The sequence below is a fragment of the Xyrauchen texanus genome, chromosome 33 (genome assembly GCF_025860055.1).
Source record: "Xyrauchen texanus isolate HMW12.3.18 chromosome 33, RBS_HiC_50CHRs, whole genome shotgun sequence".
NCBI lineage: Eukaryota > Metazoa > Chordata > Actinopteri > Cypriniformes > Catostomidae > Xyrauchen > Xyrauchen texanus.
The window spans coordinates 34250142-34394320 of record NC_068308.1 but is presented as its reverse complement, the minus strand read 5'-3'; the positions used below and the strand labels follow the sequence as shown (position 1 = coordinate 34394320).

Here is a 144179-nt window from a genome sequence, read left to right as displayed (position 1 = left end):
TGCATATATATATATATATATATATATATATATATATATATATATATATACTGTATATGATGCAGGTGCGGGCAGGCAGTTGCGTTCCAAAGCAACAGGCTTTGTCAGACTGCACGTACCCTTCCCCAATGCCCCATAAAAAATCGCTATGATCTTTTTAGGTTCCCAGCATCACAGAGGGGGGAACAAAGTGTTGTTCCAAGCATGGGAGCAGGCCACGCCAGTCGCGCCTTTTCTCTCTCTATGTTTCTCGCATAGATTAAAAGATGCTGGGGCCATCTAACGCTATTACACACATCGGGGAAGGTGTTCTTTTCCAATTCCTATTCAAAGATGTACTGCTGTGCAGAGAAGGAGAAAGCCACTGATATGCGCCGTTGATCCAACAGCAAACACTCTACATAGGTGAGTGGAACAGTAGTGATCTCAACTCGCTGAATGCACAACTGCTCGGCTCCGAAGAAGAAATCTGAATGAACAGATGCAAGATTCCCTCCCTTTATACCATTTGTCTGGGGGTGGGACATGCAAATTCTGTCTGTCAAATTCTCATTGGCCTTTTCTCAAGTTCAAAGATAAGCAAGGCCTTCAAGAAAGTCCCCTAGTGTCGCTTGACCAGACACAACATCGAAGTGAGAGACAGACGGGAACTATGTAAATATACAGATATATACAGGGATAATGGACAGTCAGCTGGATGTTATCGCACAATAAACCCGACAGGGTGATCAGGTCCCCCTGAACAGCTGAAATCAACCTCCTGTTTTTTTACGAGTTCTATTGGTGGTTTCTTTTTGTGAAAATGTCCTCCTCATTATTCTATCTATTACAAGACTACTTCCCATGTATTTTTTGCATAAATATATATTTTTTCCATAATACATTTACAAATATCAACATTTTAATATGTATTTTTTTGTTTGTTTTCAATTTATTCCATTTTATTGCATTCAGTTGATTGCTTTCATCATTTTTAGAAAGCACCATAAAAGCCTTTCAGAACTATTCGAATGACCCAGGAAGTGTGCTATATGAAAAGACTACTGAGTGCTTTTTCACAATAAACTGTAAATGGAGCCGATGTTATAAACGGGTCAAAGTTGAGAGTGCTGAAAATGTCATCCCTTACTTCTTAAGCACATCTTTAACTTTCTAAGCATGATCGGCATTCTCTTTCAATCTCTCAAATACATCTCTTCTAGCTGCCATTACTGATATGGACTGCTACTACGGACATTACTGAAAATGAGAATGTGCAATGAGGGTGAAATGCAGCTCCCAAAATATCAGATGTTTTTGTTTGTTTGTTTGTTTGTTTTTTATTTGAGAAAATGGCTCAGGGAAGATGTGAATTTCTGTGATATAGATCTACATTTGCAGTTTTGTTTTTCCCCCAGAACATTTCCTAAAGGGCACTATTGCCCAGTGATGGAGAGAGCCTTGTGGTTTGATTTCGCCAAGCAGAAACACTTGGCACTAATATTATCAAAAGACAATTTACACATTAATGCACAGCTTATGAGAGTGACTACTGAACATATGGGGATTTAACAAGTTTGACAAGACAATGAGTCTTTGAGCAAGGTTAAACTAAAATGTGCTAGAAAAGACAAACAAAAGTTGTGTATGAAAAGGGAAATTGTTAGCTGGATATCAAATGTCACGTTTTAAAATAAAAATACCAGAAGGAAGTTCTTGGTACAGAATAATCAGCCTGACATTTACAGTATTTCATGAATAAAACATTTTGTTCCAGCATTTATACCTTTGACATATAAAGAGCCTATACATCTTGCGTTGCTTCTCAAACAGTTTAAGTTTGAGGAAGTTTCTCATAACCTGCCATATGCTGCCATCTTCTGTTTAGGATGAGAATGAAATGGTAAACAGTGGAAACTAGCAAAGAGCATTTACTTTAAGGTTATTTGTGTTAACATTACTTAATGCACATTAGATATCATGAACTAACTATATATATATATATACACAATGACATTAACCAAGACATTTTATTATTATAAACTATTGCATTAACTAATGTATAGGCAATACAGTTACAACTGTTTATTAAAGTGTTACTGAGCATGTCTACAATGCTACTTCACACTTTTTCTTCAATCAGATCTTGAAAGGACTTACTAGTGTATTTGTAAAAATATATATATATATATATATATATATATATATATATATATATATATATATATATATATATATATATATATATATCCTATTGCTGTATTTTTTTGAAATAATAATCTGGATGGAATATGAGGGCTACTAGTTTGGGCAGTTTGCAAGTATATTGGGTGGCATATAATTGTTTACAATTTGAAATATGTATTATTTGTTTGTTTGTTTATTTGTTTGTTTTTAAGATTAAATTATAGTATAATCAATTTACATTTCTACAAACTTTAAAGCCTGTAAGAGACTTTAAATTAATGTTACATGTTCAGTGTATTTTAAGGTCAACTGACAGCACAGGGATTAAAAAGTATTTTTGTAGTAATCAACATTATGCCACAAATGCTTTTTATTAAGCTTAACTTATTGAACAATATAGATTCAATTAATTTACATGACAAACAATAAGTTGTAGTAAATCTATGAATGCACCAAGACTCCCAATTTACAATTATACCATATGTGTGGTGTAGTTCACTGCAATGCGGATGTGTCTTTGGCCATTAATGTAATCCTGTTTTGTGTGCATATGTTAAATTTCTAAAGTTTCTTTATGCCCTTTTTGGAGCTTGGAATTGTTGGAATACATTGACTTGAATTGTATGGATATATTCATCATATCTCCATTGAAACATGTTTGTTTGTGTTCCGCAGAAGAAAGAAAATCATATGAGTTTGAGGCAGCATTAGGGTGAGTAAATTATTTTTGGGTGAACATTTCCTTTTAGGTCTTGAGTTTATGATTGGCAATGCTATCATGGAACCTGGGTAGGTATGGCATGCACTTATGTTTGCAAGAAATCAAATAGGTATTTAAATATGATATATTTAATATCATATCAAAATATGAATTTGCAAAAAGTCCTTTAACATCTGAATAGAAAATAATCATACTGACAGCTCAGTTATTGTCTGTATGCCCTTTAACCCTTCTACTTATTTAACTGCAAAGGAATTGCCAGATGATGGTGACCACTGTTGGATCCACGAATGTGATTATGGAAAAAAATATTATTTTTATACTTTTAGCTGCACATAAATCATAGCTTGGGTGAGAAATGTTCTCTCCCTGTCTCTGTTTCTACTCTTCCTTGTAGTTTTAAAGATAGACAAACTCACACAAACGCACATACAGTACACCAGAAAGACTCAGCCTCCAGCATAGCTCTGTACACAGCATTGTAACCTGCCATGGACACAATTGATTGGCACATCGGCATAGCAACCAGAGCCCATGGCCCGAGTCCAAAAACTTGCCCTGGGGCATAGCTCGCGCAATCGCCCTGTTTTCCTTCCTGCTGTTTTGCATCCAGTTCTCAAAATTCAATGTTTCAAATTGGTTTGCTGGAAAACAATGCTGAACTGAGCGTTTGTGTGTAAATGAGGGAATCCAGAGAGACCAACGAGTCCTTTAGTATAATGTTTGTGGGTGTGTGTGTGTGTGTGTGTGTGTGTGTGTGTGTGTGTGTGTGTGTGTGTGTGTGTGTGTGTGTGTGTGCTTTAGTGCTCGGCTGTTTTAGTAAGGGGACCATCTCTGGTGTAATACAATCTGCTCTGTGGTCTTGCTCGGAAAAGATAAGGTGGTACATACAACAGTTTATCAGCCATTCTCCAATGCAGTCTCTTAAATGGATACCCAGCGGGGGCCACAAAAGGTCTTGTTGCATTGTGTAAGCTTTCTGCTATGTCTGCGCCTGTTTATTGAAAATGGAACAGGCCCATTTGGATGCACAAAGCAGAGATGATGTTGGGTGAAGTGGGGGCTAGGCCCAGAAAAAACCTCTGGAAGTTAATTCCTGTATGAAAAAATGACCAATTCTGTCACAGAAACTTTATAATGAGAGCAGCAACAATTCAGAAAATCCTACAATGAAAGTACTTTTTGTGTTTAATGGTACAATCATCTCTGGTTACACATGTAACCTCAGTTCCCTGAGATGAAGGGAATGAGACATTGCTGTAAGCACTATGGGAAGTGTCCTTCTTCACGACATTGCTGAAACTCTTATACAATCACGTCAATCCTCTGATTTCCAATGGTGTCTGAGCCCCGCCCCTTCAGGGGTGCAGTTTGCCTATATAAGCAGGCGCTCAGTCACCATTTCTTCAGAATTTTCGGACTGAGGAATAAGAGTGAGTGACTCGTATTATGAATGTAGTAGTGCGGCCAGTTATCGCAATGTCTTGTTTCTTTCATCTCAGGTAACCAAGGTTACATGTGTATCATGTGTACATGTCGATTCAGTTCACCCAACATGAATGTAATTAATATAGGGAATGATACCCCAGCACACAACACTAAGTGACATCACACTCCCAGAGTTAGAACACTAAATAGAGACATTCATAAGGAGCCACAGGCCGATGACTTATAAGTCTTATTTAAGTGTATATGAAAAGTTCCACGTGGCGGACGTCAGATGTAAATTAATGTAGTCTGAGATTTATATGAACTATGGAGATATATACATTATGAGTTATTATCCCTCTCACAACATGGTTGGATAAGTAGGTTTTATTTCTTATGGGAGTGGTAATGACTTCGGTGGCTATGTTTATTATAGTCGGTAGCCCACCTGTAATAAGGGCTTGGGCTCTGCAAGAAGTGCTCTATACAGAGAGAACTTGTGAAGTGACGGACGCCAAGTCCAGGTTATAAAATGTTGTGAACGTGTTTTGTGAGGTCCTTCCTGCTGCCAAACAATGTCCAGTAAGGACACACCATTTTTCCATGCCCTTGATGAGGCCATGCCTCTGGTTGAATCCGCTTTGTCACCGATAGGGCAATTTGCGCTCTGTGATTCGTAAGCGAGGGCGATCGCATCAACGATCCAGTGAGAGAGCCTTTGATTGGAGATAGACATTCCTTTTGTGCATCCTTCATAACAAATGAAAAGCTGATCCGACAGCCTGAACTGATGGGTGTGCTCGACATGCAGTGACCTCACTGGGCATAACATACATTGATTGCTCTTCATCCGAATTAAACGATGGGGGAAAAAAGGTTTGCGAACGAACCAACTGAGCCCTGAAGAGTGTTGACAAAACGCACATAGACTTTTCAAGTTTTAATGGCGTGTTTCGACATATCTGGACCAAAATCCAGGCATGAGCTGTCACACCCACAGGTCAACAGACTCCAATTGCTAGAACAGGGAGTTTGTGAGTGCCTTCAGCACCAGATTTAAGTCCAAATTCAGCACCATAGCAGGGCGAGGGGGGTTCAAACGCCTTGCTCCCCTAAGGAATTTTATGACTAGATTATGATACGTAACTATGTTACACATCCATTGTTCAAACCATGTTGGTTGAGCTGTTGGTGGTGTAGTAATAAATTTGGCAATTATTAAATTATAAAAGCTCATTTAAATGAACAACAGAAAGTCATTTAATGTGAGAGAAAGCTGCTGAAGACACGAAAGCGGCATGCATTTTTAATGTGACAGATACCTTGCTCTGCAATAGTGAAGTTTCCCTCTACATTTGATTTTGGTGTTCCTCTGAGGCACTTGAGCATATGCATAACCTTGTTCTCTGAAATAAACAGTGTGTGACAAAGCGCTTATTCTTTCCAGCCTTTAATCCCTTAAATGGCTGCACTCACGTTTACATGATGTTTCAGAACGCCGCTTTCTGCAAACCCTGGAATCAATAGTTTTTTGTAAACATGGTCAAATTTGGTCAAAGTCTTGACAAAATGAAAAATGGAATGAAAGCTATTGAAGCCTCAGCAATGTCAAATGATGTCCACACAGCAAACAAAAAAAAAAGGAACTATGCGTCTAACCATAGGTGGAGAGCAGCAGTTCCATTTAAACAATTTTGCAATGCTGTTTGCGAATGTTTATTGGAACTACAGTTTTAGGAAACACCTATTCGTTGAACTATGTGGGTAATGATGGAAATTTCAACCATATTTGGCTAACAATCCTTTTGGGAAATGAACCCCAGTCCGACACATCCACATTGGCTCAAGCAGTGGCTTGAGTTTGGGGTGGGACTATCTGTTTGTCCAACCAGTGGAAGACAGGGAGAGTGTTTGGGAAAGCTGTTTGAAAACAATTCAACTCAGTCTCATGAAAATTCATAACATTAGTGCCCAAGATGTTGAAATCGTATGAGTTGGCACACACAAAAATATACAAACATTGTTATAATGATTTTTCCTAGGTTTAACCTAGGTTTTATATAATAATATATATATATAATAATATTTTATTATACCATATGGGTCAATACTCTATCAACATTTAAAATTAAACAAAAGCTAGCTATTTATTTAAATTTATTTAAATTTATTTTTACTTTAAGGTCTGTTAAACTTTCAAAGTTCAAGCTTTTAAAACTTTCAGGCCAGGTATGGCAGTATCATCAGGGACAAGCAGATGGTCTTTTGAGACTTTTTTATTTATTTATTATGCATACTGTATATCTATGTCACGATTCACTGTTGTCTGCCCTGTGTTCTGCCTCTGTCATCTGTTCCCCATGGACTACACTTCCCATAATTCCCTGCCCTCATCACTACCAACTGTCTTCCATTGTCCTCACCTGTGTTTCGTCTACTCATTAGTCTTTTTGTATATTATGCCCTGTTGGTTGCTTGTTCTTGGTCAGTTGTTGAATGTATGTACTTGGATGTATCCTGACCTACCGTGTTTTGCCCGTGCCCTTCGTGAATGTTTTCTCCTGTCGTGGATGTTTTATTTTGTTCCCGTGTCTCCCAGTTCTTTATATTTGTTTATTTTTCATTAAACTCCGTTGCCGCACCTAGATCCAGCTCCTGAACTTTCTTCCCAGCATTACAATCTACAACTTAATATTTATGTCATATTGAGCAATTCATCATTTTGAGCTAAACATATTTTTAATAATAACAATAAAAAGGGGCTACAAGTGATGGTCCCACGTAGGTTACCCCGTGCAAGTTTCACAAGTTACTTTTAGGACACCTGTGTGTTGGAAATACTTGATCCTAAAGCAAGTATAGAGGCACATGTGTACTATAGAATATAGTTCCTCTTTGTGTTGTTGTGACCCTGATGGCCCCTTAGAGATTTACTTCAAGCAAGGCAGCTTTTGAGGCTCCTGGGAGAAGGTGCTCTCTTAATTCCTTTGAAATGATAGGGGGTGAAATACCTGTATTTTTAGCAGCCTTGCAGGGATTTCAGTAATGGGGCATTTTTGTTTGTTTGTTTCCAGTGCAAGGATTAGTCTTTTGATGAGCATTCTGTCGCAGTTGTTACCTTGCTTCTCCGCTTCAGCTCTGCAGGCCATCCATGTGCCCGGAGTTAGAGTGACGTTACCCTGCTCAGCGGAGCGATCTCCACCGGTCGTGTGTAACAACTCGTTTTAGTTAATGTTTGTGCAGAATGATGAGTGGGACATTGTGCATCTGAAGCAAACTGGTTTATTTCCTCAGCACAGAGCAGGATGATTGAGTCTTCAGCATTACTGTGAACCAGTGGCGGCTGCTGGTCTTTCAAAGAGGGGAAGCTCATTTTCGGCCTACATTATAAACTTATTTACCCTATTTTTTGCACTAAATCAGTCTTAGGTGTTGATCTGCCCTGCTGTTTAATTCTAATTTTTTCCTCGTAAGGAAGACTTTCAAATGGCTTCGCCAAAATCAGGTCGACAATATTAGCACCGTCTGCCATCGTGCGCAGTTTCACCTGTACGACGCTAGCCTAGCCTACTGTGTGAATGAATGAATGAACGAACGAACGAACGAACGCTCTAAAACAAAATATATTAAACTTGGTAAAACTGAAACAAGGAATGTGGTGTATAATTGTGTGAAATGTATTGACTAGCAATTTCGCCAAACAAATATAAAGAAATAGGTTGCAGCAGTTTGTCTTTCGACTACACTTGAGAAATCCGCGATGGGACTGAGCTGAAATAGCTTCAGTGACTTCTTATAGTACAGATTCGCTGTCAATCAAAAGGAGATGCAGTCTTTCGACAGATCCTCCAATCATCACGCTGAAGCCCGGAGTCCGGCCAGCCCACTCCTCATTCACCCCCAGAGACGCTGAGCGTCCGTGGGCGGACATAATCGCAGCATTTATCCAATGACCGTCTATTTTCGGAGCACTGAAAAAACTGTTCATAGCAGCCCCATTGAAGTCAATGGACGCTCGGCTTCAACAGGGAAATGCACTGACGCTACGGGAATGTATGAGAAGTAAATCGAGTCAGCCGACCTGCTATATGTAATGTAGCTGATTCTGAACGAACTCGTCTTCGAGATGAACGTGTTCTAACGCATTTTTAGTCAATAAATTGTTTACACAATAGTACATATTTGACCATTATTTTTTTGACATTATAGGGGAAGCTGAGCTTCCCTTGCAGTCTTAAAGAAATCCCCACTGCTGTGAACATAAGCCTCCGTGTGGCTTAATGGGAAAGTAACTAAACAAAACTTCTTCGCTCTTTTTGTCTAAGAGCCTTGCTGACTGATCACTCTACTGAACTAAACTGGCCATTATTCTCTCTGTACAAACCACACAGTTCTAGCACAGACAATATGCATTAACGTCATCCATACGACTCCACTGGTTAAATTCATGTAATAAATTAATTTCTTATAATGTGATATGATCGCTTTTGGTGTGAAAAAATTCACATTCAAGTACTTTTTAACTATAAATCATCACGTCCGGTGAGCAGCAGTATGCACATTTATGAGAGGACTGAGGTCACGTGGTCTTTACAGCGATGGAATGGCAACGTTCCATTCATTGCAGCAGACGCTCACTACCTCTGCTGGCATTGCCTGGCATTGCATACATGTGCACCACCACATCTACTGAGCTCTCTGTCCCTATGTGGCTTGTTGGTCCAGCCTCCTCCATCTCCCTGTTCTCCTGGTCACAGTCATCAGGTTCACATAAATATGGCTGTGCAAAAACTTGTATCTCCTCTTCTCCACTTAAATCAAAATCATCTTTGTTTAAATTTGCTTTAATTTGTTAACGGATATCGGTCTACACAGCATTCCTCCTACTTTTGTAAAAAGCACTGCTCTTCCGCTGTGTCACTCCTGCGTCACTTCTAGCGTGAATATGCCAACGCCAATATGTCACACGAGAGACCGCGAGACCTCAGCCCTCTCATGAATGCGCATACTCATGCTTAACTGAAGCGATTATTTCTATTAAAAAGTACTTAAATATTGATTTTTGCAACAAAAGCGATTGTATCACTTTATAAGACATTCATTTAACCACTGGAGTCATATGATGACGTTGATGCTGATTGTCTTTGCTTTTTGGTGCATCAAATTCATGTTACCATCCACATGAATTATAAGGATATACTGAGCTGAGATATTTTTCTATTTTTCTTCAAATGTGTTCTGCTGAAGAAAGGAAGTCATATACATTTGGGATGACATGAGGGTGAGTAAATTATGAGATAATTTTCATTTTTGGGTGAATTATCCCTTTAAGAAAACAATTGTAAATTCTATAAACTGTGTCAGAGTCCATATTACACATATTAGACATTAATATAATTAATTTAAATATGAACGGTATGTTATTATTATTATTATTATTATTATTATTATATGTGTAAGTATGTACTACAATTGTACAATTTAGTAATACTATAATTCAGCATATACTTTTGTAATCCAATGGAGAACAATACATGCCATCACTATAGAATAATTTAGCTCAGCACTAAAACTAGTGTATTTTGTACAACACTTTATGCCAAAAATATATATATATATATATATATATATATATATATATATATATATAAATTTTATATTCCGGGTTCAATACACATTAAGATCATTTGTCAGCATGTGTGGCATAATATTGATTACCACAAAAATTTATTGTGATTTGCCCCTGCATTTCTTTATAAATCTGGTTTACAGTGAGGCACTTAGAGTGGAAGTGAATGGGGACACTCTATTAAAATACTCACTATTTCAAAGTATAGCCAGAGATTTGGGAGGAGATTTCTACCAAGATTTGACCAATATGTTTGTTAAAAAGCAGTAAAAACATCTGTGCCAAACACTGAAAAGCTTATATCTCCACATTGCTTAGGTGCTTATACTCAAAAAAATAAAATCCAAGAAAAGAGAAATCTCGCACACAATGTCCAGAAACAAAAGTTTTTCGATTCACATAATCATCAGTGTCTAAATATAAATTGATTGGTTTATACAATATTTGTGTGTGCCATGACATTTTTGTTTATTAGACAAGGGATACTGACAACAATGTAAATCAAAAAATTTGTTTTCAGTTTTTTTTGGTGTAAAATTCCTGAATGATTTTTTTCTATGGACATTGTGTGTGATCTTCTAATTTCTCGACCAATATGTTTGTTAGCATGATTTTTGAGTAAAAAATCTCTTTCTAACCTTTTCTGAGTTATAGCAAATTTTACAACTTTGTTGCCATGATGATGTAATGTCAACAAACCCTAAAACAGTAAAACAAAATATGATTTAACAACTTTACAGTTTAAACATTACATTTGTTTTAACAGTAGTATTAATGTAAGTTTTTTTTTCATCGCGTGATATGAGCCTGAAGCGATCATCTGTGTTCTGCAACTGCTTCCTGGTCCTTGAATGACTTACAACATGCGAGTAAAGGCAGCTGGTGGACTTTCTGGTGCCCTCCCAGTGTAAGATGGTGCTCCCCTAGAAAGTTGGTGCCCTACGCAGTCTGCGTAGTATGCTTATAGGAAGTGGCGGGACTGTTCTAGGGCTCAGTACTGGCACTGATGTCTGAATTTGATTCATTTCAATTATATTCCAATTTTGATTTGCATTAACATTTAGAGTTTGAAAATGAAAATGAACTGAAGCAGATGAGCTTTACAAGTGGAGTGCACGTCTGGTCAGAGAGCATCTGTGCGGGTCCCACGTTATGAGGATCCGCCACTGAAACCTCACTTGGCAACATCTGCGTGACGGGAGACGCACTACAAATAATATTCTTATTTTCATAACTTGGTCTCATAGAATATTGTTACTATCCCTACAATTTTGCATATGCATTAGAGTTTTGCACTTACGATGTAAGTGACTCGGTAACGAGTCCTGAAGATCATGCGCGCCAATATGAACATTTCATAGAAGCACCAAAAACGTAAGTGGTTGCTTTAGCAATTGCATTGTTCTCGTATGTGCTCTCGTATGACACTATCGGTTAGGTTTAGGTTTAAGGTTTAGGGTAGGTAGGTAGGTTCTGTTGATATAAAACACGATAGAGCATAAACCCTAAAAAAAACTAATCCGTTTGGGAGAACATTTAACTCACTTTTAGTGCCACAAAGTGGACATTTCACCTCGGAAAAGGGCATCCCATGAACTATCACCATTGTAAAATGTCCATGACTAAGACACTTTACCCCAGGATTCCCCAAAGGAATATATCCTTTAATAAGTGCACTGCAAGTTGCTATATATAAAAACTCCTAACAAGTGACAAATTACAAATGATCAAAAATCATGTTTAAAATTCCCAATGTGAGGCATTACCTACAACAATTGCAAATTGAAAATTATAAGCTTGATTACGAATTTTAGGAAGCTAAATTTGAAGCATGGCTAGTTACGGCAGAAGAAGCAGCTGTTAGCACCTTGCAGAAGCTGTTATTTCTCCTTAGCCTCGATGTGTCACGATAAAAGACTGCCATAACCTATGGCCATGGCCCTCTGAACCTTTCAAGTTGAACGATTGCAGAGCAATATTCATGAATGGTTGGGCACAAATGTATTGAGGCACATCTTGAAATGAGAGACCTGATTTCTGGGTCAAGGAGAAGCCTAAATTAATTCTCATCAAGGCTGTTGCGCTAGAAAGTCATCAGCAGATCCTCTAAATGGCTGCTTTATAAAGATCTGATTGATCTATTTTTTCCATTAACATTTCTGAGTGGCCTTGTTGCCAGATTTCATCATGACAAATTATTATTATTTTTTATTTAACCTTCATGTTAAAAAAAATATTGTAATAATACTACAGACAAATCTGTTTCACTTTGGTGAATCATGTTTTATTATATCCAAGTAAATTACTTTGTATTAAAATACAGACACAAGTTATCCTATATTCTTCTTCCATACTTTTTTGTGGTTTTGTGGTTTGTGATCTTAGCTTGTAATTTCAACAGAGAGAAAAAAATATATATATCTGTCTATCTGTCTGTCTGTCTGTCTACAGTATATATAGGTCCCACCTCAATTTGCTTCAATGAATTGTGTAAATTAATGAAATTATGATTATAGCTTGTGAAAAAGCTACAATATCAAATGTAGGTTCCTAAACAACACAGTGCATTAGATCATCTTTACATAGGCACAGTCCTTATTATTTGTTTATATTAATCTCACAAGCTATTCAATAAAAGAGAGGCACGTTCTCTTGATAGACACAAAATAATATAAATGTAAATGACTGAGTTACCTTGACCTTGGGTAACTAAATATGTATACCAATAGCAAGGATGCAATTGCTGTGTTTCTAAGATATTTCATCATGCTTGTGGCAATCTCGTGTGCTGGCAGATGTTCAAGTGACCTTGGGGAAGTGTGGTTTTGTTTCCACCTCAAGATGGCACTACCATAAAAGCAATTGCTGAACTCAGCATAAGGAGTCAAGGACACCAAATCTGTTGTGTTAAAATACAAGTCTGGTATTGCAATGCTATATTTATTTTGTTTAAATATCCATACATTTAAATCTGTGGTTGTAAAGGTGTTCTGAGTGTTTTAAGTGCATTGCTAAGGTGTTATGGGTGGTTGCTAATTACTGTAATGTCCATAGCAAAAATGCTGCATGATGAGTTATGTACTTAATGTATTATTTATTTTTAAGTGTTTGTTCAAATCCAAGTTATATGGTCAGAATATAATTTATTACAATAATAATATTATATATATATATATATATATATATATATATATATATATATATATATATATAATTACTATATATTTTCTATAACATAGGAAATTGTCTTGCAAAAGTCAGAAATTGATTGTTTGCTGAAAACTGATTTGACCAGTACTTTTCCGAAACCCTCCTCTCACAGTTATATAAGATTAAACATACCTGCCATAATTAACTTATTTTTTATAACCTTTCCTAAATGCCCAAGGGTTCAAACTGTCTAATAATTAAACACTAGTACTTTGTTATAATGACTAAAATGACCTTTCGAAGAACAGGACAAACAGCGCCTTGACCACTAGATGGCGCCACACATCCAATCATAGATCTTTTGTTCATATTGGAAGGGACAAAGATACCATGATGATTCATAGGTACATGAGGATATAATGATGATACATTGACGAGTTGTGTTCCAAAGGGGAGACTCTACATTATATATAAGAGTTCCATAACATCTAATCCAGTCATTCTCATTTGGTTATGCTTCAGGACCCACAATTTACATTGTTCAAAATTTAGCAAAATGTCCTTAAAATCAAACATTGAAATGTATTAAAGGAATAGTACAATTCTCTCATCTACGCACCCTCATGTCATCCCAGATACGTATGAATTACTTTCTTCTGCAGAACACAAAGCTCTGCATGTCCACACAATGTAAGTGAATGGTGACCAAAACTTTGAAGCTTTAAAAATCACTTAAAGGCAGCACAGAAGTAATCCATATGACTTTAGTGATTTAATCCGAGTCTTCTGAAGTGATCCAATAGGTTTGGTGTCAGAACAGGCCAACATGTAACATTTTTTACTGTGTATCTTGCCATTGTATTCACCCTAAGCACGATCATAATTTCTAGCTCGATTGTACTTCTTAGCACTTGTCATAAGTGTATAGGGCTAGGAAGTGCAATCAAGCTTGAAATCATGATCACCAAGGAGATTTCGTGATTAATATTATAAAAAGAGTTACATTTTGGTCTGTTCTGACCCAAAACCGATTACATTGCTTTTGAAGACATGGATTTAACCACTGGAGTTATGGATTACTTTTATGCTCTCTTAATGTGATTTTTAGAGGTTCAAAGTTTTGCTTTACCATTCACTTGGATTGTATGACCTACAGAGCTGAGATATTCTTCTAAAAATCTTGGGATGTATGGGATGGCAAGAGTGTGAGTAAATGATGAGAGACTCTTGAACTATTCCTTTAATATTACAATGATCTGCATAGATAGCCCAACAATATGAACAACTATTATCAAAACATAGGCTGCATAGGTAAACTGACCAATTTGTTTTCCAAATGTAACTTGAATTTCAATGGTTTCTTGGTCTCAAAACCAGGGGCTCAAAACAGGTTTATACTTGCTGCAAAATGACCCATGTTTAGTGTGGATCATATTCTTTTTACCTTGCAGTAGTTTTGAATATGGTTTGCCTAATTTGTTTTCTACCAAATGACAGATGACTTTGTGTCAGAATACTGTAGTTTGATTAGAATGGATGAGCACAGCCTTCGATATCAACTACAAAAGATTCAGTAACTCCTCCCATTTATTTTGCTGTCCTAGCTATGATTATACAGAATGCATCATATAGATTTGTTCTTGTCAGAACTGATCTGTGAACCATTTTTGCTTGCGACCCACCAGCTGAAAACCACTGATTTTATCTAGTATCAAAAATGGGTTTATTTTACCACTTAACAAAGACACCTCTTGATGTTTCTGTACACTCTTTTACTCCACTAAACCCTTTAGTTTAATTTCTGAAGCTTTAACCTTAGAGTAGAACCTGTTATTTATTCAAACCCCATAGAGGTGTATCAAAAATAATAAAGACAAGCCTCGTAATCTCAAAGGTATTTTACTCTGCGTTTGTGTAAGACACTAATTCAAGGCTTTAGTTTGGCAACTGAAACTGCAGTTATCTAAATCAGCCCTCACCACTTTCTCTCCTGCTTGTCTTCTCCTTCCTAAACCTCGCAAATTACACATCGACGCCATGAGAAGACCATCAGCAATAAGCTGGGAATGACATGAATGGCATATGCAGCTCCCATAATCACGGGAGATATGATGGATGCGTAACACTGCCACTCAAAAGAGGCGGGCAACCCGTATTCAAGAATGGCAATTACAGTTTTCCGCTAAGAAAATCACCCAGATGGAGCCAAAATATGCAACAATTTGTGCACCGATTAACACTGCTTTTGAATTTTGTCTAAATTGGCAGTTACGTTATAGAGGGGCGTGTGCCTCTGTTTTAAATGCATCAGTCATATTCCACTGTTGGGTTTCACTGAATGAGGTCAAAGTTGTTGCTTAATATGATGTTTTCATGCTTACCTGCATCATCTTTTTCGATGTTTGTGCAACGAAGCTTGCAATAGCATTAAAAGTAGTGTGTGTGTGTTAACAATACTAGCACTGAAGCCAAGGCTGGGATATGATTTATGCTCGTTTCAAGAAGGCTTTCTCACACATATTTTTAGATATGGAGTCATTTTCTTTAAGTAAAGTACTAGGTCAAAAATGTCCTCTGTTTAGCTGAGGTCCATGAGACCTCGCAAATCTGCTAAAAGTGCCAAATATAACTTCTGTTTATGAGCTAAGCCAGGTAAAAATGTCTGTAGTCTGTCTCTTTGGCAAGCGGTTTAACCGCGCATTTTATGGAGATGCTACAGTAAGTGCTTTATCCAAATGCATGTTTGCCAGCACTCTGTAATTGCCAAGTTCTCTGTAAATTAGATTTATAGACTTTTATGCACTAAATTACTTTTAAACAGTGGCATTCAATAACGGTGTTGATATTGTTATATTGTTTCTCTCCCATATATGTGTCTTTATGGTCTTATATATATTGCATTAGTTTTACTTTACAAGGTTTAAAACATATCACTTTTGAGCCAGCTATTCGTTGTGGTATCCACAACAAAACAACTACTTAGTGCCAAGATAAAAACACATTTAAAACTTAAAAGCTCTAATTATAATTGCATGTGAAAGAATGACCAGTACATTATTCAATGAGTTTGGAATGACAGAATGTAATTTTTGGGGTAAACAAAAAAAAAAAAAAAAACTGAGCAAAAAAGAAAATCCATAAAAATAATAATATTTTTTTTAAATACATTCCAGAGCTTTGCAGATGTACATTTCTGATATAATTTCTGAATTCATAAAAAAAAAAAACTGAACAGACATTTTGCTTACTTGCAATAACAGTATCGAAAATGGACATTCTGACATACATACATACATCTAGTTTCAACGTTATTTGTTCTACCATACCATGTGACCACAATTGGTTTTTGACCTTTGGAAATGTGTCAAATTTAACAATGTACACATGGAGCAACTCTGAGAGCACCATTTTTCTAGGATATAACCCTATTAGATTATATTGGAAAGGAAGACACAAAAAGTGAAGTTTGTTCTGAACCAGAATCTAAAAGTATATTATGCTATTTTAACAATTTTACTGTCTTTATTTTTATTTATTTTATAAAAATATTTATATTTATTCCCGGTCAAAAACGACAAGCCTATTAAACATTACTTATAAATCACTCATTATGCTGTATTATCACCAAATATTGGATTAGATATTTTTTGTCAACTTGTATTCTTTCAATTAGTACATGTTTTGTATTTCATTTTGGGACTTACTGATTGTAGGCCTCATTGACCTGAGCCTATGCACCTTGGTTTTTGAGTGAAAAAAGCATTATTTATGGGTTATTTTGACAAAATTAAATACAGTAAGAAAACATTGGTGTCATAAAAATTGGTGACACCATAAGAAACAAAAATTACACACTAGTTTGTTTTAATGTTAAACAGGGATATTTGTTTTGAAGTACTTTTATTTTGTCTAAAAAAAAAAAATGGTTGAAAGTCACTGGTTTTCCCGGTCAAAATGACTGGCCATTGAAAATGAATGGGGAACATTACAAAAAACAAAACTTTTATTTTGAAATGAACCAGGGCAAGTGGTTAGTGTCATGATCAAGGATGTGATCAAGAGCCTCATGCACAGAGAACCACTTGGCCATTGTGCTGTCACAAAATGAATGATGAGCAAGGCCATATGAGGCTTTATATACCTTAGCTCTGGGAAAGCTTTTGTATATTAGTGAACATTGATCTGATTCATTTGGAGAGGGGTCACTGTGGGTCAAATACAATTCAGGTGTGTGTGTGTGTGTGTGCACATATGTGTAAGTATGAGTATGAGGCCTTTATGTTTGCAAGCACATAGGCACATATGTGCTCATCTGATGGATGAACATGGTCTTGAACAATCCTGTGATAATTGAAAGAAAACAAGTTGACAAAAGATTGAATCCAATATTTGGTAATAATATATCGAAAGATTTATAAGCTAATTTTAATAGGCCGGTCAGGTTATAGACCGGGAACACCAAAAGTATAACAACGTGAATAACCAGCCCATACCCCCCCCCCAATGTATCGAATAAATACATTAATTAAATATCTACAAAGTGCCAAGGTGGAAAAAATACATAATGGTTATATATAACCTTAAGACCTTTCTAAGTGTCTGAAAATCCATCAAACTGTTATTCCAAATTGGTTCAGAATCCCATAACACCATGCCTGCAATGCCCTGCACAGCTTGTTAAGCCGCTATCGTCATTGGCAAACACCTCCAGTGCACCTATCCGACTATTACCCTCTATGTCTCCATAGATGGATTTTTAAAAGCGATGAGTACATCCTGTGGGACATTTGGGCCTCATGACTCAAATGATTAATCGTTCATCTGGGCTGTGTTCCACTCATCATGTCCCCTTGAGCATGCACTAGAGTACCTGTTTACAGTCAGTGGCATGACCCTGTAAAACTTCAGAGTCATTTACTTTAGTATGTCCCTCTTACATAGGCAAAGATTGTTTAGAAGGGAGTGAATTGTCTGTCTTTCATTAAATGAAGCAGTGAAAGTAGATGTGATCCTATGATCCTGAGTTAATAATGAGCATGTATAATGTTTCTAAACTTTATAAACAGATGAATGATAAATCAAATCAATAAAAGAGGCACTCAAATATATACATTATATTACTGCCCGTACATAAACATTGGACATATTACCTCCATTCTGCTTTGTATGCTTATGGACATTTTATGCTCTAATCTAAAGTGTTGTTCCAAAAACATGGATGTCTAGCATAAGAGCACTGGGGTGCGAGTTCAACGTGTGAGCCGAAAGTGTCAGTGAAGCATCACAAAATGAAGTGTTTGCTTCAGCGAATTACATTTTTTTTCTGTTGCGATGTGTGTAAGGAACCATCTGATATCGGTTTGGAAAAATGTCGCACGTTGTATTTTTTTTCATGAGATGTGGCTCCATTTTGCATAACCGCGATGTGGACAGCACTTGAAAATTTGTAAACTGGGACGCTTACATTGGTTGATCCTGCTTTGGCTTCAGAACAATTTTTGCGGAGCAAAAATGGACACAAATGGCTACATTGTTTAAACGGTAAGCTCCTCAATATTAAGTTTTTGTTAATTGAGCTGTTCACTAAGATGCTGAATATGCGCAACGCTCTGTGATGCATGAAGAAATCGGAACGAATATGTTCAGACTGCTTTTTCTTGATCTAAGTTCAAATGAAATCTATGCCACTTCGCACTCATGTCTCTTATACCTCCTTTTTTGTCCCTAGTCACTAACCTGTCTTGTCACATCAAATAAGACTTGCATTATTGATCAGTACTGCCCTTTGCCTCACAAAGTGTGTGGACTGTGCATCTATCTGTCTAATAAAAGTGGTTACATGCATTATTATGACCTCGCCAAACCCATTTACCACCAGCATATTGAACATTTAAAGGGATAGTTCACCCAAAGATGAACATTCTTTCACAATTTACTCACCTTCATGTTGCTCCAAGCCTGTATGAACTTCTTTCTTCTGTGGAACACAAAAGGACATGTTTGACAGTATGAATCATTTAATTTCATGAAATGTAAGTGAATAGTGACTGCGGCTAACATTTTGCCTAACATATCCCTTTTGTGTTCCACAGAAGAAAGAACGTCATGTGGGTTTGAAACAACATAATGACAGAATTTTCAGTTTTGGGTGAACTCAGGACGTGAAGTTTGGGGAAGTTGGATGTACTTTAAGTAAAATAGTCATACTCAGCAGAATAGTCATATTTAATGCAGAACAGAAAGAAGCTAAAGAAAAGAAGATGATAGCAGAGCTGTGTCTTATATCCGAGCCTGAAGCCTCGAGAAGAACCGCTGCAAATCTAACATGCTGATCCCACTGTTTTAAAATGCAGGCGATATCAAAGAGATACAATGACAATCGATGTCTTTTTAGCTTGGTGGGTCACTGTAGCACATCTGCTGTTTCACAAATGCTCATTGATATGACTTTTGATGAGAAGGCTGATGCTACTGAATCAGAAGAGAAGGATTCACTTCACACATGTCTGTCCTTGCTGACTTAACAAGTTATAGCAGAACTCCGAAATTGCCTCCGGTCACAAGAAACCTACATCAAATCTAATCCCCCAATCAGCTTACAGAGTTTGGGAACTGTGCCATAATTGACAGCTTATTTAAGACATTTGACCGTCTTCCAGCGGGTAACTCTCGGACTGCCAACAAGGCAAGATTGAAAAGACTGTCATGTGTTATTCCATTTGATATGTGGATAGCTTACGATCGGGGGTTAAATTTGGATTTTGGGATGGGGGAACATTCAAAACTGGTGATGATTCTTGTGCCCTGTAGGCCAGTGGTTCCCAACCCTGTTCATGGAGGCCCCTAAACACAAACTATTTTGGATATCTCTCTAATCACACATACCTGATTCAACTCATCCGCTCGCTAGTGGAGACTCCAGGACCTGAATTGGATGTGTCAGAAAAGGGAGATATCCATCCATCGTCAACCGCTTATCCTGTGTACAGGGTCGCGGGGGGCTGGAGCCTATCCTAGCTAAAGGGAGATATACTGTAGAAAAATATGCATTGTTGGGGGCATCCAGGAATGGGGTTGGGAACCACTGCTATAGGCAAAATATGACCCCTCTCCCACCATACCCCATGATACATAGATACTTGCATTGAATAAATGGGTGTTTCTTCAACTATGGGCCATTTCATGTCCCAAGGGTTGATTTTCATATAACAAACTGATTTCAAGTTTTATTTTTTGCTTATTTTTTTGTTAGATAAGGGTCTCGTGAAAACTGAATTAGAAACTTCTTACCAGGCCTTCATCATTTATTTTTAGTACTTTTTAAATGCCTTTTATGAGTAGACATTCAATATTAAACTATGAAAATCCATTATAAAAATATTAATTATTACATGTTTATGATAATTTAAACAAAGAGTAAAATAAACATAAACCATTTCAATATTTATTGTGTGAAAATTATTTATTTTATTTTTTCCAAAATTTAAGCTGTCTTACAGTTTACTAAACTCTAGTACATGTTTTTCAAAAGGTAGTGCACTTGTTAAGTCATCAAAAAGTGCCAGTGAAGAGCACACTGAGATAAAATATGAGACATTTTATGTTTTGAAGAAAACAAATAGAATTTAAGGCATATATTGTTTTATTTGGGATAATTTTTAATCAAGCTGTAATTTTGCCAAATTATGCGAAATACATTATTATTTAATTGCCTGTAGCCTATTTATGATACATACAATGTTAGCTATGAAATCTGCCTCTGCAAGATAAAGAAGTAATCCAAATTGTAAAAATTTCTACCATTATAAAAAAAATAATAATAATAATAATAATAATAAAATAAATTAAAAAAGTATAATAATATATATATATATATATATATATATATATATATATATATATATATATATATATATATATATATATATATATATATATCACACAACAGAATTTGAGATGTGGGGATTTTCATGAGTTTCATAAAAAATTAAAAAAATGCTTAAATCTCCTTTGATGCATGTACAGTACATCCACTGTTGGACATTGTTAATAGACAAATTAAAAAAAAATAAAAAATCATAAAAAAAATAAAAACACATAGGCTCTGGTACCATGGGAACCAGGAAGTAATCACATTAACTTAAACAATGGTGAGCGTGATTGTTGCATTTTTGCTCTTAAATAACTTTTAGGTGTATGGTTGGGGTTTAGATTAGGGGAAGAGTTAATCAAATATGCAGTTTTGTTGACTTGCATTTGGAGCCTCTCTGTGAACATTTCACCCAAAATCTAGAGCTCACACATGCCTTAAGTTCAACAACACATCCAACTTCAGCCTCTAGGGGCAGTGGTTCAAATTTCGGAAGCATAAACCGATTTCAGCTGAAGAACTTTCATACTACTGCCGCCGGATTTACAGTGGTTGCATCCGAAAACATAGGCAACTGACTTGCTGCCTTATATACTGTGTGTATATATATATATATATATATATATATATTTGTATATATGTATATACAATGTAAGTGAAGGGTGACTGAAGCCAAGCATCTCCTTTTTGTTCCAGAGAGGAAAGAAAATATAACATATTGCATAGGGCAACATAATCACTTGACATTTACATTTTTTTATACTCAGATTAGACTTGCTAAATGGAAACAGAAGGTGTGTGAGACCAAACTGGCAAAGAATATCGCTAATATATATATATATATATTTTTTAATGTTTTTAATTAGAAGGTACCAGAACGATCTGGAATTACCCAATTTCACACCTATTTATGATGCCTCTTGAAAAAAAAAAACTGTACAAGTGTGCTATATTTGTGCTCATGTGCTCTCTGTGATCGCTCTCTAATGCCGGAGTGATTGATGTAGGTGTGGATCTTTCCCACCACGTTGCTGCAGCAACCACGCAGTGTCCCTCAGGACTGGAGGCATTTCCTACAGTTCATTGCAATCTATGGGTCATTGGTCTCTCCAAATAGCTCTCTGTTTGACACCGGTCCCCTACTCTAAATGCTGTGATTAAACTGTTTCCACCACAACAAGAAGTCAAGCTCTGCGTCATGTTGTGCTCTGTTGGTGGTGAATATCCAGAGAAATCAAAACGTCGTGACTTTGACAGAAATTTTCATTCTATAGCGACCTAATGGCAGCATTCTGCCAAGCATTTTTCACTTTTGATTGAAGAATTAATGACTGCTCCACTTGTGTTTTAGTAGCTTTTAATGTGACACTGTCTGCTGCTCAATATCATTAAGGCTCATTTGAAATGTTATCGAAGACAAATGATCTCAATTAAATAGAAAATTTATGATGGCAGAATTTTCCCTGTTGTCATTATGTTCAGATGGTCTGTAGTCTGATTCAGGCAGTAGACTGTTTGATGATTACGGCTTCGTGAGAAATAGACTCGATCTACGTGAGCGGAGAGTCACATTCTTACATCCATTATAAGCACATTACCGTAAAGTGCTGCGGAGAATGCCTGTTCCTCTTTAAAAGATAAGGGCATAAGATGGTAGGCAAGAATCTTGCTTGGTCATTTTAGATTTTAATGACACATTGCTGGCACCAGACTACCCAATGGGTTCGGACCCCTCTTAGATCTTCAAGTAGGGGTAATCGACAGTGACAGCTCATCTGGTCTCGGTTCACCTTGACTTCATGTTTAGTTTACAGATATAGTCGTATCAGGTCACTGTGTGCCCTTTACGAGTGCAAAATACAGTTCAACGGCACAGCCACATACAACAACAGAACCTGCAGATGTGACAGCCTTCGCTGACTCATTGGTCTTATTCAAATGTTGTGCGAGGGTCAGGCATGCTGTGGTTTTTAATTTGGGTATATGGCTGAGACTGTAATAATTTCTTCATCATTTTAAAGCATTGACAGGGAGAAATCTTTGCTGGTGGATTACAGCTGCATTAATACCTGAATTATAATATTAAATCATTAGATTAAAATGACATCATGTGATTTGATTTAATGGCCACCATTAGTATGATTGTTTTTTAAGCCTTGTTGCATAGAACCATACTAATACATAACATATTAAGAAGTCCAGTGGGGTTCATAGTTTGATAAAACGCAGCGGTTATATAAAAACGAGTTAGAGATCGCAAAGAGGATACCGAAGATACGGAAGACACACTTTATACTCCAGTGAATATTTCTTAGGCTAGGTTTATTTTTGAAAGTCCTTTTCTGTAAAGGCCATATCTAAAAGTCTTGGCTACAAAGCCTGCTCTCATGAACATTACATGACTGGAGACATTATTGCAAAATTATATTATATGGTTCTTAACTTTTATCGTGGCAGTTCCAAGATGAAATGTCCACTAAGTTACACTTTTCTCCCATACAGGTGATGTTTTTAAGGTTAATGATCTTTTGAGTTTTTAATAAACAAAACCTACTTACTCTAAAACTTCAACCTAAACCTAACCGATAGTGTCATAAAACACAATTTGACATGAAAACTTAAATGCTGAAGCAATCACAGAATTTTTGTGGCGCTTCAATAATGCGTTGTAATGGGATTCATGGAAAGGGGGAGGTGAGAACTGGCTTGACAATATACATTATATTTAATTAAGAACTCAAACCATAAGACACAAACACACACATATGATGGACAGCAGCCCATAAACGCTCTCTCTCTTGCGCACCACCATCCGCAGTCGGCCTTTATCCCTCTTGGAGGCTTGATTAGCCTGAAAAGGGGCTGTGTGTGTAGAATCACGACCCTGCCCCACCCTCCGCCCTGTCACATTCCTCCTTCGTTCTCTCAGACCGGGGAGCCCTGGCATGACATACACCCCCCCCCCCCCTTTCCCTGGGGGAGGGCGTGCCTTATGCCCCATCTGCCAGCCTGTCATACCCGCCTTCCTGAATCTGGGAGGGGACAAGGGGAGGGAAACAATAATGAAAAATTGCGGGTACTTCCTGTAACAGTGTAGTACCCCCAACAAAAAAACACTGTCAAATTTAAAAGAGAGGGAAAAGGCCAATACGGAGCAGCAGTGTGAGAGAGAGAGGAGAGAAAGAAAAACACTTACTCACCGGTTCTCCGATACACCGTAGCTTGGTCCTCGGCCACTCCTCCACCCTCTGACGGATGACAGTCACGGCTCCCTGGGCGGATCGGAGGCAGTCCTCCGGCCCCTGCCGGACGGAACACCCCGCCGCATTCTCGGGGAACAGAAGGGGTCCCCCCCGCCCCTGACAGCGGTTCTCCAGCTCCAGGCAGTCGGCCGGGAGCCCCTCCCTGCTCGCAGCCGGTGGTCCTCTCTTAACCCTGCTGGTAGGGGTCTCCTCCCAACCTTGGCAGCGGCCCTAACTGCTCCAGGCCGTTGGCTAGGAGCCCCTTCTCCCCTCGCGGTCGGGTTCCAGGTGGCCAGGCTCCTCCATTGGGGTGGATGGTAGCGGCTAGAACTCCACTACGCCGTATCCCTCGTCCTTCCTGTGTTTCGGCACAGTGTAAAAGGATTATTTGAAAGGAGGTAAGCTGTCGATGATACACTACCAGGCACCTTAGCCTTGATTTAAAGAACTGTTACATTTATAAATTAATTTCTGCAAAGAACACACGTGAGGTGCATATTTCTCTGAAGGTGTATTTCATGATTTTATTCACAATAAAAACATTATCATTCACATGTTAATGTTTTGATTAGTAATTAATTAGAAGTTATTTTAAATTAACCATAGATAATTAATAGTTCTCAGTGATGCAAATCAAATTCAGTAATCACTGATTGCCTAACAGTGAATTATCTCAGTCATCAGTTCACTATTATTCACTGATTAGTTAATCGTGTTTCCATATGAGTTAATAGTAGTAACTAAAGTGTTAATGTAGTACTACTCATTTGTCCTGCATTAATTCCTGCATAGTTACCTATTAATGACGGACCATTATTGTTAAGTGTTACCAATATTTATTTTTAATTTTACATCATGTTTTTTTTTTTTTTCAATGTGCTCTCAGACTTTTGGAGACCACTGCATGTGGGTGAATATTCTAGTCATGCATTATGTTATTTTTACAATGGATAAGTGGCTTTTTGTACTGAATGGCTGTATTGTGCGTTGCACTGTAAAGCTCAATGTTCAGCTCTGACTGCAGGAGAGATTTTATTTTAGAATCTACTGATAGAAGAACCCTTCTGAACTAAAATGGAAGAGGTGCGTGGTAGCTTTGCAGAGAAAATATCTTCACAAATGGATGGTTAGGAGCTACTGATCAAATGAAAAGTGGATCTCATTTAGTGATATCCACACTTTTGATGCATTACTGTAAGTAGACTGAGGGTAGATTTACATTGCCTGCTCGGAATGAGTTGTGCAGTGAGTATTGGAGGAAAATTATACCCTCTTACATTGAAATCTACTGTATATATGTGAGGGACTGTTTCGCAGTAGTATAAATATGCCGCTACACACTTTCACAAAAGAAAATCTCAGCGGAACTATGCTCTCCATCCATGGTATTTTAATCAAAGAATACAACAGTGACCCATGGAGCAAAAAATATGTTTTATATCTTTGTGTTCAGCATTTATGTTGCATATTATTCACATTCACAGTGAAAACCAAAAAGAAAAATCAAGGCTGATTGCCCTTTAGCAAACACATTTCTTTCACAGCGACTTGCAGAACACAAATTTCAGGGTCTGTCACTGTGGAGTGTCATGAGGTTAAGTGTGTTGTTCAAGGGCACAGCAGGACTGCGATGTGAGTAACTCCCTGGTTCCTGGGTCAACCCTTCTTGAGGAACATTTGTTTGGCAGTTTTAGTCTTAACTGTAAAAGAACCAAGCAAAAAGGACAATTCATTTATTTAAGCCGTTTCTAATACGTTTTAAACACTAATCTGTTTTCATTCTTAACTTAACTGAGACTTTGAAAAAACATATATGTGAACATAGCGTGCCAGTTTGAATATGTGGTATGAAGAATGCAACATATTTTATAAAAAAAAAAAAAAACAAGTGTGAAAAGGTTTGACTTTTAGAGACCAACCAATCAACGAACTGAATACACTTTATATATAAGGAATAATTGACGACAGACCTTTGAATTATCTAAAAATAATGCACATCCGAGGTGGCAATGCAGGCACGATGCACACCAATGCATTTGTCCATTGTTTTTCAATAATTCAACTATTCTGAGTCCATTATTCTGCTTATACCATGGTTACCACGCCTTAAGACATCGTTCAGAGTTTTGTCTGAAGACATTTTCTGAATTTCGTCCCTAAAATGCTTATGAGAGGAAGTAATTTCTTCCGCCACGGATTCAGCGTCTTACAGTCCAAGCCTTCGTTGCTAGTTTGAAAACGTCACTTTAGAACTAGCAATGGAGAATAGTGAGGCTTGCGCTGCTTTACTGGACCACTTACTGAAGAAATAAGGGTGTGTGCTTGCGTGTGTGCGTGTGTGACATTGTCATTCTTATCCGATACACTTAACCTCTGCCTTTGTTTTAATTGGTTATTTTGTTGTGGTAGCCTGTAGGGTTCTTTGAAATAACTGAAATAATTTGGAGAAGTGATATGGAACCGCTATGCCATCAAGACCTGGAACTAATTCATAGCCGTATGTTTAATTGAAAAGTAATTGCACATCTTAGAATGTCCATCGACCAATCAGAATCAAGCATTCAACAGACCTGTGGCATAAATAGTCTTTAACTGCTATGTACTTAAGCATTTGATACAATGTACTTATTATGAACAATCGTGTTGTTGAACTGTTCTTTCATTTAAAGAGCCTGCATTTAATTACATCTGTAGTTACACTGTTAACCTTACCCCTAACCCTGAAACTTAACCTTACCATAAAATGTCCCGATTCCTCACATCATTCAACTGAGTAAAGCTACTGTTGTGCAAGCGGCTGCACAGAGTTTGAGCGCACACAGAGATGCACAAACTTAGCATACTCTTCCAGAACGTCCTCTGTAGCACTGGAAAGTATAATTAATTGGTTTGTTCTGATATTTCGTTGAAACAAGAAAAAATATTTCTTGCACCATTTTAGTGTTTGCACACTGTAGACGAGAGTGCTTAAAACATTTGTACATCTGTGCCTGAGGCACGAACTCAGCTTGCACATTCACACCTCCAAAAAATTGTAATTCCTTCCAACACTTCATAAAGTATGTAATCTGATTCTGATTATTATGATGGGTCACACCCAGGGGCGTTTATAGAACTTGAGGAGGTTCAGGGCTTAGCCCGGCCCCATTTAAGTGGGTGTGGCTTTAGGTGACCCCCCCCCTCCCATCTATTTTAAATAAACTTGGTCTACCTTTATGTTTTTTTTCTGCATGCTGGCACCTTACTTACAATGAAAGCATATGTTGTTCATTGGAAATTTCAACGTGTACCTCAAAAATGGCTAATTTCCTGATTTATCATTAAACAGTAAAACAGTATTTACTCTAATATGAACTGCTGGCTGCTAGCATAAGAGGACTAGCACACCCCATGCAGACCGTTTTTCAACTGATTTGGTTTACAAATAGAGGACACCATTTTTTCACCTGGGGGGAATAGGGTTCAAAACAGTGCTACTATGATTGCAAAATGTAATACAGTGAAAATTACACACTATTAGGATAACATAAATATATATAAATAAATAACAATTTCCATGTCCATGTACTAAAATAACATATTTGATGTCATGAGTGTAACTTCATTTATCTATAACTGTTATTTTGAATGGCCATGGAAAATGAAGCAATGTGATAACTATTTTATCTTGTCGCAAATATTAGTCTGTTAATTTACCTGATGAATTTTGACCTTTTGCTGACCCTTTATGTTTCACAGGGCTAATGTGTGCTTCTAAATCACTTGCACCTTTATTAGCAAATGACACATAAGTGCCAGCATTACATGTCATACATTCTGGTTCCCACAGATCTCGACCGCGACGAAAGCATGGGGATTATTTGTGCAAATCTTCTTTAAATTTGCACTTTCATTTGGGCATTGTTTCCACTCAGCTGTCATTTACTGTCAACTGTCTACAATCAACTGTTTGATGCCGAACTCAACAGCGCTTCGTGCGTTCGCGGGGAGATTGACAGGCATGAATTTGGCCAATAGTTGCTGCAAGCCTCTTATAATTGACCAATTGGTGTGCGAGAAGGCGGGACTTACAAAATAATAAAGTTAAAGAAATGCAAATATGCGCGAACACGCAATGAAGTATAAGACAAGATGCGCATCATAATGCAACTAAAGCCGAATCCTGGACATTTTCGCAAATATAGAAGTCCCTTCCGGATGCTTTTTTAAAGTCCAAAAAATAGGACATGTCTGGGATAAAGAGTACGTATGTTCACCCTACATTTGGACGTCCTTGACCAGCCCACAAGTTCATTAAGCTAAACATGTAGGTAACATCAGTAAATCCTCATCATTACTCTTCTTTTTGAAAAAGTTTAAAAGGCTGTATTGCTTTTTTTCTTGACATTACATTTTTCCTCGAGTGACACAAGGTGCCTCTCTCTAGAAGCGGGAGGCGGAGGGTGTCACATCATGTGAACTTCAAAAACGTAGGCTACTCACAATAATATAGCTACATTTTGTTTGAAGACCTGCAAGACAGGCTGCTTCATGAAGATTATTGCATATTCATACAGAAATATTTTTGTTTTTGCTGAGCTGCACCTAAACTTGTGTTGTCTACATTTAAAATTACATTCGGGGCTACAGTCAAAACATTCAGGGCTGAAGCCCCGGAAAAATGACCTGGCGACGCCGATGGTCACACCCAACACTCAGTAGCAGATCTATGTGCTTTGCAGTGCCACTGAATGGATGTCAAAAAGATAAAAATGTGAATAAATGAGTATAATATTTTGTATAAGATGCATCGCTGTTCCATTATATGCGGTCCCGGGTTTCGGCAACGGTGTAAAGGGATCAATGGAAAGGAGGAGGCAAGAACCGGCTTGATGATTTAAATAATAGTTTTAATGATAAACTTAAAAGACAACATCAACACACACGACGGACATGTCCGTTAACGATCTCTCTCTCCCGCACGATCCCCTGCAGTCAACCTTTAACCCTCTCGGAGGCATAATTAGCCTAATACGGGACCGGGTGTGTAGGATAACGACCCGGCCCCGCCCTCCGCCCTGCCACATTGTTCTTTGTGAGTGAAATACCCTATCCTTTATTTACATGTAGGTCCTACATAAGCATACCATAGAGCAAATATTATGATTAAAACTTTCATAATATTAAGCGTACAATATAAAGATTATGTATCGTGGCAATCTAGTATTTTCTAGACATTTTTTGTATTATTACGATGCAGCCTCCAGCACCTTTTTTTCTGTATTTGGCTCCCGACCTAAAAAGCTTGGACTCCCCGTGTCCAATTTGAGTTGATTTTACAACCCGTTGCCACTTCCCGAGGCGTCAGATACTGCTGCTTGTGCAAGAGCCCAGCGTGTCAACAAGTGGAAGCCAAAAGCAGCTTCCATCGCCTTCTGCAAGTGCATCGAAGACTGACGTGAAGGGCATCAGTTTTATTATCGTGAAATTATATGTTGGTTACTGATCTGCTCAAGTAATCTGTTCAGTTATGGGTGTATTCCATCTCTCATGATCGCTTTGTGTGAAGAACAGACCCAATTTTAAGCTTTTATTCCACATTTACGGTCCCCCGGCATCTGCCTTAACACATCCCACTCTCAACTTATTCTAACACATAAAAAAATGAGAAGGCTTCAGTGAAGTCAAACGCCATTGGCTCTCACGTGTCTTGTTGTGTTCCACCGAAATAAATTGTGGGTTTGGAATGACCTGGGGATGTGTAAATGATGATGAATTTTAATATTTTTGTGAACTATTCCTTTAAACTGTTACACAATCACATGTCATGTGAGAAAAGTACTAATCTAGATTAACCGTTTTATTTCACCCTCATGAACATGATTATTTGGAGTTGATTTGCAGTCCTTTGAATAATATTGCTTATGTCTAAAGAACTTCTTCAAGTTAAAATAATGCTTTTCCTTACAAACGTTCTGCCTTTTAAGCATTTTTTTTTTCATGTTTTTGAAGTGAGGGTAGAAAGTGGAGTTGAACCAGTAGGGGATCGGGGGAGGTGAACAGTATGAACAATGTTTTAGCATGAAAAGATAAAAGGTTTTACCAAAATGTATGACTCTGTAACTCTATGTGCAGGCGCAAGCAAAATGTCTTCATTTTTCTTTTGCTTCTCTCAGCAGTTTAAGGTTCTCCTAGTCTTCGCAATTAGTTTATCATGTGCGACTGCAGAGGAGCATTCCTTTTGTCCTGTAATGAGGTTTTTTTTCGTTTTTTTTATTATTAAGTTGGCTTTTTGTTATGAAGTTTGTTATGAAGTTTCCTTAGTGCAATGGAAGTACTGCATTCAGGAAATGTGGGTGCTTTTCATCATATTCCAATTTAATAGAAATATTATTTTCTTGACAGCATACAGATTGTTTGTTTTTTTTGCTTTTCAGAAAATATTTCTATATACAGCGGAATCTGCTGCCTATCCATGAAAACGAAGGTCACAATTTTGAAAGTTCCTCTGAGGGAAAGGAAAAAATGGAAAATGCTGTGACATTAAGAAAAGACTGTAATAGTTACATTGTCAAAAGAAAGCTTATTAATATTGAGCAGTTCAAGGTCAGAATGGAAAATAAGGCAGCGCCAGTCCTAATAGATGCTTATTTCTCCGTTAACCTTATCCGTGTGGACTGGAGTTAATGAAATAAAATGGTAATTATAGTCTACCTCAGGATGGCCATGACCCCAACCAAAGGCTTTTACACACAATGAGAACAGACGTCTCTGACCGTGGACAAAATAATATCAGTATCCCAACATCAGAATGTTTAATTCGATTTGTTTTTTTGTTGTTGTTGTTTTTTTTTTTTATAAACTAAGCAATTTGTCAATTTCCTGAATGGCAAAGGTCTTATTTTAAAGGAACACTTAGGTGAGACGATAAAGCAATAGAATGTAGGTAAATTTTTTTTTGTCAAGCTCTTATTAAACGGAATATGCTTCATTCAAAATGCAGTAAAGTGAAAATATGCCTTTTTAACTTTACCATTGGAGGTGGGTAGTGACGAAAGCCCTTCTTTAAGATCTGTTGGTTATGACTTAAGCATTGAAAATGTGTTAATAGGTTTATTTTATAACAAATCACCTATATTTTCTGAGTAATTATATATATATATATTATTATTATTATTTTTTTCATTGCATGTACTAATACATTTTTAATTAATGCATTATGAACATGAACTAACAATGAACAATTTGTGTTATTTTATAAATTACTAATTAATAATATTGTTACTGCAATTATTAGTTTGTGATACCTAATGTATTAACTTATGTTAACAAATTCAACCTTATTGTATGCTCTTATTTTAAAGTTGCTTCTAACATATAGTTTTTCAACATGTCACATGTCACTGATCATTTGTTAACAAATAAATAAATAATCTTTTAAAAGTTTCAGATCCCATTTTGTTCCCTTTTCATGAAAAGTGCCACGAAAATGAAAGTGCAAAAACTGATCAAAATTTTAAACCCAAGAATTTTTAACTCAGGGCGGAGGGCTGGGCCGGGTCGTGATTCCGCACATCCGGCCCCTAATCAGGCTAATTAACCCTCTAGAGGGATAAGGGCTGACCAAAGATGGCAGTACGAGAGAGAGAGAGAGAGAGAGAGATTTACAGACAGCTGTCCGACACCTGTGTGTGTGTGTGTGTGTGTGTGTGTCTTTTTGGTCAACTTTATAATTACAAATATTATTTATATAAATCAAGCCAGTTCTCGCCTCCTCCTTTCCATTAACCCGTTTACACACAGCTTTAAATGAAGAACATGTAAAAGAGAAAAGATTTTACAAACTTTATTATCAAAATAAGTATAAAAATTTAAATACTGTATAAAACAATGTGACGGCATTCAAACAACAAACAGAATGACCGATATTCTACAAGTACACAATTCATTGTACAGTATCTAATTCTATGTGCTATGAATCCACAGTTTGACAGAACCCATAAAAACCTTCCACAGGAAAACTGTCTCTTAAACGGAGATATCAAGTAGTTTACATAATGATCATACTTGTAAAACATATTATACACATACTGCACCTATTTTAGACATGGTCTGCAATAAAAGCTACACTTTTTTTTTTATTATCTATTTTTATTTTATTTTTTTATTTTAGCCATAAACATCGATAGTGTAGAAAGCTACTATCACTCACCTTGCTTATAAAACACATTATCCACACCATTGATTACAACAAATCCCTAATCTTAAAAGGCATCTTTACTGATTCTTTTGGGAAAAGAAAGTGAGAAATATCAGGAAAAAGAAGAGGACAAAGCTAAAGAAGACAAAAAGGGAAAGGGCAGGGAAAGAAAAGAGATTGCAAGAAAGGGGTTCCAGAAGTAAAAATCCCATTCATTTTCTCCATAGAGAACTCGATTTTTAATGAATACATTTTTCCATGAAGCACAAAAGGCAGAATGTTAACTTCAGTCTCCATTTACTTTTATTTGCATCCATACAATGAAAGAGGATTGTGACTGAAGCTAACATTCTGCCAAACATTTCATTTTGTGTCCCACACAAGAAAGAAAGTCATAATGTGAACTATCACTTTAAGAGTTTTATTTCCCTTTAATATACTCTTTCTCTAAGATATTATTTATTTAATTATTTATTGAAATATGGAGATAATGAATGGGTAAAAAATACTGTAAAAGTGGGCGGTCACCCGGTTTGTCAATGTGAAAAGCTCCCAGTAGTTGAGCTCGATGTTCAAGTCTTTGTTGATTCTATATGCATTACACAGCAGAGATCGGCGGCTAGAGACTTCAGCATGTATATGTTAATTTAGTGCTCTGAGATATATTTAAGTGTGCTGTGTTGCATAAATCGCTTTAAGTCTCTCTCTGGGACTCTTGCCCTATATACATATCTGCCAGTTTTTTGAACTGTGGACCCCAGTGACTCAGATAATCAAACTCCTGGTCCCCCTCGGTGGCAGCCGACTCCAAAGAGCTCAGAGACTCTGCCAAAGAGCCATTGCCTTCATAGGCGTACGTAGCCAAGGAGTCATAAGGGGGCGCTGTGGGATCCGAGTCATTCTCTTGCAGTCGTCCATTGATAAAGTCTCTCACATCTGTGTTGTCTTTGATGGGAGACGTACGACGGAATGGAAACAGAATTTCGGGCATTATATCCCGACGGAGCTTGTTGGTATCTATAACCTCGGGGTTGCGAAGAGTTCCGATGTCAAAAGCTTGCGTGTCCTCCTCTCCGCCACCCTCATCATTGTAGCTCACAACGTTATCCCTCACATCTTCTTTCGAAATGATCAGTGGCTCCTTTTTCTTTTGTCGCCGCAGGGCTGCAAACAATACCACGATCACTATGGAGACAAAGAGAGACAAACAAAATTATATCATCAGCACGGTGCAAATCATGTTGAACAAAGCTCTGTAATAGTCATGTATTCTGAATGCCATCAAGACACCTGATACTGTGGTAAATACAGTATACAAAAATGCTGTCCTAAATAATTTTGGTTTTTCAACAGGGGCATATTTGCATCAGTTCCATGTTGTCGAGTGACTGGTGCAACATGTAAATTATAATATATTTTAATTTAAAAGATTTGAACTGTGATATGATAAACATTTAACACCCCATATTGCTACAGTTACTCATTTAGACTTTGAAAAAATCAAAAGCAAAAAAAACAAGGCGGGTCAAGTGTTTGATATCATGTTTTAATTATACAGATATTGATACATTCTGAGACTCTCAGCATAAGAAACTGCTAAAAATTTAGCCATAAATGTACTTTTTTCTCATTTTTCTGATTTTAAATAATATATCTCAGGGTGTAAATATGGTCGCTCTGAAAACAACTAATGGTTTTGTTCCCAGTCATGTATCCTGTAACTGAGTAAAAGTTTGTGTTGATATGACAGCATTACAAAAATAATATATCCAAGTGTCCAAAAGCCTCTTTAAAAAAATAAAACACAATAATTGTACATAAGAACTAATTACACATGTAAATGCAACAATGACCAAAGGTATGCTCTCTCTCTCCAAATCATGCAGGCATGAGTAACAAAATCTCATTCAGTTCCAATGATCCTTTCTTCCCATATTTGGATGACTTCCACTCTGGCTGCAGTGATCTGAATCCTAATATGATGTTAACATGTCCGTTAACGATCTCTCTCTCCCGCACGATCCTCTGCAGTCGACCTTTATCCCTCGGAGGCTTAATTAGCCTAATACGTGACCAGGTGTGTAGGATCACGACCCGGCCCCGCCCTCTGCCCTGCCACAGATTGGTTAAGCGTTTCATAACACTGAACAACATACTACAACATTTCTGATGAAGTCATCTGATCCAGGAAAGCTAATGTGTTTTTAGCTAGATAGCACATTATGTGCTGTGTGCACTTTGTGCTTTGTCTGGCTTATCTAATGATCTATGCATCCGATGACGTTGTGTGTGGGCATATTTTATGTTCCATTTATTTTTCATGAAGTTATAAGCGAAAATATGTTATATAAGCAGCACCTTAGATGTAACTTGTATGTTAAAGACATAGTGTATACTTGGCTATTACTCATTATTTTGTTGTCTGAGTAAAACAAATAGGCTGGTTGTATTCTATTCTTTGAAAGCTTTCCAATGACCTATGTCATATGGCTATTTGATCAGTTAGATGCTTTTGCCGATTACAATAATATGTGCATTGCAAACTTTTTAATAAATTATCAAAACGGACATTTCTGATTTAACTCCAAATCTCAAAACACTTGTTTAATTTTGGTCATAATGCCTACATGCAATAGATATCTGTTGTAATATCTTTACTTTCGCGCAACATTCTTAGGCATTCAAGTTAACCCACAAAGCCTTTATTTTGGAGGACAACTGAAAAACGACATTTGAGCTTCAGTACTTTGTGCAGTTTTTTAGTATGTATTCTCAATGCACATTAAAAACAAACTGCATCACCAGGGTTGAAAAAAAAAACGCTCTGAGATAGCTGAAAACACTATATCATGACCATTCGCTAAATCAGAGACAAATATGGATTACAATTACTAGGCAACAGGCGAGGTACACGCCAAGGAATGAGACCTTATGATTAAGATTAGTTAATACAATCAGAGATTACCCAGACAATCAAAACCTAAGACAATTAAGTTATGGCAGTCACTGAAAACAGTAGCACTGAGTCAGCAAAAAAAACAGTCAAAGAAACACTTTGGATGTGCAAGTCTGTAACTGCTCTGAGATTATACAAGCTTTCTTGGTCTGTTTCTCTATCACTGCAGCAGTGAATCACAAGCTGTTCTTGGATGGTTGAAGCAGAGCAGAGATAAGACACCAGTGAGCACTACACAGCACCAGAGGTGGATAGTACCACACTATATTTAATCCATTACATTTACTTGAGTAAATTTAAAAAAAAAAAAAAAAACTTTTAGAGTAGGTTTAAAAGTGGGTACTTTTTAATCTCACTCAAGTAAATTTATTTTTAACTTTTTTTTTTTTTACTTTTACTTTATTGAGAGATTATTGAATGGGACTTTTACTAGAGTGGATGTTCACACATCTGCACGTGCTGCTGACACAGACGGTCACTCAATTTGTCACTGCTGCAGCATCAAACTCTTCAAAGTGAAACAATTTCTTTGCTCTGCACAGTGAAAAACATATTAGTTTTGTCATGCAATACCTTCATTTAACACCAAGCCAAGCTAATATTTGAAGATTAAAATCTCAGCTTCAATTTAAGACAGGTATTTTGGCTCTAATGCTAAGACAGACTTTTTGTGTAATGTGATGGTCATTTTCAGGGTGTTATTGTAACTGGGCTCTAAGTGTACATTTTTAAATCAGTGCAGCAATACATCAGTGCGCTTTGTCATGAGCAGAATTTATGCATTTACTGGAAACTATTGCAGCTACTTTGGGCAGATTAACTGTATCAATTCATGTAAACATCCAAGTTAGGTGTAAATACCTTTTGCTCTGCTGTTCACGTGACTGACAACTGGAGTGTGAACGGACAGCATTTGTGCACATGCACATGCACAGTGAGGGACACGAGGCACGCATGTGAGAGCTGTGCAGGCACGAGGTGTGCGTATGGCAAAGAGAGTGGCTGTGTCTGAAATCGATCACTCTTTTACTATATCCTATATAAATTTTTTATTTATTTCCTTCACCTGTACTTGTCTTTATGATTGTATTCATACATTGTTTGATCTTATTGAACATTTATATAGAAAAATTCCATGATTTTACCACCATTTGGGGAATTTTCAGATGGCCCCTTACCACACCCTCAACAGTATTAGCACATTTTAGCACAATGTGTAGACTTTTCCCTTACCTCCCGTAGGCAAATTTTCCAACTTATATCAATGTTAAATTGGCGATATGGAATGATTTCACCATGGTGCCATCTGACCAGCTTAAATACGGGACAAATCGCATCTTGTATTGATTCAGTATGGAATGCATCATTTTATCTCTTAATACGTGACGATCCCATATTTTACAGGACGGGTGGCAACACTACCGAGTGTTGGAGCTCTGGGGCTGTCGCAGAAACAATGTCATATATGCACTTTTAAAAAAATACTTGGGCCTTACTTATTATTATTATTAAATAATATATGAAAACAATAAATCTTCAATCTTTTTGTCATTTTTAATATTTACTGTGTGTTAATATAAAGAGTAAACACATTTTATCAAATAAAGAGTATATTTTGTAAATTTTTTCATTTGATTTATTATGAGTGCTTGTTTATGGTCCCGTCAATGTACACTTGCATCAGAACGATGCTATTAACATAACATTTTTAGGTCAGCGTGTCAAGTTAAATATAATTTAATACGTAGAACACATCTTGCGATCCCTTAGTTCGAATTTGTGCTTCATCAAATGTTTTGAATGTAAGAATGTAACGCATGTTTGATGCCTGCTGAAGTGTTGTTTTGTTCACTGTATAAATTGCACGTTGCCCATACAGCTGAAGTTTCACTTATTGCCCTCTGGAGTAAACAGGTGGTACTACAACCTTGCATTTCTCAGGAATCTTCCTTATTATGGTCTGGGGGCATTGTGATTAATTGCGTTATTTTTTTTAACACATTATTTATAATAAAATTAATCGCACTGAATTAACGCAGCCCTATTAATCGACAGCCCTATTAAAAATGTATTGTATGTTTTGTCTCTCTATATGTTATTATGTTAATACATTCAGCCTGAAATAAAACATTACAGGAGTGAAGGAAGCAGTAAACTCCCAGCTTGTACGTTATTCGCCATGGGGGATTGTGGGCAATTAACCATTGCCGTTTGTACATCAAATGTACATTAGAGTGCATTGTGGGTATGAATGAGTGAACAAAAGTAGGGAATGAGTGGCTAACTCAGAATTCAGTCCTACACGCCTACAAAATGTCAGACACTCGAAATAGTGAACTATATAGTGGATAGGGGGCGGTTTCAGACACAGCAGTTGTTCCACCAACGGGGCTGCTGCCCTATGCACTAAGCTGTGTACTCTGCATTTAGAGAGTGGGGGTACTGCTGTACAGAACTAATTATCAAAATTCTTCTGACACTGAAAACTGTAACTACACTGAAATAAGAATCCATGCAGGACTTTAAAAGGTATGAAATAGCAAAAGTAGGCATTACTAAAGCATGATAGTAATGCTTGCTTTGGTTTATATTTCATCATTACATATTTAATGTCCTTGTGGGAAATTTTCACATTTTCACAATAATAATTACTAGAAATGTTTCCAAACCTCTCTTCTTATTGACAAATTCATCCAGATCTGACAAGAGCCCTTAAAGGAATAGTTCACTCAAAAATGTACATTTTCATTATTTACTCACCCTCATACCACCCCAGATGTGTATGACTTTCTTTCATCTGATGAACTCAAATGAAGATTTTAGAAGAATGTATCAGCTCTGTAGGTCCATACAATGCAAGTGAATGGGTGGCAATATTTTAAAGCTAAACAAATTCACATAAGTCGTATCACATAAGTGATAGCTCAGCCATAATTTAATATTCTGTCATCATTTCCCTACCCTCATGTTGTTTCAAGTCAGTGTGACCCTTTGAATTATGTGGAACACAAACATTTTTTAACAGAATGTTAGGAACTGACAGTCTCAGTCACCATTCACTTTCAAAATATGTAGAAAAAACACATTCATTGAAAGTAAATAGTGACTCAGGCAAATAGTCTGTCTAATAGCTCCTTATTGTGTTGCATGGATGAAAGGAATTCATATGGGTTTGGAACAACATGATGGGTAATGATGACAGAATTTCCATTAATAATAATAATAATAATAATAATAATAATAATAATAATAATAATACTGTAATGCATGTTAAATGTGTATTATGTAATGGGATATATGGGAGTTAACATCTGTTAAGTGAAAGTGAAAAGTTACTCACTACTTGAGTACTCTTTAAATTGGATACTTTCTTACTCTTACTCAAGTAATTATTTATGTTAGAATTTTTACTTCTACTTGAACAATTATTTTTTATAATTAATTGTACTTTTACTTAAGTACAGTTTTAGGCTACTCTACCCACCTCTGCACAGCACCACAGAAAGCTTAGCTAAAGATACAGAAGAGTGTTTCAACACATGAATACAGAAGAGAAAGCCACAGTCTAATGCAGATAAAGACAGTACTGCCTGGAGCGATCACCTTGCAGTATTAAATTGTGTGAAAAATAATAAAGGGTATTTTGCATTTGCTTTTGTCTTCTCTCAAATTTTCTGGTGTCCAAAGGTCACATGTCTAAAGCACAACAGTAAGACTTGCTTCAAAATTTCATGCCCTTGAATTTCAACATGTACTTTGTCTAAAGTTGCTATTTAAAGGGATCACATAAAGAGGAATCAAATTACCCTTGATCTTCTATGATGAAATAGTTCATTGTATTTGGCAACAACCTATAACTTTCAAAGCTCAAAACTTCCTCCCCAGTCAAAAAAGAGCATTTATTTAAATTGAGCTTCAAAAACATCTCTTTCTGAAATCCTGCAAATGTGTGATGTCACATATCATACAGTGTATGTGCATCTACATTTAAATGTCAGTCATTTATTTTAGGTGATTAGAATCTTGGCTGGTGAGGTAAAAAAGGCAAAAATAAATAACAAAAAGAAAAAGAAAACACATGGAGAGGTTTGATGGAGATTAGCCAGGTCATAAAATCCATAATGTTCATATTTTGAGCTAGAAGAGGTGAGAAGAGGGAATTGTGGCCCTGCAAAAGGGAACAGGTGCTGTAATTTGCAGCTTGTTTTTCCTGTTCAGTGGCTACACTCCCCTCCCAGCAGGTAATCGGAGAGCTCGCCCCTGCCTCCCACTCAGGTGTTAATTATGAAGAAGGCATGGTGGGGGCAACATGCTGAGCTCTGCCCAGCCTGGGGGCCTTAGGTGTGTGTGCAGGGCTCATTCTAGGATCTGGAAGGGAAATGCTGGAGGAAGAGTGAAGGCTAGATGAGGAAATTTCCTGCTCTGTCCCTTTAGACCAGCTAATTCCTGAAGTGAATATGCTGAGGATTGGAGGGGCATTGGCCAGCTGCACAGGAAAGACTGAAGTCAGGGTGCAACAATAAGAATGTTTAAAGAGGGGTAAACAGAAAGACTGTGTATGCACATATTTGAGCTTAAACCTGTGTGCAAACGTATTCTTGCAGAAATCTACATTCATCAGTAAGTTTGCAGTTCCTATTTTTAGGATCAAATTTAGAAGCAACACAAACCCCACGGACGCAAAAATCACAGACTCGTGGTGGCCTTAGAAATATAGAATGTGTAAAGGTCCCAGTTGTTGAAGTTCAGTAATTTTGTAAATATGCTCAATCTAAATAATTAAGAAGTCGCAATGGGTCATTGTTGGAAAAATGTTTAGGGTTTTCTATTGTTTTTGATAAAACAAAGTCTCAGTTTTCAATTCTTGTCATCGTTATCATGAAATGTAAGAAATATAGGTAATTTCATTGCTAAAATGGAAAAGTTAACCTACCACCAGAGTTCACACTCCCAAAAAGGCATAAGGTTGGTACATATAAAATCAACTTTTAGTTAAGATGACTGGTTTGTGATACATTTTGGCAATTAACATTTGATAGGGTCTAATTTGATATAGATTATTAGGATTAAGATTATCAACGGAAAACTATAATGATATTTTAAAAAAATATATATTGACTTGATGTTATAGTATGTTATGTTATTTCATGCGTCAAACATAATACATTTATGGTTTGTCGTTAACAGTATGTATGTTAATACTATAGCAATGCAACATGGTAATATAGTTTACTGGAAGAGAATGTGTGAAAATACCAGGAGATCAGCAGTTACAGTAATATTCAAACCAGTCCGTCTGGCACCAACAATCATGCCTGGTCAATCACTGAGATCACATTCTTCCCCATTCTGATGGTTGACGTGAACATTAACTGAAGCTCCTGACCTGTGTCTGCTTGAGTTTATGCAATGGTAGGTGTACAGGACTTCCTAATTTCTTGTATGCTGTATTGCTGTATTAGAAATGTAATAACTATATGGCCCTACAACAAGTATTGCTGATTTCAGAGTATCAGAAATGATATGCATTATAGCTCGATCTAGTATTGGTTCAGCTTTCAAATGCAGCTGATCATGTGTAGTCCATAACAATATAAAAGGTGAAACATTGACACACTTGGCTTTGCTCGAAGATCTAAGGTGAGTGTGCATCTTTAGGGAGTATAAGGATACTTTTGCAATAAGTGGCGAATGGCTGTGCAGAAGAGGCTGTATGGAAAGCTCATATATGAAGATGCTTTAGTTGTGTATAATGCTAATAACTAACTGAAGGCATTTGCTCCCTCATTTAAAATAATCTAGATCGGTAAGAACAAATGTATATACAGACCTGTTGCGAAATTGTTTGTTAGAGCAATTCTGCTCACACAAGTACGAGTACTTATACATAATTATTAGCAATTTAAGCCAAAGAGGGAAGACGAGTTACAGAAAGATGAGATAGTTTGTTCAGCAGGCATAGCTACAAATGCTTTGTCCTCATTATTATAACTTGTCAACTCAGCACAAATGGATGAGTTTAGGGGATGAAACTGAAAGTGGAGAAGGGGACAGGACAAGGTATCCATTCTCAAGAATGAGAGATTGGATAATGGATTAAAAAAGAGAGGATCAGTGGTGGACAAGATGGTGCCTGTGGAGGGAAACAGCAGAATTTGAGATGGCAAATGTGGTTTAACACGCGTCACACAATTGTCTACACTGTGAAAAGAAGCTGAAATACTTGCACATTTAACATTTTTGTACACATCAAGGGGAAAAACACAATGGTTCTCCAATGTTCTACACTTTAATAATAAAAAAATGACTTCTTTTTTAAATTAATTATAATTTATTAATATAAATAATAATTAATGTTTATATATAAATTAATACCTCTTACTTTTTTCAAATCTTCCCCTCCACCTTCTGGTATGTAATACCTATTTTTGCATGATCCAATCCATTTTCGATAGATAAAATCAAGTCCTGTTCAAAATATTTTTTATTATCCTCATGTGACTGCATGCATATGCGTGGACAAGGTATGTTGGCTTTGCTATACGCGACGCATGACTTAATTTCATTTAAACCAACTGATCACAGTTCAGGAGTCTCTGTGCTGTCAATAAAGGGTAAAACTTTTAATGTATGGAGTCATGTGACCAAACAGCATGGTGCCGATCACAGCAGATTTTTCTTTCAGAGAAACTACATCTGTTATGAAACCTAATTACGTTTTTACATTGAAACCTTTTAGAGTCAAAAGATTAGAGTGTCTAGTTTCATCTGTAATGCCTTTTTTTTATTTGAGTGATCGCGAAAGAACACGCTGCTGAATAGCACAAGGTTTTCATTAGAAATCCTATTTACTGTGCATTTTCACATTGAGAAAAAAAGAATGCTTTTAGAGGCTTTTGTATGGAGTTAGAATAAAAGTATGGTGCATTTTAAGCTGTTCTGAGACCAGTGCAGACAGACAGCACACTGGAGGTTAAGTCCTATGGAGCCAAGTGCATTCAATCCAAACTTCCTTTCAAAAGTTCAGTTTTAGGCTGCAGATGATGTTTTAACAACTCAAAATGTTTGGCAGACATTGGACAATGGCAGTGGCATAACTAAAGGGAGGGAAAAGTGGGCAGCTTCCCCAGGGCCCAGGGTGAGAGGGGGCCCGCAATGGTCGACCAAAAGGAACCATAATATGGTAATATCCAAGTTATGCCACTGGACAATGGTAATCAGTACTTAGTTTCAGAATTTATATGTACCGTAATTTCCGGACTACTGAGCGCACCTGAATATAAGCCACACCCACTGATTTTTAAATAAAATATTATTTTGAACATAAATAAGCCGCACCTGTCTATAAGCCGCAGGTGCCTACCGGTACATTGAAACAAATGATCTTTACTCAGGCTTTAACGAAACACGGCTTGTAACAAAAATAAATAGGCTTTAACGAAACACGGTGTGGCAGCGGGGGCGTGGTCAAGTGCCCGTCTGGGAGAGAAAAGCGGTAAGGGCGCTTACACCTGAGCTAAATTATGTCTAACACCGGTGTCTAATTTCAGTAAGCATGGGGAGAGCGGCATAAAAAGGCAGCAGCCACAGAGCTGAGAGAGTGACACACGTCAGTCTAGTGTTGGCGCATAGAAGAATTGAGAAACTTTATAAAATTGATTGTAAACATTGCTGTGGCCATTAAAAGCCTTACCTGGAACGTCAAGTGCCCTGCTGAAAACTGTCACACTGGTGCCCGTGTGACAGTTTTCCCAAGAAGGACACGTGAAGCAGGCCACTTGAAATTAGACACCGGTGTTAGACATAATTTAGCGCAGGTGTAAGCGCCTTACAGCTTTTCTCTCCCGGACGGGCGCTTGACCACGCCCCCGCTGCCACACACGGCTTGTAATAAAACATTTGCAGTAAACAGTAGCCTACCAAGAAAGTCATTGGTCACTATCTTCCTCCTCTTGTGCACATGAAACCACTGAAGTCATCTCCTTCGGTGTCGGAGTTGAATAGCCTCAGATTTAGTTGTCTTTTTGCACTGAGTCAATTCCTCACGCTGCTGTTTCCAACGTCTTATCATCGACTCATTAAGACCAAGTTCCCGTGCAGCAGCTCTATTTGCTTTTCCAACAGCCAGATCAATCGCCTTCAACTTGAAAGCAGCATCATATGCGTTTCTCCATGTCTTTGCCATGGTGAGGGTGACAAAATGACTACCGTAATCAGAATGATGGGAAGTTTGAGCCGCTCGATTTAATCTAAACAGTAAACAAAAAAGTTGTTTTGACCTTAACCCGTTCGGCAATTTCATTGGTCTAATGAAAGCTTCACGCCGCCAAAAAACTGAGCACGTCACAGAATGTTTTTTTAAAATTTTTTTTCATAAAATTTGAAAGCGGGAAAAATCCATATATTAGCCGCGTCATTGTATAAGCCGCGAGGTTCAAAGCGTGGGAAAAAAGTTGCAGCTTATAGTCCGGAAATTACGGTATATTTTATTTTAACATGTTTGGCAGTGATTGGACAGAGTGGGCCATTACTTGTTTCTGAATTAATTATGTTAATAATTAGCACCTTCAGTGCTTGGCCCCTAAAAATGAATGTTTATTAGGTGTTATTAGTTACAATCAAAAAGGGGAATGGAAAACTACCCACAGCAGTCACAGTCAGGACTTCCGGTTATGGAAGTAAAATGGGTTGCAAGAAGTGATTTGCATTGACTTTAATACTAACATATGTGAAAAAGTTGCTGAGTATTGAATAGTTGTTGATAGTTGAATAGTTATGAATGTGGCCATGTACACAGCTTAGTTTCTATCAATGGTTTGGTTTTACTTCTCTTTGCATTGTGTATGTTAGAGTTTGTTTATATACTACATCAAACTCATTTATTTCAAGATGAAGATGAAATCCTGTTTCCCAAAATGTATCCCCTATACAACAAAAAACACTAAAGACTATCAAACAAACAGAGCATGCTCTGTCCAACATAAAAATAAATAACTAAAAGTACCTGAAGTTCCTGAAATTATTCAGTTCAATGGATTCGTACAGATGCAGATAGAAAATGCTGAACGATGACGGATTGCCTCAGGATGGATTGGGGACTTGAGAGTTGCACTCAACAGCAGTTTCAACAATTACTTATTGATGGATGTTTTAACTTAAGCACAACATATTTTCTTTTTTCTTTCGAAGCAACACAGACACATGCTGTTCGGTACAGGGTGCTTTTTCATACTGCATTACCTTACAAAGAGGCTAAGTGGCGTTTTAGGTTGTCAGTAAGGAGCATGTGACCTACTTAAGCCTCTGAAAAACACAAAGGCATTTTTGTCAATTGCATACATTTAATAATGAAAGCTCTTTTCCCACAACACTGCACTTTCAGAGAAAAGCGCAAAGGAGAGAGAGAGCACCTACAGTAATGTCTTAATGGGGTGCCCTACTTTTGATTGTCTGGAGGAAATAGTTGGAGTAAAATATTCAACAAAAAAAGCTAAATAAACAACATAAGAATGATGATGCATGGCCCACACCATGCTGCATCATCAGAATAGCTGCACCAGAGGTCAGGATACATTGCGTTCTGCTTGCCAGATGCAGCACAAGAGATGTTACAAGTGTTTATTTTTGGTACATGTTCTCAGAACGGATTTGAAATATCTGTAGATTTGCTGTAGAAATCCTGACTATATGTAAGATATGTGATTGCATTATACAGGCCATGTCAGTCTGGAAAATGAATCAATGTTATTAACGTGTATTTTTTTGTCTTCCATATGGTTTCACATCACAATTAGAGTAAACAAAAGTTGATGCAAGAAACAGGGCTGTATGGTTTAAAGTACAATACTGCCTAAAAATGTGTTCTAAGTAATTCATATTTTAAACGTATTCCAAGTAAATAATATTATTTTAGAAATGTGTAACATATTTGAAAGTAAGTAACTGTAATCTGATTACAAGAATTACAAATTTAACGAATTACACTATAGTTTTACTCAAAAATGTTGCATTAAAACAACTAATAACTTTTAACTTCTATTGCACACACAATACTGACTTTCTCAAAACATTATTTACATGTGCTAATTTAAAGAGCTTGTGAATTATTGTTCAATTCGCACTTACTCAATAGTATTATAATGCAGAGTAGAATGGCCACCAGAGCTCCAGTGCTGAGTCCAGCTGAGAGAAGCAGGGCATCCGTACTGCACGTCATCACATTCCCATGGCTGTCGCAGGCACAGACCCTGACCGTCAGTGTGCTAGTGCTGCTCTGGATGGGGTAATCGTTGTCTGAGATAACAATAGGCAGCAGGTACGAGCTCATCTCTCTTCTGTTGAAGCCGCCTCTGCGTGTTAAAATCCTTGCTGTGTTATCTGGAGGACAATGATGCCATGATCGAGAGAATTAGCCAATACAGATGCTAACTCCATACCGTTGTTCGCTCAAATATTGAATCTCATATTTAGATTGAGCTTTGATGGTTAAATCACTGTGTATAGAAGGTCTAATCAAACCTACATGATAGGTGTGCATATTGACTATACATTTTTCTTTTTTCTTTTATTTTTTTACCATAGCTTCAAATTTTGCTAATTTTCAAATGTTGTATGTTGTATAAACACTTTACAATAAGGTTGCATTTGGTAACATTAGTTAACTACATTAGTAAACAGGATCTAACTAACATGATGTCATTTACACCAAGACCATCAATTTAGCCACTAATGAAAAAAATTCAAAAGGTAGTGTACTTGGTTACCAAGTAGACAATAGTGTGAGTGAAGAACATGCTCGATATGAAATATGAGATGTATCGTATTCGTGCTGAATTACCTTCATTATCGAAGATGGTGAAGTTTGGATTGATGGTGCTGAGACTGAAAACAAACTTGTGACCGATAAGAGGTTCATCTGTGTCGACGGCGCTTATGGTCTGGATGAGCTATAAAGAAACAATAAATTGAGATTATTTCACAATTTTGAATTTTTTGAGCATAAAATAACAAAACCACCTTGTGGCAAAACGTTGAGCTCAAGAGCTCTATAGAACACTTGTATACAGTGTTGCCAACTATTTTCAATGGAAAGTAGCTGAAGCCTGCTCGAAAAGTAGCTAAATGTCGCCAGATGACGTCATGCATCATTAGCATATTAATGACGTCATCGCGTCGTATTTGCATTCTGCCTAATTTGTCGGTACTGTAGCCTACTTCAGTTTATAATAACGGTTGTCTCCCCTAAACCGTGCTCATACTGTTTTTATATAAGTATATAGCCGAATGTCCAGTAAAACGGTTCTCAATTACATATTTTCTGTTAGACAACGGAACGGAACTTAGCTAACGTTACATGTTTATGAGTTTGAAGAAGGTTTATTGTTGTGTTTGGATAAGTAAAATGTATAGAGTCTGTAAATATACGATCTGAAGTCGGAGAGTTCAGAAACCGAACCGGAATGAACTGATTAGTAGTGAATATAAGCGCATGCCAAGAAAAAACGGTCAAATTAAATGTTTTGAATTAAAAAAAGGAGAAGGCAGCTGCTATGTGATCACTGATTGGTTCCTGCTAACACAGCGTGCACATGCGCAGCTCATTCATGTCCGCTGGCGTGCAGTCAACGGAATGTGCTGCTCCTCTCAGCCGCTCACTGAACAGAGCAGACGCAGCGGGGAAGTAAGACCTCACGCTTGCAGTACTGGCGATATTTGGAATTTGGAAAGTTGCTAAGGTTTGTCCAAAAAGTCGCTAGATTTGTCGCTAGTCGCTTTTTTGAAAAAATGTCGCTAAAGGGGTCTGAAAAGTCACTAAAAATAGCGACAAAGTCGCTAAGTTGGCAACAATGCTTGTATATAAGAATTAAAACAATCAATAGCATTTAGGGGACGTTTGGTGTAAAACAAAAATCATTCATACAAAAAATATATAATAATACACATACCTGACTGGCTCTGACATTCTCACAGACAAAGGTCTCGTAGTACATGGCGAACTCAGGAGCATTGTCATTCACGTCTCGTACTTTGATAAACACTGGCACTCTGGTTTGCAGGGCAGTACCTAGACAGCAATGATGAATGTGTGTTCAGCATTTGTGGAAGATATTCCGTTTGCATTCATGATTTCTAATTTCATTTCTCTGCATTCATCTTTCAGCCTTTTTACCCAGGACATATATTTTACGGGGAATGCAGAAAACATGAATTAAACCGCAACTCAGGTTGACAGTCAGTACTCATTTACTAGAGCTGTGGTTTAAGCCATTTCTGAAAATGTCTCAAGGCTCTAGACGTTTTAGTCTAAGATAAAGTAATTTTATATAATTATTTCCAACAGTTAGAGTGCAAACCCCTATATGTGAATTTCAGGTCATGACTCGTTCAGAGTCCATGCTTTGAATTCGGAATAGTAAAGGAATAGTTTACCTTGAAATTAACATTTTGTCTGTATAATCTTTGAAGATTCGGTAACACTTTACAATAAGGTTCAATTTGTTAACATTAGTTAACATGAACTACCAATGAACAATACTTTAACAGCATTTATTAATCTTGGTTAGTTTACTAATACATTTTTTAAAATCAAAAGTTGTATATTTTAACATTAGTTAATGCACTATAAACTAACATGAACTTACAATGAACAATTGTATTTGTATTCACTTTTATTAACTATTACATTAACTAAGATTAATAAATACTGTTAAAAGTATATATTGTTCATTGTTACCATCTCTTGATACCTTTTGCATTGACCGTCTTTCGGATGGGACGTTAAACCGAGGTCCTGACTCTCTGTGGTCATTAAAAATCCCTAGGGCACTTCTCGTAAAGAGTAGGGGTTTAACCCCGGTGTCCTAGCCAAATTCCCCCCATTGGCCCCTATCTATCATGGCCTCCTAATAATCTCCATCCCTGAATTGGCTACATCACTCTACTATCTCCTCTCCACCAATAGCTGGTGTGTGGTGGGCGTTCTGGTGCACTATGGCTGCCGTCGCATCATCCAGGTGGATGCTGCACACTGGTGGTGGTTGAGGTGATTCCCCCTATACTATGTAAAGCGCTTTGAGTGCCTAGAAAAACACTATATAAATGTAAATTGTTGTTTTTGTTGACTAATGTTAATGAATGGAACCTTATTGTTAAGTTTTACCTGTTATACATTCATAAACTTCCTGTCCACCTGTTCACATCCATGATCAAAAATGGTGCGTCGACATCATTAGTTGGGAAAATGTAGTTACCGAACGTGACATGGCATTTATTAACTCTGGATAAAACGCCGGCAAGATATCTTCGCTTTTATGGTGCTTTCTTGGTGTTTTCGTTCATATATTTAGCGTCACAGACATGGTCACTATGAACTGTTGTTGTAATGTTCCACAGAATTTACAGAATATGGTTTGGAAAGAAATAAAGTGAGTAAATAATGTCAGAATTTCCATTGTTCGTTTACTATCCTTTTAAAGCAAGCTTTTTAGCAAAGGGAACAAGCTGACCCACTGCAATTTGGCTGCACTGAAGCACCGATTATTCCTCAATCAAGGGTGAACATTACCACATTTCATTTCAGCAGTTATTTCTAGTGATCCAACAAAGGCTCATAATACAAACTCACTAATTTCTGTTGCCAGAACTGAGATGTTGTGCCATTTGGAAGTTTCTCTGTCCAGCGCTTGCAGTGTGCTGATGGTCCCATTGTTGGAATCAATGTTAAACAGCCTCTCTAGGTCTGTGTGGCGATCAATGGTGTATCTGAAACAAGAATGACTGTAATGAATGCAAGACAATGGAGCACTGATTATACCTAGGCATGGGGACAGAACGTCCACAGTTTTTTAAGATGTTGTAAACATGCCCACAGGAAGTGAAAAAGGGAACATCACACATCCCCAATAAAAGCCCAAAACAGTCCCCAAATAAATGAGCACAGACTGGTTTAATGTTTGTTCAAACGACTGGATGCATCCAATTTGACTTCGCTAATAGAGAACACATTTATGCTTTATTTAGCGATTTACTGATGTTAGTAACACGCCAAGCACAACATACTATGCATCCTAATGTTGTTGTAAGTGGTAAACCATTTTGCTAACTTCAACCATACACCCGCTCTCCAAAAATGGCAGATCTAAAATTGCTTACTTTCAAGCCAACAAAGCAATTGCCAAATAGCGCAACACTGTGGTTCCAGAAGTAGATATCCCAATGTTTTTTAATTTACAGTTTTAATTTTATTTATTTATTTTCAATTCACTTCCATTCTAATTGATGGTATATACTCTTGTTGAAGACATCAGTCTGCATTATTTCATCATTTAAAAAAATAAAGTTATTAATAGCAGAATTCCTGCTGTAGAACTACACTACCTATCATCATGAAGGGAAACGATCCACCAATCAGAGAATTGCGGCAAACAAACTGTGGCAAAACAGATTTGAAGCAAACGTCCACCCCCATGACTCACTATGAATGATGACTTCTCTTTATGCAACACATCATTTAAATTAATTTAAACCAACTGAATACTGTTCACAAGGCTTTAGACTGTCATTTAAGTGTTAAATGTCTGGCGCACCGAGGCCCAACAGCATGGCGTCTATTTCCTTGAAGAGCTTCTACAGCGCAGAACCAACAAAATGCCTCTGGTAAGAAACCTCTTTACATTTTTTCATTGAAACCTGTTTGGGTGTAAAGAGTAGCGCCTCTAGTTTCTAATTTCACTTTTAAAAATTCATAAATTTTTCGTCGGCCAGCACACTGATAAACATGATGTACACATAAGTGTTCCCTCAATAGTTGAAAAAACATGTTAGCTATTCTGAATAACTTTCAACATGAACACATCTGTTGGTCATTTTACTTAATTTTAACATAAATATTGTTATTTATTTTATCACTGTACAATCCGGTTTTATTCATTAACATTAGTAAATGCATTCCTTTTTTAACTGTTCATTATCACATTGAGATTCAATGGGTTCATCCAAAAGCTGAAATGTGTTGCTTTCAGAGGATTTATATGGAGTTAGAATAAAAATAAGGTGCATTTTGAACTGTTCTGAGACCAGTGCAGACAGACAGCGAACAGAAGGTTAAGTCATTCACTAAATAAGGATCAAGGGAGCATCCTATAACTCTCTCTAAAATCTGACCAGTTACATGCTGCAGATGATATCTGACCACTCAACATTTTTAGCAGACATGGGACAATGATAATCAGTACATAGATTCAGAATTTATAAGGTATAATTTTATTTTAACATGGTTGGTAGTGGTTGGATGATGCTTGCCATTTACAAAACAAAAAGGGAAATATGAAATGCACACAGCACTCATGCTCGGGTCTCAGGAGGTTAAAGACATGTTTGGGCAAGGCAATTTCTGATTGGCTTAAAAAGCGCGTACCAGCCCCCTAACTCTTTTTTGCTGCTTATGGTGTCAGAGACACAGGTATGATTTCTTATGAAACCTACATTGTTATGATATCTGACAGGTAATAGGGACATTTTATGTTTTTTGTGATCTAAATACACTTTTAATAATCACAGTGTGTTTTAAAGGCACATTTTTAAAGTAATCAATTATGTGTTTTGCATCGAATAGCCAGCTGTGATGAATGCATTCCTAGACGAAGGAATTAGCAACTATCAATTATCCATAACCGCCTGTTGCGTGTTGTGAATTCTGAAGTGGCCCGTTTGAAAGCGTCTGAATGCTAATCACTCTGTTGATCCCCTGTCTTTTGTTTTCATGAAATAAGAAAAGGAAATTGTTGCCATTAAACCCATTTATCAATGTCAACTTACATATTTTGCTGACATTTAAACACGCAGCTGAGTGTGACGTGGATTGGAAAGCCAGAAGGATGGGCTTTTTAGAATATCACACATAGCGTGCATGCTGTCACGGTCCTCTCACTATGTCTGTCTGGGTTTTTGACTGACAGCACAGTGGCATTATCATATAATGTCTGTCTTGTGTTTCGTTGTCTGTCTTTGTATGAGTGCACGTTTCAGATGAATTCCCTGCCGCGTGCTCTTTGGTCTGTCTTGTTTCGTGTCAGGAGCATGGTGTCTGGATCCTGACTTCTTAATCAGTTTTGGTCTGTGTCGGGATCCGGACACTCATGATCTGTTATTGACGTGGGTGCATTGTGCTTATGTGCTGTCATCTTGACAGCATGCACTCGAGTCAATAGTTTATCTGTCTCTCATGAATATGGTAGCACTTCGCGTCACGCTCACGTTGCATTCCCGGGTCATGAGCTGTCTTCATTTTGTGCTGAAGTTCGGTCACATCGGGCACTTCGGTCTAAGGTGTCGGGTATGTGTGTGGCCAAACTCTCACAGGTTTCCTGTCTTGTTTTTGTCACCTGTTGCGTGCATCATATAGTGTTTGCCTCACAATGTATGCTCAGGTTTCATTTAGTATTAGAATGCATGGCATCACTTTGTTTGGCATTCTCTCATAGCTTGTCTTGGTGATGTGCGCTCATACCATTCGGGTGTTTTTTTGTCTTCAGAGAACACGTGGCTCACAGCTATGAAGGCTGTTTCCCTGTCAGTGCCAATGACCCGGCAATGGAGGCCGTTCCCCTGTCACTGCCTGTGCTCACAGCCACGAAAGCTGTTCCCCCGTCACTGGCAGTGCCCACGATGATTGAGGCCATTCCCCTTTCACTGCCTGTGCTGACAGCCACTGAGACTGTTCCCCTGTCCCTGCCAGTGCTCATGACCAAGGAGGTCGTTCCCCTGTCACTGCTAGTACTCACGACCAAGGAGACTGTTCCTCAGTCTCTGCTGGTGCTCACAGCCATGGAGGCCATTCCCCTGATGTGGCCAGTGCCCAAGCTTTCCACAGCTCCATCCCCTGAGCCACTTCCTCCTGAACCCTATCCAGCAGCCTATGTCTAGTTCACTGCCCCCAGTCTAGCTGCCACCAACCAGTCCTCAAACCCATGTCTAGCAGCTGCCGCCCAGTCCTCAGACCCCTGTTTAGCAGCCAACGCCCAGTACTTTGTTCCCTCTTCCTTGAGGCTGCCTCCCAGACAGCCAGACCTTGCCTCTGCCCTGAGGCCTCCTCCCATGCCACCAGACTCTGCCTTCTTCCTGAGGCCTCCTCCCAGGCTGTCAGACCCTGCCTCCGCCCTGAGGCCTCTTTTTGTGACTGCATGGTTTTGGTTGTATTCCCTGCCATGCACTCTTCGGTCTGTCTTGTTTCATGTCGGGAGCATGGTGTCTGGATCCTGACTTCCTGTTTGGTTTGGTTTCGGTCTGTGTCGGGATCCAGATACTCATGCTCCATGTCTGTCTGTTATTGAAGTGTATCATGGTTATGTCATATCGGCAGCATGCACTTGCGTCAATAGTTTGTTTGTCTCCCGTGAACACGGTTGCACCCTGGTCTCGAGCTGTCTTCAATTTGTGCTAAGGTTCGGTCACTTCGGGTGTCGGGTGTGTGTGGCCGACCTTTCGCACAGATGTCCTGTCTTGTTTTTGTCGCCTGTTGCGTGCATCGCGTGACATTTGCCTCGCGATGTACGTTCAGGTTTCGTTTGGTGTGAGAATACGTGGCATCATTTTGTTTACCATTGCTACACATTCTCTCATCTCGTTTGGCAGTTGGAATGGGTTTATATTAACTCATTGTCTTGGTGATGTGCGCTCATGCCATTCGGGTGTTTTGTTGTCTTGTGAGAGCATGTGGCTTTGTTTTGTTTATGTATTGCCACATTGTCTCTCTGTCTTATGCCATACCCCGCCTCCTTGTTTTCCTATTATTAGTTTATTAGTCACACTTGCCCTGTGTTGTTAACCTGTTGATTTCTTTCCCTATTTTAGCCTCCTCGTGTGTGCTGTCCAGTGCCAGTTCATCTTGTTTGTTCCCCTATGTCGGTCCTATTTGTTGGTCGGGAGGGGGGGATAAAACAGCGCCTGTATTCATCTTGCCAAACTTCCGCTGGGAAATCACCAACTGAGGCCCATGAATAATTTGCTTTTCCCCCTGCTTTAACACACATAAACACACACACACACTAGTTCACCTGGGGACATGGTGGTGGATTAGATTTAACCGAGCACAAAACATCTGATTAGCCTCCAAAATGTGGAAATCTGCTTGATTTTCATACATCAATATCAGATTCATATTTTAGTGTGTTCCAGTAGGAAAGTATGATCACAAATGATATCTCTTTAATATCTCCATTGTTTATCCTAGACAGTAATGAGATTAAATTGAAAGCAAATTGAGATTTTTGGTAAAATTATCTGCCTCTTAGACATTACTTCTAATTCAAAAACCCAAAGTTGCTGTAAAGACCAACTGAAAAAATCATGCTTGTCCAAGTTGTTTTATGCTTACTTGGTCTTGATCTAGCTGGTGGACCATCATAGCTATGAAATAATATTTAGTATAAAAAAACACAGCTTCTGGGCAATAACATTTTACTTGGGGTTGCGAGGCACTTTTCAATGTTTAATTTTAATTTTCCTTAGATGATGAAATTTTGCTTGGATGTTGCAGCTTTTTATTTCTGCTTATTGTGAAAAGAGTGACTTGTCTAACGCTCGTTCTCACAAGCATTTAATTAGTGTGTCCCTCTGTTCTAGTCTCTACCAGACCGTTAAAATGCCTATTATAGTATCTTTGTATCTATTCACAGAAGTGTCCTTAGTAGATAAATAAGCCTTTACTTGGTAAGGAAACTAATATAATAAGTGCAATAGAAAACAAAGCATTTGAAATACAAAAGTTTAGTTTAGTTTAGTTTATTAAGATCCCCGTTAGCTGCTCCTAAAAGTAGTGCAAATGTGTCAATTTCACAGGCATACACACACACACACACACACACACACACACACACACACACACACAGGACTGTGTGGGACAAAATAAAAGCTAGCTTAAAACCATATTAAAGAGACCCATATTGAAAATTGGTATGATTTATTTTTTATTACATTTTTTTATAATGGAGCCACATTAATCACATATCTCTGGGATTTAACCATACAGGTCCTTAAATATGATGCCACAAAAAGTAAAGTTTGTTCTAAAAAATGCTCTCATCATTTACTCACCCTCATGCCCAGATGTGTATGACTTGCTTTGTTCTGCTGAACACAAACAAATATGTTTAGAAGAATATCTCAGCTCTGTAGATCCATACAATACAAGTAAATCGTGACCAAAACTTTGAAGGTCCCAAAAGCACATAAATGCTGCAAAAAAGTAATCCATAAGACTTCAGTGATTTAATCCATCTTTTGAAGCGATTCAATCGATTTTGGGTGAGAAAATACCAAAATGTAACTCCTTTTTTACTGTATATCTTGCCATTGCAGTCTCTAGGCATGATCATGAATTAAAGCTTGATTATACTTCCTAGTGCTTGACACATGAGCAGAGCGCTAGATGGTGCTTGGAAGTGTAATCGAGCTTGAAGTCCAAGGAGACTGATGATGTCAAGATTATTAGTGAAAAATTAGTTCAATTTTGATCTGTTCTCACCCAAAGTCAATTTGATTGCTTCAGAAGATATGGATTAAACCAGTGGTTCTCAACCCAGTTCCTGGAGGCCCCCCAACACAACACATTTCAGATATCTCCCTAATCAAAAATACCTGATTCAACTCATTAGCTCGTTAGTGGAGACACTGAGGGGTGCATTCCATTCAGAGGATTTACTGTACACAGTGAGAGCTTCGGAGGGTAGAAGGGTGTAGGCCTCAAAAGTATTAGTAATTTGTCTCGGGTTACTACCCCTGTTCCCTGATAAAAGCAGAACGAGATGCTGTGCTGATTTAGCGCTTTGGGAACAACTTTAGGTGTGATCAGCTGTGAATATGTGTGCAGCACATCAATAAAATTGACTAGAATTTATAGCCTCTACTGATGACATCATTGGATGGACCTGTAGCAGGGCTAAAAACAGATGCGTCACAGGTGCATCGTCAGGTATTTTGTCTGAAGAGCAGTCCTGGGGCATCCCAGTGCGGCAATGAAGTGCAGCATCTCATTCTGCTTTTATCAGGGAACAGGGGTTACAGTTAAGTAACCCGAGATTTTCCCCTATCAAAAAGCTACACAATACCCACGCAGCCACACTGTGGATGTCCGGACTCTGTTGTGCTCACAAGAGACCGAGAGGTCTCAGACATGAGCTTGTGATGTAGACTCAAGGACATAAGAGCCAGGAGTGGTATGAACATCCAAACTATAGAATTTTATGAATGTATGTGGAGAGGACCAGCCCACCACATCACAAACATGCTGCAGAGGGACACCTATAGCCAAGGCTTTAGAGGAGGCAACCCCTCTGGTAGAGTGAGCCCTGATCCCTAATGGCAAAGCTTGACTGCGTTGGCCAGGGCAATAGCATCCCTCACCCAATGCGATATTGTCTGCTTGGTGGCGGCCGCCCCTTGTTGAGGCCCCCATGGCAAACGGATAGTTGCCCTGACTTATGCCACTGGCTAGTGCGGTGGACATAAGTCTGAAGGGCACGGACTGGATAAAGTCTGAAGTCTTTTCTGCTCCGGCGTTGTAAATGGCAGGGAGCAGAAGGCTTCGAGAGTGACCGGATGTAAAGTCAAGAAGGAACCTTAGGCAGGTAGTTAGGATGAGGGTGCAATATTGTTTTTAGCCATTGGGTGAAATCTAAGCAGGATGGAAAGACAGACAGAGCCTGCAGATCCACAATTATTTTTAGAGAAATAATAAGAAAAAACATCTTGAGAGTCTGTTGGTCACCTGTACCCGTAGCGTCCCAAGGGGCGGCTACCACCACTAGCCTGGACGCAAAACCGTCAGGGTTTTTTATTTTTAGAAATAACTACCCTGAGGTCTTGCTTTGGTGGCTGCTGAGGGCGGCGAACCGGCCCGCAGTCTTTACGAGGGGGAGTACCATTCGCCACTCTTTTGTTTTTGAGCCTCTTGGCACCCACGATAGTCGAATATGTCGACGTCGAGGGCACAAAGACACAGGAAGTATAAGGTATCCTCCATGAACGAGAAAGCTCGTCATGGAGGTCATCAAAGAAGGGAAGGGACTGATGAGGCGTTCCCTTATCTTGGCCACCAGAAAGAAATCTGTCCTCCATTCTAGAGCATTTGGGAGTCTCTTGTTTGCATGGCCGGTCTAATTGAAGCCTGGCCAACACACTCCTCAGCCAGATCCATATGAGAGCCCCACGATGTAAGAGTGGGTGCTGTCTCTCGGAAGTAAGCAAGACGAGTGCAAAGCATTTTGACTGAGAACAGATCGCAATGCTCGCTCCCGCCCCACCCCAACGCAAGAGCAGCATGCTCTTTCCCCAGACAAACTTAACAAAACTGGTGTGTGTCCCTCTCAGCCATAGAGCGTAAACATGGGAACACCGCTTGCTTTGTTTGTCAGTCATTCTTTTTCTTCCCTTTTTTTTCTTCTGTGCACTGCATAACAATTCTAATTCTAAAACCTAACAGAGGAAAGTATGAAGTTCTGACAGTCAATAAGCACAACATACACACAGAATGATCTGAAGACAAATGATCTGATGATGCACATGTGACACATCTATTTATAGCCCTGCTACAGGTGCATCCAATGATGTCACTAGCAGAGGCTATAAATTCTAGACAATTTTATTGACGTGTTGCACAGATATTCACAGCTGATCAAACCTAAAGTTGTTCCCAAACGGCTAAATCAGCACAGCATCATAGTGTAACTTTTTGATAGGGAACATAATGCACTTCAGCATCATCTATCCAAGCCAAAAGAGCCGCTGCTGTCGCAGGAAGGTTGACACTATTTAACATCACCTGCACATAATCAGAAATTTTTACACATGATTTTGTATCACTAACTGCTTTCAGAAACTTAAAATATATTATTTAAATCTTTATAACTTTAAGCTTCATGTTTAAAAATGTATTTTAATAAAAAAAAGAAACCAATTAACATATATACAGTGCATTTATTAAATAAATAACATGCCACTTTGTATTATTATTTTATTTAAACACCTTTAGAATAACTGATCCATTGAATTTACATTAAAATGACACAAGGATTAACCAGTTTCTAAAAAAAGCAACAGTTTAAATAATTTTTAAAAGTTCATTATAAAAATGTTAAGCTTTTATAGACTATTGAGATTGAAGGGATGTCGCACTAAATTACTCCTGGCAAACCTCCTTGTTTGTGATGTAAGCTCCAGTTCTGGTCCGCTTGGCAGCAAAGTGTCCATCTGTTGAACCCTATGGAAACGGCAGTTTCAAAATGCCCTTAGATTCAGCTATTTATGAGCCCTTCGTTTTGAAACAACCCTTCAACATCGCAGCCACAATCCTTCCCCTTCAAAGTGCCCTTCGGAGGCAGATTTATCCTTTGTGGAACGCAGGGCAAGAACTGAATTGGGTGTGTCAGAAAAAGGAGATAATCAAAATGTGCAGTGTTGGGTAGTGATTAAATCATTCAGTTGCATTGTATGGACCTACAGAGCTAAGGTATTCTTCTAAAAAAATATTTGCTTGTGTTCTGCAGAAGAAAGAAAGTCATACACGTCTGGGATGACAGAAGGTTGAGTAATTGATGAGATCATTTTCATTTTTTTTAATACTTCTGGAGTTATAGGCACTCCAACTTTGGAAAAAACAACACTAAAAAGGGTCGTTTTTCCCCCCATATTTGGACTCAAACCATTGGCAATAGAACAACTGGTGCTGAAGTCAACTGTTTTAGTTATTGACCTACCTATCTCTGTGTAAACATAAAATAATGTTGCTGACACCTTATAATGTTATTTATTTTTATTTATTTTTTTCTTCTCTTAAATCATAGCTGAACATTTTTACCCCACTTTACAAAATTTAGTAAACACTCAGTAAATATGAATCCATACCATTTCATATTTTGGCTTTCACCATCATTTATGTTTATCTTTCTATAGAAAAAAAGAATGAACAAATTCACAATTTCAACTGGTGAAGTTTCAGAAATTTGTTTGATTTGACATATTACTTTGTCACGATTAAGAGGTTTGGAAAATCAACCAATCGTTACTGTAGTACTCACTTGACCAGGTGATTGGCCATATCAGGGTCTCGGGCTGATACTGTGCCAATAAAGCTACCGGCATGTGTGTCTTCATCCACCTCAAAAATGAACATGGCCCGACTGAAGACCGGAGGTTCGTCCACATCCGTGACTGTAATTCTGATCATTGCTGTGTCGCTGAACGGCCCCAGGTGCTCAAAGCGTCGATCTATATGTGTGTTGGTCACCTGCACCCGTAGCGAGTACAATCTCTTACTCTCGTAATCTAGTGGCTGAATGAGAGAAGGTTACGAGAAGAAAGATAAGTCCTCACATCCTTTTTGAATAAAAGTAAGGCTTACTTATGTGATCTATTTCAGCTCTGGTTTATTTGGAGATGGATTAACGACATGCTTTGTCGACCTAAACTTTTCTAAATCGAAAGCCAGTTTTTGATACTTTTATTGAAGAGTGCTTATCACTGCACTATTCTTTCGATTTTAATGTCTTTTTATACAAGGAGAGCATTGTGCTTTAATGCAACCTTTTAATTATGAAACGATTAAAGACTCAAGGTGCGATCTTTTTTACCTTTTGCCCATTCAGGTCTTCTTCCATAGCTATCTTTCATTCTAGTTTAAGCAATACGATTTGCATAATTGCCTGAGCCTCGTCAAAGCCTGACCCGACAGAGAAGAAATAAGCTATAGGCAGATTTCACCAGGCAAATAGATCCCTCCACTATACAAAGGGAAAACGGGACTTTTTTGGCTGTGAATAGAATTAAGCACCTTTGTAAATTTAATAGGACACAAAGGCTTTGATTTAGGGGATTACCTTCAAAGCACTTTGCTTCATATGGGTGTGAGTGTGTGGAAGAAGGAAAGGTGGATGTTGGATGGTGGGGGGCAGTAGTGGATTTAGTTGCCTAGGGCGGCAGGTTTCTCTGGGGCACCCGACAAGCATCAGTGTTGAAAAGTAATGAATTAGCTACAATCTTAATTGCCCTGTTGATACGCACCCCCTTTTTGAGCACAAACCATGAAAATGACATACCTGAACATAAATGGTTGTATTTACTGGACCCTTTGGAGTATGGACACAGTTGTAGTATCTTTTGAAAGAAGACACTTTGGGCTTTATTTGACAAGAATTAGAATGAATATATGTTGTTATTTTTTAAAGTTAGAGAAGCTGAAGTTTATAGTAATGGAAATATTTTGTGCTGAACATCTAAACATTCTAACAAAACAATAATATAATGCAGAGACAACCTCAAAGCCACAAGTCTTAAGAAGTTATGTTTCAAATTTGAAGATGATCGAACAAAAAATGAGGTTCCTGCAAGCTTTTTTCTCTGTAAAATCACTGGAAGTGTACAGAGTAAAATTAAGGCTCAACCTTTCGAGACGACACAAAATCTGATCGCACTGCTTGGCTATTCTGAATAAAACTACGCCCCATTTTTAAAAATGGACTTTGGAGACAGGCTAATTTTGTTTACGAGACTGATATATAAGATCATATAGTTTTACAACATGAATGTTTCTAAACTACTGTTTCTGGAGCATTGCTATCTTGAAACAGAGATTGGATATCAATGTTGAACCCTTAGACCTTTGAATGGATGTATAATTTGTTAACATTCATTACAGTTATAGACGGTAAATTATATATTAAACGTAAGCAGAGTGACGTCATCACTGCATGAGGGGAAATGTGTATAAACAGGTTACATTATACAGTAGCGTGATGGTAGTTCAAATATCATCACAATAGAGGCTTTTTCCAAGGAGTAACGATGTCACATAACAAAACACAACATTGCTTTGTGTCACATTTTATTGCGCACACAGCAACCTAACAAACTGAGATGGTGATAAAACACGTTTACCTAAACCAGCCTCTCTCTGTCACATGAGAAGTGTAAAACATTCAAGTGAATTGGTTCATTTAGATGGTTCATATAAGCAAAAGAAAATTTTGGTAATATAAGGTAAAAGAAAATTTCACTAATCCAATTATATGCAGCTTTAGATAGTCCAATTACTTTCAGTGAATCGGCTTGTTCATGCTAATATATATGAACTAGTTCAAATAAACGATTCAATGATTCACTTGATGTAACTGCTGCTGTTTATTGCTATGTTTTTGAATCATTTAATATAAAGTGTTTTATTAGTTGTGTTAAGTATAAATTAATTTGTTCAAATTAGTATGAAGTTATACGTTCAACTTAATGTTGCCAGCCTTTTTGTCAAATGTCACACGAATTGAACATAAGTGAACAGGTTAAAATAAATGATTCACTAATTCACTTGAGGTAACAACAGCTGATTAACACTATGTTTTCAACTTAGTTAATATAAATGTGTTCTAGTTGTATGTAAAATATGTATTAGTTGTACTTAATATAAATTAATTTGTTAAATTTAGTATGTTTTATTAGTATGTATTTATTTGTCCAACATAATGTTGCCACCAATTAGTTTATGATATTAGTTTAATATCACCCTAATTGAACATAAGCGAACCGGTAAAAACAATGATTCACCAATTGACTAACTGTATATGTAGCTTTAGGAAGTCCAATTCAATTAAGTGAATCCGTTTGTTTATGCTCTTGTAAAAATTCCAGCTCAAATAAACGATTCATCGATTCATTTTAGCACGGGCATAGGAGTCACTGCGTCTTCTTTTTTGATCCAAAATATTTAGGTATTTGTAGTGGTTTATTGCTATGTTTTCAACTCAGTTAATATTAAAAGTGTCTTATTAGTTGCATTTAGTACAAATGTATTTATTTTTAATTTAGTATGTTTTATTTAGTACACGTTTGTTAAATTTGCCACCCTCTTTGTTTAAAGCCACACAAAATGACATCGCCATTTGTTCCGTAATTCAATAATAGGCCTATCATTTGAAAGATATATTATTTAATGAGAAAAAAAAATGTCCAGAGTGCTCAAGGAGTTCAAAAAAGTATATGAAGGTGCTCTTTGGGGTCGAGAGTTCATTGCCATGTAGAAAAAGGAAATCCAAGGCACTCTTCTTAGGAAAATAAAGAAGCCTTTATTGGACTGGCTATATCATGATAGAAAAATTATTAAAACATGTGGGAAAAGATACAACCCAGCGTGGCAGCACAAACAGCCTTCTTCAGGGTAGGAGAAGAAGGCTGTTTGTGCCTACGCTGGGTTGTATCTTTTCCCCACATGTTTTAATTATTTTTTCTATCATGATATAGCCAGTCCAATAAAGGCTTCTTTATTTTCCTAAGAAGAGTGCCTTGGATTTCCTTTTTCTACATATATTATTTAATGTTCTTCCAATAATAGCTTCAATATTACAGTTTAATGTTTGAAACATGAGATATATGGGCTGTTTACCTTCTTTACCGTTATCACCCCTTCTTGACTCGTTCCTTCTGTGATAATATTGAAGGCATCTTGCCCGTCGCCATCCAGAATGGAGTACCACATCTCTTCATTCTCTCCCACGTCCGCATCATATGCTTTGATCCGGCCCACCGACGATCCGATTCCAGCCGACTCGGGAGTGGAGAGATGGTAGGTACCTGGAGGTAGAAGTAGAGAGAAAAACATAAAAAATCAATTGAGTAAACAGTCAGGTGTTGGTACAAACTCTTTGTTCTTGAGTGAGGCACTTCTGTGTGCATTTGTCTATTTGCTTATCCTTCCTTCGGGGGGGAAAGCGAAGCTGCCTCTCTGTGGTTATTCTTTAATAGAATTTCAGCTCCGGTGAGCCAATGGAGGAGGTTCTTTTAAAAACCAGTTTGTGGAGACGGTTTCTGATGTGGCTCTTGTATTGGATTTGAGACTGTGACAAAGAGAGAGGGATTATCACCCCAAATGAAGCTCCCTCTGTGTACTCTCTCTCTCTCTCTCTCTCTCTCTCTCTCTCTCTCTCTCTCTCTCACTCCATCTCCCTCTATCTCTTTCCACTTTTTAGCTTTTATCCTTTTCTCTCTCTCTCTCTCTATCCTTCCCTTTCCACCTCTCTCTCTCTCTCTCTCTCTCTCTCTCTCTCTCACTCCATCTCCCTCTATCTCTTTCCACTTTTTAGCTTTTATCCTTTTCTCTCTCTCTCTCTATCCTTCCCTTTCCACCTCTCTCTCTCTCTCTCTCTCTCTCTCTCTCTCTCTCTCTCTCTCCCTCTGAAAGCCTCTTTCTGTGGACATTTTTATTCTGGTTTCACATTGTGAGTCATCCTGGTCAGTTGGAGAAATGGGCCCAGAGCATATCCGTGATAACTCAGGTGAAATATAACATACATGCCAGATGAGACAACACTGCTGTTCTGTGACCACCCAAACAATTTCATTCAACAATGTAATTCCATATTCTGATTTTTGTTGAAGTCTATTTGCAAGTTCTAGCACTGTGGACTTCTATACATGAACACAGATATTATCTAGTCTTTATAAATTATCAATAGCTGAATTGCGGTCAAACCCTTGTTCATTTTATGTACATTTCATGTACACTTGAAACTGTAAAAATATTTTGTAAGGTAACCTAAAAATGTGCTTCATATGCTGACATCTATTTTAATGGTTCTATTTAACAAAGTCTCATGAAATGTCGTAAAAATGTGTACGGGATGGCGAAATCGTAAAATATTGAATGATTTGTCTTGTATGAAATTTTACTGCTTTTATCCCATAAGAGACCATCCAATCAACAAACATCATTTCAAATCCATACATTACAGTCATAAAATTTTAGCTAGCCTCCTATCCAACACATTCTTTTAAGAAAGGAAACGTCTGTGAACAAATTTGGTTATTTACTTATGCAATACAAATGACTGATGTGTGCCAATAATTTGGTACATGCTTCCCTCACCTCTTTCCAAATCCCAATGTTTGATTTTTCCAAGAAAATGGTTAAAATCATGGTTACGTTTATTTACAAGCCAACTCATACGATTTCTTAAAAGTTCATACTATTATTACTATTATTATTATTATTATTAGGGTCATGAGACCAGGTTTGTTTTATTCAAGTAAAATCCATTATTTAATATGACTAAATCAACCTGACTTCATTGAGTTACACCAAAACAAAGTTGTTGTTTTTTAGGTTCACATGACATTTTCACTTATTACAGTGCAACATAAGTCATATTTAGTTTTACCATTTTCTACACAATGGGACAGAAAGGGAGATGTCAGGGAGTATGTAAGTCTCAGTAACAATTCACTTTCATTGTATCCCTTTTCCATACAATGAAACTGAATATGGATTATGAACTCTCCATTTAAGTCAAAATATGCACATGAATGGATAATTAGTGATCTCTTACTGTGGGGGAAACGAGGAGGACTGTTGTTGACATCCATCAGGGTGATGTTTACTGTAGTGGTCCCGGAGAGGCCCCCATCTGTCCAGCCATATCCTTAGCTTGAATCACCACCTGATAGTGCTCGCGGTTCTCTCGAATCATGTTTGGAAGGGCTGTCCTTAAGACGCCTGACAGAAAGGATGGATATTGTTAAGTGCAATCTAATTAGCTTTTCCATCATCATTATTATTATGTTAAGGTCATGCTAAAAAGAAAAAAAGGTTGGACAAATGAAAAACATAACTATGGAAATTATTTCCCTGCATGGGGCTATTTTAAAGAGAGTTTAAATTGAGTAGGATGTCAATCTTCAGATCATGTTGTGATAACGTTATTAGTGAACATGAGAGCTGAATTCATTTTAACTGAACTACACACTAAAATACCACTAACATGACTAAGATAATAGCTAATATTTATACCTATAACTCAGAGATAAATACATGAATGATATTAAAGTTATTATAAGAAATATATAAATTATATTATTATTATAGTTCACCCAAAAAAATGTATATATTATGTCATATTTTATTCACATTCATGTGTTCTAAACCTGTATAATTTACTTCCATCATTACAAAAACTGCTATGAAAGTGAATGGTGACTGAGGCTGAAGGTGCATTCCAATCGACCAATATGGTCTTCTGAAGTGGACTTCACATGGAATTCAGCCATCTTACGTGAGATTCCAATCGAAGGGAACGTTTATGTTCATATCATCTTGCTGGAAGTGGAGAGGGATATTTACCCATCAGTCATTGCGAGCCAGTAGAGTACTGACATAGTGTAACTAAAATAAATGCTAAAATCAAACAATCTAAAGGAGTTTGAGACGCTGTCATTTTAATTGAGCTTAATTTACCTCAGTTGTCCTTTCTATGCGGTTGTGTTCGAGTGCAAAGTGCACGAGATGTGACAATATATTATCATAACAGTTAAATGACACACACATATATTATAAAATAATATATATATATATATATATATATATATATATATATATATATATATATATATATATATATATATATATATATATATATTTTATATTAAGAAATTGTTGTCTGCTTTTGGTGACGTTGCAGGTTATTCCAAATTGAACACATTTTGTCAAGTGAAGTGAACACTGCACTGGGACCCTGTGTAGTGGAATGCACCTTAACATTCTGCCTAACATATCTTATTGTGTTTTATGGAAGAATAAAAGTCATACCAATTTGGAACAACATAAGGGTGAGCAAATTATGACATAATTATAATTTCTGATTAAATTACCCAGATGTTACCAATACAATTATATTTGACATTTCTTGAGAACAAATTGCAGTGTTTTACTGTTGATACCAATAAAATGGATGGCTTAAGTGAACCTTTAAATTCAGAAAACAGAATAAAAAAAAATATACATACTTTTACAGCAAAAAAATATAAATAATAATAATAATGCATGATACATATGTATATAGACAGGAGTATACACTGTTATACAGTATGTACATACAGTGGTATCCAAAAACCTGAAAACACTCGAAAAAGCTTCTATTATTTTTTATTAAAATATTATTTTATTTTAACAAGTTTTTATTTATTTATTGAACATCATATCATTAGCATACTAATTGTATTGTAACTTTTTATTGTAAAATAAATAAATATTATGCTTTATCTCTAATGCCCAACTTACCAGTCTCAGGCTCAATTGAGAAATATGGCTGGCCCTGCAGTATACTGTAAACCAGCTTGGCGCTATTTCCATATGATTCATCATCTGCATCAGTGGCTGTAACTCTCATTACAAAAGCACCTTGAGAAAGAGAGAGAGAGAGATAGAGAGAGAGAGAGAGAGAGAGAGAGAGAGAGAGAGAGAGAGAGAGAGAGAGAGAATAAAGAATGTAAAATGAAATGAAAACTACACAGACAGCTCTTCAACCAAAAACACAGATAGCCACACAAAGCTGAAACCAGACAAAATTATTGTGAAGCACTAAGGGATTATAACATGTACAGTACACCACAAAAAGCAACAAGATCTAAACCACAATCTTAATGAAATTAAAGACTCAATTAATGATAATCAGTTCTGGGAAAAATGGAACAGTCTGAATAAACAACACAGCCAGGACATACAAAATGGAGAATTATGGAAAGGCTATTTTAAAAACGTATTCAAAATATTTCTCCAGAAAATCTCACACCTGACCAGAAAAACATTACAAAAAAAGAGTCAGTTGGAATTTACAAAGAAAAATAATTTAAAAAAACTTTAGACTCAGATTATTACAGAAAATTGACAGATGCACTTAAGAAACTAAAACGCAGAAAGGCGTGTGGTTTAGACAACATTAGAACAGAATTGTTAAAGCACAGCCTTGTTAAAACTGTTCAATCTGGTTCTGCAAACTGGATACTTTCCTTATACCTGGAGTACATTTACATTTATGCATTTGGCAGACACTTTTATCCAAAGCAACTTACGTTGTCCTTATTACAGGGACAATCCCACCGGAGCAACCTGGAGTTAAGTGCCTTGCTCAAGGACACAATGGTGGTGGCTGTGGGGATCGAACCGACAACCTTCTGCTTACCAGTTCAGTGCTTTAGCCCACTACAGCCACCATGGGTTGGAAGCACTAGCCACGCGTCCAAGCTCCAGGTGAGGGGCACTAAAGGGACGATCGTGTCTGACGTACCTGGAGGTGGTGCCTCTCGGCGTGGAGGAGCAGGTGATGCCACGTCAATGAGCGTTGCTTCGTCCTGAGGTGGCTGCACTGAGTGCTTCGTCCTGAGGTGGCTGCGCTGAGGCGAACCTCAAAGCACTTACCTTCCTCTACGTATCCGGCATAGGGAATTTTAGCGACTGAGGAGGAGGACCTCTCGGATCGTCCTCGACACTCGTCACAACCAGTTGGCTGTAGGCATGGCTCAGCAGGGCACGCAAAGGCGGGGGGACCGTGTGCACGGGGCCCTGGCTGCGAGTGCTCAGTGTCTGGTTGCTACTACAATGCCGGTCGTGAACTCCGATTATGTGACCCAAGGAGTGAGGAAACAGCTCTTTTTTGACAATTTGGGTACTGCAGCACATTCTGGGTTCAAAGAACAAAAAAGAAAAGGAAAAAAAAGATTTACCTCCAGGCCCTCCACCAGGGGATGGAGTGGGCTGGATCCCAGCTCTGTAGCGGACGTCTCGCTCCCTGGGTTGTCTATCTCAGGGGCACTTAGGAGCCTTCCAGGTCCTCGTGCCGGCCCGTGAGACGGGGGGCGTCAGCCTCCTGGAGATGGCTCTACGCTGGGGCCCAGAGCTAGGCTTGGGCTGAGGCCGAGCCGCCTGGGCTTTCACCACCGCAGGGGGACACCCTCGGTGAACAAATAGGGTGTGGGATCTAGAGCCGCACCGAGGCAAGATGTGGTGGATAGCCTCCATCTGCTTATTCACCACCGAGAACTGCTGGGCGAAGTCCTCAATGGTTTCGCCTAAAAGTCTAATTTGGGAGATGGGCGTGTTGAGAAAGTGCGCTTTGTCGGCGTCCCTCATCTCGACCAGATTCAGCCACAGGTGGCGCTCCTGAACCACCAAGGTGGACATCGCCTGCCCGAGTGCTCGCACTGTGACGTTCATCACCCAGAGGGCAAGGGCAGTCGCCAAGCACAGCTTCTGCAGCACATCGGGATCAGGACTACCCATGTGCAGTTCTTTTAGTGCCTTGGCCTGGGGTACCTGCATGAGGGCCATGGCATGCAGAGTAGCATGCACTGTAGGCTTTGGTCGCCAGAGACGATGTAGTAGTTCAGCTGGCTCTGAAACCCACAAACCCACTATCAACTAACAAACACGAGTTTCAGACCAGTACTGCTGAACAAAACCAAATCAGAATAAAGCAAATTATAAAATAAAGCAAACATTTATATTTCGACCATTGGGAAAATGAAAGTAAAAACCAAAGCAAAATGGAATGTTATTGGGCCCTAAACAGAAAGTATAATCTGGCAGAATATATCCACAATGTAAGAGATCTAAAACATAGACAGATCCTCACCAGATACAGGCTGAAAGATCACAGTCTGGCCATAGAAAAAGGCAGATACAGACAAACATAGGTTCCAAAAGATGAACAAGTCTGTGCTCACTGTGACACTGGTGAGGTCGTGATAGAGACACACTTTCTCCTTCACTGTGAGAAATTTACGGAGTTGAGAGAAATAATTTGACAAACTATCAAAGCTCATGCCACAGTTTTCCAGTTCAGCAGAAACAGATCAAATGCATGTGTTACTGAGGGAGGACAATCATGCATCAGTTACAGCAAAATTCCTTTTTGAAGTACACACCCTCAGAAACAATTACTGCCTCAATGTACTTCATTCACAGTATTTTTTAATGTTCACAATGTCTGGTTTTATTTTATATTGTATAGTGTATATTGCTATTATAGTTTTTATTTTATTTTATTCCTTACCTGACACCTTATTATTTGTATAATTATTTATATTTGTTAATGTTTTTTTTTATATTTGTTTGTCTTGTCATTATCTATTTTGTGTACTAATGCTTAGGCAATGCTAAGGCAATATTGTATGTAAACAGATTCATAATAATAAAGTACCTTAAATTGAAATTTAAATTGAAATACCGAAGGACAGAAAGGGAAAACAACAAAATCTGGAGAATAAGGAACTACATTCAAACTTCACTGGAATAACAAGAAGGATTAATATATTTGGAAAAGGATTTGACTAAAAGGAGAATTAAACAAATAACAGCTGAGACAAAATAACAGTGGAAGCCCCAAAGAACTGAAGAAATCTAAAGCAAACCAACAGAGGATTTCAACTTGCTCTTTGATAGAGAAAAGCAATCCATCCTGAAATATTTTCATAAAAAACTAATTGGAAGAGAGAAATAAATTAAAAGGAACTTTTAAAATGTTTACAAACAAATCAAAAGTTTGGCCAAAAACTACAGGCTATGCACTAATTCAAAATAACAATAGCAGAGGATAGTTGTCCTTCACACCTTCTGATTGGCTGGTTGAGCTATTGCCCTGAACATCAAAGACGTGTTAACTGTAGCACTATGGTAACAGCAATAGTGGGGACTGGTGCTCACACCTTTGCTCATCCTACAAACATCCAGTCTGAGAGGAGCAGACAACAACAAAAACTGCATTTCTACACAGAACGCCCAGCTGTCTGGCACACAGCATTCTGCACATTTTTTGAACATTTTACAAAACAGAGAATTTGTAAAGGCAGACAACTGTGCATACATGAGGATTCAGAAAAGGACCTGGATCACAGGGAATTAACTGTAATGGTGCAGGGAAATTATGCTTCCCTCACAAACTTCCACTCCCTCAAATAAATGGTGAAAAGGGAGGGAGCAATCTGATAAACCGACAAACTGAGTGTCCACCTCATGCCAGTACAGAGGAAAGGACCACTCCAGAAGAAACAGACAACAACACCATTCCCCAAAGCAAAGGCATCCACAACAGAGTTGCTCAACTACAGCTCTGTTTAGCTCTGCTGGAAGTGGAGATAGTGGGGCTGAGTGAACAAGTCCATGCCCAGGCTACCACCATCAAAGATACTCAGCAACTCAGAAACCAGCTCTGTCAAATCAGAAACCAGCTGAAAGTGTCCATCCAAGAGCTGAAGGAGAAAATGTAACACCTTGATGCAGAACAGAGACACACACACAGAAATGAAACACATAATGGTGAAGGACCTTTCAGAAATAAAAGAGGACTTAAAGTGAGAGCTCATTGGTCTTAAGTCAGAGCTGCCTCATATGCAACAGTGATGATCAAATCAGATTCCTTTATTGTCTTTGTAACAAAATGACATCAATATTCTGTATGACTCAGTCCAGACAGCAGCTTATAAAACACAATGAATGTAATAAAAATAAATAATTTTAATCCATTTATATATAAATAAGATAAAAGTTAGGAAATGTCAGGATAAAAGTCCAGATAAGAGACTGTTGTAATCATTAAAGTGCATAAGTAAATAAATAAATAAATTCAGTCAATATAGTCAATAAATAAAGTGCACTAAAAGAATACTGATAACAGTGTGTGTGTGTGTCATTTCCAGTGAGGGAAGTGCTCCAACAGTCTAGACACAATTATCCTGAATAGTGATAGTGGAGGCTACAGCTCTCAGAAAGAAGCAGACGAGTCTGCATACAGACAGGATGTTGATGAGCTGGCTGTCTGGTGCAGTCACAACAACCTTGAGTTGAACATGCTAAAAACATTGGCGATGATACTGAACATCAGGAGAAATCCACCTGCATCACTCTAAATTCCACAACTTTATTGACACTGTACAAATTGGAAAATTCCATATCTAGCTTAAACGCTGTAAGAAACTACTCCTGTTACAAAACGACACATTCCTATGTGATATATATATATAAATCCCACCATCAGAGTCCCCCTACTACAATGAAGATATGCTTTTACTCAAGAGACATGCCATTTCCAGGCCCAGGGAAATGTACTTATTTGTGGGGACCTGAAAACAAGAACAGGACAACAGACTGACTTCACGGACACACAGGGGAGTGTATATAAATTAACAAAAAATGTACATGTATAAACAAAATTTTTCTCATCTTCACTGAAATAACCATGACCATATTGTCAATAAGATTTGGAAAGACCTCCTGTAGCTCTCGAAGTCTGGTTTTGTACTTTGTCAACGGTAGGATACGAGGGGACACTTTAGGGAAATTTACATTTTGCTTACCTCTTGGGAATAGCACAGTAGATTATATGATAACAGACTTAGATACTTCATCTCTCAGAGCATTCGCTGTTAGAGAACTAACACCTCTGTCTGATCACAGCCAAATTACTGTTTATCTCAAAAAGACAAGGACTAACATTAATAACAACACAGTCCAACCAGCTGTACAATATCAGAAAACCATACAGATGGGTTGAAAACAGCTTAGAGGTGTACCAGTTAGCAATAAGCAGCCAAACAATACAACTGCACTTAGATAACGTTCTGGAAACCAACTAAGCTCACACTAAAGAAGGTGTTAATCTGGCTGTGAAAGATATAAATGATATATTTAAGAAATCAGCAAAAAAGTTATAATTGAAAACAAAAACTGGACAAAAATTGGTTTGATCAAGATTGTCAGGAAATTGTTACTATCTAATCAAAAACATAGAGATCCAAATAACGCATTACAGTGAAACATTAAAACAATAAAAACATACACTCAGAACCAAAAAAGCACAATACACCCAAAAGCAACTGACAATAATCGAGAAGTCAGTCAATGCAAACCAATTTTGGGACAATTGGAACAACCTAAAAAAATTTATGAAAAAAATGGCCTGGAAGAATTAGCAATCCAAAATGGAGAAATATGGAAAACCCATTTCCAAACAGTAGTTAATGAAGTATAAACTGGCACAAAGTGTAGTCAAAATCAAATAACTAAACAATTGGATGTACTAGAATTGGCAATCAAAGATAATCAAAACTTATGAGACTTTCCTATTACTGAAAAGAACTTAAAATCCAAATCAAAACTCTGAATCCCAAACAAGCATCTGCATCTGGATATTGAATGAAATGTTAAAATATAGCTTCACTAAACTCCAATCAGCCATTCTAAAATTGTTCAATGTAATTCTGAGTGTAGGTTACTTCCCAAACATCTGGAATCAAGGACTGGTAACACCCATCTTTAAAAATGTAGATACATTTTACCAGAGGCATTTGTGTGAGTAGCAAACTGGAAAAAATATTTTGTAGTATAATTAATTTGAGACTTTTGGACTTCATCACAACCCACAATGTCTTGAGGAGAAGTCAAATTAGATTTTTTAGTTTGTTTACAAAATTACAGTATTTCTGACCATATTTACACATTACAAACCTTAATTTAGGAACAAAGGAACAATTTTTGCATGCTTATAAAAGCATTTGATTCAATTTGGCACAATGGAATATTTAAAAAACTTAATGAAAGTGGCATACGAGGTAAAACCTATGACCTCATTAAATCAATGTATACTGATAGCAAATGTGGCGTCAAAATTAGCACAAAAATATGTTTTTCCCTGGAGGGTGGAGTGAGACAGGAATGCTGTTTAAGCCCAACATTGTTTAATGTTTGCAACAAAAAACTAGGAACCAGTCTGGAGCGATCTACAGCCCCTGGTCTCACTCTACACAACTCAGAAATCAAATATCTGCTGTACACAGATGACCTGGTTCTGTTGTCTCCCACTGAACAGGTTTGGACTCCCAATGAACAGACTTGGACCCTGACAGTAAACCTCAACAAAACTAAAATCAAGAAATATTCACATTAGGAAATTAATCACATTTTAATTTAAATGTTTTGACATTTTAGAATCCATGATTAAGCCAATTGCCCAGTATGGCATTGAGGTGTGTTTTGGCAAATCCAAATCAAGGATTCACCAAATGGGAAAAAAAGCCAATCGAGAACCTGCATGCAAAATTCTGTAAAAAAGTATAATCTACAAGTACACGGGCACATACCAAATAATGCATGCAGTGCAAAATTAGGCAAAACTAATTATAAAAATACAAAAATGGGCAATCAAATTCTTGAAACATCTAAAACTCAGTGACCACCACTCTTGTAAACCCCGCAAAACAAAGAGTTGAGCAAAGAAACCAATCCCCTCTCTCAGCTGGTCCGGAGCTTTAGTCCTGATGCTTCACCAACAGTTACTAACACTCATCACAATGGAGACCAGGACTAGAACAATAATGCTAAACAAATTAGATACAGCCGAATTACAGCACAAATAAAACATAATTATATCACTTATTGGGACACTCAAACACAACATCAGAGTAAAATGCAATGCTATCTGGCCCTAAAAAGAGAATATACCAATGCAGACTATCTGTACACATTGACAGACAAAACACAGAGAGCCACCTTGACAAGGTATAGACTCAGTGGACACAACCTCACTATAGAAATGGGCAGACACAGGAAAACATGGCTGCCACAGGAAGAAAGGCTGTGTCCATACTGTGATCAAAACAAAATTGAGACACAGCTGCAATTTTTAACATAATGCACAAAATACACAGACATCTGAGATCTTTTTTTTTTCCACAAAATTAATGTTCACATTTGAACATTTAACAAACAGTAAAAAAAAAAAAATGCCCTTCTTATTAGGTGAATACTAGGACTGCTGTGTGATATTAGCAAAATGTGTCTGTCTGCCACAGAATGAGGGACAGTGAGTAAACTGATCCAAGTCTGCATCTCCAGTATACTTTACTTTGTCTTTTTCTAGTTTTTTTGTAATATTTACATTTTTTCCATTGTGTGTAACTTTAAACGTGAGTACATTTTTATTATTTAACATTTTACTTTTTATCTTATTTGTCAAGAATACATTGTATATTTACTGTGGTGTGGATTGGTGGTGGTGTAGTGGGCTAAAGCACAGAACTGGTAATCGGAAGGTTGCTGGTTTGATCCCCACAGCCACCACCATTGTGTCCTTGAGCAAGGCACTTAACTCCAGGTTGCTCCACCGGAATTATCCCTGTAATAAGAGCACTGTAAGTCGCTTTGGATAAAAACATCTGCCAAATGCATAAATGTAGTGTTGTTGTGTTTTGTCTTATATTATGTACATTGTTCAGCACTGTTTTTGTTTTGCACTGTTTTATTTGTATGCAGAGAGAGAGAGAATAGTAGAAATAGATATGAGTTATGTATGTGCAATTCCAAAAACTTCAGCCAAATGTGTCTGTAAAACGTGATCCACACATACAATATTAAAACCTTTACATTATCAAAGCAGTGCATACTAAATTCAAAGATGCACCATGAACATGTGCATCTAAAATCTGGGCTGTAAATCATGTTAACATTGTTATGTGCCAAAGCATTTTTACGCAATATATATGTGAACTGTATCGCACACTTTAGCTTAGCAACATTTTAAAATCAAACTCATGAAATCAATTGCAAGCCTAGTCTCCTTTGCAGAGCGTTATTTGAGCAGACTGTAGAGTTGCTCTCAATGTAGAACATTCCAAGCCAGACACTTATGAGGTTCCATGATGTTAGGATGCTGATTTAGAAGGCAGCTGCTTTGTGGGTAGTAGGCAGCGAGGCAGGCCACTAGGTTTTGGAATGGAGCTTACATGAACAGATACCCTCCAAATGTGAACAGCGATCAAGGCAAATACATGATCACTCGTTCTTTCATCTTTCTTATCTCAGTGTATTTCTTATCTAAATCCTTGTCTGATAATTACTCTAGCAGAACGGTGAGATGGACATATTTTTAATTGTAGCTTCTCTTCTCGCTCTCTCTGGGTCTTCCTATTCATTTTCTGCACTGATGGAATCTGTTGTATGTTGCTGGGAAACGTCAGACTAATAATCTGCTCAAAGAAACATTATAATTAGACCAATTAACCTTAAATTAACATGATTTTGGAGGTTAATTTTAAGCTTGACACAACTTTGGACAGCTGCAGGAGAGGGGGAAAATGATACCAATGTGCCTGATATAAAAAAGAGCTCTTACATTTGACTGCAGCCTAAAAGTAATGATAAAATAAAGTAATAAGCCATTAGAGGCCATGGTCAAGAGGTGCTCTTAGGCACAAGGTTGTTGCGTATTGCTTTTGATAAAACGACAGTATAATCAATATGTTAAAAGACCCAAATTTTTAACAAATATTTACATTCAGTATTGATAACAATTCCAATAATTCTTACAGCAAGTCATATTCATTATATCAAATTCCATTTTTAAACCGATCAGCCACAACATTAAAATCCCAGGAGATCAGCAGTAACAGAAATACCAATTATCTAATCAGCCAATCATGTGGCAACATTGCGGTGCATAAAATCATGCAGGTATTGGTCAGGAACTTCAGTTAATGTTCACATCAACCATCAGAATGGGAAAAGCAATGTGCCAGATAGGCTGGTTTGAGTATTTCTGTAATTGTTGAGCTCCTGGGATCTTCACACATATGCTTGTTCATGTCTAAAGTCACTTGATCATGCCATTTGTTCCAGATCATTAGACATGATGCCTTGGAAACCAGCTTGAAACCAGTATCTTTATGAGGTAATGTGACTGATCTGACTGGGCAGCAAGGCAGCTGCCTTAGGGTTTGTATTTATCTGTTTAAAGTTGGCTATTGCCCTTCAAAATAACTAGAGAGAACAACTTTTGTCCTGCAACATCAAGGGCAAATTCACTCTTCATTTCCTATTTGCCAACAGCCATGCTTTCCATTACAGTCACGACAGCAACCAAGTCGCTCCCTCTAAGGTCTTTCTTTTTTCATTTGTGTACAACTGACAACTTACTGTTCTTTCTTCTCAAAAGACTTCAGAGATGACGTCGTCTTTCCTCAGTCTCACCTCTGAAGGTGGATCGAGTTTGTGTGTTGTTTCCGCCATGGATCAACAGCGTCCTTGGCATCTACAAGACCGCCGACGAGAGGCATGCGCTCTCCAAACAGCTCAGAGAATACTAATGAATGCAGAAACATCTGTCACCCTCCGATCCCATTCCGATAACACAGAGGGAAACAGGGTCTCGATCTTCATGGATGGCCAGATCTGATTAATGACAGGAACGTTTGCAACACATGGCCAGTTTGTTTGGCATAAATGCGAGTGCCACCATGACCCCTCGGTTTGCAAGCAGAGTTGTTTGTGAATTCGTACAAGGCCAGAAGAAAGGAAGAGCGAAAGTGAAGTGTCAAACGAGCATGCTGTCCCATTTACGTTACAGAGTAGCGTGGATGATGTAACTTTGAACCCCACGGAGAAATAAAGGAATGAAAGGAAGAACGAGACTGCTGGAAAGTGAATCAGGAAAGAAAGGCAGAGCTTGGGTTACAAGTGTAAAAGCCTGGGGGTAAGGACTGTGGTCTATTTACAAGGCTGCTTTTACCAGATTGTGTTGAATAAATAACTCCCCTGCCCAGAGTTAAAGCGAGACTTGCCCTACCATTACATGCTTTTAAATTTAGGAGAAAAATAATATCAGTAGTGACAGTGGAGGGAGGTATCTGCCATTTTTAATGTTACAAATCTGAATAAGACAATATTGTATGTGGTCAGCCTGTAAAACACAGATACTTCACAGGATAATTCTAAGACTCTCAACAACAGAGACATAAATGAGATCGGGTGCTGTAATATAAGAATCAAACAGAAAGTCCCTGAGGCCTGAGTGGAGTGGTTTTGTACATGTGTCTGAAAATATGACTGGTAGTGTTTCAGCCTGGAGGGATATATCTTTCAACAAATACTGCTTAAATAATCTCTACTGATTCAGAATTTTCCTGAATAATGAATACCTATTTGTTTTAATGACAAATTCAATGCTGTATTAGTAGTTAGCACAAATGCTCAGACACTTTGGAGAACCACGAACCATGTTTTTTACTATAGTAATGTTGTAGTAACCATGACTGTAGTAGCCATGGATCATTTTGTGGTTACTATAGTTTTACTACAAATACCTTGGTTAAACTATGGTTACTTTAGTATATTTGTATTATTATTTTATAAGGAAATGTCACCTTTATTAAAGGTGAACTCAGTAATTGTTTCCTCATTCAAAAAAATTTGAACTTCTAAAGACCTGAATTGTAATTTTGCGATTTATTTAAGAAATCGTGACTACTCTATAGTAAAATGAAACTCCACTCCAGTCATATCAGTAACCTTATAAAAGCTGTTTTAATCTATGTAGCTGGGTCCACGCATGGGGGTAATGGAGAGGGTCCACACATGGGGGCTGCCATGTTAGGGTGCTATCACACAAAAAAAGGTGCGCACCTGAGTTCGAGTAACGTCAAAGTTCGGTTCGTTTGGGTGGTGTGAACGCTGTTTCTGAACTAGGGAGCGGACCCGCGAACCGCACCAGAGTCCACTTGAAAAGGTGGTCTGGGGTACAATTCATGTGAACTCCTTTCGCTGCTAATATGAACACAATCGTAACAAATCGTGGAAATTATCTGTAATTGATGACGTATAATTCGCATATTTGCAGGCTCCTGATAGCAATTTATGGTGTGATGAATTTCTCATACCAGTATTTGTCCAAATAAATCACCTTCAGAGAGCAACTCACATTCTTCACACTTGCAACGCAGCCACAGGCTCGCATCAAATGCTAATATTCTTCACATAATTGCACATTCAATGCATCTGTGGCAGATAAACAAAATTGTTGTTTTGTGCATGTAAAGTTTTTGTGGTAAATCTAAAGAGATGAAATCTTCAATAACACAGCGAAACTGATGTCTTCTTGAGTTATTAATTAAAGTAGTTATCAGCTGCTGCTTGTACTCATGTTGATGACGTAATTGGACCGCAGTTCAGATCCAAAAACTATGATGTGAACAGAGACCAGTGGGGGCAGGGCGATGGGGAAGGAAACAAGAGTTGGAGTACACGAGTTCAGTTTTTGATAGGGTCACTGATTTATTTTCTTGAATTAAACCTCCTAATTGTCCTTCTCGCTATTGTCTCTGGTATCCTATGCAGAGAACAAAATTCATTAAACATTCATTCTTGTATTCAGCAAATCAGCTGAAATGTATTGGTTAACATGGCAATGACATCATGCGCTTAGTGCTCATGCTCTATGTCAATGCTCTTGCATTCCCTTTCATTTTGTAATTCCAGAGATTTCAAGAACAGAATGTTCTTCAATAAAAGTAAAACTGTTAAAAGTAAACTGACATCATATATATTGTACTACATAAAATCTTGATTTTATGTAGTACAATAAGGGTTTGGTTTAAAGATGTTGATACGACAAAGAACTTAGCATTTTTATTGAGCTCCCTTGGAAGTTTGCTGAGGTTAAGAACCACTGCACTATCCCATTTCAAATGTCTAATTTTGCATCACATTTTTTTAAAGGTACTCATAAACCAGACAGAAGAAGGTTACTAAAATTACTGTACAAAATGTTTCAGTAATGTTTAGGTTTCAGTTTTTATCATTTCTGAATATATGGTCACGTGACAATTTGTTTTACACATTTACCAAGATTAAGGTGTCGACACATCCTACCCACTAACGCATCTTACCACACTCCCTTACCAATAAATAAGTTGTTGAAAGAGCCAAAATAAAAAAGGAAAAGTTTCATTTGACTTTTAGTAACATTTGATACAGACTTTGTGTCAAGACTTACCAAATGATCCTTCATGAATGGACAAGCACACATAGGTACACCAAGACATCACTAACCACTTCAAGCTTAATTTCAAGATTTGTCTTTGATTCATTTGCCGGTCACAATGATTAACATTCACAACGATTATCTTATCATAGAAAAAAATCTTTAATCAAAACCGGCTGCCTTGTTTTTGTCAGAACTGTAAATGAGTTTTGATTCATTTGATAAACGTGCGGGTTAATTTGTTGCTTCATGAAGATTAATTGATTTTAGCTCACTGCATCCTGTTAATTTACTCTGATTCTCTCTTGTTCTTAATGGGTTTAAATTAACTGATAATTGAATGAATTTCAATGGGATATTCTCACATCTTTATCCTCACTGCAAATGATGTGAAGTTGAATGTTTTTTCATAGTTTTATTCAACGCTGATTAAGTGGCTGAAACAAAGTGTTTTCAAATTTAGCATTAAAAAAGCAAAAGTGTTAGTTTAAATAGCGCAATGTCACTTTGCTCTGTGTAGTAAATGGTTTTACTGCTCAGTTTATTTTGAATAGCCCCTTGTGAAGCCTTTTTTATTATATTTTTTGGTTTGTCTTTTTTATGAGTCAAAAACAGCTTGGTTACTGTTGTAACCTCTGTTCCCTGATGGAGGGAACAAGATGTTGTGTCGATGTAGTGACACTAGGAGGTCACTCTTGGGAGCCCCAAACACCTCTGATCTTTGAGAAAAGGCCAATGGAAATTGGCGAGTGGAACTTGCATGCCAATCCCCCGGACGTACGGGTATAAAAGGAGCTGGCTCACAACCACTCATTCAGGTTTTGCACTGAGGAGCCGAGACAGGGTATATATATATATATATATATATATATATATATATATATATATATATATATATATATATATATAAAGATGTTGAAATTATTATTAAACAAGATTAATGAATGCTTTAAAGGTATTGTTTATTGCTAGTTCATGTTAACAAATTGAACCTTATCAAATTATCAATTGTGTTTTTATTAACTAACATTAACAAAGATTAATACATGCTGTAAAAAAATAGTGTTAATTGTTAGTTCAAAGTATCCAATGCATTAACTAATGCTAAATAATGTAACCTGTATGTAACTTTGTATAGTGTTACCATTTTAACAATTATTTAAAAAACACATTGAAATGCATTAAACATTACCCATAAGTAGCTTCTAAACAGTTCTAAATAGACACTTGAAGCTGAACTCTTGAACCAAGATACAAATTTACTTACCAACAGTTGACATCTCTGATACACTGGCCACAAATGTGTCCTTGGAAAACTTTGGCTCGTTGTCATTGATGTCATGGATTTTGATGATGAATTCCGAGGCCCTCTCCAGATCCTGCCCGGAGGTTTTGTTGACAGCTTTGGCGCTCAGGGTGTATGACGCTTTCTCTTCCCTGTCTAGCCTTCGGATGGCATGAATATCTCCGGAATTCTCATCAATCTCAAAAATAGTTCCAGCCCCGTCTCCTGTGAGGACATACTTCACCGAGCCATCTTCTGTATCCATGTCTGAGTGTAGCTATAAAAGAGTAAATAGAGTTTCAAGGAATTACCATTTAATTGGAACTTACAATTCCAGAATGAATTGTTCTCTTAGTGTGTGACTGGCAAATTTTTCAGTCTGTCTAATCCAAATGTTTAACCTGTTGCCTCAGACCTTGTGCAAATGGAACCAGAAGTTACACAATTTTGCTAAAAACAGTTTAAACCCTTTCTGGATGCAGAATGTCTGTCTTGAACAATGTTTTTAAATGAGTCATGAGTCAGGAAATGTGATATGACTGTGAATTAGATCTAAAGCCTAGTTGCTTTCATTTTCTTTGTGTGTCAGGCTCCAAACTTTGGTTACACTTAATTTGAATGTGTCCTTGTAACAGTGTAATTACATAAGTAATTACTGATTATTACTAATTAACAGCATGTACTTACTCTAGGGTTAGAGTAAGGGTTTGGTTTAGGGTTTGCTGCTTGTAATTACGCATAATTGAATGTTATTACTACAGTAAAAGGACACATTAAAATAAAGTGTTACCCAAACTTCTGACTTCAGGGGAAAAATAAAAGTTTAGAAGTATTTATTTCACATCAGTATCAGTAATAAGCAGGCCCACACTAAATCTGCGCCCACAGAACACCACAAAATGCTCCACAGTATTTGCAAAATTGGAACTTCTCTCATTCATAAAACTTCTAACGATCTTCCTTCCATTGTGTCTTTGTGTTTTAAATAGTGTTGGCTAATTGTATTATGCAGCATTTATCAATAAGGTTGCAGTTCTCTCAGCTCCGTTCAACATATTTTATCACTTCTTTCACATGGGGCAGTATAGCAAGTTCAGTGACACCCTAGCAGCTGCCCACAACACCCAATCAACCATCCACAACACCTTATCTCTTACCAGAATATCGTAGAGACATGGGGGTGGGCTCATTTGACTGGAGCAAGTGTACTGAGGACATCAGTGTACTAGAACTTTGAGGGCAAGCCACATCTCTACACAAGAATATCACAGAGACATGGGGGTGGGCTTGTTTTAATATGGGTGGTGGGCTGAGGATCGTGAGGGCTCCAGCTATATGTCTACACCAGAAAAATGCAAAGAGGGCGGCCTTGTTTGATTTGGGGAAGTGTACTGATAACCTTTGTGGGACATTGTGGCAGCAAGCTTTGCCATGGCAAGCATCACTCCCATGTTCTTCAGAAAATGCTCCTATTTAGAATTCTTTGCTTTTATGTTTGGTACACAGAAATTACACACTTTACCCTTAAATTTTCCCTCAACAGCAGCACACCCCTCCCCAACCCCACCCCTAACAGCAACATACACCACTGAATTGCAGTCCAATTATGTGCAGAACCCCCAAATTTACAGAAAGGCCAGTGTTTTCCATGGTTGACAGTGTATGGCAGATATCCAAGAGAACTGTTAATGGAATCCAGTACTTTCAGACTGTGAAGGAAAGATATGACCTGTTTTTGTTCAGAACAGTCACAATTACACAAAATGCCTCCTTCAGAGCAGAACTTTCATTTTACACCTGTCTCTTAGCAACAAGTGGAAGCCCAGCAACAATCTCCATCTGATTGCAGTTCCTCTTTTCCTGATTACGATTTTACTTGAAGTGGCCAACCCGGTGACAATTCATAAAACCCTGGACAAAACACCAAGACCAGACCTTTTTTTCCAAATGTAATAAATTATCAGTCAACATCCAAAGGAAGCAGCAAAAATAGTCATCTTTCTAGAAACAAATAAAAAGACGTCTTTCATTATGAGAAAGGTAAGGTAAGCATCGCACACTACAATTTCATAATCTTCCCACTTACTGCTAAATGCACGCTATAATCGGATTCCATTTTAGAGGCTTTCCTAAGCACAGTTATAGGGATGAAGATAATTTGACATGCAACAATTAAAACTTCAATTTGGAGTTTGCGTCATCACAAAACAATCATTTCTTGCCATCCTGAAACTAAATTAGGTATCCATTACACAAATATCTACATAAACAGCACTGTAGCACATGGCCCAGATAATTGGGTTGCTTTTCTTTTGTAAATTTACGTCTTGTGTGATTCTAGACCCTATTTTGGATCTATATCCTCCCGTCACTACAAAACATCAAAGTTCATTACATTAACCATTTAAGCTCTGAATATGTTTTTAAAGATTCCCTGTTTAAGTGGCATACCCAAAATAACTCAACAAAAAAAACTGAATCAAGGAGGATCAAGTGTTTGGTATCATTGTAAAGAAAACTTTTCAAACTTTTAATGATATAGATTATGATACATTCTGAGAATCTTGGCCTAAGAAACTGCTGCAAGATCTCCAAAAAAGTCTTTTTTTTTCTTATTTCACATGATATATCTCTGGGTGTAAATAAGACGGCTTCGAAATGACTGTTTTTGTTTTGTTTCCAATCATGTCAACCGCTTCGGAGAAAATGTGTGCGATACGACAAAGCAATAAATAGTTAAAACATTACAAAAATAATTGATCATATTGTCCAAAGACGTCTCTGTGTGTCCAAATGCCAAAAAACAAATAAACACAATAAAAAAAAAACACAATAATTGTACTTAAGAACTAATTACACATGCAAACACAACAATGACTAAAGGTTTGCATTGAATGCAGACATGAATTTAGTAAAATGATTTCACAGAAAGAGTGCCTTTTGAGTGTCATTTACAAGAGTGTCATTTACTGGTGCCATCTCCTGAAGGCCACATGTAACATTGTGCTGCTTGTGGATTATCTAGTGATCTATGCATCCAATTACATTGTGTGTGGGCATGTTTGAAAGATGATCACTTCCTCGAAGTAATGTCATGTGATAGTTTAAGTTCTGTTAATTTTTTTGTGAAGTTATAAGTGAAAACGCAGCATGTAACAACATATTTGTCAAAGACATATTCTTAGCTATTGCTCCCTACATTTTTGTCTGTGAGTAAAACAAATGGGCTTGTTGTATTCAACTCTTTGAAAGCTTTCCAACAACATATGACAAATGGCTATTTGATGAGTTTGATTATTTTACTGATAGCAATAATATGTACAGTGCATTTTATTTTTATTCATTTATTTTATAAATTATCAAAACACTTCTGATTTGTCTGCAAATTTCAAAGACATTTTTGTAATGTTACAATACATTCTCCTAACCTAGCTCAATATGAAAAGACAAATATGTAAGCCATTTGTAGGCTGATTGTAGGTTAAAAACTGTAAACAATGGGCTGAGATGTTTCTCCTTGTCTCACCTAAAAGCTTTTTCATTAGCATTCTTGGGTTTGGAATTTTCAGGCCATCCCAGTGATTGTTTAACTGCAGTTCTTTCCATTTTTCATCAGCCAGCTGAAAAGGCAATTATAATGTTTTTTTTTTTCATGTCGATACCTCTTGCATAGTTTATTAATTTAATCAAAACACAAACATACAAAAAAAAGAGCGTGGTTTACATATTAATTTGTGTTCTCAATTTTACTTTTAGTTTTGCTGGTATAACTGTATATAATTTTACATGTTTGCAATTTCCAGATGCTTTTATCTAAAGTGAGAAAAAAAAATCTAAATCTAATCAAATTTAGTGAGATTTCTGCTTAAAGCAAGAAAATTGTAAATGTAAGAAAAAATAAGCTTCTCATTTTGAATTAATGTAATCTTTCTTCATTTCACTGGTAATATTTGTCTTGTTTTCAGAAAAACAAGTTTTTAAGTTTTCTAACAAAATTTATTGAGATGTATGCACAAATAAAAACAAAAATACAAAACTATGAAAAAAAAAATGTGTTTCCCCTTTTTCAAGCTTCAAGTCATGATCTTCATGGAGTCTGCTGATGTTAACATTTATAGAGAAAAATGTGTTATATTTTGGTCTGTTCTCACTCAAAACTAAGTAGATCACTTCAGAAGACATGGATTGAAACACTGGATTTGTATGGATTAATTTTATGCTGCCTTTATGTGCTTTTTGGAGCTTCATTGTATGGACCAACAGAGCAGAGATATTCTTAAAATTTTCACCTTTGGGTGACTGTGATGGACTGACCACCTGTCCAGGTTGTTTCCCTGCCTACGGCCTGAGACAGCTGGGATAGGCTCCAGCACTACCCGGGACCCTTCATAAGACAAGCAGCTATAGAAGATGATGGATGGATGTTTGTATGAACTATTTCTTTAAGTATGTTTTTCTTGACTTATCAAACCCATGACCTAGACGTTATTAACACCTGTACACATCAATGTTTTGTTTACAGTGATACCAGCTGTCATGACATTTGTATCACAAGTTTGATTCATTTTCCGAACTCAAGTCTCATAGTGTCTGCTCACACTTTATTGATTGTTCAGTTCCTTCTGGGATTATATTGTCATCGCTGACACTGAAACTAGAGATACTGTAAATGCACCACTTGCTCACAAACAGTAATGTGATAGCAGTATGACATCAGGTCAGGTATTACTGACAGTATCATTTATCTATATTCACTGCATAACCACATGGATTGCAATATTTTACTGCATGAAAAGAAAAAATAAATATCTTAGAGACACAGCTTTGATATAGTATAAAACAACTGTTTTGGCAACATGTGGCAGCTTCAACATGTGCAGGACCAGATGGTGTATACGGATGCCTCACGCACTCTGATGGTGTTATTAAAAGCCTTTTTAAGTTTTTGTGGTTACTGTGACTTATTCTGCTGAAATGTAATAAATTCTGAGGAGTATGTACTTGACACCTTACAAATACACTTAAATGAACAGATGCAGCATGAATAAATTCAGTTCACACAGTTGTTCGGTGATTGGAAGACACACATGGCTCCTGTGTTAAAAATGTCAACGCTTGTTGTTTCCAACATTTAAATGTATGCATTAGCAAGACACTTTCCTCCAAAGCAACCTACAGTGCATTCAAGGTATATATTTTACAAAATGACCTTGACCTTGACATTACTTGACCTTTGCAAAACAATGTTGCACATTTAATACACATTGCCATTTCACTATGCACTAAAAATGTACAACCACACACAGTTCATGTTGATGAAATAAAAAACAAAATATGAAGATAAAAACAACATATATTTTGTTCAGTATCCATTGACATTCTGCAATGGACATAAACCAGCAGTCCAGCCAATGGCACACAAACATTTTGTGGAGGCCGCAATGGACTTTGTGTGACGTCAAAAGCGACATTTATCTCATATATATTAATTAGTGAATGCTGACTTTGCCAGGCAACCTTTCTAGACAGCCCAATCCTCTTAATTAATATTCTTGAGCTATGATTTGTATGGCCTTACTGTACGAATGTACCACTTCAACTTGTCATTGAAGTGCAATATCTTTCATATTAAATTCAACACTATCTTTTACTGTCTTGATAAATATTTGTTAGTGCACATTTGGAAATCGATCTGTAGCAGAGTAGTTGTCCTTCTATAAATCAAAACTGTACCAAAATAAGTATGTATAGTAAAAAAGGAGAAAGAACCTTCCAATAAACAATGGTGACCAATGGACAGACAGACAGACAGACAGACAGACAGATAGATAGATAGATAGATGCATCTGTATGTTTTTGTAATAAATGCGATGACAACATGACACAAATTATTAATATGTGTACCCGATTCCACAATGCAATATTAAATGTTAAAGAAAATATCATTGCCTCTCTTTTTTGAAAACTGCCCTGTCTCTCGTGGTCTGGACTTGATTTCTATAAAGCCAATATTTTTAATAAACTCCATGTGTCAACCTGACAAAGCCACAATGTTTACCGTCACTGACAAGAATGAAGGAAAAGTCCTAATAAATAAACCCAAAATTTGTCGTGCAGAGAAAGAGAAGGGGTTAGGGGATGTGTCTGCTTTCAGCTGCAAGCCAGTAATCTATGCAAACATAAGCATGCGAGTCATTAGCATGTAGTTAATGAAATGTTTGTGCGCTCTATCTCATGGGTCCACATTCTCCTGAGTGACAGAGACAGCGAGGGACACAGCATGCAGGAAATCCAAAGCAGATATAAATAACCTGAGATAAGATCTAATTATTTTTCAAGCATATTCACAGCCGCTGACTTCACACCCAACTTTGATGTGGGGTGAACCAATTTTTTAGCAAGAAATAACATTCAAAGATGCATTTAATACTTTCCTGACAAAAATGACATTTTTTAAAGGGCAAAATAAAGAATTGTTTGTTGTTGTCATACTTTTATAAACACACTTTGTGGTAGCATAAATCATAGGAATCTAACCTTTATTTCTCAGAGGTTGATTAATATTAAAATGGACAGATTTCAACTTTATTTTCCTTTTTGTTATACTATATAAATGTCTTAAATGAAACTTTTTACCATGCCTTCATCAGTTTGCTACTGTTCAAATGCCTTTAATTTATAGATGTTACTTCTTTACCCATACTTTCAAAAACATGAACATGCATCAGAAAATGCTGAAATAGTACATGTTCACCATGATTATATAAAGAGGGTGAACTAAACAGAGCATTTCAATATTTATGGTGTGGAAAAATATTTTTTCAATAAATGCAGCATCTAATAAAATGTTTTCAAAAGTTAGTTTACTTGTTTTCCAAGGAGACAACAGTGTCTAACAGTGTCCCATTGAACAGAGCATGCTTGAGATGTGATGTGTTGAGAAAAAACAAGTGAGCAAAACAAATTAACATTAGCAAGTCTTTTGGTTAGTCTCTATGGGGGAAAAATATTACCTTTTTGAACGAGTCAAGTTGCAGGATATCTTACGATTTCAATCATATCGTACAAATTATCACACATTTTCATGAGACTATGTTGGGACAGTTTTAAAGGGGTCATGAGATGAAGAATCAAATTCCTAGCCTTGATCTTTTGACATAAAATAGGTAATTCTACTATATTTACATTTACATTTATGCATTTGGCAGACGCTTTTATCCAAAGCGACTTACAGTGCTCTTATTACAGGGACAATCCCCGGAGCAACCTGGAGTTAAGTGCCTTGCTCAAGGGCCCAACAGTGGCATCTTGGTGGTGCTGGGGCTTGAACCCCCAACCTTCTGGTCAGTAACCCTGAGCCTCAACTACTGATATATATATATATTTAAAAAAAAAAAAAACATACTGTAAGTTTGAGCATTCTAAACCTTCTCCTTCTATTTAAACCAAGCTGCAAAAATGTCTAGTTTGAATTTCTGAATTTTTACGTCACAGGGACCAAAATGTCAGCAAAAGACTGCCTCAGCAGCAAGACCCCATCCATTGGCACTAAGTCAGACAGGTAAGTAGGAAAGATATGGGCCTCATCTGTCAGGGGAGACTCATCTACACCAAAGGGGACTTACACAGGACACCTTACTAAACGTTTTATCTACATAAACATGCACTAGACAAACTGTTTTGAACATTATCGTGCATCACGCACCGCTTTTAAAAGATGCAATGTCAAGTTACTGTATAACTATTAAAAGGAGACCCTCATGCTGTGTCTTACTGTTTTGAGTATAAAGGTGTCCTGTATGGGTTTTTGCTCTCATCTGTGCTATTTTTAATAGTTGGTCTATGTAAACATGCACTAGATGGATGTCTTTGATCATTTTGATGTGCTCCATGTTTCAATAGTGGTACAAGTGCAACTTTTAAAAATGCACTCCATTCCACTACTGCTTTCGGCTAATATCAGCATAGATTGCTTGTCAAAATATGATTCAAGCTTTGCAATGGAGCTGTTATTGAAAGATGGGCAGTCAAAAACACTATTGGACCCGACAGCAAAACCGTAAATAACCAATTCCATTCAAAAATGTTTCAAATGTCATGACGGTATAGTTTATGGTGCTGATGTGATTGAGTGAACAGATAAATATTTTCAGATGCAATGTTTTTGATTGCATTATTTGCAAACCTTGAAATGTAGTTTTATAATGTTATGGAACTGGTTAATTTTATTTTGATTGAGGTTAAATTATGGCTGTATTCCAGGGGCTGCACGATGTTAGCTAATCATAACAGTGGGTGTTTTAGTTGAGGTTTTAAGGAGTTGATGAGGCCAAAACCAAGAATTTCAGATAAAGGGTCATTGACAGGGTGGAAAATTATCAAATATTATTCAATTATGACGGTTTTGGTGCAAAAACTCTTACTAAAATTGGTCAGTGGACCTCAGGGAAGATAATACAATTATGTATTTTTTTTTTTATAAAAGAGTATGTAATGACCCCTTGAACGCCACTGTGCCAAAAGTGCCTATAGTTTAGAAATGTCCATTGAAACTATGCTGCAAAAAAGGTCTCAACTATCTTGTATCTTTTGAATCAAAGGATTCAAAATCATTACAACAGCATTATATTTCCAGGGCACAGCTAACATTTAAAAAAGTCAAAGAGGCATGACAGATGACATTGGCTTAAGACTGAAATCTACGCTTGTGTAGCCTTGATGTATTTAAGAACTGTCAAATCATCGACTGAAAGTCTCTTAAGTCATATGTCAATGCATGCCATACACAATATGTAATATGATAAAATGTATTTTTCATTAAAATGGCTAAGCAGTGCTTAATTTATTTCATTTCATTTCAGAAAAACGCATACCATTCATACAAAGTGTATTTTCAGGTAAACAGAGGACTTTCATGTTAGTTTTGGACAGGAAAAGCTGATATGAAAATGTAGATTAAATTTTCATCTCAGCTATGAATGAAATCCATTGACAGCACCATCATTTGTCTCTCTATGTCCTTTATTGTGAAGAAATCCTTCAGCACTGCCATGGCCCACACAGACAAGAGTTTGAAATCCATAAAAAGACATCTGAGACAAAGACAGTAAATAAAATCAGACAATTCCATGAAGCAATACAAACCCCAGCTTCTCTGGGCTAATTGGTATTTGTCAGGCAAGCATCTACTCATGCTTAAAGGGTATACATAAAACACTGAATTAATCTCTGAGGTACACACACACACTTGAACAACAATAGCAGGCTTCATTAGGTCATTAATTTGAGCTGGACTGTGGTTGCGCTGAAATTCCCTGCAGAAATGATTGTGATGAATTAAATATGTTTATGTGCCACGGTTTTAGCAAGACGTAATGCGTCTTATTTTTTTATTTCTTTAACACTATGAAGCAGTTCTTAATATGAATTCACAGTATACAGTACTGTGAATACTGTGCATGTTATTTAAGCAGTAATTCCCTGGAAATAGGGGAAACTGGTGCTAACAGTCACACTTTATACTCCAGTGAATATTTGTCAGGGTAGGTTATTTTGGAAAGTCAATTTCAAGTTGTGCCTTGTCAAAAAAAAATTCCATAGTTTTTTGCCCATTGAACACATATATTGACCACTAATGTGGCTGAAAGGAGGAGGCGAGAACCGGCTTTTCAATATAAATAATAGTTTTAATGATCAACTTAAAAGACAACACACACACACACACACACACACATGACGGACATGTCCGCTAACAATCTCTCTCTCCCGCACGGCCCTCTGCAGTCAGCCTTTAAACCTCACGGAGGCATAATTAGCCTAATACGGGACCAGGTGTGTAGTATCATGACCCGGCCCCGCCCTCCGCGCTGTCTGCCGGCAGGTCATCCCCATCTACCTGGACGAGGGAGGGGACAAGGGGAGGGAAACAGAAATATTAAAATGGGGGTACTTCCGAACAGTGTAGTACCCCCCAAAAAACTGTAAAATTTAAAAGAGGATAAAGGCCAACGCAGAGCAACAGTGATAGAGAGAGAGGAGAGAGAGAGAGATGAAAAAAAACAAAAAAAAACTCTTACTCGCAAGTTCTCCGATACGCCGCAGCTTGTTCCTCGGCCACTCCTCCACCCTTAATCAGACGATAGCCGCGCTTCTCCGGGCGGATCCGAGGCAGTCCTCCAGCCCCTGGCGGACAGAACACCCCACCGGGTTCTCGGGGAACAGAAGGGGTCTCCCCCGCCCCTGGCAGCGGTCCTCTCGCTCCAGGCGGTCGCCAGTGAGCCCCTCCCCGCTCGCGGTCGGCGGTCTGAAACCCCACCGTGTTTCAGCGGCCGTAGGCGACTCCTGCGCCCCTGGCAGCGGCCCTGACCGCTCCAGGCGGTCGGCTAGGAGCCCCTTCTCCCCTCACGGTCATCGGCCATCGTCCTCGTTCAGGCGGTTGGGGTCCTCGTCCCCCGGCAGATGGCCGCGGCTGCTCCGCTGGGGTGGACGGTAGTGGCGAGAACTCTACTACGGCGTATCCTTCCCGGGCTTCGGCACCAGTGTAACGTATTCAATGGAAAGGAGGAGGCGAGAACCGGCTTGATAATATAAATGATAGTTTAATGGTAAACTTAAAACAAAGACACAAACACATATGACGGACATGTCCGCTAACGATCTCCCTCTCCCGCACGGCCCTCTGCAGTCAGCCTTTAAACCTCACTGATGCGTAATTAGCCTAATACGGGACCAGGTGTGTAGTATCACGACCCGGCCCCGCCCTCCGCCCTGCCGCAGTGGCATTCTGTAACAGTATATCAGGCAAGTTGTCACAGTGGAACTTGCCTTTAACAGCCTATTAAAAGATTTTCTTTTTTTTTTGCAAAATGTAAACGATAACACAATTATAAAACACAATTTCATGAAACTACAAAAGTGTAAAAGGTAAAGTACAAAAATATCAAGCATTGTTTTGAAAATTAATAATTGTATACCATTTAAAACACATGACAACTGTGACAAAACAGTTTAACTTTTGGGTTACCTTAATTATTAGGGGCGTGGAGCGAAGCCATTCTCTGTATCTGTATCGGTTACAGTGTCAAAATTACCTGTATCTCTTTCTGTATTCCGATATAACATGATGTGGATGGGGCTTAAATTGGAAGTGTGTCAAAACTAAATGCAGTTTCTGTAAAGCTAATATGCCTTGCATGATTCATAAAATTATTTCTTCTTTTATTTATTTATTATTATTATAAATTATTATTCAGTCTGAAGCGCACATTGACCATGTAGGTTGTAATTGCATTTAATCACAGCCTTTTGCAGTTTAATAATCACATATTACTTATCACGATTTTAATGTTATTTTGGTTAATTGTGCAGCTCTGAGGGATCATGAAAATAGTTATTTAGTCAAATCATGCGGCCAAATAAAAAGTGCATTAAAATAATCACAATATTCGCAATACTGTTTCATTTTACATCCCCAGCAAAATCATTGTGATGATATCCCAGCCCTATACAGCACAGGTTTTAGAAAGAAATCAAGATTTCTCAGGGCCAGTAAAGCCTTCTCTGCTGGCATAACATGCCAAATAAATAAAAAAAAATATATATTTAATTCTCAAACACCTTTTTTGACTATGTATTTTTAATCGCTTTTCACTTTTAAATAATCTACAAACAAATAGACAAAAACGAAAAGTTTATCCAGTCAGAATTGTTTCCTTGATTCTTACAAGAAATGTGTGACAACTGTTATACAAATCATATGATCTCCACCCTTAAAGGGTAACTAAACCCCTGCTCAGAGTCTGAATCCACCCACTAGAAATATTGAAAATGCTGGAAAAGTGGGCAGACCCCGGCGGGGATAGAGGGAACGAACCGAGTGCGGGGCTGAGCGGGGGGCACCTGAGACTCGTAGTGACGGATTAATTGACAGCTGCTGTCAGACTCTATGTTATTATTGTTCCTCACACGGTCGCAAGACGACATGTACATGAATCTGGCGTGGTGAGCTGGAACCTGCTTACGTCAGCTGTCACCGCTTACGTCACGAAGTACCGCAACAGCCAATAGGAAAATTCAACTGCAGTAGCCACCGTTCAACCTGAAGAGGGCAGCACTCAGACGTTTTTACACCATATATTGTAGAATTAAAACACTTTATACACAAATGTCAAAAAAATTACTTGAATCAATGACCAGTACTAATAAAGCCCCATTCTTACAGATCATTAACTAAAAAAAGTTGGTTTAGGGTTTAGTTACCCTTTAAGAATTTCCTCAGAATCCCTCAACACTGCAAGTAAATAGGCATCAAAAGTCAGATTGTCAGATTTATCAGCCAATCAGATTGATTTATTTGTTCATGGTGGGTGTGGTCTTTAGGATATGTCCGGGTCGAGGCCTTCTAGCTGGCCTTGAGTGATACAATCATGCTTTAAGTGATGTACATAATTTGAAAGCGAAGAACGTGAGATCTGTCTGACGAGTCGGCTGTCATCACTGCTGTTATTGCCGTTGAGAAAGAGATCCTTATGGAATTACAAACACGCGATGTTCTGCATGACCATGCAATTGATTTATTGATTGATTTTCACTTCAAAAGTTTTCCAAGTGAGAATTCAGTGTCGAATCAAGTTTTGAAAAGTAGTGCTGCATTCCATTCAAATAGGAAAGTCGGATTTTCCAACTTCCTACTAGGAAAAGTACAATGGAATGCATCTTTAAGTCAGAATTACAACTCAAAGAAATATTAGGGAATGTAATGCATTAATGGTATCATATATCAAGTAGGAATATCCCACATCCAACTTGAATGGAATGCAGCATAACCATGTAATCTGACAAAATAAAATGTATTGCAAGCAACAATTAAATCACAACTATTATTAGATAGATGTGTTTAAAATAGTTATCTGTGACATAATGTATGATGCCCAATGGCATAGGATGTCTTATTTATTGTGAAACTGTGTTTTCTTAATGGCATGTGTGATTCATGAAGGCCTAGATTTAAAATGCACAGCCCGCCACTGGAAATCAGGTTGCCCCTCCGTCACCTCACCCAGGTAATCCGATCACATGTGGAGAGGTGAGTGTAACAGTTCAAAGGTGGGCAAGGAGAAGGTGGGAACCAGCTGAACAATAAACAAACTTTAAGTATATAAATTAACTTAAATAAATATAAAACATAAGGACACAGACACACATGCGTCTCTCTCTCGAAACTGGCATCTCTGGCTCCCTTTATCTCGCTCTCCCGCTTATCAGCTGATTTAACGCTGAGTGTGCACTATCAGGGCCACGCCCTCCTCCTCGTCACATTGAGACACATTGCTGTTTACACCTGGTCACTTAAATGGGTCTCCTTTGACCACTTGGAACACAAGATTTGGAGGGGAGGGTCTTCGTTTAATGAAGACATACATCCATCACTAAATCAGTTTGTTACTGCATGATATTAAAGCACAACAAAATCAGAAAAGACAAAGAAAGTGCAAAAAATACACTGTTTCTCCCATATGTGGTAGAAAATTAATCTAGCAGAAATATCTGTTAATTTAGTGGATTACCTGTATTAAAGAAGCTTCAGGTGTTCATGCTTGTAATCTGTGTTAAGCATATCAGATACAATAAAGAAGATCTGTGAAGCTCTCGTGATTGTGTACATATCCGTTTTTTTTTTTTTTTTTCATACTGCAATATTTAAACTCTGTTTTAGCTCAGCGGTTGCATGACAGGTGAGGGGTGGTGATTCACTACTGATGGGACACATGAAGGACGGAAAGCATTTACACCTCAGTTGCGATCTGGTCACTTGCTTTTTTGACCATATTCATATGTGGGGTTTTTTATCTGGTCATAAAATATTTTAGACACAATTGAGACCTGTATTTAGTGCTGAACACATGCGATTGGATCACCCAAAACACACCTAAATACCAGATGGAAACTTTAAAATGAAAAATTCTTAGCTGCTCACAATGAACCTACACTGCACCTTGGTCATCTGATTTTGGTCATCTTGAGATACCACCATGCACATTTTCATTCATAAAGTTTATACTTTAGTTACTTTACCCATAAGCCCTGAAAAGTTGTCTATGTGGTATGGTAAAGAGGAAATTTGTCCCCTCTGTGAGGCCCCAAGTGCAAATCTGCAGCACACGTTGGCTTGCTAGACCATGCAAGACCACCTTGGCACAAGGAGGTGTGTAGATTAAATACCAGCAAAGGCTCCTCAAATGAAATACATTGAGTTTGTTAAAAAGGCATGGCACAGAGGAAGGAAAGATCAATCCTTATACATGGAAGTGAGGTCAATGTTGGTCGACCTTGGCCAACACCTTAAATTTCCTTCTGAGATTGTCATTACCTCATTGAGGCTGGACATAGTGTTATGGTTGGCATCAGCTAGGAAAGTCATAATGATTGAAATTACTGTCCCATGGGAAGACAAACTGGAGTCAGCCTATAAGAGAAAGAAGCTAAAATATGTTGATCTGGCCACCGAGTGTAAAGTAAAATGGATGGAGGGCTACCACTTATCCTGTGGAGGTCAGGTGTTGAGGGTTTATTGAAACATTAATGCAGCACCTGTTGAAGAACATTGGTATCTATGGATCAGCATTGACAGAGGAAGATTTTGGCTATGGTTAAGAAGGAATGATGTAAAGTGGGGTATGCTGAAGTGATAAAGTAGGAATAGGGTATTGAGCCCTGGTTGTATGGTATATCTTGAGGGGAAACAAAGAATGTCTTAATGAGAAAGCAAAAACGAGAGGCAAGTGAAAGAATCTGGTGTACATCTGCAGGGGGTGGGAGACGTTCCTGACCTCTGCTCCACCACCAGGATATGTTCCGGGATTTATGGGGCAAAACATCCGTGATAGATGACCCCATAGCTGGAAAACTGAAGACACCAGCGGAGGAACAGCAGGCAGTAATTTACAATTACACATATTTATTTGGCAGATGCTTTTATCCAAAGTGACTTACAAAAGAGGAAACCATATGCAAATCATCTTAAGGAGACAGTTTTACAAAAAGTGCCATAGCATCAGAATAGTTTTCAAAACAGATTAAAGTTCAACAATTTTTTTTTATTGACTAGTTAAGTGCTCATAGAAAATATGTGTTTTTAGCAGTGTTTTGAAGACAGAAAGTGCGTCAGCTTCACAGATGGAGTTGGGAAGGTCATTCCACCAACGTGGTATGATGAGGCCGAAAGTTCAGGAAAGTGTTTTGGTGCCTCATTGTGTTGGCACAACAAGGCGACGTTCCTTAGCCAACCCCAGGCTTCTAGTGGATGCATAGCTCTGCAAAAATTATTTTAGGTATGCTGGAGCAGATCCAGTGACTGTTCTGTATGCCAGCATCAGAGCCTTGAACTTGATACATGCATCCACTGGCAGCCAGTGAAGAGAGACAAGGAGTGGTGCAACATGTCCTCTCTTTGGTTCATTAAAGATCAGATGTGCTGCATTCTGAATCATTTGCAGAGGTCTAATAGCACATGCAGGGAGGCCTGCAAAGAGAACATTACAGTAGTCCAGTCTAGTTATGTCAAGTGAATGAACAAGAAGTTGTGTGGCATGTTAAGAGAGGTCTTTGAGATGTGGTCGGTGAAATGTTTTTGTTATCGATGGTTAACCCAAGATTTCTGACCGTTTTGGAAGGTGTTACTGTCGTTGCACACAGCTGCACGGTGATGTTGTGTTCAACAGCAGGGTTGGCTGGAAAGACAAGGAGTTTGGTTTTGGCTTGGATATGTTGCAGGTGGTGTTCCTTCATCCAGGCCGAGATGTCTGCCAGGCAGGCAGAGCTTCAAGCAGTCACTGTGGTGTTGTTGGGCTGGAAAGACAATGCCCAGCAGGTTTAAACATTTACCTGTGCATCTAATTAGTCATACTGGCTTCACAAACTCATTGTTTTGTTGTCATTTTAGATTTGTTTGATGATTAGTTTATTTTTATGTTTTTCTATAACTCTGTAGATTGTTTGCCTTTCCAGATAAGGTTTTTTCCAGATTCCTAGAAATTACCATAGCTACAGGCATGTTAGTAACTTGTCTTATTGATTGTAATATTTGTTTTCCAACAGGTCTATATCACAATCAACCAGATGTTTATTCACAGTGTAGCCAATGTTTTCCATTTTTGCGGTTTACTAGAAGACTCAGATTGTCCTAATTATTGCCAGCTCAAACAAAAAATGCAAGGCAACCCCTTGGGCCCCTGAGGAAAAATTAAAAGACATTTCAGAATAAGGCATCTGGCAGACTTTTACAGTGACTCGTGAATAAATATCAGCAATGTGATTCAGCCTCATAGATCCTGATTCAACTCTAAGCACAACCCCTCTGTTCATTTCTAATGCACTACAGGAAGAGTGGCGCATGTCAGTGAATACTGATGGCTTGCTCATTTGCTCTGGGAGCACTTTATGGCACAACAATGCACTCTCAGTTGCACTGGCAATCCTGAACAGATACCCTTTGTTTATTGGCAGGAATATTTCTCTCACGCAAGGTTGCCTAAATAATCTCTGCCAGTCAAAAATTTGACCATGTCTCTAAAGAGGAGAAACACAGAGAACTGTGCAGCCAGATCTCGCAAGAGAAAGGAGCAGCTTGGATAAAAAAAATTAAAAAAAATCATTAAGCAAGGCTAAATGAAACCATCTATCTAACTATCATCTATCTATCTATATTTCTATCTATCCATTCATACATACATACATCAGGGGTGGAAAGAGTACAAAAAAAATCATACTCAAGTAGAAGTACTGTTACTTCCCAAAAGTTATAGTGTGAGTAAAGTAAAAGAAGCTGTCCTAAAAACTACTCAAGTAAGAGTAAAATAGTAGCTCATTTAAAAGTACTCATGAGTAGTGATTATTGAATAACGAGTTGCAAAATCTATGCCCCATTCTAATGAACACTGTATGCCAACTTTTAAAATACATCACTTATCTATGATAAACACTACATGAATCTGATTCCAAAAAATAAAAAGGAGACATGATGACAGAAATGAAAAGATTAAAAAGTTATTTTCAATACACTGATCACCATTTTATATTGTATTGTATGAAACAATTACATTAAAATCTGTTTATGTGTATGGTCTATAATTTCCCTTAATGCCGACAGAGCGTTATTGTTGTGCATAAAACATGTTCAAACAATGCAAGGAATGCAAACAAATGCTAAATAAGCAGATAATAATATGGCATGTCATGTCCCGCTCAATAGAGGAGGTAGAGCATGCATGGGAAAAGTTGTTTGGTACAGGGGCTACATCACGAAGGAATAATTCATCCAAAAATGAAATTCTCTCATCATTTACTCACCCTCATGCCATCCTGGAGGTGTATGACTTTCTTCTGCAGAACACACGTTTTTAACATGATTTTTAGAAGAATATTTCAGCTCTTTTGGTCCATACAATGAAAATGAATTGGTGCTAAAATCACATAAAAGCATAAAAGTAGTCTAATCCACGTGCCTCCAGTGGTTTAATGCATGTATTCAGAAGCAATATGATAAATTGATAAATATTTAATTCAATTTTTATTAATTCTCCTCCCTGCTCAGTCAATCTCCAATTGAACTTTCACTTTCTTCTTGTGTTTGTGGTGATTCACATTCTTCATGCATATCCCAATCTACTGGGCAGAGAGAAGAATTTCTTTTAAATTGACATAAATTTTGACCTGTTTTTCACCCACACCTGTCAAATAAATTCTGAAGTCATGGACTAAACCACTAGAGTTGTATGTATTACTTTTATGCTGCTTTTATGTTCTCATTCTAATGCATGATGCACAATTTTCTGAAATTTGTGACTTGTGGAATATTCTGCTGATGTATTGCTCTTTTCTATCTTTAAAAAGGATAAGTATAATTGTAAATTATTTGTCATCTCTACTTTCCTGGTAATGTATTATACCAATTAACACACTCTCTACATCAGGGGTCAGTATTATTAAAAACGAAAAATATTTTAAATATATATTATTATTAAAAATGTCACTGTTTTATTCTATTACATAAATACTTTTAAAGCTACTAAAGATATTCAACCAAAAGTAGTGAGTGGTTTTCCGTTTCCTTTTCAATTAATATCCTTTATATGACATAGCCTACTAGAATTTCCAAATATAGAAAACTACTCAAAATTTTGATCGAGGACATCTCTCTTTTTTTCCGATAAACATCTAGATAATTTTATTGCCCAGCCCTATTGATAACAGTGCATTAATCTCTCACAGCAGCCCAATAATTTCAGTGATGGATAGTTAAACTACAGGCTATGTTATAGACACAAATAATCTAGTATTTACCAGGATATATTTCTTCAAATTAGAGGCAGGATTAATGCTGATATCTGGCTTGAGCAAGTTAAACTCACATGACACAATCATAAACTACTGAAAAATGTCTGTCTGTCTGACTTATATTGAAATATGTATTATTTCATAAACACTGGGAAATTATGTAAGTGCAATTTATTATTAGGCTAATAATAACGCAAGTCCCCATGCTTTTTTGATCAAAAGAATATTTTTCATTTCAATACATTACACTGTTAATGATAACAGTTCAAATTGAAGCACATAAATACATAAAAAACAACTTTCATAGCATGCACAATATCCACATATTTAACAGCGTTATATAAAAAATATTCCTACTCATCTAAAATGTCTTGCTGCTGTCCTCACCCTGTCCCTCACTCTGATATATCAACATAAGACAGAAACAAAACAACTTATAATTTCTATTCACACCTTTATAATCTCCATTGATCACATGACCTGTATTACAACAACAGTTTGTACACTCACTGAGCACTTTATTAGGAATACCTGTACACCTATTTATTTATGCGATTATCTAATCTGCCAATCGTGTAGCAGTAGTACAATGCATATAATCATTCATTTACAGGTCAGGAGCTTCAGTTAATGTTCACATTAACCATCAGGATGGGGAAAAAAACATTCTCAGTGATTTCGACTGTGGCATGATTGTTGGTGCCAGACGTGCTGTTTGAGTGTTTCTGTAACTGCTGATCTCCTGGAAATTTTACGCACAACAGTTTCTAGAGAGTCCCTTTTTGCCGGCAGACCGAAATGCCTTGTTGATGAGAGAGGTAAACAGAAAATGACCAGAATGGTTCGAGCTGACAGAAAGGCTATGGTAACTCAAATAACCACTCTTGTCACAATTGTAGTGTAGTAAAGGTGTCAATAGAAATGGCATCTCAGAATTCACAACATGTCGAACCTTGAGGTGGATGAAGCACAACAGTAGAAGACCGCATTGGGCACTTTATTAAGATCATAGTCTTCCTAATTAAGTGCTAAGTGAGTGTACATTTCTACTATATTATATATATATATTACACACATACTGTACTATGTAGCTAAATTATATTGGCATGTAAATGTATTATAAAGCCAGGGTGGACACCTCAGCTCAATCTGGTTCCTTTCTGGGGGTTTTTGGGGGGGGGGTTCCCACTAACTACATCTTATGTAGTTTTTTTTTTCTCTTGACACGGTCACCTTTGACTTGCTCACTGGGGGGCTTAATTAAACCTTGAATATGTACACTACTTGATGAGCAATCATTAAAAGCCACAATAACATCTAGATGCCCCTGAGTTCTCTAATAGGAACGCTGCAGTGAGTGGCCATTGTTTAATTCACAGGCATTTTAAAGCCCTAAGGGAACAACGTTACATAAAACTATGCTTTTCAGTACAGTTTTTCACCATCTTGACATGATTTTCTTTAAAGTTTTACACTAGGGATTTTAAAATGCTGGAGAACTACAGCACAACATAATTCATATTAGTAACCTTACAGACATGTACCGTAGGTGTTATTTGGGCTTTTGATGATTGCTCTTTATGTAGTGGACATATGTAAATGTTCTTAAATAGTAAAGAATAAAAATAATCAGCAACTTAATTACTGTAGTAGCTCTATTTGTTCACATAATACATATAAATAAACATAAACATGACAAAAAACTTAACAAAAACAGTTCTCTCCTCTGACTGCAAGTTATCATATAACATTTCTCTTTTAATAAAAGCCTAATTAAACACCATACACAAACACATATTATCACAAGCTTAATTAACATGATGAATAATTTTTATTATTACTTATTATTTTACTCAAGCGAAATCGATGAACAAATGGGTGTAATGTTTGCAAGCTAAATCTGGCCAAAACGAAGGTGTTTTTAAATTTGTTTTGGTGGGTCAAAATATATGGCAAAGATGGCATCTAAACACCTTCTTCATGCCATTGGTCCATGTCATCTGTGGGTGTGGCCTGGAATCTATACAAAAAAAGGCATTTAATAAATACCAAAAATAAATGATAAAGGTCTGTTAAAGTGTTTTTAATATTGTTTTATTAAATTTTTTTACATAAAACCCCTATTTACACTCGCATGAGATAATGTCTCTAGACAGTTTTGGAGAAAAAGCTGCTTTATTCTACATATGGTGCTGAGTGCACATTCACACATCACCATTTTGAGAATATTACTCTCTTTGTCTTAAAAATCCCCTGTAATAGGACAAATTAATTAACAGAATGAATGAAACATGGCTGACTGCAAATAGTGCATTATATAAATAGCGTCTCAGGTTACTTAACTGTAACCCCTGTTCCCTGATACAAGCAGAACAAGATGCTGTGCTGATTTAGAGCTTTGGGAACATCTTTAGGAGTGACCAGCTGTGAATATGTGTGCAAACGTCAATGAAATTGACTAGAAATTATAGCCTCCACCGGTGACATCATCAGGATGAGCCGGTACAGGGGCTATAAATAGATGTGCCACTGGTGCATTGTCAGGTATTTTGTCTGAAGAGCAGTCCTGGGGCATCCTCAGTGCTGCAGTGAAGCAAAGCATCTCGTTCCACTTTTATCAGGGAACAGGGGTTACAGTTAAGTAACCTGAGATGTTCCCTATCAAAAAGCTACACTTTGATGCTGCGCTGATTTAGCGCTTTGGTAACGATAATTTGGTTTTCGATAATACCCACACTGCCACACTGCGGATGTCCTGACCCCTTACGGTTGTGTAGTAGTGCTCACAAAAGTGCACGAGGTCTCAGACATTAGCTTGTGATGTTGACTCAAGGACATAAGAGCCTGGAGTGGCATGAACATCCAAATTTTAAATTGTATTAATATGTGCAGAGAGGACCAGCCTGCCGCATTGCAAACATGTTGCAGAGGGACACCTCTGGCCAAAGCATTAGAGGAGGCGACCCCTCTGGTAGAGTGAGCCTTGATACCTACTGGCGAAGCATGACCGCGCACCTCGTAGGCCAGGTCAGTAGCATCCCTCACCCAATGTGACATTGTTTGCTTGGTGGCGGCCCCCCCTTTGTTACGGCCCCCGTGACAAAGGAATAGTTGCCCTGACTTACGCCACTGGTTAGTGTAGTGGACATAAGTCTGAAGGGCACAGACTGGACACAGTCCGTGAAGTCATTCCTGCCCCGGTGTTTTAAATGGTGGGGAGCACAAGGCTTTGAGAGCGACTGGATGTACGGTCGAGAAAGGAACCTTAGGCAGGTAGTCAGGATGAGGGTACAATATTGCTTTAGCCATTCTTGGGGAAAAATCTTAGCAGGATGGCAAGACAGACAGAGCCTGCAAATCCCCAATTATTTTTAGAGAAGTAATTGCCATAAGAAATTTATCTGACGCTGACTCTAGAGGTTCAAAGGGGATCTCAACCAGACCCTCATGGACTATTGCTAAGTCCCATGAAGGGATCCTGGTCCTAGCAGGAGGTCTCAATCGCATGGCTCCATGAACAAAGTGAGCGAGCAGAGGATGTTTCCCCAATGGCATCCCAACAATCAAGGCGTGGCAAGCCGATAGAGCCACATAAAATCTGAGAGTGGCGAGGCATGTGCCTGCTGATATTTTTTCCTGCAGAAATTCCAGAACTGAAGCAATCTGGCAGTTAACTGGATCTGCATTATGTGCACTGCACCATCTTTCAAAGACACCCCATTTATTAGCATAACTTGTTCTAGTAGAGGGAGCCCTAGCACTTAGAATGGTCTCGATAACTTCAGGGGAAAGCCCAGTGTCCCTCAGTTGTTACCCTTCAGGGGCCAAGCATGAAGGTTCCACAGCTCGGGGATGAAATACTGTCTCCTGTGCCTGTGACAGAAGGTCCGTCCTGTCCGGAATAGCCCAAGGCGAGCCGTCGAGGAGAGACGTTATCTGCGAGAACCATACCCTGTTCAGCCAACGCGGCGCTATCAGTAAGAGGCAGGACCCTTGCTGGCTAACTCTGGCCAAGACTCCCGGGAGCAGAGAAACCTGAGGAAACGCAAACGTGCATTCTGGGCCATGTATGTACCATCGCGTCCAGACCCAGGGGGGAAGGTTTTCTGTGCACTGCCTAACAAATTCTAACTCCTAATAGAGAAAAGTAGAAAGTTCTGACAGGTTGAGAAGTACAACACACACAGAGTGGTCTGAAGACAAAAGACCTGACGATGCACCTGTGGCACATCTATTTATAGCCCCTGTCGCATCCTGATGATGTCACCGATGGAGTCTATAAATTCTGGTCAATTTCATTGACGTGTTGCACACATATTCACAGCTGGTCACTCCTAAAAACGTTCCCAAAGCGCTAAATAAGCGCAGCATCTAAATGTAGCTTTTTGATAGGGAACATCTGTTTTTGTGTGATGCATAATTGCATCCTTTGGTAAACACATAAAAATGTTTTTCAGATGGAGTAAGTGCACCCATTCACTCTCTGTTGCTTTCTGCCTGTCAATCATTTTGCGTGTTCTCATAGGATTGTAGTTGCAGCATATTATTGAGGCTTGATGTAATTTTTATGCCATATTGCTCATAACAGTTTTCAGTTGAGTGTGGCATTTTGCTGTGGTTGTTTTTTAAAATAATTTCTGTTAGATATTGGTCTCAATAAAGCTCATTTGGTATCTTTAAGGAAAAGGTAAACACATTTGAATTGATGCAGAAATGTCTGAACGGTAGAACATTTTTGATTTTCCACGTTATCATGTTGGACTATTTGACAGCTGTTCTTAGTAGTTTGTCACACTTAATTGTGCTATGGAAGCCCAAAAAACATGACTGTTAATAAGCTAAAAGAAATGCAATTCATGACTGCCTGTGTTTATAAGCAACTTTATTAAAACAAAATCTCAAAGTAGCCGGACATGACAACAATAATGGATAAATACATTGACATGCCAGTATTCTAGGCAAAAAGTGTGTGTTTTGTTCATTATTTCGGAAGGATGTTCTTGATTATAATGAGCTGACAGTTGAATATGAAGCAAAGAGAACGCAGATTTATCCGAGGCCTTGCTTTCATTTGCCTCTGCTAATTCGCGTAGCACAAAATTAGCCTTTTGACTTGGAGCTGCTTTAGGAATTAAATCCCCTGCACACACACAGAGGGATTGTCAGCCGAGCACACAAGAAATCATTGACAATTCTTGTCAGGTCGGTAGTGAACACTTGCTTAGTGCTGCAGAGAGGAGATTGTGAAAATGAGAGCCTGAGCCCAGAACGGATACAGAATAATTATGTTTGTTTTTTTTTCTCACTCTCTTTTTTTCTTTGTGTACATCTTGAGCTCACTCAAAGTAGACGCACACTCAAATTGACTAACTCAACACACACACACACACACGCTTGTACACTGGTACAATCACCCTCATGTTGTCTGTCCCCAACTCAACCCCACTCGCCCCTTTTATTGTTTGGCTGTTCTGCGTTAATCATAGGCCATGTGGTTCACTCAGTGGTTTTAACCCTTTTTTCCTGTCACACACAGAGGTTTAAAACCGAGTTCATCGCATGTAGACTCTACAAAGATTTGAAAATGCATGAGCCCAAACTCAGCAGAGCTCAACTCTTTCTCTCTCTCTCTCTTCTAATCTCCTCAGCTGGCTGTGGACTCGGCTGGTTCATTTGAGTGGATAAGGACACACTGCAACTGCTTAGATAGCTGCAGGATCCTGTGAGGCCTGGCTTTGCTGTGACAGGGTAAAAAAAAAAACATCTGCACGATCTCTTATCAGTTTTAAAACATGCTCAGTGTATTTCTAGGCAGATTGCCATACACTGTATTTGCATTTGAGATAACATCCATGTTTTCAAACTAATTGGTGTGTCGGAATATTTGTAATTAACAAAGTATCACCCTGTATAATACACAGTGGCCTCAGCCAAGCCTCTGTTTGAAGACAGCGTTCCATTTCTGCTGTCCACGAAGTAGACAAAGAGCTACTCAGAGCATCTAAAGCTTTGCATGCAATCCAAGTAGATGCGCAAAGCACGCACCAGACAAAGTAACAACAGGGCTTGGCCTGCCTTCTCCCAGGGCAGTGCTGGCAGGCTCACCACCTGATCCCTGATGGGGGTCGTGGGAACCTTGGGGACATAGCTCCTGCCGGGGTCTCTGGATCACATGAGAGTCTACCGAGCCGAACTTCAGGCAAGTATCTCTGACAGAGAACGCCTCTTGATGGAGGTAATTGGTGTGTCGGGATAATTTGTTTAAAAGTATACAGAGTAATTAACAAAGTATCACTCTGTGATACTTTCAAAATGTTTGACTGTCTTAGCATTATACTAAAACAGAACATAAAACCAAGTAGAATTTCTTTAAGAGAAAATAGCACAAATGTCTCGGTTACTGTTGTAACCTCCATTCCCTGATGGAGGGAACGGGACGTTGTGTCGATGTAGTGACACTAGAGGTCACCTCTGATCTTTGAGAAAAGACCAATGAGAATTTGCTTGCCACTCCCCTGGACATACAGGTATCAAAGGAGCTGGCTGTAACCACTCATTCCAGTTTTGTGCTGAGGAGCCGAGACAGGGTCCCAGACATTCTAGCAGGTAGTACAGCTTGGGGCAAGAGGACACAATGTCTCGTTCCCTCCATCAGGGAACGGAGGTTACGACAGTAACCGAGACGTAACCCTTCTGTCACTCACTCTACGTTGTGTCGATGTAGTGACTCTAGGCGTTCCTATACAAAAATGCCAAAACAGCTGGACTGTGTTATGTGAATTGCCGATGCAGGTGCAAGAAAGCTGCTGCGTGCACAATAGCAGGTGCATCTGTCTGCACGTAGCCTCCCCCAACGCCCCAAAAGACGCCATGTAGTTCCCCACATCCAAGCCAACCATGGCCATTTCTCTCTATGAGTTCTCTTCAGGGGGAAAAGATCCTGCGGAGACCACATCTGGCCCAAAGGGGAGGTAAAATGTGGCAGTAAATTACGTGGGCTCACTAGCCGCACATGGAAGAGGTGCGGTGGTAGGTCCTGCCTCTACACACACAGTGACAGGGGCAGAGAGAGCTCTGCACAAGGGAGACGCGGGTCTACCCATAGAGAAATGGAAAATACATCACAGGGGGTTACCGGAGTAACCGGCACCTGTGGAGCACCTATCGCAGTACAGGGCATGTTATCGGCAAGTATCGCTGACAGAGAACGCCTGCAGGTCCCCAAGCCTCTTGATGGAGGTGAGCGCAATCAGGAGGGCCATCTTCAAGAGAGGGCTTTCAGCTCGACTGACTCTAGCGGCTCAAACAGAGCTCTCAGAAGGCCCAGCAGGACCACGGGGAGATGAAAGAAGAGGTGTGGCCTAGGAGGATTCAGCTTCCGGGTGCTTCCTTCCAAGAACCTGACGATCAGGTTGTGCTTCCCTATGACCTTACCCCCCACTGTGTCGTGGTGTGCCGCTATGGTGGCCACATACACCTTCAAGGTGGAGGGGGACAGCTGCCCCTCCAGTCTCTCCTGCAGGAAGGAAAAAACTGACCCGACTGCACATCTCTGGGGATCTTCACCTCAGGAAGAACACCAACTCGTGAACAAACGCTACTTCAGGGCATAAAACTGCCTTGTATCATGTCTACCACTTCCGGTGACAGGCCACTTAGGTTTTCCGCATCCCATTCAAGGGCAGATGCAGAGTTTCTAGAGGTCTGGGCAGAATATTTCATTCTGGGAGATGTCTGTTGAGAATTCAGCCATAACTGGCACTCCTGGAATACCAAGGTGGACATCGCCTTCCCCAGTGCTCACGCAGTGACCTTCGAAATCAGTTGCTGAGCGCATCTCCTACATCACCTCGGAATCAGGACTACGCATGTGTAGTTCTTTCAGTGCTTTGGCCTGGTGGACTTGCAGGAGGAAGGAAAGCTGTGACAACAACATTGCCATGGTCATGTTCTACAATGTTAACATGAACAATCCACGAACGCTGCCTCAGTTTGAACGTGACCCAGACAGCACCCGTGGCCATCGGAGGCAGAGAGATAATGACCGCATCCAAGAATCACAACACAAAGACGGAAAGGCATCTTTAAAAAGTCACATCTTCAAAAAGATGTTCATGTCAATGTGTTGCTCTAATAGATGAAATATACTCTTTGCAGAAATATATACTCTTTTAGCGCTGTCAAAGCACCCAGGGACATATCCTGCACTAATCAGGCAGAAGGAGAGAAAGCCGCTGGAATGCACCATACATCCAACAGCATTTGCTTCTTCAAGTTGAATGGATCGGCAGTGAAATTCAGCTCGCTGACACTTCTCAGCTCTATAGAAAATATCTGAATGAGTGGTTGCAGCCAGCTCATTTTATACATGTATGTCTGAGGAAGTGGAATGCAAATTCCACTAGCCAATTCTCATTGGCCTTTTCTCAAAGATCAGAGGTGTTTGGGGCTCCCAAGAGCGACCCCTAGTGTCACTACATTGACACAACTTCGAGTGAGTGACAGAAGGGGAACACACTTTCCAGGCAAAACATTTAACAAAAAAGCAAAAACAAATGGATACAAATTTATTTAACAAAATAAAAATGTTGGGTTTCAAGTGTAAAACAGTGTTTGTTTTTTTTTTGTTGTTTTTTTTTTTTAAATAAAGACAAATGTATATGAACACATTCTGGTTGTCAAACGTTGGGTGAATATGTTCACAGTTCATAAGATGTCATTCCTCCTAATTTATCTGTTTTTTTGGAGTTATTCCCCCAGTTCTTTAGCATTCCACAACCTTTCTCTTATGAAACATCTAACAATAATAATAGAAAAGACAAAATTGCACACAAAAAAGTTATAAATATATATATATATATATATATATATATATATATATATGTAGGTTCTTTAGTGACCCAAGACTTGTAATAGTGACACAATATATATTTCTACTTTTATAAATTATATTATTTATGATTATTTGATATATATTTAAGATTACTTCCACAGGATATTTCTTTCTTTGTTTTTTACAAGACAAATACATTTAAGGGTTTATGTGATCAACTAAACCTGTGGTAGACTTCATACACCCATTAAATAGGACCATTGGACCAGTTGGTTAAAAATCATTTAAAAAAGGGCTAAAAAAAAAAAAATCACAATTTGTAAGACTATTCCACTGGTTTTGATATACTATATTTAATGCAATAAATTTCATTCATGGCCATGGCAATGTTGTTGTCGAGGCTTTCCTTCCTAAGGTCGTGGAGGGCAGGGCATCCTGTTTCGCAGATTTTAAAGTTTTTTTTAATGAAAAATGGACAAGTCAAAATGTATTCTTGTGGTAATCCAAGGGATTGAAGTCGGCTGGCATTGCCGTGTCTGACAAAATGCGCAATTCCTGACACTGTAGTACTATCAGCTATTATTTTATACCACCAGCTCTTATAAAGTGCTGGTACTGTGTTCTACTCCTGCAACATAATGAGGGGGGTGTTTGCAAATTATGCAGTTATGTCTATATCTAAATATGACATGTTTGATATAAGGGATAATAATAAGGAAGATATTTCTATCAAATATACATATTTTCAAAATACCTTGTTATCTATGCATTAGAGAGGGGATATGCAAAATTATGTTTGGAGGGGAGCACCAGTGTAAAAAAGTTTGGGAACCACTGATCTACTAAAACGCAAACAGCGTGTGAAGTTGTGTTTTCAGCAAATAAACAGCTTGACATATTCATTTTGAAGCGTGCAGCACATGCAGGCTGTATATTTATTTAATTATGACTGCAGACTTTTGCGGTTTGATAATCACATTAGAAAAAATTATTATTTAAATTTTTGTAATTTTTAAATCAGTGTAACAGGACTAACAGAGCACATTTGGAAAAAGTTGTGTGTCAGTCAGGTAGTGCACGGATATTGAAATGAGTCATTGCTTGATACTACCAGTACTGAATGAACTCTAGTACATGCCACTTCTAATTTAGGTAAGTACAGACCAATTTCAGCAGCAAAATTTTGACAAACTGTTACCAAATTTACAGCGATATCAGTCTGCAAATAACACAAATTGAAGTATGGACATTAAACAAATCTAAACTATCTTTTCTGAACGCTTGTTGTCTGCTTTGTCTTAACTATCCGGTCCAACTCAGCCATTTAAAACTTCAAAATGTTGAGCTTTTATGTTTATGTCTTTAGTTTACATGTTTTTAAGATCACAAAAAAAATTATTCTGTCAAGTAAATAAAAACGTTTGACTTGTAGCATATGTGCATAATTAATGAACACATGCTACACACTATAAACGCTTGAAGCACACTGACAGAAGGCTGTTGTTTTATTGGAAGTTGTCTTTCCATATTATGAATTATTTCAAGCCTCACACTCAAATATAAATCCTTTTTAGGGCTTGTCTGTGACAGGGGGCTGATGGTAGCCTTGGATGTATAGAAATAAATATGATATCCCACAAGGCTCTGTAAAGGTTGTTGAATTATCTTTATGAGAGAACCATGATGGCTTCTCACTGGGACTGTAGGCACCCATCCATCAGGTTACACAAAGATCTGTCACTCACACACACACACACACACACACACACACACACACACACACACACACACACACACACACACACACACACACACAAACAGTGGTTAGAAATGTGGAAAATGGATGGAATGAATGATCAAGTTGCTCCACAGTGGTCTATATGAAACAGCATGAGGGTGTTTCCTTCTCCCTCGCCCTCCTACAGTATTTATGGGAGCCCTGTGTCTTTATGGCACTTTAATTGGGAACGATAGTGGATGGTGGAAGAGAAGAGGGCCAAAAGCATGCTATTGCTGTCATGCCAGGAAAAAGCAAGTTGCCAGAAAAAGAGGGAGAGATAGATAGAGAGAGAGAAAAAAGAAGCATCAAAGCTCTGGGAAAGAAGCCAGACCACTGCTGAGTCTGAAACTTCCTCAACTGATGGACTCTTTGCAGTCAACGCTGTTTTGTTGCCTTGTCACGTAAAATGCAATGGTATGAGGGCGGCATCTCTTTCTTATTTTTGATTGATTTATTGTTTTCTTTCTCACCCACTCTCTCCCACTCTCCTCCTCTCGCTGTTGCCGTGCTCTCAGACAGTTTTCTTGTCTGCAATATTCTCCACAACCCAACAACATAAGAGGAAGAGATGTTGTATGTCTGTGCTACCACTCCTCTCTTCACCCCAAACCATCACATGACACTTGTTTACTTGCAAAAGATGAAGGCGATGATGAAAGAAAGCGTCTTCGTCATAAAATTGCACATCAACAGCAACCCCTCTCTTCCCTCCCCTCCACCGTAACCAGGATTATAACTGCTACTTTCCAAAGGACTGCTGTCTTTGCACTTGTCGTTGACGCTGCTGGCATGACAAGCATTCCTCTCTGATCTGACGCCACACAAGCTGCGAAGAGGAGCTCGGCTTTTTGATTTTAACTCAATGCTGTCAAACTGGCAGGGCCACTTTTCAACCACTGTGTCGCATGGAGGCACACAATCCTTGGCCCATAGAGGTTTGACTCTTGTGTGTTTTGGGATAGTATATTTTCTTGGCCTCATCATATCCTTAATGTGATGAAAAAATATCACACTCACAATTTTTTAAAGATATAAATTATAATAGTTTCTATTTATAACAATATTATAATGAACATGACAGTAAATTAAGTAATGTTGTGTTCTGTATGTTCTCTGTTTATTTATGTTTTTGTTTGTTTGTTTTTTCTTCAGATTGTTGCTATTTCCCCAGGTGCTATGCACTAACTTCTAACATGGAAAATTGGCATTTAAAAAAACTATTGAAAATATATAAATATAGGGCAAAATGACTCATTATGAAACAATTTAATAAATATACAAATAAATAATGAAATAAATAAATTACGAAATTGTTAGAAAACTGCAATATCATGAATAATTAAATCACAAAATAAACTAGTTTGCATCTATTTATCATAATCATTTGGTTTTTTTATTTAAAAAAAAATATATATATTTTCATTCAATCATGAGCTTTGTGTCTTTTCATTTTCAGGGTTACGGTTATCAGCACAACACTCAGTGTCGGTGGGTATCACCTTACAAAAACCTTTTTATTGGCTTTCTGGTCAATAAAGTTTTAGGCAATGAGTTTAGGCACGTTTCCATACCTCAACAATTGCTGAGCTTGTTACAATAAAAAATATCTTGTTAACTCTTGCAGATGAAGTTGCCAAACAAAACATTGGCAATGACTTAAAAAAGTTACATTGGATTAATCTTAACTGTCGAGCAGTATGTTAGAGAAGGTAATTATGGAAGAGGACGTCCTACTTTGAAAGGCACACCCACTGTCGTTGAGTGACACCAATAGCCTTAACCCTTAAAATTAAATTGAAGACACAAAGCTTGTGCTTTGTGAAAAATCAACACAAATCTAAAGCTAAAATTAAAATAAAAGGAATATTTATTAGTTTATTTTGTGATTTAATGATCAATTTAATGATTTTTTACAGTTTCATAATGTTTTTAGAGATTTATTTAAAGGGGCTGTAAAATGGAGAAATTTAGACATATGAGAGGTAATTGTACTATTAAAAATATACTTTAAATTTCAGAACTCCAAACTTACTCCCCAGTCTAAAAAGAGCATTTATAGTTGCCCCTCTGCTGAAACATTCTAGTTTTGAAATCTTTCTGTTTGTGACATCACAAAACATTGCTCATTTGTATTTACACATCCTACAAAAGGCTTTCTCGCACCCTTGGCCCCGCCCACTGGTACACAGTTCAATTCAAGATGGCAGGCCTTGTGTGGCTATCTATTCAACATAACACCAAAGGGGTCCCATCTGGACTATTGTGAATTATTTTGTAAATAAACATGAACTACACAGACTCTTTGACAGCTGCCATGTATCTTGCCGCTTTTAAAAGACGTGGTGTCAAGTTACAACTCTGAAAGGGAGAAGCAATTCTCTCATTCAGCTACTGCTTCTATAATGGACGTGTTCTTTCACCCATCTTCACTATTTTAAATTGTTGGTGTAAGTAAACGTAGGACGTCTTTGACGATGGACATCTTTCACAATGGACGATGGATGTCGTTGACCTTTTAAGTGTGTTTCCGGTGATGTGCACCTCAGTGCGCCTTCAGTATGTGTGTGTGCATAATTTCACCATTCTTTGGACTATGATGTGTTTATTTTTTTCAGCTCATGTCAGCATGGATTGCTTGTGAACAGTCAAAATACGATTCAAGGTTTCCAAGGAAACTTTTATAGTAGGATGAGGCAGTTAAAACACTTCAAAAATGTAAGTAAACTGTTTCATTTCAAATGTCATGACTGTTTGATAGTTTAACGGTTAATATATTCGGATGCAATGTGTTGGATGTGTAAACCCTGAAATTTTGTTTTATAATGTTGAGGTTCATTCTCTTCCAATTGAGTTTTCTAATCTGAGGGGCTGCATGATGTTAGCCAATCACAACAGTGGTCGTATACATTTAAGTTTTAAGTAGACGCTTAGGCCAAAACTGAGCGTTTCAGACAGAGGGCCAAAAACAGGGTGGAAAATGATCATATATAACAAAATTCTGGCTGTTTTGGTGCAAAACTTTTATAACATCATCATTGGACCTCAGGGAAAATAATACAAATTAGAATTTTCATGAGATTGGGTTTGTAGACACTTATCCTATGCACGGTCACGGGTAGTGCTTGAGCCTATCCAAACTCTGTCATGCTGAAGGCAGAGAAATACCCTTGACAAGTGGCCAGTCCATCACAGGGCTAACACACACAGACAACTCTCACTCACACCTATGGGCAATCGTAGTCTCATATTCACTTGACCTGCATGTCTTTGGCCTGAAACCCATGCAAACACTGAGAAAACTCCAAACTCCACACATAAAGGCCCAGGTTGAGCCAGGACTCGGACCGGTGACCTTCTTGCGGTGAGGTGACAATGCTTTCCACTGAACAACCAGGCCCACTTGACCTCCATATAATGCATCTTATAATGAAACATCTAAAATCAGGTGTTTCTCCCTTCTTCTTTTTTCACTTGTCAAAATGTTTCAAACAAAAAATATTTTCTTAGAAATCTTTTTTTAATTGGTTATAATTTTATAGATTTTGTATAGATTGTCCTCAATATCACATTGCATCCAGTTTTTTTTTAATACCCAGAATATTCCTTTAAATGACAAAAAGCAGTTCCTTGACATCATTCATCAGGAAGTGACATCATTTTGAGGGAAAATGATAACATAAGCATTAGTATGTTTACACAATGGGTTTGATGAATTATGTGATGTATATGTATGCTGCAAGCTTGGACATCATGGCTGTTATTATCATGTTATGGTGATAATGTAAGCTTTTGAGTAAATTTCACATCTCATTTAGATTTCTGAATGTCAGGATGTGGTCATCAATATAAAGAGGGCTATTATGGCACTGTTTCCCACACATTGATTAATTCTAATAGCCTGCATCCTCATTGATTTTTTTTCTAATACATCATCTGCTATCATGCCGAAAGCAGGTATGAGTTCATTTGATTTTTGTGATTCATGTTCATCGCTGACCCTTGGCCATGTTAGTGTTTTTCGTGAATGAAAGTAAGGCTGACTGAAATGTTGCTCACATTTATACTGTAGCTCAGCTGGGAGCGTGGCACTAGTAACATCAACGTTATGGGTTCAATTGCCAAGAAACACATACTGATTAGAAATGTATGCTAAAAACAGCACAAGTTGCATTGGATGAAAGTGTCAGCCAAATGTGTACATTAATACATTTATGCTGTTCAAACACCCTAAAATGCTCTTTAGGAAAAAGTACTTTGGTGGAACCAAGGTTCACATGGTAACACCATGGTATATTGATAAACTATATAACGTTAAATGTGTGATTACTATACTACGGTTTTGAAATGGCAATGTATGTCACTTCAGAGAATACCATGGTATTACCATGATAGTACCTTTTCCAAAAAAACATTGTAATACCAAGATATTCTTTGTTGTGTATGGTGTAAATGATGCAGCTCAAAGAATAATGACTCTCTCCACTCACTTTGTAACCACTGTAACATTTGCAAAATTTAGAAAAACTTTGGATTGAAGATTCCTGTTTCTTGGAAGGGTGTCCTTGATTTTGCCAAGCAGAATGTGGTCCTGGATCAACATCTTTTGTTAGTCCCAGAATAACATTACTTTCTAAGATACATAGTCCTATTACTTAACCGTAAACCATAACCCAAACTACTGACAACCCTTGAAATCCAAGAACATGTTCTACTTGGCAAAATCACGGTAAGCTTCCTTGCACTGTTTATTTCCACAAACTAGCTCTTAGAAAATCTGCTCTTACCTTTCCGACATACTGCTTACCAGTTCCGGTCCATTCCTCTAAGAGAAAGAAACTATTCCACATCCATCCTCGTTTAGTGCGGTGTAGCGTCCGTCCATCCCGATCCAATGTGCTAATTCCAGGGACCGGACGGATCAGTGCACTGCTGCAGCCCATCAAGCAGAACAGCAGGAGAAAAGCAAGTTGATTGATTATCATTGTATTGTATCACTCCTGGAGAGTCCTTGATAAGAAATCAATTAAGAAACAGAGCTCTGTGTTGAAGATACTGCTGAATGGTGGGACAGATGAAATGGGGCATCTTATCCTTAATTTCCTTCAATTCGTTCCTCTTTGGACCTGTAATAGACAGAAAAAAAAAATAAGAAAAGATTTGAATGCAAGATCAGTTGAAAGCCATTAAACATTAGTTTAAATTGTACGACTGATCAGAACACTCTGGAAACAGATGTTAGTTGACAAAAAATTGGGTTGGCTTACTAGAAAAAAAAAAGACATTGTTAATAGTTAATGGTCGGAATGCACAAAAGGTGCACAACCCCTTTGCACATTTAAAGACAATGCAAGAGTTGATTCTTGACAACATGGAGGACACAGGGCATGTGGTTGTTAATGCAGATTTGCACTGGAACTAGCAGGAAAAATATGGATTGGACAGCAGTTGGTGAGACATGGGCAACAGTTTGATGGGGGTTTTGTTGGCTTCCACATTTCAGTGTCACACTCTCCTTTATAACTCTTTTGCTCTCTCAAAATGTCATTGGTAAAATGTCAAATGAACACACCTTAATCATTTAAAATCCATTCTAGCTTCTGCAATTATTTGCAAAGTGTGTACACTAGAATGGAGTGAAACAGTCTGGACCAATAATCTCATTAATTGTTTCCATAGTGGAATGTTTTTAATGATAACTTCAAAACCTTTAAAAACAGGCCTACCTTGAGGCCAAAGGTTGTTAATTGATGGTATTTGCCCCTGTCGAAGCCATCAGTCCATGTATTTCATTTTCATTTTCTTTATACATTGTGTTTTATAGTGTAATATCTTGTTAAGAAATGAATCCCGAAGGGAAATTGTCCACCAATCATAGAAACGTGACTTACAAAACGTTCCAAACATGCCCTGCAGCATGCGTCCACTTCCATGATGCACTGTGAATGACACAATCATTCTCGCTAAACAATCAAACTACTTATTTATTTACTACTTATAATATTTTGTAATACAATTAAAATAATTTTTTTCTATGATTATTATTAATATAAGTCAATAGTTGTATATTTCTTCCATAATTTCTTATTTGATGATGTCATTCTCAATGCTTAAGGGGATTGCAGTTTTTTTCCCCCATTAAATATACTGTATTTATTACACAATAGTCTTTTACCTTTGTATATATATATATATATATATATATATATATATATATATTTTGCTTCAAATCACAGTTTGTAATGTTGGAATTCTCCTTGGAGCTGGTTGGTTTGGTTCATGGCTTAGAAGTAATTTCTGAAGGATTGTGTGAAATCCCTCTAGAAAAATAAATAATTGGAAAAACACTTATGTAGCCAAGGTGGCTGAAAAAGTAGGCAGACACTGTTGAACTTGATAGCATCCGTGACAGGCATGCGCTACAATTTGGTTATGATCTGGAGATTTCTGTCACAGACTAGTTGCAGACTTAACATGAAAATGTGACAAGCTTCAGTCTTGTAGTTTGCACTTTGCTTAAAGCTGAAGAATGTGATTTTTTTATTGTTAAAATACATGTACTTTGTACTTTCTACTATCCCTGCTATATGTGAGAAAGCCATTGTACATCTATTATCCTAAAATCTCAGTGGCAGTATCAAAACATTGAGCATCCCGAACCAGCCTAACAGCAATGTTGGCTGAACCAGTGGCACAAGTCTGGGGTGGGACCATGTTTATCCAATGAATGGCAGATGGGGGTAGTGTTGGGGAAATCAGTTAAAAAACAATCATTATTTTTGACTGTTTTTACTATGCGTAACCTCCTTTACAGACATTTACCATATGCATATTGCCATCCAGACAAGTGACTACCGAATTTAATGTTATGAGAAACAGGAGATAATACAGACTGTTAATGCCTCATGTAAGATTATAAATGCAGAATAATTCCAGCAACATGATTTGGATCTAGGAAAAACCCAGCATTTCAGTTTGGAATGTTTCCACGTCATAAATGACAGGCCCTCTGCTGGATCCCTCCCCACACAGATTTAAACCAGGCTGTTCTGTGTAAGGTTACAAGGACCATCAGATTTGCACAACTGGAATACCAAGACCTTTCATCTTAATCCAGGAACATTATACACAAAGTCACAATACTTTACCTATTTAGCTCTCTAGAATTTACAGAATGCATTTAAATCCATGATTTATACAAGACCTAGTCTTGATAGGTAATTCTGAAATTGCTTTGAACTGTGGTAACTTGTATAACTGACAAATTAATGATTATAGCCTGATGTACCTCTTTAAAATATGTGTAATATTTCATCCATATTGTATAACCAATTAATTAACCAGAATTATTTTGTAACCAGGGATATTCATGTTTTGTTACCTACACATATAACAAAATGTCATGTTTAGTATGTAAGCGTTCGCTGGTGTATGCAGAGAAAGCTGATGACAACGAATATCATGACTCTTGTACCATTCTCAAGATATAAAAGTTCATGATTAAATGTGCACTATTTTTGAGCGGGACATTTTTAAGAATTTGAAACAAAGAACCATAACTGAACTGTTGGAAAAGACAGCCCAGTTGACCATGTGACTCTGAAAAGTCACTTCTGATTGGCGCAGGACACCTTTGGGTATGCGGCCAATTTCAGTTCAAATATTTCCAAACAGGAAGAACACGCCCTGTTGCCTCTCTCGACGTCCCGAGAAAACTCATCACTCTCTATGGCCTCGCTTCAAAGCTAACCCCATAATTCATACAAACAGAATCAATATTCATTCAGAGATCCAAAACATTGATGGAACGAACTTTCGACCAAGAACCAAGCAACACAAAGAACACAAGGAAAACACCAAAGACACGCGAGTACATCTCCAATATTGTGCTCAAAGTGCTGATGTATTAATTAAATAATTTGGGTAATCCGATAGCAAATCGATGTAGACTCAAGAAAGAAGGATAAATGGTTTTAAGGTATTGTCAACAGACTCCATAAAGTTAATTTTCACTGTACTTATCCTTTATTTCAAATTCTGTCACTTTTCACCAAACTGTCTCATGTATATATCTGTTAGATTAGATTTATGTTTAGAGTAGTAATAAAAGTTTGTTTGTGTTCAAAGACGACGTAACTGTGTTATAATTTCATCCCTATTTCTAAAAGATTTCGCTTCAAAGCTGTACCTAAATACTTGTGATATTATTTTCAATAAGCCATGAGAATAATATCATTCCAATAAGTGAATTAATCATAATTCACTTATTGAAGCTAATTCCTTACAGTAGAAATTGTGAGCTGATACAAATAGACGTTGTATTACGATTGCAATGGTGGAGAATCTATTAAGACAAATAATCTCGTTATTTGTTATTTAAGTATAATAGTTGTCGAACGTGACTAATTCCGTTATACATTTCATTACCTAATAAGGCACAATAAGGACAGTTTAATTTAGTTCATAGCTCACATATTTCAAAGCCCTAAATTCCCTTCTAAATTTAGCATACAAAATATCCTTACATACAATGGTGTGAGAATGAGGGCAATTTAAAGTTCACTTCAAAATGTCACATTTCCTTTATTCCCTACACTCAAGTGCCCATAAGTTATGATCTTTGTCTTGTTTTAGACTAATATATCTAGATATCTTTTAAACAAGTTCTGTTAACCTGAAAAACATTATATTTTTAAGATATTAACTTGTTTTCAAAGAATATATCTTATCCCTGGAATTTTATTTTTTATTGTTGCAAGCATAAATCTATGCAATTTTGCTTCTCAGAAAATATTCTTAATCGTTTTAAGACACATATACATATAAAACTGGAAACAAAACAAAGATTATAAAATGATGTGTGCAGTGTTGAACTATTGTCTGACATAATTGGATTACTAAAAGAGCTTTTTAAAAACAAAAAGTGCAAGCTTACCTTTTTTTGTATTTGAATGTCTGTGCATCCACTACCTTATTAAAGCTTATATTTGAATACCTTTTCAATTAGTTAAATAAAACGAATATAGCCTAATTTTAGCTGGATAACGTTTCATTTTGATTCATGTGCTTAGCTACATACTTTTTTATTCTAAATGCTGTGTATTTAATGAAAAGCAGTGTTTATAATCAGTCTCTTCAGTTCATTACTTGTCCAGCTGGAGTCGCCAATTCACACAGTAGTAAAGAGTCCTTACGCAAGGGGTACAGCTTGCGTGGCAGTCCGCCCATTTTCACGTCAAGTTTTCTTTTTGTAAATCCCATCGTGAGCTTGAGGAGTGGGGAACATTTATACATGAGGCCCCTGGTCACTCGGTGGTCTCTAATTAATTGAACTTTATTGGCCTGAATGTCTTTAAACAATTACTCACCTTTGTCTAATTTTGAGGTTCTCTCAACGCATCCCAGTCAGAACACAAGTTCTCAAAGAGTCAGTATAAAACTCAGTGCCCACAAAATGCTAATTACTTACACCGCTATGACTCAAACTACTGCAAAAAGAGCAAAAGCAAAGGCTCACTGAAGCAGACTCTCCTTTAGGACTAGTTCTGATAGGTAATTTGGAGAATGTATGCATAATTTATTGGCTTTTGGAAGTTAATCCTAATAAATCTTTCCTCCCTCATTTGACAAGAGCCCATTTTCCAGGAGTCTGTACAAAAGGCCAAGAAGCCAGGTTTGCTTGACAGGCATTCATTATGGCACACATCTCTAGGGGTCTCGCGAACAAATGAGGAGCAGATTCATAATGTTGTGGCGTTTTTGTTTAACGATCTGAATCAAAGAAAAGAAAGAGGAGGCTTGGGAAATGGGGAAAATTAAGAAATAAAATACACAGAGTGTCAGTAGGGCCATCATGAATGAACAAAGTGATTCCTTTCTTTGTCTTTGAGCAAATTAAGGCCCTGGTTCTATTTGATGTGACTAAAGTTGTGCATGTAAATGAACATTATCTTGTGAATACGAATCAAATAATTTACTTAATGAGATACGGATGAAGTTAGGAATTATTCACCAGGCAGCGTTTGAATGTGTGCAGAATACAGTAATTTGTGGAATCACTGGCTCCGCTAATGCGAGTAATGAATTCTGTCAGACCCAACAGAAGAGGCCTTTTGTGGCCCAATCTTGCGGTTAGACATACGTTTTGACGGTGCTCAGGATTAGCAGGTAGGGAAGAACTTTGACATTCAAAAGGCCTGCAGATGAAGGGTCTGCAGATTTAATTCATGAAGATCATGAATTAAACATGTTTTTTTATGAGACCAAGCTAAGACTTTCACATCTGATATGAATTCACATTGGCATAAATTGAGACTGTTGCTCTGTTCCAAAACCTAGTGAGTTGCCTACAGATATAGTATTTTAAATAATTGTAGCCGTGCTACCGATAGGGAAGGCTGTTCTATAAGGTAGGCATCATAAACAAATGTCTAAATCTGTATGACTTCCATGGAAACACAAAAGGAGACGTTAGTACATCCTTGGTGGTCACCATTCACTTTCATTGTAAAAAAATATGCAATAAAAGTGAACGGTGACTGAAGCTAACATTTAGCCTAAAATGAATTGTCTTCAGAGAAATTGAACAAGAAATGAAAGGTGCTGTAAAAAATTTTTTTGTTTGTTATTCATGGAATAGTATTCCATTAGAGCCACTATCAAATGAAACATAAAAGCAAAACATATTCCCCGCTGGAAAACTCTCGCCAAAGACAGAAATTTGTGGAGGAAACAGATTCACAGGATGTCTTCATCGGACACGATGGACAGCTGATTGTACAATATTGTGTTAAAATTTCAATATGAACCCAAACATTTTCAAATAAGATTAATTACTCAGACTCAAAACGTTATTTACTTTAATGTCATACCTACTGACTGTAACTACGTTTCCATCCAATGATTTTTTGCGGAAAAAGTTTTAGCGCATCAAAATAAAGCTGATGGAAACACACATTATCGCTAAAATGTCACAAATGTCGACATAATATTTTGCCGTTTAACTCAAGCGCATAAACTCTATGTCGATACATCAAATGTCGTGAAAAACTGGTTTGGAAACACTTTTTGTCGATAAAATTGGCATTAACGCAAAAATGTAGTGTCACTTGTGTAATGTGTTATAGCTGGCAGGACACAGGAGTAGACGAAGACGATGATCCCAAGTGCAGTTTATTTTACAAGTTGAGTGAAATCCAACGTGAAGTGGAAAAAAACAAAGCATAAACATGACTTGACATAGACTATGATACATAAACATGGATTTTGACTTAGCAAGACAATGGTACACCAAACAATACTCGACAAGAGACAATGGCAAACATGAGGGCTTAAATACACTGACATGGGTAACAAGACAATAAGAAGAAAACCAATCACAAGATTGAACTAATAAGACAATGAAACAATAACCAATAACATAACAGAACTGATCACAAGTAAACAAGACAATAAACCAATGAAAACAAGACAAATGAACATGGAGGGAAAACAGGACATTACATGACTAGGGAAACAGGAACTAAAATTTTCAAAATAAAGGACATGGAATCAACAGAATTGACCAATCATAACAGACAGGGCCAGCTGACCAATCAGAGCAGACTGGGCTTTTCGGAAAGGGGGCTTTAAAGAGACAGGAGCTATAACAGAGCATTTCAGACAGAGAGTTAAAAGAGGTGCTGCAGCAATGTACAGTATGAGAAAAAGAATGTGTTTTTTGAACATTAAAGCATGTAAAACTATTCTATTAGACCCCAAAATAAAACGATGAACCTGTAAATGAGCATAATATGGGCTCTTTAAAGTGATGCCTTTTCATTCATGGTTGTAAGATACATAGGGTAATGTGTTTATAAACACTTTATTATGTTGTTTTTTTTACAAATACTAGTTTTCTTCCTGTAGCAAAAGCTGTTGATATAAAGCATTCACAATTATCAAAAATAGGTTTTCATATACTTGAAACACTGAAAGGGGACCAAAATATCATAAAAGCTCTCTAATAGAGAAAAACTAATTTTATGACAAAAAGATAAAGGATACTTTTGTAATAAGTTGACAATATTATGAGAGAGAGTCATCAAGAAATGGTAAAACAGTACAGAACATAAAGCTGTACATGTTTCCAGGTTACCTAACATTAAATAGGTTGGTGTCAAAATCACATAACATAAGAGTAGGGTTCTCTGTGACAGCTGTAGACTTTGTAAACAGCAAAAACGAAATGTGTCCATGGACCACGGACATTGATGCTCTTCGTCTGTCAATCATTTGACTCTTTCTGATAGTGTTGTATTTGAAGCTGATTATTGAGGCTATGATTCATAATCTTTGTCAGTTGAGGGCGCTATTGTGCCACTGCTGATTTTGACAGCCACAGGAACAAACAATGCTCGTCTTTTGCTCGGTTATGGACTCAAAATTATCTTTGGAGGGTGGGTTTGGAATGAGGGGTGTGGCTAATTCAACGGTCATGTGTAAGTATCAAAAAACCTTTAACAGATGATGATGCTAAACCTATTTGCAAGTGGGGTATGACAAATATATTTGTTTTCTCATCTGAAATCAGACTATTTTCCATAGCCCACTGGCATTTTATTTAAGCTTAAACGTAACATTATGAACTATCATGAAGAATGACCAAAATCTTGTTTTAAAAATGTTTAGTCATTTTTTTCCTGGAGACAAAGACAAAATACTGAGTAAGATCATTTATTGTGTGTGTGTGTGTGTGGGGCAGTAGGCAGCGAGCCAGATAACTTGGATTTGGAACAGAGTTTGTCTATGTAATGAAAATGCAGACCGCATTTTAGTTTGAACTAAGGGTTATACAATCATCAACAGCTAGCATATAAAAATCAGCTCAAGCCTCAGCAGTGACCTTGATGGAAAGATCCATATACGTAAATATCCATCAGTCAGTGTCATGGTCCACGACCAAGTTGACTGATTTAATGCTTTCTATGACACATCCTGCATTCGCGGCCTTAACTCAAGGGCAAGTTGGGACAAAGGTGAAATGAAAATGCTCAGGCATGCATATGTTTATTGCTCACAAATTCAAAGCTTACTGAAGTCTGCTCAAATGATTTGTGGTTCCAAATGTTCTCTTACTCATTAGAGTATCAGTTTTGTTGTTTGTGTTTTGTTTTTGTTTTTCAATTTGTATATTTCTTGTAAAATTCCAAATGTTGAAATACAAGTAACTAAAAAGAGCTATATATAATTGTGGATAGCATTATATATTATTAGCACATAGATATGTGATGAGACTTTTGGTAGTGGACTGAAAGAATCTGAGCAACATTTGAGCCATTATTGCGATCTCTTCTGAAACTCCAGAGATAATCTCATGGGAGTTTATGAGGGGTCATTCCATGTCAACTCATACAGAGATCCCCGGTACAAGTTTTTACTGGTGAGAGATAGACATAAATGATGATGAAAGCCAAAATATGAAATGCCATGGATCAATATTTTTAGAGTAATACGTTTTTGTGCAAATTACAATTTTCTCCCATGGTTTTTGAGCAAAATGACAGGTTAAAAATGCCTTAGAAAGATGACATTACCATTATTGTATTTTTACACAGAGATAGGTAGGTATATTGCTAAAATCAGGTGAAAGCCCTTGTTGCATTAATTGCCAATGTTGCAAGTCCAACATTTTAGGAAATAATTATTTTTTGTGTTGTTGTTTCCAAAGTTTAAGTGCCTTTTAACTCCAGAAATATGAAATATGTCATAATATACTTTTAGATTCTAGTTCAGAATAAACTTTGCTTTTTGTTTGCTAATTTTTAATGCCCTATATGGTTAAATCCCAGAGATTTGGGACTCTCAAAGTGGCTTCATAAATAAATTGTTCAATGTATAAATTTTCAATGGTAGAAAACCTGATACTTTGGTCTTGGAAGAAACTGATGAGAATTTTGATTGTAGACTTTGATATCTTGGAAACTCTGAGAGTAGTTTGAGACATAGTAGAGATCTCCACATGTGAGATTAGTTTATCTTTTTTTTTCCAGGAGAAACTCTAAAAAGCAGAATAACTCAAAACTAAAAATTCCATCATAATTTACCTTCATGTTGTTCCTGACCGGTTATGGCATCTGTACAACACAAGAATGTTGACGCCACTCTTTCCAATATAATGAAAGTGAAAGGTGCCTGAGCCTGCCAGTCCCTAAAATTCTGTCTAGCATCTTCTTTTGTTTCCACAGAGGAAAGAAATTCATGCGTTTTTGGAACAACAACACACATAAATGAAAGAATTGTCATTTTGAGGTGAACTATCCCTTTAAGCAAATAAACATTCTTATCCATGCATACGTTTACTGCGCACACTTTCAAAGCTTGCTGAAGTCTGTTGAAACGATTTGCGGTTCCAATTGTGCATGAGTGCTGTTTAAAAATTGACGTTCTCCTCCTCGGGGTGCTTTTGTTTTTCATTAGGCACGCATAGCTGAGTTATCAAATCACACTCTGTACACGTTTTTTTTTTTTTTCTTCAATTTTACACAACATAATAATGGAGTGCGAGGCACTGTGTATATCCAGCTCTGTCAGGGAGATGTTAGCACGGCAGTGGTGAGATGATTGCTTGTGAAAATGATGAAGATGGCTTGTGAAAAGCACAGAAAGGAGACTGTGTTTCTGTGATGACTGTGGGCATTGCAGGGTGCCAACAAGCCAGAAATTTCGTATTTTTTTATTTTTTGATTGTTCTCACCCACGCTCTTAGTTTAGCCCCTCCACGGCAATGTCAAGAACGTTCTGGAAAGAATTGCCAAACTCATACCATTAATGCATGGCGATTTTCATGATTGCATTTTCTAATTATCATTCAAGGCTGTCCTTGAGTTTTAATAGCATTCTGGATATTCATCTTTGATACGGCATGCCTATTAAGCTTTAGGCCAGTGTCTCTTTTTTTTAATGCCTGTGCAACAAAGAAAACAAATCCTTGCCAGATGTTTAGGGCCGTCACTTAATTATCTCACATTGATTAGTGCATTAAAAAGTTATTTATGAGTATGGGAGGATCTGTGATACTGTATGGGGAGGGATGGAAAAGGCAAGGAAGTCGAGCGAGGAGGGAAGCGACGGAGGAGTGTTCTCACTTGTCCTATTAAGGGCATCTAATTAGTGTGCATACTGTATGTGAATATAGGCGTATGTGGACATTTTAGTTGAGGGATAATGAGGTAATGTTATGTAATAATTAATTAATTGACAGAGCACGGTATGTTGTTCTATGGAAAACTCAGAATGGCTGACCCCTTGATCCGCATAACACTATTAAAACAGTACATGCACCTCTTGAAACGTATTATGTGGATGGATGGACAAACCATAAAGATTTCTATAATGTATAGTCCTGATTGACAGTGATACACTGCCAAAGTCTACAAGATCAGACTGGGACACAGACATTTTCAAACACGATACACATACTCACGATAGTCTGTTTATGTAATTGACGCAGTCCTGTCTGCGAGGTACTGCTATATTTCTCCCGAGGTTTATAAAAGCAGCCTGGGGCAGCGTTGTCTTTAGTGAATACATCTGCTGGAGTTCAACACAGCCTCGTTCGCTCATGCTATCTGGCTCCAAACACTCTTCTCTCTCTCACTCCCAGTATATTCCCCCTAAGACCGTATCAGACATGGATCATTTAGGGAATCTGGGCTATTTCTATCTACACCTGACTGTGTTTTGATGGATGTCTGGAGCCATATGTGGGGTAAAGCAGCTCGTGCCCGTTTTACTCAATATTGCTTGAGGGAAGCTTTTCCTTTACTCCGTTTTAAATAACCTTGAGATATTGAGACTGCAGGTGTTAAAGGATGGCGACTTCATTTATAAGTTGGATGGGAGAACAATGGGAGGCGCTAAGGGTTGGTCTTCCAGGGCTTAAGCCCCTAAAATAATTGTATCACTTTTGGAGCAAGATTTGGAACTATTTTGCATAAAATCTGGTTTATTTTGCCATTTACTTTGCTGCAAAGTAATTTTAAATGATGGTGCATCCTGCGTTGACTTTGATACTTGTAGATGCAAAAAGTACCAAATATAAAAAAAATAAATAAAAAAAAAGCGAAAATGTGGATTCCTGTAAGGCTTTTACAATGGAAGTAAATGGGGCCAATCTAAAATCTTTAAAATGCTTACTGTTTTAAAAGTATAGTCACAAAACATAAACAATATGTGTGTTAACAAGATTTCAGTGTTATAAAATCACTTGCTAACTAATTGTACAACTTGTTACTAATTTTACACATTGCCATGATGATGTAATGTCAACAAACCCTGAAATGACTGTAAAAATGCTTATTTAAACAACTTTACAGCAAAACAGAAGAATTAATGTAAATGCTTTTAAAAAATAATAAGCTTTACATTTCTGTCTTTAAACCCTCCAAAAATGTACCCCATCCACTTCCATTGTAAGGGCCTCACTGTAACTTCAATTGTTGCTTTTTTTAAAAGAAAAGGACAGTCAAGTCAAAATATTTATTTTGTTATTCAACATGCAGCAAATGCTGTCGATTGAGCTTAACTTGTATTGAACCCAGAACATTCCTTTGAGACACAAGGCCATTTGCAGTCTTTGCAAAACAATTTTTATGACACATTGCCATCTCATAAGCACTAATTTTACCAACCTTCAGTTCCCTTTATTTCCAAAATGTAAAAAAAAGAAATAAATAAAAAATGCCTGCCGAGGAATGAAAGATGTGTACCTTGACATCACATACACTTAATAATACACCATTCAGCCACAACATTAAAACCACCTGCCTAATATTTTGTAGGTCCTCTTCATGCCACCAAATCAGTGCCAACCTGCATCTCAGAATAGCATTCTGAGATAATCTCCTCACCAAAATTGTACAGAGTGGTTATCTGAATTACCATAGACTTCAGTTTGAACCAGTCTAACCATTCTCTGTTGACCTCACTCATCAACAAGACATTTCCGTCCGCAGAACTGACCCTCACTGGATGTTGTTTTTTGTATTTTTTCTCAATATTCTGAGTAAATTCTAGAGACTGTTGTGTTTGAATGTTATTAATTAATTAATTAATTGATAAATAGTCACACATTATACATACATTTCTGCATATACATGGTGAAATTATTTATTTTTCACATATCCCAGCTAAGCTGGGGTCAGAGTGCAGGGTCAGCCATGATACGGCACCCCTGGAGCAGATACACAAATACTCAAACCAGCCCATCTGGCACTTATCTAATGATTATCGCATGATTGTTGGTGCCAGACGGGCTGGTTTGAGTATTTCTGTACCTGCTGATCTCCTTGGATTATCATGCACAGCAGTCTTTAGAATTTACTCAGAATGGTACCAAAACATAAAACATCCAGTGAGTGGCAGTTCTGTGGACATAAATGCCTTGTTGATGAGAGAGGTCAACAGAGAATTGCCAGACTGGTTTGAACTAACAAAGTCTATGGTAACTCAGAAAACAACTCAGTTCAATTGTGGTGAGAAGAATAGTTCAGAATGCTATTCTGAGAGGCAGGTTGGCACTGTATTGGCGTCATGAGGGGGACCTACACAATATTAGGTAGGTGGCTGATCGGTGTATATAGACTGCATGCAGTTTGAAAGACTGAAATATTGCTCTGGACTTGTTTGATATTGTATCTGACAATTGAAGCTCCCTCCTGTTCTATCCAGGCATGGTCAGATAAGAATGGGCATACAGATTGTTTTTAAGATGTACTATCCATCACTAGATAATTTTAAATATGTGGCTAGGCTTTTGTCAGTAGAACGTATGTAAATGTACAGTGTGTGTGTGCATGTATATGAAAGTAAAGTCATGAAGATTTAAAATTGTATCAGCCGTAATAATGACTGGGATTCATTGCTACTTGCCATTGAATTTTGTGCCACTTGGTGGAGCTAACTCTCTCTCAGATAACAGTTAATGTTCATTCTGTCTCTCTCTATCACATGCCACACTCTGAGTAGATACCCTCGTTTGTTCAGTCTGAAATAATGATGAATAGTTGAAAATAGGTTTGCTCTTATGGACAAGATCCAGGAAGTAGACTCTGAATGGCTGTTTACATTCTATGAAATAAATACAGAACAGAATTAGGGGCCAAGCACCAAAGGTGCAAAGGCCTTATTTTATCTGTTAGTAACATTATTGTTATTATTATTATTACTCAGCTTCTTCTTTTTCCTCTCAATGGGAGCCTATGGCAGCCAAAAGAACCGTTTGTAGGAAAATGATGGGGTGGTCATGAATAGTCCCCAAATTTGGGACCTCTAGGACAAACTCCATAGCGCCACCACCAGTCCAAAGATTAAATATTCTTTTGTGTGTATCTTTTGAACCCTTTGAACCATTTTAATTTGTCTGATTACTTTCTTTTTTAGGATTCAAATGAACCCCATAGATTATCACTTTATAATTTTATAATGTTTTTCTTTTTCTTATAGCAGCCATACTGTCCCTCCGCCACATTGATTTTTTAATAAAAAGTGATATATCTTTTAAAAACATTGTCAGATTAAAAAAAAATTAAAAATCAAATATGCATCATAAACATCATATCCTGAGGATATCTGATCAATTTGGTGACAGTGCCAGCTACAGTTGAAAAGATATCCTACACTTGTGTGCTGACTCTAACCTAAGGAATTCTCTTTGCCACTCAGGGACCTTGTCAACTGAGTGGCTCAGTGTGTTAAAGCATTGGTTTATAGTTTCAAGGGTTAAGGGTTTGAATACCCACTTTGACAAACATGCAGTTCAAATATCTGTTGGTACTGATATATTTCCATTGTGTTTACTAAAATGTTACTGGCCTTTTCGCCAATCAAATTTGGTTTAAATTTTGTTGTAACATTACATGAATAAAAAATTGATTATGGTGACTACAATGATTGGCTGTGATTGCTCTATGCTTGGTATGTCCCTTTGGCAACTGTCAATTTTGTGGCTCTGTGGTGCAGTAGACTGTGCATTGACCTGTTGAATGGAAAGTCATAGGTTCAATCCATCCTGAGACAATGTGTAATGTTGTATGTGTTTTTGCTTTATGTCATTTGTGATCTTTGGATTGTGGTTAATGCTGTGCATTACTTGTCATTTTGATGCTTGGCCATGTGATTGCAGCTTGCAGCTACAGTATTTTGTGTATGGATTGTATCCATTATTAATATTATTATTATTATTATTATTATTATTATTATTATTATATATCCCCAATGGGAGTCTATGGCAGTCCATAGAACTGTACATAGGTAAATGATGAAATTCAGCACACTGATAAGGGTGGGCTTGAGTTGCCCTCATACCAAATTTGTTGGCTCTAGGACATACTCCATTGCACCACCAGCATGTCAAAATTCACTTTTTTTTATGTATCTATTGAAATATTTGCCCTAGAAACAAAATTATTTTTGCCTGATTAATTTTTTCTTAATGATTCAAATGAACCCCTTACAATAAAAACCACCCATTACCATCTTGCCATCTTGCATTGACATTTACAGTTTAAACATTTAATGTCCTTTAAATGTTCTCCAATTTAACAATATAATCTCCAGACCTAGCTGCAATGAACTGACCAGAATTTATTTTAATGTGTGCTACTGTTCAGAAATGATGCTAATGTGAATGTAACAAGGTCGATGTGAAAATCGATTTGAGGCTGTATCTAAATGAAACTTGGTATGCTTCTTCAGTACCATGATCCAAGGCAACATGCATGGTTTGGTGAAAGCACCACCTGTGGGTCAAGAAATGTCAAAATGGGCTATTTTACATGTAACTTTTGAATCATTTGTCCTAAAAATATGAGTTTGGTGTCTTTGGATTTCTTGGATCATGAGGATTTCTATGATATAATTATACAACAGCAGCCAAATAACCTCTCTGCAATTTAGAATTTTATGCTTTGTCCAATTTGGATGAAAATTGGAATTAGACTTTGACGTCATGTTCTGAGGGTACCTAAATAGTTTGGAGACAGCGCCACATAGTATTTAAATTTTAACAAAAGTATGACGTATTTTCAATTTAAACAAAACTTTTAATGGATTGTTGCTTCCTTATTCTAAATCTTCTGGCATTGGCAGGTATACATTTCTAAATGTATTTATTATATTTGTAGTATTATTTAAAACCTGATGCTCTCAGCATGGAATGTTGGAATTGGCAATTTTGAGCTGTGTTAACGCATTGAAACACAAGTCAAAGGTTACTTCTGTTGATCTCCGTGTTTTCATAGTTTGCTTACTACCATGCAGACTGTACTTTATTGCGTAATAACCTGTAAAAATACACAGAATTGGCTAAACAGATAAAAGAAGGTAAAAGATAAAGAAAGTACACTCTCTGGGTGATGACTGATCATCAGTGATGACACGTGGTGTTAACACACAGAATCTACTGAAGGAAAGTGGGAGATTTAAGAAAAAAAGGGATCAAACCAGCAAACACTACAACAACTGAATCTGTTTTGCTGTCACACAGTATTGGATGAACATCCACTGTAAAATTTGCTCTTGAAAAACAAATGAAATGTCTCAAAATCTCACGGGAGAACGCTTGAAAATACTCAAAATACAACATTGCCATGTTCTGTTATTATAAGTCACATTGTTTATTTTTTATTTTTTTTATATGTGTGCAACAGATTGGGAGTTAATAGAGCTTTAGCTGCATTTAGTGTTGCTGATTTTTTGTTATTACATTTTTTATTTATTTTTATTTATAGTCACCATTATGATGTAGGGTTGTGCGGTAAACAGATACTAACAAAATATCATGATACAAAAAAAAAAATAATAAAACGGTACAATATCTACGATATATGACTGTTTTGAGATGAAATCAGTGACAATTTGAAAATAAAATAAAAAAAAATCTCGATACGGTCAAGTGTGTTCATTAAACAGAAGAAGGATTTCATGTAATTAAATATACACTCACATTTGCTGCTTGCTACAGAATGAATGAGAAGTGCCACTCTGCTCTTATGATCTACTTCACACGCATGCTCACACATACACAAACGCAACAACAATATTGATGCACTACGATCTTGAAATGGAATGCATAGACTAATAATTGCCAACAAAAGCCTTCAACAGCCAATTAACAAGGACAACTGCATCAATGTGAACTTCTGCAGCTAATCCAGGATGGACTTCAAAAGACATTGATTTTGTTTGAACTGTAAGATTAATGACCAATGTTTAAACACTGACCCTAAACACTTACTTAGTCTAATAATTTTAAACCATGACTTTAACTATACATAAGTAATATTTACATTATATTCATGATGTTAGCCAGAGAGGAACTGGCCCCCACAGTGAGTCTGGTTTCATCCAAGGTTAATTTTTCTCCATTAATCAACATCTTATGGAGTTTTGTGTTCCTTGCCACAGTCGCTTTCAGCTTGCTCACTGGGGTTATTAATACAATTATTATTTAATTGCTTATTTTTAAACACGATAAACAATCGTATTTTATCTAATTACACAATGATGATTCATTGACATTATAGACTTTATTTTTATCATCTGTTAATGCCTGATCTTCTGTAAAGCTGCTTTGAAATGATGTGTGTTGTGAAATACTTGACTTGACTTGACACTTGGTGCTTGATTTTCATGCAGTGTGTGTTTAGTGTATGAATGGCTGTGAACTGTAAGCAATATCACAAAATCAAGTGTACTGAATAGCAGCATTGTGTTTCAGCAATAGCAGCCTTGCCCAAGGTAATCAGATTATTTTTCATTAATGTTTTCATTAATACTGTCAAGATCTGTTGTGCAGAATTGTATTTTACCAAAAATAAAATAGCATTTTTTTGTTAAAGATTAATTATTATATTTACATTTGATTAAAGCTGTATTTATTAATTTGATTAAACATCATTTGATCAAAACTTTTAATTAACCCTTATTTTATGTTTGGGGTCTATGATCTCAGAACCTCTTCAAATAGTAAAAAAAACATATTCATCATTATTTTTTATCCTGATATTTCATGAATTTTCCTAATAACATAAGATCTTTTCAGAAATGTGTTTTTTACTTAATGATTGTTTCTTAAGACCGCTATGACATGACTACACACATGTGATGTTTGGGGTCATATTGACCACAGTAATAAACGTTATTGAGAGCAAAGGATTTTCACATGCTTTGAAACTGTTTGGTACCTAAGGTGCAATTTCTCAATACAACACTCTCTCTCTCTCTCTCTCTCTCTCTCTCTCTCTCTCTCTCTCTCTCAAATTCAAATTCAAATGAGCTTTATTGGCATGACAAATTGTACATTGTATTGCCAAAGCATTTATATGAGCATGAAAATTAACAGTAGAACAAATTCTGTATTGAACAAGTGTGTAAATAAAAATAATAATAATATATATATATATATATATATATATATATATATATATATATATATATATATATATATAATAATAATTAACAGTGTGTATACTTTCAGTGGTGTGTGAGTGAGTGAGCGTGTGTGGGTGTATTTGTGTGTGTGTGAGCGTGTGTGTAGTGTGGGTGTATTTGTGTGTGTGTGTGTGTGTGTGTATGTGTGAGCGTGTATTTATCACTTTGTGGGGACCAAATGTCCCCATAAGGATAGTAAAACCCGAAATTTTTGACCTTGTGGGGACATTTTGTCGGTCCCCATGAGGAAAACAGCTTATAAATCATACTAAATTATGTTTTTTGAAAATGTAAAAATGCAGAAAGTTTTCTGTGAGGGTTAGGTTTAGGGGTAGGGTTAGGTTTAGGGGATAGAATATAAAGTTTGTACAGTATAAAAACCATTATGTCTATGGAAAGTCCCCATAAAACATGGAAACACAACGTGTGTGTGTGTGTGTGTGTGTGTGTGTGTGTGTGTGTGTGTGTGTGTGTGTGTGTGTGTGTGTGTGTGTGTGTGTAAATGGGCGCATCACTGTTTGGTCGACTCTTCCCTCTTTTTGTGGCAGGAATTGATGTATTTTGCTGCTAGTGAAATGCAGTCTCTTTGTTCACCAAGTAAATATTGAGCTTGTGCATCATTCTTATTGAAGTTGGGACAAATCATTTCAAATTTGGGAAAGAAGTGTTTTCGAATGTCATTATAATTAGGGCAGGTGGTTAAGAAGTGCAGCTCTGTTTCTATTTGTCCTTGGTTACAGTACGGGCATAACCTGCCCTCTCTGGTCATCCAGCTCTGTCTGTATCTGCCCTTCTCTATCATCAGGCTGTGGTCGCTCAGTCTGTACCTCGTCATGTTTTTCCTCAGTTTGTGGTCTCTGACTGTACTCAGGTATTCTGCTGTCGTGTAATCTCTGTTTAGGGTCAAATAACATTGTAGTTTACTTTGTTTTTGTGTTGTTTCATTCCAATAAGTTCGGTACTTTTCATTTGTGCTTTTATCATTTGGTTGGGCCAGATTGTGTGGATGAAGGTGTCCGTGTCCTGAGGCTGATTATTGTTAGTTGTGTTAGTCTCTCTGTGGAGCCTCAGGACCAGCTGGATGAGGGGACTCTTCTCAGCGTTCATTTCATGGTTTTTAAGGGCTTTATAATGATAAGAGTTGGGGTCACTCAGTTTTAGATGTTTCCAAAATTTGATGGCTCATTCTCAATGTGGATTAATAGAGGGTATTGGCCTAATTCTGCCCTGCATGCATTATTAGGTGTGTTTCTCTGTACCTGAAGAATGCTTTTACAAAACTCTGTATGCAGGGCTTCAATCGGATTTTTGTCCCATTTGTCAAATTGGTGATTTAGGAGAGGACCCCAAACTTCACTGCCATATAGTGCAATAGGTTCTATGACTGACTGGAATATTTTGAGCCAGATTCTGATTGGTATTTCAAATTGGATAGATTTCTTTAATGGCGTAGAAGGCCCTTCTTGCTTTCGCTTTCAGTAAAAGTATATCTCTCTCTCTCTCTCTCTCTCTCTCTCTCTCTCTCTCACACACACACACACACACACACACACACACACACACACACACACACATACACATACACTCTCTCACACATACACTCTCTCTCTCTCTCTCTCTCTCTCACTTACACACACACACACACACACACACATATACACAGCACATTGCACAGAGATACACTTTTGAGCACCAGAGATGACAAAAAACAAACATGGTGTTAGATTACAATAACACAAAAGGAGGGGTAGATAACATGGACAAAGTGGTTTCTACATACAGCTGTCAACGAAAGACCGCTCGTTGGCCCCCGATAATATTCTTCAACATTCTGGATACCAGTGCATACAATGCATTTGTGATTTGGTATACCATCAACAATGAGTGGTGTGGTGGCAAAATGAACTGGAGGAGAATATTCTTGGTGCAGCTAGGATATGACTTGGTGAGGCCTCACATTGACAGGAGAGAGCACCTTCCTGGGTCACTTTTTACTGCATCCACTGTGAGGAAGATTCAAAGTCAGTCTGAAGCAATCACTTCTCCAGCAGCTGCTGGAAACGTGGACGATGCCAGGTCTGCTTCAGAAAAAAATTATTCAAAGGCTAACAAAAGATATCTGAAATGTTACAACTATTTGTGTACAGCGCACGCACAAATGATCTGTTCCTCTTGCATCTGAAGTGAGTCTTTTTTGGTTTTCACCATTAGATACATTATCAGGAATTTTGTGGTGTGACAGGGTTTTAGGAGAAAAGTGTTTGGTCATCCTTTTTCTGTATTATATGATATACTGTATATGTATATAGAGGGAATAAAAGAAAAACTTGTTGAATATCAGCAGTTCAAGACTTATTGGTATTGGCAAAATGTATTACAGAGAGCACATCAGTTATCTAGCTTTGGAAATGTTCTGTTTGAAAAAAGTTCTGTCTTGGGAAACAAAAATATATGCCTGTTCTTTTTTCACTAGCACTAGGGAACAGAGGCTGCGTCTAGCTTCCATGTTGCCTTGAGGCTACTGTAAATGTGCACATAGTTAGTCTGCCTAGTTGGTGAGTGTATGGAAAAAAGCACTTGCATTTTAATTTTTTTGTTATAAATATATTTAAGTAATATCACACGAGCAAGAGTGCAATATGGCCCTACATCAGCATTGCTGTGATTCGTGCCATAGGTAATCACAGCAGTGCTGATGTACAAGCATGATAAAAGTACAAGCAGGGATATTACTCCATATTTCGTGGTAGCCGGTGAAACAGCGTTGTCCTCCGCCATTTTAAACCGTATGTATCCAATGTGGAAACACTGATAAAAGGTAAACAGCTTGAGTTCTGAAATAAATCAGTTGTGTCTATCAGCTGTGTTGAGCCCTAATTCTGAAGTTGTCCATTTAAATTTGTTTACAGCTATTTCCTAGCTTTGGTAATGTATTAGTAATACGAACGATCACAGAGTGCTGTTCTATCTAAACAATGACTAACGGATTCACTTTACGTCACTGAATGGCTCATATTACACACAAAAATTAGCTTTTGCCACCACCTGCTGGCTAACATATGTAATTTCAAAAATAAACACAAGCAGAGTGATACACACACATTGAAAGTCTGAGTGCTGATAGTGTCAGAACATCAGTGCTCATGGAATGTCTCTCGTCCATTCACATTCGAGGACTGGAACTAACTGTGGTATATATATACCATTTTGTATTATTATTTTGTGTAATCAAATGTTATATGGTTATTTTTAGATTTCCTTTTTTTCTGAAACATGCCCTTGAAATGTGCATGAAATTTACATTTGGCTGTCCTGTTTCCATACGATGTGTATACACTGTAAATTTGCACATAGTTAGTTTGCCTGGTTGGTGAGTGTGTAGTAAAAAAGCAATTTTGCATTTACTTAATTTTTCTTTGAAAACAATGATATCTGACCACGTTCAGATTGACCCCAAACATAAGTAATGTTACTATTTTGGAAAACATGGTGCAATTATTTACAGCTGCTAGTCTTTCTGCTAGAACTATGCTGAGCTTACATTTATCGTTTTCACACTTTAATCATTGGGGTAACAGTGACCCCAAACAATGAGAAAGTGAAGCAAATCTCAACAGAACATAAGGGTTAAAACATTTAACATGGAATCCAGAAAAAATAAAACTGAAAATGCTGAATTTGTATCTGTAAGACTTTATGCAGTTATTTTAATCAAGTCATTTTCTGTGTAATTTCATATAAATCTGAGGCTTTTTATTTGTTGCCAATGTATTGATTTTGTATCGATTCCGAGGTACCAGGGCTGGTATCATACCGAAGCCAACATTTGGGTACCGGAGCAACCCTATTGTGGTGATTAGTGTTCTCTTTGGTTTGGCACTTGAACATTATTATTTAATTAGTAAGTTATTTTAAGCATGTTATTCACATTTTGAGAAGTGCTTAAAAGAAGTGTGATGCTTTGATCACATCGGATGTAAGTTAATTGTACAAATAACATTCATAACATTATTTGCAATTCATATTGAAGAGTTACTGCTATGTGTATTTAAGCTGAGCAGATTCTGTCACTGAAGGATGCAACAACATCTTAAATGAAAGAAAAGGAAAACTTTTACATACTTGTTCACACAGACTCATCCCTCTTACAGGTGTCCACAGAGAAGCAAAGACAAAAGTGTTTCCTCTGTGCATATGTGTTGCATGAACTTCTTTCACAGTGACACATCTTTTAAACATTCTTGTGGGTGATTTTAGGATCCTTTGAAAATGAATATTCACACTGACGTTTATGTATAAATGCAGAAATGTTAGCAGGTCTTTCAAAACATCACATTCAAATAATTGAATCCAGGATCACAACTAGCTCATGGGAACACAAATCTCATACATGGTAACTAAAAATAAACCTTTTCCATCAAATAAAATCACATTATTAAGATTAAACTAAACTTGAAACATAACTCTAACTAAATTATTTTAAATATTAATTAATAACACCCCCAAACAGTCCCCAAAACCTCCAAAGACCTGCCTAGTTAATTATGCAAAGACAAAAGCTAATAGCAAAAACCACAAGTTATAGAATTCATAACCTGTGTTGTTGTTACTGATTTTCAAGGGGGATAGCTAAATTGTTCCACTGTCACAGTGACAAATATATACATTTAAATAAAAAATAATGCAAAATTCAGTTGCATGGCTTTGAATATCTTTATATATATATATATATATATATATATATATATATAAATACAATTTATATATAACCCTCGCCACAAACCCAAATTATTTAGGGGATCCTAAAATATTTCTGTGCCCAGGGTCCAACATTTGGTGCTACACCCCTGTCACTAAATAATACTTCCACTGTAATCCTGGATTTCTTTTGCTAATTTGACATTTACGCAATCTCAATTAGATATACCAGAAATCATTCCAGTGGACCCTTTCCATCTCATTGTGTTTTCCAAAAAATAATCATATTAATTTGAAGCAAGGTTCAAGGGTCTAACCAAAGAAAACAATAATCATCATAATGGTGACTTCAATTAATAAAACAACATAATGGCATCAGCATGACTAAATAGAGACACATGTATATGAATTTTCAGTAAATAGCTTTTGCACACATGAAACACAAACATACTCACATCATATTGAAACATTGTTGTCTAATATAAAAAAAACTTTGTTTTTGCAGTAATATTCTGCTTGTTAACATCAGGTTTCATCACTAGAGAGTGTACATTCTTTAATGATTTGTTTGGCCAAATCAACATTGATCATTTCAAAAAAGTTGATCACTGAACACCATTCAGTGGGACAGAAATGAACACTAAGGAGTGTATATTTAAAATCAGGATTTTGCTTTGTATTCCGAACCTAGAATGTCTCTTTGATATCAGTGAGACTTGTAGATTGTGTGGTCCAGTGGTTAAAGCACTGGGGTTTAATTGAAAAGACAGACTAATCAGCCAAGGAGAGGGATAAAGGTAGCCGGATGCAACAGTTCGGGAGAGCGAGATCCACACATAGCTACTGACTACCAGAGGGTGGAGGAGTGGTCAAGGACCAGCCGACTGTGTGTCTGGGAACCAGTGAACAATTTTTTTCTCACTCTCCTCTCCCTCTCTCTCACTATCACTCTTCCTCGCTCGTACCCTCTCCCCTTTTCCCTCCCCTTGTCTCCCTCTCAGGTCATGAGGAAGGTGGGGAAAGCCTGCCAGCAAGCAGGGCCGGAAGAGCAGAACCCCCCATCCCCCTCGCCACAACAGGAATAACCCTGGTTTTATCCCCATCTCAGCTGGTTTTAACATTGTGCTTCTGTTCTGCCAGAGCTCTTTGCATTGTGGTTGTTTTATGGCTTTACGCCCTGATCATTGCTGCTTACAACTATTTTTGTTATTATTATTCTTCCTCCAAAAATTGGAGTAAATGGCAGCCCATACAACAGTTTGTAGGGAAATAATGAATTGTGGCACACTGAAATAATGAATTGTGGCACACTGATAGGGGTGGTCATGTATAGTCCCCATAGCAAATTTGGGACTTCTAGGACAACATTTTCAAAAATGCACTTTTCTTTTGCACATATCTTTTGTACTGCTTGTCCTAGAGTATTTTTTGTCTTATTACTCTGCTCTTAATGTTTCAAATAAACCCCCTTACATTAAAACTCATGTACAGATCATGCAAAACATTTATGTTGTTACTGAGATACAAAGTTGATTATGGTAACTATAGTGATTGGCTGTAATAGCTCTATGCTTGGTATCTCCCTTTGGTGACTATCAATGTTGTGACTCTGTGGTCTAGTGGACTGTGCAGTTACCTGATAAATGGAAAGCTGTACTTTCAAATCCATCCTGAGATATTGTGTGTGTTTGTGCTTTATGTCATATGTGGTGTGCAATGCTTGCAATTTTGGTGCTTATCCCCATAATTGCTGCTTGCAGCTATATTTCTATATAAAGTGAGAAAAATATTCAGATTATAAAATACAGGATAAGTAAATCTTAATTTATTTTGTAAAATTACATTGCTCAGAGGCTGTTCTTATATAGCTGAGGAGATGTAATGGAGTACAAGTATAAATTATTATACATTTTGTTTTTGTTTTTGGGGGGGGGTCTCTTTTTTTGTCCATAAAACTCCATAGGAAAAATAAATGATAAAAGCCACAATCTTTCCAGCAACTCCAAAGGAGACACATGTCTGAGAAGCAAAGGTCTCTATTTGTACTCCATTTGATTATTTAGGACAAAATATTCATATAATTAAGAGAGCTCATTTGTGATTTTTGCCAGAAATGGTAAGATTGAAAGAATGTTGTGGAGTTTAAAACAGATAAAGGGTTCACTGTTTGTAAAGACATTGTGCATTTCTATCCAGACATTCATCACAGTTTGATGCAAATGTTTGTGTTGTCAGTGACAGATCCTCTGTTTACTGGCTTTTGTGTGTGTTTCCATGTGAATCGTTTCACAGTGAAAGAGATTACTGAGTTATTACTGATGCTTTTTTCGAACAGCCCATTACATGCTGAAGAAATACAACAAGCACTTTAGAGGTTAATTTGTGTCCGACAATAATGACCACCCACTAATGACTTCCAATACAGAGATTCTGTAATCACACATATTTAGCAGCTGCATATCCTTCTAGTGTGTGTGTGTGTGTGTGTGTGTGTGTGTGCGTGTGCGTGGGTGTGTGTGTTTGCTTGTGTGTGACAGAGTGAATGAGTGATTAGGCATGAGCTGTGGGGTAGACTTGTGCTGTGTCCAATGCAATACATATGTATGAAATATTCCAGCACCTCAGACACACAGACACATGAACACGCACATCGTTTATCTTCAGACTGATCTAGCCTGTAAAATAGCTGCCAAATGACACACAGGTCATTAAATAATCTGCTTATCAGAATCACGGCAAAGCATTTTGTTTAATTGGATAATTCATTTCAGAATTATTTTCAAATTAAATTGCCACAGAAATGCTGCCAGTCCCCATCAAGTTCAATTCACACATCTTTTGCTGGTTAAATTTTGAATATTTAATTTTAACACACTTCTGTAACCAGAAAATATACATGGCTGTAACAACACATTTGCAACAATCAGATTATTATATTATTCTTTTTTTAATCATACACTCAATAATGTTCTATTAAAAGTGAAACAACAGAACCAATAACTTTGAATCAGTTCACATTTCCAAGAAGAATAGTAAACACCCCACCTATGAATCTGACCAGAGAAGACATCTCACTGGTGTAACCCTGACTTTCAATGTCTAGACTCTGGACTGAATACAACAACACAAGAAACAGTTATAACTAGGACGTCCCTCTCAGTTAATCTTAATCTGGAGACCAGTGACCAAGAATATGTTTAACAGATATTCACAAAAGAAACCAAATTATTGTTTAGACATAATGAGCCTCTATCTTCAGGCACCTGCAAAATAAACTAATGAGTCATCTACTTACTTTGCTTTTATTTTTTTTTGTGGGCTTGACACGTCTTTTTCAGTTGCTTAAAATCCGTGCACTTTAATAAAATATTTCCCCCAGTGTAAAATTATCTCCACGGCAACCGCTCTGCAGGGCACATACGTCTTAATGATAACCTTTAGATGCAGTGAGTGTGAGAGAAATTACGTACATGACTGCTCTCTTTCCGGACTGTCCTCATCCATCTGAAAATGAGTGGGGTACAGAGAGAGCGCGAGAGCAACAGAGCCAAAGAGGGAGGGACGGAAAGCGAGAGAGAGAGAGAGAGAGAGAGAGAGAGAGAGAGAGAGAGAGAGAGTTTTACCTTCGTTTTCTATACTCCATTGTGTTCTTGTGTGTTTTCAGGCATAGTTGTATATCTCCTTAGCATAAGCTCCACGCTTGTCACATTCCCTCTCAGCTTTCACTATAAGACTGAACACTGTCCTGGGGCTTACTCTCTCTCTCTCTCTCTCTCTCTCTCTCTCGTGTGTGTGTGTGTGTGTGTGTGTGTGAGAGAGAGAGAGAGCAGACTGTATCTCCTCTTTTAGATTTTTCACATGGCAAACATAATTTCTAACAATTATCTTCAAGTGTTTTGTTTTCGAGTAAAATGTATCTGAATATTCTTAAAAAGAAAAGAAATCGCTTGATATACAAAGCTTTTAGAGAATGTATCTTGAATATTTTGTCATGTTGCTGGGAGTAATTTTGGGCACGTCCACACTAATACATTTTCTTTTGAAATCTCTGTTTTCAGTTTCCTAACATCATCGTTTTCCAAAGTATGCGATAATTGAGAGTGCTTTCGAAATGCTCCGTTTTCGTGGAGGAAAACACCATTCTAGTGTGGGTGAGAGTCACAAACATAGAAATATCAGTGCGCTTTTAGATAAAAACATATTAGATTGGACATGGCCAAAAATGGCTTAGTTGTTGCATTTCTTACTCGTTTTAAGCATAACCAAGTGAAAAAAAAAAATATTTAAATTAAGAAATCTGTCAGTGCTACAAGCAGTAAAGTAAGTCTTATTTTAAGAATAATACATAATTTACTCAAACAAGACAAAGATAATTTATAAGATATTTTAATTATTTATTCTTTCATCTCACTGCCTTTCCTGTTTCTAGTCCTTTGTCTTAATTTATTTTACTGTACTTATGTTGGGTCTTACGTGTACAATGTCATTGTTTTTTAGTTTTTTTTTGTCACTTTATGTATTATTTTCTTTTCTCTCTCTCTCTCTCTCTCTCTCTCTCTCTCTCTCTCTCTCTCTCTCTCTCTCTCTCTAACTCTTTGAGTGTCAGGTAGATTGTGGCAGAAGGATAGCACCCATGATTGGCTGCCACTCAGTCGTTGCCGATGAAAGAAAGGTAAAAAAACAGAGAAGAAGCAGATGACTCACCTGGAGCTGCATTTTTTAACTTGGCTTGCCATAGATTGTGTGGGTGTGGGGTACACCACAAAGGAAAAGATGAGACGGAAGGGGTCAAGGAGATGTGGGGCAAAGGCATTAGCCAGCAGGCAATAGATGGCGGTAGTGATCCACAGCTAATGGGCATTGGGTGATAGATGGACTCGCCGATGCTAACTGTCTAAGGTGATCCAAGCTTGATCTAATCAGGGTTCATTGACAGTGGAATGAAGGAAAAAGAGACCATAATAGGTAAATCAACACCAGTAGAGAGGCGAGTGAGATAGAGAGAGGTAGGGGTTGGGGGTGGGGTGAACGATGTCCAGCCACTCTGCAGGAGTCTGGCATCACCAGCCCTCTCTCCTTTACTTCATATCTCTACTTCCATCATGGTATACCAAACCAATGGAGATAACTAATGGAGTTTCCTAATGATACAAAGATAAATGGTAAAGATAATATATTACTAGTGCATTTGACAGTTTAGGGGTAGTTAACACAGACTGATCTCACTGTGAATTTGGTGACAGCTGGTCAAAATTTTGTCTGTTAAAATCGTTTTTTACTAAGAGAAAGTTGAATCACTGCCTCTAGAGTGCGATGCTTGAAGTGTTGTTGAAGGTATGGGTAACACAATCTCCACTTTTGGGGTAAATGTCCATAGTGTGCCACCATAAGCAAATAGTTTTTATTTTTTTAATTATGTAATTTAATGTAATGTAATGTAATTTTTAATGTAAATTATGTACACCCTAACCCCAACCCCAAACCTAACTGTCAGTTGAGTAACAAGGTCATTTTAGAACGAAAATGCAACCACGGAAAATACAAAACACTCTCTATTGTTTCTGTGAATGCAATTACTTCCAGGTTCCCACAGGACTAGTGTCTCTGAGGCTACAGATGCAACGCACTATCAGTTGTTCCACAAGTAAAGGTAAAAACATTTAATTGCATTTTAGATGCAAAGATGCCTAAAGTGTGATGCTGTTAAAGTGAGAATGGCATGGTAACCTATGGAATAACATGCTTCGTTACAAATTTACAACAAAAAACAACTCGCTTTTCCTGCCACTCTCTGGACATTTCACCAGGAAACTGGTGCTTAATGAACATGTGCCCATACATTCAACAACACTTCCCGCTTTGGCCATTGGGGCAGTGATTTGAATATTGGGAGTCATAGACCATTTATAGCAGCATATCTTTTGCCATGCTGTTGCCGAATTAACAGTGTCAGTCTGATTAAAACTTTGCTCTGATGGCCCGACCAGCCTAACACAGCAATATTGGCTCATTCAGTGGCGTGAGTTTGGGGTGGGACTATCAGTTGACAAGCCAATGGTGTTCGGGGGTAATATTTGAAACCTGTAAAACTGTTTATAAACAGTCATTATATTTGCAACTCTGTTTGGTGACTCTAGTGTATCCACCAAATACATCTAGACACACATCTGGAATATCGAGTGCGCGCTTGTGTGTGTATGTGTGTGTGCATGTGCACAGTTTTTTACAACATATACATCTCTGCAATAAAAGAGAATAATAAAACTATTTGGATGTGTTTTTTACATAGATAAACACAAGGTTTATATTCATACCTTAGGAAATGCTCTGAGACCCTTAAAGAGATTATGTGTGCAGAAAACTGGATTTCTCTCCTGGTTTCTATATCCACAGTTCTGTTTAATGCAGCAGTTTGTCTACCTTGCACCCAGGCCTGTGTGTGCAATTCTTCTTAGCAGGGGTATTGGCATTTTTTCTTACCACAAGCTTCATCATCATTGTTATTATAATATTTTAATGTTGTTGTCATTGCTGTTGTATTTAAATGCAAAGTGCAGCTGGTTAGTCGAGAAAATGTACGAGGAAGAAATTAGCAAGATTAAACTTAATTTGGCTTGCTTTATTGGTCAGACTGTTACAATTATGCTTTTGCCTATATCTAAAAATGAGAAATATTTTGTAATAAATGTCTCTTTGTATAAGGTGTAAATACATCACCACATGGGGTAGTGCTGATGTTTGAAATTGACTAATTTATGATTATAGGGTAATGTGATGCAGATATGTGTAAACAGCATAATGTTGCGCTCAGAGTTATATTTTATTTTATTTCTTCCCTTTCTGACCTGTTCATTGCATCGATAGCTTTATGTGTCTGAGCGAAAGATTTAAAAGTATCGGTTACCTAACGTAACCTCGGTTCTCTCTAGATGAGGGAACGAGTATTGCATAAGCTAGCTTACGCTACGGGAAAGATTCATCTTTTCTGAGATATTGAAGCCAAAAAATTATCCTTAATTTTGTATCCATTGTCAACGCAGTGTGGCAGCTGCAGACCTTGAGCGGGCTAGCGTGCGAGTTCATTGGTTGCTCTGCGGCAACTGCTGCAGCCTATAGACGAGCTTGGGCGAACTCGCATCCAATGAGAGGCGTCCGCGCGCTCACTGCATCAAAGCCCGCCAAAAAAGGGCGTGACTAGAGTGCATATAAGCGTAGTTCGTAGGCTGGAACCCTGGTTTTCATTGACTGAAGCGAAAAGTCGCTCGTACGCAATACGTTAGGTAACCGATACATTCTCTTACGAGAGGTTCTCTCCTATTGCGTAAGCTAGCTTACGCTATGGGAACCCATTGTCAACGCCGTGCGCGCCAAGCATCCACTGTATGAGCCCCAGGGAATTAAGGGGGGACCCGGGGGAGCCCTTATGAGTGGGGAAATAAGATTTGGCCGGCAAGAATGCGGGTCAGTGTTTGTGTAATATATAAGCACATAGTGGGAAGGGAACGACAGAGCGGCGGTGCCGGTCTGTGTGGAATGTGTCCCATCAGTGCAGCTCACCAGGGGAGCTGTAGCGTATTAAACCGCTAGTAGTTTTGCCTGCAGAGCGGGCACTTCCATATTGTAAAATCTGACAAATGTGGAGGGGGAAGTCCATCCCGCTGCCACACATATGTCGTGAATGGGAATCCCGCTGGACCATGCCCACGAGGATGCCATGCCTCTAGTGGAGTGAGCCCTAATGCCCAACGGGCATGGCAGGTCTTTTGACGCCGTATGCAGCAGCAATAGCGTCCACTATCCATCTAGATAGTGTCTGTTTCGAGGCGGCGAGACCTTTGGTGCGCCCTCGAACGAAACGAAAAGCTGCTCAGAGCGCCTGAAAGCGGCAGAGCGCGTGGTATACAATCTCAGTGCTCTGACTGGGCAAAGGAGATTGGCGTCGCGTTCGCTATCGGATGCTGGTAGCGCCGATAGGGAAATGACCTGTGCTCTGAAAGGAGTACCGATCACCTTGGGAACATAGCCGTGTCTAGGTTTTAAAATGACCTTGGAGTCACTTGGTGCAAACTCAAGACACGCAGCGCTGACAGACAGCGCGTGAAGGTCTCCCACACGTTTGACTGATGACAGGGCAGTCAGAAAAACAGTTTTGAGTGAAAGGTATTTCAAATCCACGGATTGAAGTGGTTCGAAAGGGGGGGCTTTCATAGTTTTGAGAACTATAGAAAGATCCCAGATAGGAACCGATGGGGGGCGCGGGGGGTTCATCCTTCTAGTTCCCCTAAGGAAGCAGATGACCAGCTCATTTTTTTCCCCATGACTGGCCGTGCAGGGGTTCAGCGAACGCCGCAACGGCTGCCACATACACTTTGAGCGTGGATGGGGATCTGCCCTTATCCAGCAGCTCTTGTAGAAATCCGAGCAGCGACGACACCCCACATGTCCGCGGGTCCAGGTCTCTGTCGGTGCACCATTTTGAGAACACAGACCATTTTGACGCATAGAGTCTTCTTGTGGAAGGGGCTCTAGCATGTATAATGGTATTTATTACTCCTTCTGGCAGAGCGACGGGTAGTCGCTGATCACCCACGCATGCAGCTCCAGCTCTGGGTGGGGATGACAGATTGTGCCGCGAGCTTGAGAGAGGAGATCTGCTCTCACTGGGATGGGCCACGGCGCTGTCAGTGACAGCTGCGTAAGCTCCGGGAACCATGTCTGATTCTCCCAACGCGGGCTATGAGGAGCACCGAAGTGACGCTGCTTCCTGATCCTCTGCATTACCTGTGGTAATAGCGAGATGGGGGGAAGGCGTAAAGCGGGCACCTGGGCCA

At 37.8% G+C, this 144179-nt stretch overlaps 1 protein-coding gene across 1 annotated transcript; it reads right to left on the bottom strand.

Annotated features, from left to right (window-relative positions):
• Positions 1–32143: 32143 nt before the first annotated feature.
• On the bottom strand, positions 32144–138838 carry LOC127626437 (cadherin-10-like). The gene is given in 13 exon segments (XM_052102207.1): positions 32144–33570; positions 45467–45718; positions 46179–46287; positions 47287–47405; positions 48966–49102; positions 58414–58667; positions 61764–61951; positions 63703–63783; positions 63786–63869; positions 65430–65549; positions 79220–79514; positions 112968–113306; positions 138644–138838. Coding segments are annotated over 12 exon segments (2328 nt in total). The 5' UTR covers positions 113166–113306; positions 138644–138838; the 3' UTR covers positions 32144–33079.
• Between the last annotated feature and the right edge of the window lie 5341 nt (positions 138839–144179).